General features: G+C 41.2%; 1 protein-coding gene across 1 annotated transcript; it reads left to right on the top strand.

Moving 5' to 3' along the window:
* The first annotated feature begins 84,093 nt into the window (after positions 1–84,093).
* ROR1 (receptor tyrosine kinase-like orphan receptor 1) lies at positions 84,094–139,171 on the top strand. Its single transcript, XM_010582287.1, has 8 exons — positions 84,094–84,163; positions 96,635–96,922; positions 98,387–98,417; positions 125,165–125,292; positions 126,491–126,808; positions 127,709–127,954; positions 132,273–132,484; positions 136,451–139,171. Exons 1-8 carry the CDS (start codon positions 84,121–84,123, stop codon positions 137,873–137,875), a joined length of 2,691 nt encoding a protein of 896 aa, XP_010580589.1. The 5' UTR covers positions 84,094–84,120; the 3' UTR covers positions 137,876–139,171.
* The last annotated feature ends 5,008 nt before the right edge of the window (positions 139,172–144,179 follow it).

The raw sequence follows: 144,179 nt of genomic DNA, 5'->3' as shown, positions 1-144,179 counted from the left end.
TGTTCCCTTAGTTCAAGTATTTTACATGAACATCCCAATAAAAGAGAACAAAATTTGACTTTCATGTTAATGAAGCCCCAAGCTCATTTTCCTTTGTGGGATTTCCCTTTCTTATTTTTTTCTCAGTATACACTTTGCTTTTGAACATAATTTTTTTTTTAAGCAAAAGTACACAAAGAAATTTGCTATAAATCTTACACACATATAGAGATGAGGATGAATTGTTTGGAAATACACTGTTGGGTGGATTGCTAAACTTATATATTGCAAGAATTTTGTACGTCTGTGCCTGGATATGGAACAGCATGCAGAACATGAAGGCGCAGAAGCATTTTGCCTCTGAGCAGGGCAAGACGACAGCCACTCTGTAAAAATGTATACTGCATCTGGATCTACGAGTAACTCTTGACCTAGCCCAGACAACTGATTGACATAATGAACAGGGGGTATCTGAGCTCAGATACTTGGCAGAAACAAAACTGCCTTGTCCTGACTTTCTGTGATCCCTCAGTTGGAGTCTTTTCGAAAACCGTAAGGATGGAGACCCTGTGTTGAAAGACTGTCTGGTAAGATATTGTTGAAAAGAGGCAGGGGGAAAACAGTTTCTGAAGAATTTAGAGCCCTGTTGATCTACTAACCCCATTGAAAAGACTAGCTGAAGCAGAAAGTCCCAAAAGGGTTAAGTGGAGGCAGGTGTTCAATGGATATGATAAACTATATCCCTTTCAGCTCTCAAGAAATATCTCATTTCTGCTGTGGAATGGAGAGAGCAATGACTCTATGTACCTCTTTACACCTAAATACTTTCTAAGAACTGATTAAGTTTCCCTGATACCTGTTGTAAATATTCTCATTAAAAAAGAAAAAAAAGGAAAAAGCTTTTTTTTCCTGAGGCACAAGTGCTTACTGATTAGGTGGTGGTGGATATATTTTTTTTATATAAGGAAAAGTTAATTTGTTTGATAGCAGCAGATATTTGTGTGCAGCTGGCCCCAAGCAATTGTTGTGTGTCTCCTGCTGTAATGAAGACAGTTTGGGTTTCATGCTGCTAGCCAGTGCAGCCATGTAGCATTCGCTGCTGTGAAATGTTTAGTATGAAGTGCGGCCCCTCATCCACAACAAGACTGTATCCCTTCCAGATGAGCAATACTGGTATACTAATTTGCAGTGTGTTTGAATGCATGTCAACCGGAGTGGTTATTTTAGGCTACAGAAAGTTTATCTTGAAGTAAGCATGATAAAAAAAAAATATTTTTGTGTCATTCCCCCCTCCCTCCTGCCCCTGACAAGCTCTGATTCCCATGCTATCCTTCTCTCCTGGAGCAATGTGCAGGATCTGGGCTACCTCATCCATCTGGGCTGCATTCACTCTTTCTGTGCTTATTTTACATACAAGCTGTTTTCCTTTGTCTCATTGTTCTCCTTCCCCTCTTCCAGGCATGGCAAAGTGAAGGAGTCGAATTCAGGCTCGTGAGGGCTTCTCCCTTGTTCTTCTCTGCCGTTAACATGTGTCTCCTGGTTTTACTGGACATCCTGAGAAGGTTGCCAGATGACATGTATGGAAATACTGATGAGGTTAATGGGACATCAGGAGAAATATTAAAAATCCTGATTTATATAGGGACATCTGGCAAATCTTATTTCCAGAACCTCTTTTGGTCTGTAGGTGAATCCTGAAAACTCTTAAAACTTTACAGGATGTGTTTGTACACTGCGGGATCTATTCTGTCCTTTGCAGCATTGCCCCCCGCCCCCCCTTCCCGGCAAGTATTTGGTGCTGTGTACCCAGAGCCACAGCTGATTTTGAACAGAGCTTGTTCGGACTTCATCTGGCATGGCACATCATTTTATTTCAGTTGTTTTCCTCTCCCCTTCCATTTCTCCAGCACTTTTAGGGTTGGTTGCATTTAGTTTTCCTTTCTTATAGTAGCCTGGTAAAAAGTAATAGAACTTTTTAAACTGTTAAAAAATTGAGTGTTTGTACAATTTTTGGAAGGACTAACTCATTTTTTACTTGTTTTTGTGTAATTTATTTAAATTTGAAATATTAGTGCATATGTTAGCATGAACAAAAGATTCCAGGAATTTTTCATTTACCAAAATGAATTTGAATTTATCAAAAGCTCCTGACATCTTGAGGCAAGCACGATGTGTTCTTTGTGTTTCAGTCTAATGCTGGCTCCCAGCCATGAGGCTGTGAAGGATCATTTTCACCCGAGGCCTCTTGTAGTTGGAGGAAATCAATCTTGTGTGATACAAAATGCCTGAGCATTGGAGGCATGTCCATCTTCAGGAACTTCAAACTCATTCCCTTCCTTTCAGGGACTTGGCTTGAAGGCAAAGGCTGAACTCTCTTCTTGTCCAAGAAAAATGAACAAGCCTTGTAAAGATGCTTTCTCCTCTGACTGGATGTCTATTGAGCTGGAAGATTTTGACTTCTCCCTGGAGTAGGGAAGATGTGGGTGGCCTTCAGCAGAGATGAGGCTGCTGAACAATGCGGCCATTGTTTGAGCTCCTCCAGGAGGTAGCAGAGTGTTGCTTTAACATGGTGGTTCTGTTTTTGGTGGGCTGGTAATACTGAGGCATTGCTTTTTGTCTTGTAATTATAACAGTATTAGCAAAAGTTTTCTCCCTTGGTAGTATTAATTAATCAGTAATGTCGATGGGATAGTATTTGGGTTACTCTTTCTTCACGTGCAAGGGTAGGAATCTATAAGAAATAACTGTGGGATCAGAAAATGTGTTTTCCCAGGGAATAAATTTGAGGTAGCAGCTTTTGAATGCTCTCAGCAGTATGAGTAAGAAGGAATAATAACAACAAGAAAAATCAAACTGCCATCTTGAGTCTAACAGTCCATTGCGCTAGCATGACTGAGGCACTGGTTTCTGCAGCTGATGATACCCAGGGACCTGGTGTGGGGAGCTGGCGTGGTAGTGAAGTCCTAGTGACTGGATACCCACTCCACTTACAACAGCGGCTAGAGGAAGGATTCAGCTGGTCTTTGCAGAGTGAATTGGCTCAGGCCTTCTGTAGGTACTTCCTTTTCTCTTTTTTTTATTGCAACATGTTTGATTTCGGAAATGATTTAATATAGACTACTGTTTTCAAGTTGTAATTTCTCTCTGCTGTTATTTAGGGAAGAACTGTTGTGTTCTCTGCTCAGGAGATAGGAAGACACCTGCCCGAAGGCCTTCACGGTGGAAGCTTTTGTTTTTTTGAGATAATCTGCAGTTTGTTCTGTTTCCCCACAGCTGCTTTTTGGAAAAACTGTAATTCCTTCAAGTTGGTATTAAAATGAGCAAATAAGAAGTCTGTTTTCTCTTTGCTGGCTTACATGGCATTTTACCTTATAAATCTTCTGTTTGAAGCATGTGGAATCTGGACCAATATCCATGGTGACATGTTATGCACACATTGCACAGCTGTAAGTCTATGAGAGGTGAAATCTGGATGTCACTGAAGTGCATGCAAAACTCTGGTATGCAGCAGGTCTGAGATTTCACACTTCCTCTCCAAAGTTCTGCTGGATTAATTGCTTGATGTTGGGTTTTGGGGGTGTTGGGGTGGGCTTTTTTGTTTGGGTTTTGTTTTTCAAATAAGGTAGGACTAAGCAGCTGCTGCTGCTGGAGTCATTCAGAATGAGTCATAAGGGGGTAGAGATGGAAAATATTTTTAAATAATTGCAATTTTATTAAGAAAAACATACACATAATTTTGAGGTGATTCAGGGCATGAGTATGTGGCCCTGCTTTCTCAGATGTACAGAGCCTGTACCTGTCTCAAGAGTGTGTACGACTCTGTGCTTCTGCAAAGTGTTCAACCCCTACGTCCCCTTCACGGAGAATGCTGTGCACATGGTGTTATGTTCAGCAGGGAGGACAGGAAGCTTTGCTTCAGGGTTATGCTGCAGGAGGGCTGAAATTAGAGCGAAGGGCTTACTGCTGAAGGTGGTATGCTTTGCTCTCCTAGGAGGGTAGGAGGCTGTAGGCATCAGAATTGTGCTATTTGTGTTACTAGCTACGATTCTCGGTCTTGCAGAATTGTCTGGACTTTGCTTCAGCTCTATCGCTGTGCTTCCAGACTCTGCCATGTTACATTACTGAAGGAAAGCACAGCGTCTGGCATTGCCACCTGGAGAGGAAAGGTGACGATGACTCAAGCTGTTTCTTATGAGAACTCAGCCTGTTGCTTTCTGTTGTTGTGGCAGATCTTTATAAACCCTAATCTCTGTGACTGGGGGCAAAAGTAAGAGAACTGAACAATGAAACAGTTGTTACTAAATTTAATTTATTACATGCAGACATGAGAGGGCAGACTTGATAATGTGCTTCCAATATGTTAAGGAGCTGCGACAAAAAGGAAGGCAATAGTTGTTCTTGTCCACTGAGCTTAGGACTAGCTATGGTCTTCAACGGCAGCAAGGGACATATAGACCAAACCATTAGTTAGATGATGGAATAGCTTTCATGGAATTGCTGTTATTCATGGTCTTTAAGGATGTTCAGCCACTTGTGGTACAGGTGATCCCAGTTTGAGTTGAAGGGAGGGAAGAGGCAATGTCTCCAGCATGGCCTCAGCTCTGCTCTGTGTAGCACCCTTGCAAAGATCTACAGAATGGGAGCTGCCATACTTAGAATGGTGGAGATAAGGTTGCAGGAAGCTTTGTTAGATTTCCCTTAGCAAAAAGGTGAGGATCCTCATCTCTTCTCCAGTGATTGTCCTGCTCATTTTTGTTGGACCTGCTGTTGAAGACCGGATCTGCAGGGTAACTGATGGCTTTTCTTTGCTTTGAGTGGGAAGTCACTCAACTGCACGCTCATTTCTCTTTGCCTGTTTGCTAAAGTGGTCTCTGAATTGTTACAGTGGAAGTTGTGTCGCAGTGCCTGCCTACCACTGCTTTTTCTTCTGCTGTTTATTTTCCAGGAGAAAACAGTGGATATAATGGATAAATGAGCAAGAATATGAACATCAGCATTCAGTTAAATGAACAGGGAGAGATGGTTTTTTGCCGTGCTTGTGTCAGATATCCAAGTTGGGCAAAATGTCGTGGCACTTGGATCTATTCTTTTCTTCCTGCCATTGTCAAATGTCCCTGTCACTTGCCAGTTTGCAATGCTGGTTTTATAATAATAATTCAAAGAACTTGCATGATGAGATTGCAGTTTTCAAAGTATGTTGCCAGTATTAGTTGAAACACACAGCCTCTGAGTGGTAGGTAAGCCCTGGCCTCTTCTCACCGCAGCAGAAGTGGAGCAATGACTTGGCAAGGGCAACAAAAGAAGTTATTGTTAAAAGCAGCACGAGAAACTAGAGGTTCGTGGCTCAAAAGCTAGTGCCCAGACTCCCAGGCACATGACACAATTTACCAACATGCAGCCTGGTTTTAGCAGTTTTAATGTCGAGCATATATCATCATTAGTCTCACTCCAGCAGCCTATGTGTTTTCCTTTTCTTTATTTTCTTCCTGAAAGCTGTGAGCAGCTCCAGTAATTCTTGAGAATAAATCTTATTTCATCAAAGTAAGTGCCTCGTCAAAAGCACTGTTTATCTTTGCAGCTCTGTCTGGGCTTTAATGCTTGCAAGGAGTCAGGAGTGGCTGCATTGTGCTTCCTGACCAGATGTACAAATAGCAATCATGCGGGCACTCGGATGAGGCGCATTCCTATCATTATTTTGGAATGATAAGATCTATTAAGCTACTAGGACAGTCGTTGTTTGTTATGTTGATTCATAACTTTATTCATTCCCAAGGAGCTCATTGATTTGATAAATTCTGTCAGGAGCACAGTGCTGTGAAAAGAACTAGTAAGCACATGTAATTCAACTGACTTTCACATAAAAAAATCAAGTGTGTGCTCATAGCTTCTTTGGTGATTCTCTGAGTCCTTTTTCCAATGGACTCTAACTGTGAAGCTTTAAGTGGCAGAAATGCCATAATTAACTGCATGTCTACATAAAGATGCAAATATGCGAATGATATTAAATGTCACACAGTGTGGTTTTTGCTGGTGTTTTATCAATGGGAAAAAAATCTAATAGTTTTTAAAGGCAGTAGTTTAAAGTAGTGTTTCAAACAAAAAGAATGACATTGTTTTGAACCTTTTTACCTGATATTGCTACAAATACTACTGAAGATGATCACAGGGTTACTACCTGTACTTTTCCTTATTTTTTTCAATTAAAAAAAAAGTGATAAGAATTATGAAATTCGCAGAATAACTTGGGCATGCCTGTCTTTCTTGAAATAAAACAAATTGAGACTTTTTCAGATGGAGATTTTTTCTTTACATTATTCAAATTGAGATTTCAATTTATAAGAATGTGTTTTTGTTCATATCACTTGATCAATTTGTTATTACAGATGCTTACGTTTAATTATTAACCATTGACTATGGTTTGCTTGTAGGCTGTTTGTATAAATAAGCATAACTAAATCCAGATCTGTTATTAATTACAGATAAGCTCTGTGTGACACACACAGCTTTGTATGATCCAGCAGTCACAAAATCTGAATGTGTTATGTTCAGCCTGATGGGTTTTTCCTCATTTATAGTTTGTTTCTTTTCATTTGTACAAAAAGGAAAATGGATAAAGTCAGTTAATGCCCAACTTTTGTATTCAGGTTGAGTGACTTGCTGTAGACGGTTTAAAGGGAATGTTAACTGTTGGGGGTTTTTATGCCAGGAAAGTACCTCTTTATTGTAAAATAGGACATGATGGGAAGGAATGCTACTTCATTTTTTTTATAATTTGCACAGTGGTACAGAAATCGTTGTTTAGTTTTCTTTTGAGGTCAGACTGAATTACAGCGGTGAGATCTTATTACTGATTGCGAAGAAGTGTTTTCATAAAAATAAAGGTATACCTAGATGAATTCATGCTTTTGTGTTCACTTTAAAAATAGTACCGTAATGGAAATAAAGGTCATGGTTTCAGTTAATTAATGTAATTTAGAGGCATATAGAGGATAAACTGAAATCCCATGTTACTTGTGTGGTTGTCTTTTTCAATGCAAGAGACATTTAATTAAACACTAGTTCTGTGCCTACATAATTTTAATACTTTGGGTTTTGTAAATGTGACTTTTGTTCTGTGCAGTTTTGAAGTGGACCATATTATCATTAAGAAATGAACTCTGAATAAATACTAGACAATGAATGTGTCTCAGTACGTTCACTGAAGAGCAAAGAGTGCATGTTGCTCTTGGTGGTTGGTTGCATTGATTTAAACAAAGGAGTGCTTTAGATCCTTCCCAGCAACTGTTTCTGTCTCTGTGTATGTGCACTTCTGTTACTGTAGGATATGAAAACTCAGTTTGTAGGTTCCTGTGCTTGGTATGATGATGAACAATCGCTGCTGGCATTAAGTCTAGATGGCCAAATAAAGGGAAGGCATGTGGATTATAAGAGTAAAAAAACCCACCACAATTCTTTGCAATTCAGAGACATAAAGCAAAAATTACCAAGCAGGAAGCAATAGTTTGTCCAGATTTATTAGTCTGGGTCTTAGGGTGCTGTTACAACGAGAAAGACACCAAAGAACTCTTTGGATGGTGGCTCGAGCTGCTCTCTGATGGTTCCAGCAGAAGTGGTGGCATCCAGAACAAGCTTGCAATTGCACTTTGCATTTTAGCAATCCATCTTGCAGTTAAAATAGAGGACTGCAGGCTCAGTCCTTCTTGCAGATTTGAAGTTATTAAGTGGTATAAGCAGTCTGCTAATTGAGGGATGTAGTTAGTAATATTTAAAATCCTTTTCAGTTCTCTTTCAGTTCTGCTGGTTTTGTTAGCTCTCAACAACACCAAGTTCTTTCTGTAAGGATTGGCATAACGTCACCTTTTTTACCATGAGCAGCAAGGTGGTTGTGCCGATGGAATAACTCAAGCTGAGCTCTCGGGTGGACTCACCCTGAATTTTCTTGCCACTGAACACGAGAAGATGCCTGCCTGTGAGCATGCTGGTGTGCAGACAGAGCGCTGTCCTGAACTGAGTCTGAATGAAGCACATAAATGATTTTTCCCGAGTTTGAGAGAGTCTCTTGGGCACAACAATTTAATAAATAGTTGACCCACCCTGGGAGCCTTATTGTAGCTTAGACTGTCTAAACTCAGTGACTCAGGAGACACCAGTCCAACAAACTGTTGATACTTTTATTTTAGCCTTTTCTGAATTTCTATCAGCGGTCTGAACCTAGCCAGAATGGCCGCCTACCTCCTCCCTTGACAGGTTATTTAATTGTGGTCAGTTCTGGATAGTTACGATTTATGATCTGTTGGTTGTGTTCATGAATGCTTTGGGAATGGTGCTCTTTTCTTGGACTGAGTTTGTCCAGATGTATCAATATTTTGGTTTGGATGGTATAAAATAAATGGCTGAGATTAACTGTCTGCGACATTCTCTTTTAACGACAAAGCAGAATCATTTTTCACATCGGGAGATGTCTTTAAAACAAATATTGAGGTTTGCAAAATGGTTATAGCAGCCCATGTGCAAGCGGCATTCCATTAGCCTTTGCTACATCTTTTTGGCATCGCTGTTGGACCGGCAGAAGACCGTGGGGAATCCGCTTGTGAAGCTCAGTGATAAAGGCTTCAGATCGTGTAACGGTGACCTAAGTGTGAAAGGACAGGGTGAAATCTTTTCAGCTCTCAGGCTGCGCTAATAGGAGATGAGCTGGGAAACGGCCTGGAGAATTTCGTGGTGGGAACGGAAAAGCTATAGCGTGGTTTTTATTTCGTTCGCTCCGATCGAGCGGAGCAGGTCACATCTCCAAAGGCTGATGTTATCTGGAGCTCCTCGCAGCCTGCTCCTTCGTCGCTGCCGGTACTTAGGGTAATGCCGCTCTGTTATGTGCAAGGGGCTTCTGAACAGAGAAGTACCGAGGTGCTTGCATTACAAAACCGTGAAGTGATGGTTGTTAATGGGAATGGAAGAGCCCATTTCCCCTTAGGACCCGTCTGTGCCGCGGGTGTGAGCAGCCCAGCCGAAATGGGTCGTTCAGAGCCTCCAACTGTTAAGGGAAAAACAAGCTGAAAACTGGTCTCTGACAGTGGAAGACGTGCGGGTTCCCATCAGCGGGTGTGAAAGCCAATTCCCTGCTAAAGATGTGTTCTTCGGTGTGTATTTGTTGTTTGGGGAACCGGGACAGTTCACTTGATGTCCCGTCGGATGCTTGATCCCTTAGTAGTCCTTGGGCTCAGGAGACAGCCACAGGACTGGCCCGAAGAGCCGAGCAGCGTGTCTCTGGTGATGGATGGATAGCCAGGCGATGACACTTGGGAAACGGTGTAAGAATAGTGCAGGGATAGGATCCTCCCGGCTTCAGAAAGGGGGCTTTCTGAGCTGGAAGCAGGTTATTATTTCATTTGGGTCAGAGTAAGAGCAGTTAGCTTTTTGATACATTAATTTGTGCCTTTAAAATGATTCCAACTAGGTAGGAAGGATTTTTTGCGTAAGGCATTAAGTGGGTCAGGCTGTCTTCCCAAGGCGACGTTTGACAGCATGCTTCGAGTTCGACCTGGGGGATACTGGCAACGAGGTGGTATGAGTTAGCCAGACTGGGCTATGGAAAGTCCTGACCCGTGCTATACTTTACAAATGTACAAGTAAATTAGCTACTTTAGGGCTGAAAACAGTTGGATTTTTCAAAGAAAGAGCTGTTTCCACAGGATTAGATCTTTGATATTTCTCAATGATTTTGTTTTTCTAAGCTTTGAGTATGTAATACCTGCAGAGCTGCCTTTTTTTTTTTGTAGAAAGCCAATCTGATAGTAATAAAACAACAAATGCAGCAGAAGGAACATTTTATTTTCTTGTGCAAGTATATAATATTTCATATAACTTTCATGTGCACTTCCAGTAGGATGGAGGTAATTAAAGACCAAACACTTGTTTCGTCTCTGTCTAATAATCAACACTGATAAACCAGCCTAAACTCTTAAATTGCAGGAAAAAAGTAGTTTTCTGTAAGAAACATGCGTATCTCATTCTGAACTCTGAGGCTGGTGTAGCTACAGCCAATGAATTTGCTTCTAAAGTGGAATTTCACCTTTTTAAAGAATTTTAAAAGAGAAAATGTGGTTACTCTAATCTTTCACTGTGTAAGCTTTCTGATGTATTACCCATAACCTTGGTGTGTTGTAGTCTTCCAGTGGCAATGCCTTGTCTAAATCAGGGATATTTTATTACTTATTTTCAAAAAACTGTTGCTTGAGTTACTAAAGGTATGGCTATAGTGAGAAGATGCATATTTTATTTGAAGCTGATTACTTTAACTTTGAAAATATTTGTCTCGGCTTTCATTTGGTTTGCTAACTCATTATATAGAAGTGACAGTAGTTTAATTAGAAAACACAGTTTGTATTTATGGAAAGTGTTCACATGCTGTCTTTTGTGAAAGCTGAAGAATTCAAGAAGGAACACAATGTTTCCCACAAACCATATATCTCCTCAATTCCACAGTCTCTCAGCAGCTGGACTAAAAAGGTTTTTAATACAAGTTATGTGTTTAATTAGGGAAGGGAGCCTTGGCAGATCTTCTGACTTATAGTTCATTTTAAAGTCTTCCAAAAAAAAAAAGGAAAAAAAAAGAAAAAGAAAAAAAAAGCCAAATCAATCCAATTTGGTTTAATTGTCATATATAAATTAAGAACTCATTTTTTTCCACTTCACAAAGATATCTTCTCTGGCCCCTCCTGATGGATTGCACAGGGCAATTACTTCCAAATGAGGAACGTTAGGCTGGAATTCAGCAGTGAGTTCTCATGGTCTCCCAGAAAGCCCTGCGTTGCCCTGGCCCTGCTGCAGATCCCCCCATTGCAGCCCTGCGGTTTCACAGTGCTCTGCAAGCATTTGCCTCTACAGTTCCTCCCACAAGATAGTTGCCCAGCCCAGAGAGAAGGGCTTCTTCCAAAAGCTCAAACCCTCTTGAGAGTGGACTGCTAGTAATAAAATATCTTGCATGAGATTCCTGCCTGGAGTGTCCATCCTGCGTGTTCAGCAGGAGGCAAGGCCAGGCTCTTACAGGCTCTGGTTGGGGGATTCTCCACCGCTCTCTCTCCCCTTTTCAAACTGGTAAATCATTTTGGGTAATAGAAATTTATTCTCTTTGTACCAGTTCTGCGTGGGAGAAGATTAGTATGACAAGATCAAAATAAATGGGTTTAAACCACAATAATTTAATGCAAGAGTACAAATTGCCTACCAGTTCCTTCTATTAGGTTTAAACTCTTGGTTACAAATCTAAAACAAATTGGAAAGAGAAGAGTTGCTTCAAGCTGACAGAAATTTCTTTAGTGTCTTCACAGGGAAATCCGCAGTGGATTTGAGCTCCGGGATTCTTACATGGCAAGCTGGACTTAAAAAAAATATTTATATTTCTATATCTATTTCTTAGCAGCCTTAATTTTCAGGATATAGGGCTGAATACAGCTAAGGATGGACAACTCTTTTTTTTTTTTTTTTTTAATCTAAAATAGGAGAGTGTCAGAGGTTAGTAGCCTCATTCATTAACTTCCTTTGAAGAACCGCCATGTGTCACTGGTCTGCTGCAAGGCACCGTTGCTGCCTCGCTGTCTCCTCCTTGCCCTCAAGAAGCCAAAATGTTAAACTGGTGGAGTTTACTAGATCTACAGAGAAATTCTTCACGTCTGGCCTAGATGTCTAACTAAATTTGGTATGTATCTTGTGGGCTGGGGCAAGTGCTGGAAGCTATTAGAATGCTGAACAAAAAGCTCTATTCAAGGACTATCGCCTTCCTGCCAGGGTAATCCAAGTATCAAAAATTTAAAAATATGGGGTAGGAGACTGTGGCTGCCACAGACGAGAACTTTTAAAGGTGTCTAGAACATCCACTCACTTTAAAATGTTGCTTCTATGGTATACGATTAATTTGAAAAAAGCAACAAAGAAGCCCAATATAACATATACATATATATTCAATTAAATAAAATTGAACACTTTTAATAAAGTGGAGTTGCAAGCTGGTAAAAATTTTCTCTTGTCACTCAAAGTTAGGACAGGAAAACATTTTTCTTTCCCTTGAAATAGCTGTATTTATTATATCTGACCTGTTTAACATTGCTGGTTTTACTTAAGAACTAGAAAGAAACAAATGCTTTTCATCGTTTGATGCCTTTTTTGTAGCGTGAAATTGTGTTACCAAGAAAAATAAGGTAGAAATGGTTTCCAAAACACAGCCCAGAATAATCAAACTTTTTTTTTTAAATGAAGCTGGTTAATCCTAATTGTTTGAATCTATTATAAATTATTTACTTTCTGAACAGCAGCTTGTTCTCATTTTTAAGCTTTAAACCAGCTATATATGGTTTTTAGTTTTCAGTAGTTTCTTCAGGAAAGGTGAAAATGCGGTGAGAATACTTGTAGCGCTTAGAGAAAACCAGACCATATAAACTGATTCAACTTCCAGTTGAATTATCCTGTCTATTAGTTGCTTTTAGTTGCTTCCTAATGAAAAAGTTCTAGACAGCAGGAGAGCCACTGAAGTCCGTTCTGTGCTCGGTTTACTTTTAGTGTATACTTTTGGCTATATTTTGGGGGTATTTATACAGAATTTTTTTTGGTGTCATGTACTGTAATGGATTTGCCTGAAGAGCAGACCTGCTCCATGCATGGCTGGACTAAACATCTTTAGTCATTCCACAGCCAGAAGTGTGGGTTATTTATATTATTTGTCTTTCATTTTACTTTAACCATTTCATGTTAGGCAATGAACTGTGCAGCTGGTACCAGGCAAGTAAAGGAAAAAATGAGCAACATTGTGGCCCCAGCAGGCAGATGCTGGGAGTGTTGGAGTAAAGCCTGAGTATTTCTGTTGGAATCACAGGAAATGAACAAAGATAAAGGAGTCAAAGTCAAGGCCTTGGTGCGGTGGGTTTGTACACACAAAGTTGAAACTTGCAGCACATCATATCACAGGAAAATCCAGTTGCAACAGATGCCCAAGGATGCTCCCAGGAGGGCCTGATTCTCTCCTTTCCAACTTTTTCTCCAGTCCATTGTCCAAACAAATCTTGAATGAATATTGGATTAATTGCTTATTTCCCTCCCTGTTTTACCAGTGTGCTTTAAATATGAGAGATGAAAATTCAGTGCTTTTGGTTTACACGTTCAATTTGCTTATCTCCCTGGTGATTTTGAAGTGAGAAGTGACATCTATTCTACATTACTACACCATTCTCATTGTACAGAGTTTGTTCCTGTGTTTACATTTTGTGTTATGCTTACACACACAAGAAAAATCTTCCGTTTTAATAAGTCAGATCTAATGTATTTACTACCTACGGCCACTTATTTGTCTGTCTTGCAACCCTTTAAAGTTCAAAGGCAGCTGAAACAGCACAAATTCTGCTCGTAGGGCAGAACCTTTACACTTATTCTGTCTTCTCTAGCAGGAATGTGAGCTGAAGCCTACTCAAATCAATAGGAATCTTTCCACTGGCTTAGAAGTCTTCCCGCTGGCTCAGGGAAGTGGTGGATTAGGTCTGTAGTGTGAATATTGAGATTGGTTGAGACAGAAGGCTTTAGTATATGAATTTCTTTTATTTTTCTTCCATAAATGGCAATGAGCTGTGTTACAAATAAAATAATAATAGACTTGCATTATAGAGTTCCTTTTACCTGCTGACTTCAAAGTGCTTCCAAGTTTGCATGAAATTCCCAGCTTTCTTATTGGAGAAACTGAGGCATGCAGGAATCAAATTCAAAATAACATGGTGCAATAGCAAGACCGAGAATAGCACTCAGCCTAATTTTCATTCATATAAAGTATCCCTAGCTTTCATTAGTTTTCAGCTGTCCTGAATCAAACCCTCAGTATTTTTGCTAACCAGGATGCCCGAGTACAGCATTAGCGAGAAGACACTAAGTGAAAGCCCTGGCTAGAGACTTTGTAAATGTACCATTTTAATGTACAAAGGTTGATGGTCTCATATTTCCATTGTATCTGTGTTCAATGTTGTAACATAAAAATATTGTATAAACCATAGCAAAAGCTATGAAAACTGGTAACATATTAAGCTGTTCCTTTCCAATTTTCCTTCTTTATTGTCTGGTTTTCTCTTTGTCCCTAGTAGCTTCCCTGAAGCATGTTTCTTATTTCTGTTTTCCAGGATTTGCTCTAGGAGTTGTAACTGTACTGACCTAGAGTCACAAATACATTTTAGGCTCTCTGTTATTAGAGAGTTAAAACTGAGGTGATTTCATGCCCTGAACTTGGGGTGCTGTGTGATGAGAGATCACCAACAGGGTCTCAATTCTAGGAGGTTTGTCCTTAGTTACAAATTGGAGATTTTGAATCCTTAAAATATAAATTAAAGATCAAATTACATTTTTCTTTTCAATTCCTATATAATAGATATTAATACCTGTTCAGCTTTGTTTGTGCTTCTACTTCACTGGACCTGTATAGTATAAACATGACCTTTCACCAGATTTTTTCCAAAACTAAAATAATCATTTGGGCAGAAGACTTGCACTTTTGGCTGGAGCGAGAGTCATAGGGTGAGCTGATTTTACAGCCATCTGACTGAATGGATATGTTGCCAGTTTCTTTTTAGAGATTATAGTCTCACCAAAAAAAAAAAAAAAAAAAAGAGCTGGAGACATGCACAGAACCTCTACAGAAAAGAGACCAGAACAGCTTTTGTGTGTTTTCTGCACTTCAGATGAGACTTTAATTTTAGTTTGTTTCAAAATCATTACTTTAAGCCATCCCTTGCAAGCTGAAGGAACTTGGAATGATTGTAGTTGGCATAAAGCTGTAGATAACATTAAAAAAATAAGACTCCAACTCTTACACCTTCCACAGCCCTGACTGGATATGGTTCAAAGGAAGATTTCTCTTTCCTGCCTAAATGTGGGGAGTTTTTTTGGTCTGTTTTTCCTTCTTTAGCTCCCATGTTGGTCACTGTGAGAGGTAGGTTGCTGGGTTTGAGAGGCGATTCCTGTATTGCTCTGTTCTCTCTGTTGGGTCTCGGCAGTTGCATGTTTTTCTGTGCATGAAACTTTGGAAAACTTTTATTTTGTAAAAGTCTTCATTTATTACTTCTGCAATATCAACGTAAGTAGGAAGATTAAAATTCTAACTTGATCCTAATGATTTTTAAGTAGAAAATTGTAAGGGTTCGCTTTCAAACTAAAGACCAAAAAATGCAACTGCTTGGCACTAATTTTATATTGAAAATTACAATACATGAGAAATGGGAAGACTTGTAATAATTCAGTGTTTGACTGCTAGGCTTATGGCAATCTGTCATAGCTGGAGGGAATAATTTTTCTTACGGGACAAGCAGTGTGATTCCTAGGTATGTGATCTAGTTGCTAGGTCCTTAGTACCTGAACAGTGGTAATTAATTTTAACTTTTATCAGTTTTGTTCTTGTAATTCTTGTCTTTGACACTGTGTTTGCTTTGATAGGGCCGCATTTGCTCTAGATGAAAATTGGTGAACCTTTATGGCCTCCAGTAATTTGTACCTGGCTCCACGCTATTTCTGTAGAACAGACGTAGAATAGTTTGGCAATTTTAGTCATCTTCAGTACAGTGCTAAGCTAGGTGGTGCTTTTTGTGTTATGTTTTACTTCCATCTTTTGTGGAAGCAATGAAAAAGTAGTAACAGAAAGCACCCTCCTGCTTAAGAGAAAGGTGGTTTTAATTTCTTAACAAGTTAATAATTCATTACTTTGTTTCTGTCTGTACAACTATTAGTGAAATGTGCTGTAAAGATCTACCCGATTGCCTGAAGAGAAAGCTGTTATATGGAACCATGCATAAAGAAATGAAAAGCTCCTGCCAGGTCCCATGTAATGCAGGCCTGGCTTTAAACTCCAAAACAAGTATAGCAAATGATATTAAAGTGGTGCACTGGGACCAGCTGATAATCCAGTGCTGAATCAAATTTCCAGATATTATGAGAAGTGAAAATGGTATTCCAGGATTGCTTTATGTTTTTCCCATTTGGAAATAAATATATGCTTTCCTTACTGTTTTTGTTCTCAGTTTTACAAATTTTAAATCCATAATGTGACTGAGACAAACAGAGAGATTCCACCAAACATCAGAAATTTGGTATTTTCATAGTGAAAACTTAGGCACTCTAAATGCCAAGGCTGAAATTAAGTAAGTGTTTAAAAGCTTGACCCAAAGTCTGTTGGGTCAACATAAAGACTCGCATTGAATTTTAGCGGGCTTTGATCAGGCTGTAAGTAACGTACAATTTATCAGGTTATTTCTATGCTATTCTTTTTCTTTTCTGTAAGGTTCACAGAGGAAATAGGTTTTGTTAGTGACATGAATAAATCTGAAAGATGAATGGAGGGGAAAAAGTATGCATACGCTGAGGGCTTGCTCCTGCTTTCAGCAGTGCAGGTGTGGGTCTTGGTATCTTGTAAGATCAGCTGCACTGCTGATTTTACAAGAGATCTGATGATTTACATTGTGTGTTTTTGTGAACAGGGTCAGCCTCAGTGATGCACACCTGTGTACCTGAGAGCGGGGCAGGCTGCAGTCAATTGAAAGTGCAGGTATTTTTCTTATATCTGTCATTTGCTAATGTTAAACTGATTTGAAGAACGTTTAGAAAGTGTTCACTATTTGGCAGGCACATTAAAAACCAAACAAACAAATATAGAAGTTATACCTTTGCACTGCCAGTTGTCTTGCACTGTCTTTTAGTCCTTGGCTCACATACTGGGACCCCGTGCCAAAGTCATGTGCAGGGGCAGGTTCTGGCATAATCAAGAACATACAGTGGGAATCTGTCTGTATACGTGGCAAAAACTCATCAAAAGAACTCCTGTCTTTTGAATTCTATTAGCTAGAGCTCCCTATGTATCTGTTGTGTAGTAGTACTTTCATGTAGACACCACTTTTGTGCTTCTCCTTCAAAACCTGTCTGTTTAAATGTCATTACAAAATAGAATAAGGCAACTGGCATGGAGTAAAAGCTTGAGCTAGTGGTTGGGAAGAGCGTGGAAAGTCTTAATACCTAGCAAGCTCTCATGGATTTTGTGCCTTATTTCAGAGTAACTCCCTATTTATTCCTGCAAATATTAATAGTAACGTTGTCTCTTTGTGGTGTTCAGGGGAGAACTACAATGGCTGGGTTATGTGATACACAGCAGGTGTGGACTGCTGGTATATGCCAGAGATGTCCATTTTTACAAGGACCTATGCTGCATGCAAAGTTATTTATGAGAAAGAATCTACAGTAGCTGTGTTGGCACACAAGGGTAAGGTATTTTTCTTTTTTCTAAGCTGGCAGCCTTTAGTGACTCACTTCAAAGGTAAAAACAAGTCTTTATTCCTGTATACCATTGCCTTTCATCCCTCTGCTAATCCATAAGTTTGGGAGACTTATCCCATGACTAAACCACATAAACTGGTATATAATACAGAATAATGTAGAGGGAAAAAAAAAAATCTGAAGGGCACAGTTCTGTAGGTGGATTTTATTTCTGCCTTGAGATAGCTTTCTCATTTTGATTGAAGAATGGAGATGGAAAGCATCATGAAAACTTCCTTCGTCCTGCGGAGGCCTGCACCACAGATAACAAACCCTTTGATCCGAGCCCCTGTCTATGTTCAGAGTTCAGTCTGGCGGGGTAAGGTACAAGTGAACTCGTCGTTTTGGGGGAGCGACTGGGTAAGAGTATAAGCAGAAGCAGTTACTGTTAGAGAGCAATACACTCTTTGCTTACCTTGCAGCAACTTGTTTTTATGTCCGTTTCCTGAAGTGGTTTTCCTTGTTTCTGCTACTTTCTCATAGCTGTTTTTCCTGAGGGTTTCTTGGCTTTTGTGTTTTTGTTTGTTCTGCTTCGTTATTTTTTGAGTTTGGGTTGTTTTTTGAATGAATTGCTCCATTTCACTGGAGTTAATAACACTCTCTTTTGTTTTTTGAATAACCACAAGTGGTTAGGACCTGTCTCCTCTGGTAAGCAGCACATGCAAAACCACAGTAACTTATGCCGCTGTTGACTTGCTTTTTCCACTGCCTCCTGGAGTCATCAAACTCCGCAGTGCAGCTGGAAGGGCTGTGTGTCACCTTCAGGGAATCACCGTCAGTATTCCCCACAGTATTTTGCCTTCACTTGGAGGTCTCACATCAAGGTACTGACCTGATCTGACCTCTGTCACCTTCTTTGACCCAAAAACATCACAGCCTGAGGTGGTGTTATTGCAGGAACACCTGTGACATGCATTTTTTTCCTACTGGAAAAAAAACTTTGAGTTTTCTTTTATACCAATTCCATCTAAGCACCATATTTTCATCATTCCAGAGGTAATGATTTGAAATGACTTAATCTTGCTTCCAAGGATAGCAATCAGGCTTTAATAAAGACTAACCTGACAGAATTTACTGCCTCATGATATGGTATTTTTAGGATTGTGGAGAAAAATAGGAGAAGTATAAGTCCCTGTGTACTCCGAGAAGTACCAGGCTTGTGCCTGTGTAAGGTCTGGCATGTTTTATCCTTGTTCAAACTTGTTAGGAAACTTACGATTTTAAAGCCCACTTAGAAGTTTTTCTTATTGTTTTTGCCTCTTGATGTTTGCTGGCCAGTGGCAGATAGGTATACTTCAGGTATAATATATATGTACACCATGAATGGTTGCAAGTCATTATTAACCCTGGCAGCTTATTTGTTGTTCAACTTTTTGCTCAGTTTTTTTGCTGTACTAAAAGCAAGGCAAACCAATGAGCAATGTTTGGAAGGTTTGTTAGTAAATACCTGTGATTTGTGTATCTGATATATTCAATGTCTTTAAAGTTTTCTGATGGATAAACATAAAATCGCAGAGCAACTTAGGCTGAAAGGTAGGTCATCAGGTCCGAGCTCCTGCTCAAAGCAGTGCCTGCTTTGAAGGTAGATCCAGCTTTGGCGTTAGATCAGGTTGCTCATAGGTTGAACGGTTTATGTCTCATGGACTTTGAGGGGTTAAAATCAATTTGCTAAGTGGTAATACTTGAGGTTAATAATATTTCTTGAACGCTTTGTACCTTGAAGTAAACCTTCTGGATGTGTCCCATGTTTCAGGACAAGTCCATATTGTCACTAATAGGCTTTCAATAATACAGCATTTTCTCCTAACAATGGATTAGAGAAAGAAGGCTGCTTCTCAGTAATTAAATGACACTTATTCTTGTGCTCTTTATTCAGCTATTCCCCAGCTGCTGACAAAAGGTGCTTTCTCTGAATACAGAGCAGCAAGCCATCTCCTCTGTGCTAGTAAAATACTGTAAATTCCAGATGCCTTGCAGCTAAGCTTGGCTGAAACATTGCATTCATGAAAAAAGTCTACTTTTTTATTAAAAGCAAAGTTTAGTAGGAAATGATACATTTCAGAGGTTTTTTCCATTTTTCCTTAAAAGTATGTTGTTTCAATTTTAAATTCTAATGAAATACTGAAAACTCTTACAGAAAGATTTCCATCATTAAAGATTGTACGTGGGAAGAAAAACATTTCCCGCCCAGTTTTGATTTTAACCTGCACTCCCCCAATTCCCAAGGCTAGTGTTTCTCAGTAGTCCTTGTTCCTTGAGAATTTTCACAAAGAGCTAATTTTTTTAATTAGGCATTTGCAAGCACACGTATGTTTGCATCAGTGAGTGCATTTTATCCGCTTCATGTGCGCACCTTTGAACATGAATTTTTGTGGGTATGTATATTAAACGTGTATTTGAAAACTCTGCTCTTACCGTAGCTGTCTTTTGAGCGCTGGCGCCATTATTTCCTAAGGGAGATGTGCTGCAGCACTCTCTCCCATCTGATCACCAGGACAGTGATTGCGGTTAGAGATAACTGGTAATATCTTTAATTAAAAGGCTTGCTGGAGAGCAAAGGGCACTCTGCCAGTCACCATAACAACTGTTGCTGCTGAGAAATTATAACTGCATGCTTTGGCACAAATGGCATGTGCCCGCCCACCCCCATGCTTTCAGGTATGTTTTTTATCTCCTCGTGACTTAATTGTTTGTGTTCACAAAGGATGTGGCAATTTTTTTTTTTTCTTTAACTGTCATGTGGTTTTCATTCTGCTGTTCTCATTGTGTCTAGGGATTTTTAGCCTTTTGCAGCAGGCAGTGAGAATTGTTGCTTTAGTTTATAATGCTCTGTCAGGCTTGTGACCATAAATAATCCATGGCAGAGCAGTGATTACACTGCATTTCCCCAGGAGCTGCAGGCTACCTTTGCACTGGACATACACCCGCTGCATGGCTTTAGGCATAGGAGTGATTCTATTTTCAGTTTATTTTAAAAAGTTGCAAATGGACAATTTTTTAAATGGTTTGTTATTGTTATTTAAGTTGATTTAGTATTTAGGCTTGTGCGTTTATGCTTTAAAGGGACTGCAAATTAAAACCAGTTCGAGTCAGGAATGTGTATTCACTACAGCTTTGGAACATGTATGGAATCTGAAGTTTATGGCTTTGAAAGCACTTGCCCTCTTTCAAATGTTTCTAATAAGATAGAGTGTGGTGATTTACACCTCTTGAGATATTGAACTGCTATCCAAGAATGTTGTTTGGCTCTTAAAGAAAGCAAGCATTGGTGGGCCTGATTTTGGGAAAAGGAAAAAAAAGCCAGTGTGATTTCATTGAGACTTAAGCATTACGTGTGTAAAAGAATTCATTATTTAACACTTTCTTTGCACACCATGAATGCATTTGGGATCCATCAGCTGTTAGTTTCTGGAGAGGACAAAGAGGAGAGCAGAGACCTCGCGTGACCTGCTTTTCCTCCTGCTCCAAAAGGCGTTGCTGTACCAGGAAAAGAAAATTTGACTCCGCTCCCAAAGGAGGCTCTTTGTCTCTCCGCTCCTGGGCTCTGCAAGCCGATAGCACTCGCAGCAGTTCAGGGCCGCAAACTCCGTGGGGCTGATGCTGTGCCTGGGTTATACAGCTTGGTGTAACACGGGTCGATCACAACTGGGCTCCCCAACACCGCTGTATCGCAGTGCTAGCAACACTGGGTGGTTCACATGTAGGAGAGAAGACATTTGGAAACAGTGAGCTGGGGTTTTTTTATATGTGTGTATATATTTTAATATAAAACAGGGTGTGTAGCTCTTAAGGGCTCAAGGGTGTATTTCAGCCTAGATGCACAAAATGAAGCATGGGTAGGGAAAGTGAAGGGGAAGAAGGAGCAGAACGAAATCTCACATTGCTCATCGGAAAAGGAAGGACTTGTAAAAGAGTGTTTTGGAAGAGCTTCTAGGAATAAGAAATGGTGTCTTAACTTGGCAATCTGTGATGTGTTTCTCAGTGATTTTTTTTTTTTCTTTTGAATGTTATAATGAAGGTGTTTCTTTCCTACATAAAATTGAGAATGCTGTGATTTTTATAGATTACCTATGGTCACCCCATCCCTGTGCGCCAGCACCGCTTCCACCCGTGCTCTCCCTGACTTTCATTAGAGGTTATCAAATTACATTTGCAAATCCTGAGATGAGTTACAAATGATGTTTGCCCATTCATTTGACTAGAAGAACTGGGGAGGGGAGGCATGAAGAGGGTGGGAGGAGGTTCAGGTCTGTCCTGGAGAGTGTGGTTCAAGTTTTAATCAGTGTGGTATTTCCTCTTCCTGCGGGCCAGAGGAACACCTGTGTTTTTCTTTAAGTACTACAAGGGACAGTTGATGGGCCTTATTGTTTTGAAGGGGAACATATTAGAGCCGATCTGCATACATTGGCTTCAAGGGGTGTGCATAGTGCTCTGGCTGATAATTTAAAAAAATGAGAGAGTGTGAGATCTCTTGACAGAGCTAATAGGGCTCCAGTTAAACTGCTTTAACAAAGCATCCATCCTGGAGAGGAGACCTCAGGGTTGATATAAAAGGTCAGGGAGGTTTTGTGTGATGAAGTTTTAAAGCATTTCTTAACCTTTAGGGCTAGTTTCTTGTTTTGAGGTGATGTTTTATTTCAAAGGACAAACACTATTCTTAATTTCATTCTTTGTTTCATATAAACCTATATTAGAAAGCTGTAAAATTACATACACTGTTTTCTGTCCTGGGTCTTTTTCCACTCCTGAGAACTTTAACAAGAATTGTCATTCCCAGGGCCATTTTGCAGCTTGTCTGATGTGTAGCAGCACAGTATGGCCCACACGTCTCTGGCACCTTTTTTGGCACACGTTGAGGGTTTGGCAGGTGAGTGTAAGAAAAGCGTAGCAGGCAGTGCTGGAGCCATGTTTTGGAGGCAGCTCCATGAAAGCTACAAGGGCACAAACGCAAGCGGAGAATCTCTCTAATCTACAAAACTGGGAACTGTTTGCTCCTGTTCTCCCCGATGAATTAACTTGTTTGTGTTTTTAAAGGATTAAACTTTGAGTTGTTTGGAGAAAGATGATTACCACTCGCAGAGGACTAGAGCATTTAAAAGCTGTGGTTTTGTTCAGGGTTGCCTTGAAAGCCAATCCTGTGAAATTCCCTGTAAAGGGAACGGGGCCCTAACTCAGGGCAAGCTGCCTGGGGGGGCGCGTGGATCCATCGGCCTGGAGAGCCGGGGCTCCTTACGAGACACGGTCCTGGGAGCGATGTTTCCAAGCTCTGGGCTGCCCTTTAATCTGCCAGGTGGGCTGAAGGGAAGCCAGGAAACTGGAAGTCTTGGGAGCCACGGCTCCAAAGTGTCTGGCTCAGCTATGGTTCCAGGCTCTGGCTCCATGTCAGCTACTGATGGGGAGCCAGAGAGCCCTGCTTCCCAGCAGCCCCCCAGGGGAGCTGCACTGGTTGGGGGGCATGCCGGCAACTGGGAGCTGTGGGAACTGGAAGGCACGTTGCCAAAGGGCTGAGAGCTGGAAGGGCAAATGCTCTGCTAACCTAGAAAGGCTGCTTGGTGGGGTTGTAGTCAGCAGTTGAGGGTCCCATCATAACCCTGGCGGGGCTCTGCAGCAAATATTTCAGAACTGAACCATCTCCAGGTAATGTTTTGATTGTGCAGGTTTGGCATTCTCCAGTGGAAAATCACTCTCTTCAAGAATTTCTGACCAGTGTTTTTAAAATTCAAGGATTTTTTTCCTTTTCAAACATAAATTAATTTTGTTGATTAAAGCCTTGCTCTTGTAGCAATAAGGTCACCTCTTTTTTCTTTTTTTCTTTTTTGTTTTGTGCCTTTTTTGCAGTTTATTATTCAGGATTTCTGGTTAGCTTTCCATATCAAATGTCCAGGGGAGTGATCAGTACATCTTTCATATGTTAGAGTACAAATTCAGTCATGTACAACTTGGGGAAGATCCGGTTCCCATAGAAGTCAGTATGAATTTGAGATGAATGAACGTGACTGCATCATGCCAGGACTAGAAATTTAGGCCCTGGTCATGTCATCAGATTGATTTATGTGTCATTGTAATGAAATGTAGTCCTTTCAAATGTGTTGATCGGATCTTAGAGAAGATGCGTCTTCAGTTGGAAAGTGTATTGGAAACATTGCTTGTAATCATCTGTCATTATATCAAGAAATGGCATATTGCACCTGAAGTGGGGAGAGCAAAACAAAAACAACCCCAAAACCAAAAAAAACAAACCCCAGGGATCCAGGGAAAACCACGACCTTTACAAACCGCTATACACTCATATTCAAAGACCTCCTTACATTATTTGCAGTTATTGCATAAACATGTTGCACAACAGCTATACTGTTAGCAGAATACATAAACACATACTTACAATATTTCTCAGAGCAGATCATACCACAGGGGCTGCTAACATGTTCTCAGGGACTTTGCTAGCTCTTCCAGCCAGCCCATTCACAGCTCTGAAGGGAGGAGAAAGACGAGGGGCTAGGAAACCCCCAGTGCGCTTGCACGTAGAACGCGTGTGCCCTGGTTTCTTGGATAGGCAGTCTTCCCAGGGTTGCAGATTTCCTTTCCCAGCACCAAGATTATGATCTTGGCTTTATTTCTTCATCTGCTGCTGTTGTGCCCCTGTCCAGTCCATCTCGCACATTCTCATTTAGCAACATGGTACCTCTCTTCCTTTCATGCTTTTTTTTCCCTAGTACCCATCCTGATATTCTTTTTCTCATAAGCAAGCTCTAAATCCCATTTGTGCCCACCATGCAAGCTGGTGTTTCTTGATGGAAATTCTTGGTCCAGCCCAAGTTCTGTCCCTTTCAAAGAAGCTTTTTATATCTGACGGTTGGGTTTCCTAAGAACCCTTTTCCTTTGTCTGCTTATTGTTCCAGGTAAGTAGGAATTTTGTGCCTGACTTCTCTAAGGTAAGATTCTGTCCTCTGTGTTTTTTCCATTTCGGAACACATGGAGAACGTGGAAAAAAGCAGAAGGGAAACGGGAATGTACCAACCAACAGGATATTGACTGGGAATCATCAATGCAGGCAGGCAGATGAAAAGGCAAATGATGTCCTAGGGTGTATCAGGTAACTGATACTAATAGTGGGAGTTTCAGTGTAAAAGTAAAAGGTTCTGGAATTCTCTGCACCAGTTTAGTTTATAGCTCTGAAGACCATCACTGATATGGACAGGCTCCTTGGTGAGACTGCAGATATGGCTTGTTCAGTCAAGCCACGTGCTTGCTACAGTGAATGTTACTGCTCTGTATGAATAAAGCATTTATCCTCATAAATGCCAGAAAGGCAGGGAATGTAACTGAGGCAGAGATTAATGCTGATGCGAAATTAAATTTGTCTAAACTGGCCATCAGTAAATTTTAGTTAATGTTTTCAAAGTGGAAAAGCTGTGAGGCACTGTAATAGCTTTCCAGCAGGAGCAGTTTGGGCAAGAAACTTAATTAGCTTGAAGATGGCACTCATTCAGTTCGTAAGTAGTACAGCGTGCCTGCAATGAAAGCAGACTGCACCAAATCACCCTACGTGTCACTTTAAGCCGTCGCGGCTACCTGCGTCCTCCAGCCTTCCCTCCTCCAGAGGTTGTCCCGCACCTCCTGGCACCCCCTGGCATTCCCAACAGCGGCTGTAGCCTCCTCAGCATCCTGCCCACTCTCTGCTGCCAACGGCCCAGCCGTTCCCGATGCTCCTCAATGAAAGGACATTTTGTGGAGCTGATTCACTGCTGTGTTTTTACTCTTTGCTCCTTTGTATAAGCCTTGCTCTTTCAAGCTAACAGCTTCCCGTCAGATGGCTTGCCAATAGCAATTGTGATCTTAATATTTCATGCCAGCTTCATCTCACTGTCCTTGCAGGATAAATGAGGCTTATGTATACTCCAGAGAGTGCATCTTTCCTTTTGTAAGGCCACAGTTAATTGCAATTAAACAGTCAGCCTTTGTAAAATTAATATTATTATTGCTATGCTATGCGTGTGCTATAACTTTGGGAATGGCTAACAAATGTCAAGCGAATACAAATGTAGCCCTTTGCTTACTGGGATTTTTAATATATTTTAATCACCTGTTTGCCTTGGCAAAAATGTATATTTTAGATATTCAAATCAGTGGGAAAATAAACTAGTAACTTTGCTTTAAGTATAATCTGACATCTGTTCCTTTCTTCTTTTCTGTTCAGCTTCCTTCATTATGCTTTTTCACAGGTCTCTTTGTTCTCAAATATGTTAATTTCTTGGGTTGTTTATACCACATACCTAAAATGTGGATTCTGAAGAGTTCTTTAGAATTTAAAGTTGCTGTTATTATCCTGAAACCCAATTCTACCGCCACTTGTACATGCACAAACCGAGCTTGTGGGAGTAACCCACACAGCAGAGTTACCAACCTTGAGCGTTTCCAGACTGGTGGAAGTTTGTGTCATACATTCGATGTGACAGGGCTGACCATCCAAATGAACTCTGCGTGCTTTTACTTGGGAGCATGAAACTAGCAGCTGATGTTCCCAAGCTGAGCCAGGCGTTAGCTTCCTTTTCTCGGCATCTGTGGCTGCTGCTGCGTGGAGCCGTGGTTCGACTGCACTGAACAGACAACCTTGTGACTGCAAGATCTTAGTGCTGGGGTTAACGTCCCACAGTCGTGGTCTTTAGTAGACACAGCATGAGCACAAGTAGGCCATAAGAGGTAGATCTCTGTAGATAATCTTATGGATTATTTGATCTGTTCTCCTGCACACAGCACAAATGATGAGACAGCGTGATGTTCCCTAATAAATATAGATACTATGTAATCTTGCTTAATGAATCATGAGCGCAACTGTTTACTGAAAGATCTATTTGGAACAGAAGGAAGTTTTTAAAATTATTATTCTTTTAATTGTGGTGGCAGTCACACACCATTGAGCAGGAAGACTCCCAGGATACTTAAATTGTTCGTAATTTAGCACTCCACATGAAACAAAGTGGGTGTTGCCATCTTGTTCCCAAATGGGCTATCGTATCCCTCTGAATAGTGCCTCGTGTAGTTCCCCAAAAGTGCCCCCATTGGAAGTAAGCATTACTTAGAAAGAAAACCCCCAAAACACCCTTCTGACTGCAGGCCCTCTCATCTCAATTGTACATGTGGTTAGGCTGGAGGTCACGGATGCATTGCAGAAGGAGCAGGGCTCTTTGCCGAGGCTGGAGATAGAAAGGATTTCAGTTCTTCTCATGACTGGTTCATAATGTTTCACAAGTACACATTTCTTTCAAAATTTAAGAGAAGAAAAACTGTATTTTGACTAAGGAATGTAATTCCCTCTCCCCCCAAAGAGATATTTATTCAAAAGCTGGAGCAGGTCCAGTTCAAATGTTGAATACTGAGCCAGTACAGAGACATATAGCACATGTTCATCACCATGCAGGTGCAAGGGGAAAGGGAGTTTAGGCTTGAGCCGTTTTGAAATATTACTTTTACCTACATGTTTGACATTTTCTAGCTCTTTTATAAGGAGTGATGGAAATCTACGTTTTTCCTCCTTTAATAAAATGAACTTCTTGCTCGTTAAAGGTGCTAGATTGACAACCGTGGAGACTGAAGTCTTCTGTTTACCCAGAGAGTAAGCACAGCATGGGAAAGCTGCAGTACAGACTGCCTTCAGGTGCTCCCTAAGCTAATATGCCTCAGCCTTGACCTGGTGAGAAATTCATCCATTCCCATTACAGCTCTAGCTTTTGTGATCAGACTCTGCAAGGGAGGAGTCTGTTCAGGCTAGTCCTAATGATGCTGTTATTCCTTTAAGAAATTTTTTGGACCTAAACAGACCACCCCACAAGCTACCTCTGGAGCATGTGCAGTAAGCAGAATAACCTCATCATCTTCTCTTTCACTTTGTACACACAAAACTGAACACGTCTTTGATGAACCCCGGGTGAAAATTCGGAGCTTGCCATGAAAAATAAGTAGCAGGAAAAGATGACTAACTGAACACATACATTGAGAAAACCTCAAACGACTCCTCATTTTCCTCTTCTAGTCTTAATCACTGGTGTATTTGTCCTTCACAATTAGGGAATGTCTGAATGTGTGTGTTTCAGGACAATAATAAATAGTGGCTTTGCATTAAGAGAGGTCTGGTCTACATATCCCAGAAAAAGTGAAGGAGAGAAACTGAGCGTTGAGTACAAAAATCTTTGCACTTCTGCCATCTTTATGGCTAGCAAAATTCAGACAATTTAGCTTTGGAATAATATATGAGTTATAACCTAATAGGTCTTCTTCAAAACCAGTTTGTAATGACTGACGAACTTCCAAGAAGAGAGGTATACAAACACTTCAATTCAACAAATCACTTAAGGATATAAATTTATGTGTAATGGTAATACTACTGACCTCAAAAATTTAACGTGCCAGTTAATGTTGATGTAGACAACATTTTCATTACTGTCCTGTCCAATAAGTGATTTTTCTTTTGTTCATATTACCAGTTCTGTGGAGAAGTAAACTTTGGTAAACTCACTTGTGATGCAACTGGTAACAGTGGGATCTTAGCATGTTAAATAGCAGATTCTTTAAACACAGAGTTAGATGAAGTCATTTTAGCTTAATGCTAGAAATGATTAATTTAGTGGGTTTGCAATAAATAGTGGAATCACTAGGTGCTTTTCTTACTGGAAAACACTCTTTTCTCTTGGAAACCCCCCCCCCCCCCCCGTGCGGTCAGTCTCTGTGGGTACACTTGTTGTAATAATCTCAGTGAAGCATGGTCCTACTATCTTCCTGGTAAGGAGGCAACTGGGCTGTAAAAACAGATCTTCTCTGTGTTATCTTAGTCAGTAAATGCTGTTGGGGAAAACATTTGTGCCAGTGTGACCCTGAAGGACAAGAGTCCTGCAGTTGATGTGACATGCTTTCTAGGTTTCTCCAGTGGAAGGAAGTCAAGCAGGATAATTTACTTCTGTGAAAAGGCTAAAGCATCAGACTGGGACATAGAAGAGATGTAGATATAGAAAATGGCAAAATATGAAGATGGTTTCCTATTGAGTATCAAGCAATTTAGGGGAGGAAAAACAAGTTTAAAAACTCCAAGATGTGTAAAGGACACTGCTGCAGGGTAGTGAAGATCTGTTTGAGGAGAAAAATAAGGGGGAAATGAACCTCTTGAAAATAGTTGTGTACCTATTAAAATGTGAGCTGAGAAGTAATCTGTACCCTGAAGAAGGCCAGTTCTTTTGAGAACTTTTGGGAACTACACCACTTGGAGCAGGTTACCGTGTAGTTTTCTGTGCTGCTGTGAAATGGGGGTAATATCCCTTAGAGTTTCCCATCTTGGCTCTAGCCTGTAGCTCTCCAAGGGTGCATCTTTTTATTTGTAGTGCAGTTATGCTTCCTTTGAGCCTGTTGATATTCTCAGACTGTAGGTAAGTAACACAATGACCTACAACCTCACCAGGGCAATTGCAGTCCAGTTCCACTGAATTCAGTGTAAGTCTTGATCTTTTTTAAAAATCAAAAGAAAAGCCTGTGCTCCTACAATTCTATTTGGGGAGTTTATCTAGTGTCAAGATTTGGTGCATGTGTACTGTGAAAGTGTGGTTGAAGAACCCTGCAAAGCCATTTTTCGCTTAGAATACATGTACTCAGAATGCTTAACTCAGGCTTTTAATGATGGAGCATGGTATTGTGCTGTTGGGGCAGTAATTTCCAGATAAGGTTTCCAGACATGATTTCTGCTTTAAGGCTTCGCTAGTACTAACATTAAACAAGCTTAAGTATACATCTCTTTTTTTATATCATCTAGATATGTGGTGTTATTAACGTAACTTTAATTTACATGTCAGAGTAGAGATAAAACCCATTTGGATTAGTATCACCATGAAACTGCTGAGATGGTGAATTTTAGGTGGGTGACTGTGTAACACTAGGGAAGGGAAAAAGCAATCAAATGTAAGAGGGCTAAAAGACTTCAGGGTTGTTACAGATCCCATATGGTGAGAAATCATTTTTTTGGCAATTTTCAAAAGATAGTGATATGATTTCACTCCATCATGTCTGTCACCACATCATCTAGCATGGAGAACAGCACAGAGGAATGTGAGATAGAGTTAGCATGAATTTAACTCTTCTGAATTTAGCGTGTTTGTGCAAATTGACTTAATATTATACTTTTAAAACTGGCTTTAATTGAAATATTTTTTTAAGTTCATTTTGTTTTGAAGGTATATATTACACGCTTTCCAGAGACTGTTTGGTGATTAAATGGGGAAAAATGTATTTCTTTTCTTTGTTTTGCTTTTGTAAGGTTAGCTTTCAGTGCATGTAAGTCATCACTGGTTCATTTTTGTTGAAGCTCTGAAGGAATGATGCAGTTGTTTCTTTTCTGTGACACCTGGTTATTTTTTCTTTGTATTACAGTTGGAGTACAAGAAAGTAATTTGCACAGATCCACAAGTCTCAAATTCTTCTGCATCAAAACATTCACCATAGAAACTATTCACGCTGCTTCTTAACAGGGAAGAAGGGGGAGGAGTTCCTTTTAATTAGAGCAGACCTGAAGCCGTAACGATTTCTGAAGTCACTTGGGTCTCTAGAATCCACATATTTTGGTAGAGCATTGGAAGTCTTTTAGTGCCCAGGCTGATACCTGCAGGCTTGGAAACAGCTGTTTGCAGCACCAGGGGGTAGCATCTAGCGGTGTGTGATACTGGATGGCAACAGAATTGCTTTCAAATAAGCAGAATGCTAACAAACAGGACTGGTAGGAACTGATTAATTATTACATGTGAAGTTTATGTTATGTGGACAGCTGTATAAGACGTTGATTACCACTTAAGTCCCAAATAGACCCATCTGAGAATGGGGAGGAAAGGTCATCCTTCTGTGTGAGAAAATTTACTTCCCAGTAATTCCTACTAGTACAGGATGTACTAGTAACTATTTGTGTTTATATGGTGACACACAGAGGTGGAACTGAAATAACACTAATAAAGTTTGCAGGTACATGCTGGATTGCCAGTGATGTGGCAATCCGGTGACTTTTACATCCTACTTCATTTAATAGCGTTGCCAACAAACTTCTATTCAATCTCGGTGATAAAGCTGCTTTGTCTGTCTTCTTTACTCTACCCACCTTATTTTACTATGCTATAATATTTAGCTTTAGTAAGTGGTATCATATTAAAGGTAGTCAAAAAAAGGCAAGAATGTGAATTTAAAGTTATAAAAATGGGATTGTCCATTTCTTAATTTGTACAGAAGTAGAACATCTATTATTTCTTCACATGTGTATCATTTTATATCACCTAAGGAGTAAAAATACAGCATTGTATTGTCCTTAACCTTCACAAATCCTGTTTTGAAATTCTCTACAGAAAATTGTATTTTGCATAGTGTTTCTACAGTGAGATACTAGTGACTTCTTGTTACATATTTGGGAATATGAAGTTCAGAATCAGGCATTCAGCTTCAGCTAACTGGAGCTGTTTTCTTAATTCTCTGTGAAATATGTCGGTAATTTATTGACATACTGATAAATTATCTCGGGCTTTGGTGCCTGAGATATTATCTAAAAAAGATAACTATTAATGAAAATATTTATTATGAATTAGAATTACTATTGTTAGCGGGTTATAGATTTTTAACTTTCAAGCTTTTGGCTTGATTGTGTGGCACTTTAAAATTACTTTTTTTTCCTGCACAGAATGGTATTTAGTACATGCTATCTCCTCTCGCTATTTATCCCCCAACTCCTACTTTTGCCTTATAAACAATTGCTTACACATGTAGTGGTGCCTGCAAACATGAACCTACTGACCAGATATATATTTACAAAATGTTTACCGTGGCCACAGTATTACCAGGGATCATTTTGCTGGGACTGGTTAGCAAATTGATTCTTAGTTTTAGCAGTAACATAAGCTTAGCATGCTGAAGAAGAGAAAACGAGCGTTCTTCAATGTGGTTCTTTATTGTACATCCCTAAAGAGCAAGATTTTATGTTAGCAGTCATACTGTGCAGGAGAGTACCATTTAAAGTAGTATAAATAATAGCAGAGTAGATTTCTGATTGTTCGATTTAGCTTAAAATTGAAGTGATTGAGCATTTTCTTTCTAAGCACCACGGGAGTTCAGTGAGCTCAAGATCAGTGCCTAAATCTGTAGTTCATATCCTGTACCCAGTTATGTGAGTATATTAATCTTGAAAAAGTTTCCTGCATTGGCACCAATTTATACAGTGATGCAAAAAGTCTGTTTTGTGACTTGTCCAAACATTGAACTGTAGTAACATTCGTACTTGCTCTGGGCAAATGAGTATTCAGCAAAACAGCTGGGTTTTTCTGAGTGCAAGTCTAAAGGTTCATAAGTTGCACAAACTGGTGTCCTACCACTTACTAATTATCCTCTAGGTCAGCAGACTGATTTCTCAAGAGTTTGTGCAAAAATGTACTAAAGAAAATTGATAGTATTATTTATAAAGCACTCTGCTACTTCTTCCGTGAGAGGAATATTTTTGAAATTTTCTCATACTTGTCTAGTACCTTTATTCAGATTTGTTTCCTGAAGGTTTTTAACTCCACTTTTATGCTTTATCTGTTAGCAGCTGCTTTCTTGTTCCTACCTGCTCTTCCTTATACATTTTCTGAGAGAGTCAGAGTGCTGCTCTCAGAATGAGCTCACTTGCGTTTTCCTTGGCAGGAACCATGTACTGCAGAGCTTCGAACAGTCTGGTTCTTTGTGCTTTGCATATTGACTTATTACTGGTCTGATTATGTTGAGCACTTTTTTAGATACCATCTCCTGCTCTAGTATAGTGAAGAATTTTAGCATCTGCTTAAGTACTGTATTGAATCCACAGGTTGCTTGTTGTTAAACTTCCACAGGTCCTCATGCAGATTTTATAGGTGATATGAAATACACGCGTAGGTGAAAAACACCAACTCGAGCATCTAATATGTAGAGGATGCAAAGGAATGGCTACCATTAGGACACCAAAACCCCCACATCTTTTTTGTTATAATTTTGCTTAAGGGAACGCACAAAGAGAGTAAACAAGAGCTATTAGAAATGTACTGTAGTGCCTAGTGTGTGTTTGTATGATGCTGTAAATCATGTAAGGTCCCTGTATGTTGAAAACACTGGAGGGAGCGAACAAAGGAAAGGACTGAATAGTTCCCACGGGCCGGCTGTTTACGCTGAATTGCTTCTACAGACTGTGACTTTCTGTTGTTGGGGCTGAGTCTCACCTTGTTCACTTGAGATGACGCAGGAGTTACTCTGTGCTTTTGTTCAGCCCCTTTGGGTTTTCCTTGAGTAAGAGTCATCAAAAGTTTTTAGTAATCGGCTCATGATTATTTGATGAAAAGATGACAAGATGCTGGAAACCACAAGCATCCATCCAGTATTAGACAATGCAAAGAAGGGTGAAAGAGAGTATTTGGCTATTTCTTATGCTTATAAACCAGTTACTAACTATTCCTTTGCTCGTGGATAAATCACTTGCTTGATTTATTAAACAGGCTCTCTTGTTTTAGTAGGGGTGTAGGGAGCTCAAATCTTTGCATGCTGGGAGCTGTGAAGTCTCTCCAAACAAATGTGTGCAGGCAAAGTGTTTAGATACATTTTTGCCTTAGAGTGACCTTTCAAAGAATTTCACACACACTCTGGGCACTGGGTTTCTTACCATGGGTTTACCCTTAAGTGCAAAGCCATATGTTTTAGGTAAGGTTAAGCAATCAACAGGTTGTACACTTAACCCTTAAGTACCATATCTGGGACTAGACATTTTTATTACATTGCTTCAGCCTATGTATTACTCTACTACCAAGTGAGAATTTAAAAGGTTGATACAAGTGCCTCTCGAATAGTATGGTTTTTTTAGCTCGTTGATTGATATTTATTCCAGATGTAGGTTGTGATTTATTTATTTATTTAATATATTTCATAACTGAGAGTCAGTACCCGATTCTGGAAGGTGGTCCTCCTGGGGGGGCTTGAATACATTTCAGCCCGCTGAAGTAAATGGCGAGTGAAAGTGCCCGTGATGTGTGATTAGGCCCTTGTTCCATGGGACACATGCTATCCAGCTTTTATTTACCAGAGTTGTCTTAGCAGTTACTCTATATTCTGCCAACTGCTAGCATTTGAGGAGCTATATAGTGTCCTTAAGAAAATATGTCGATACCTCCCTGTTGCCCCCGTGATAAGGAAGCATCAGAGTTTAGCAAACCAGGTGTAACAGCATTGAGAGCTGCCCCAAACCTCCTGACTGCTCGTCTGGGCAGATCTAACAGGTTTTCATGGTTGTACTTCATGGTCCTCAGAAAAGACTGGTCTTATCCCCACATGGTGGCATGGTGACGGTATGCTTTGTTTTCTAGCAGTACTCAGGTGGAGAATATTTGTAATAAAATGTGTGAAACACTATGGCTTTTTGTTGGGAATACGAAACTCATCACTTCTTCCCCTGTCTCTGAAGGAGAAGGGCCCTTTCTGTACCCACCAAGAGTATTGTGGTCTTACAACTGATGTAAAGCAAGGGCATAAGCTGATTAATGGCAGGGCTCACCATAGCTGACGTTTGGGGTTACATTTTTCAAAGACGCTTCTGAAATTCAGCCACTAATGTTATTTTACAGCCTTTTTTATGCTTTGAAATTCCTCTAGCAATACAGAATGTTATTTTTCCTTTTTATCAAAGTTTACGGATATTTCAGCAATTAAACGTAGTGCACTTCAGCCAAAAAACATACTACAGATAGCTTCTTTGACTTGGTAAATAACAATTCTTCCTGTATTAGCAACAGAGTAAATATTGCTTTGTTTGGCACCTTGTGAAAAGAAGATTTCAGAAGATGGGAAAAATATGCAAGATTGCTTGGGACAATTTTTAAAATGTAAGTAGATGGTGAATATAAATTGTTCTAGTCCTACTAAATTTTGCGGAGCTGTCCCAGTGTACAGTTGGTGAGGATCTGTCTTGTACCACCAAATACATCCTGGAAGATGTAATTTCAATTAGGGAAATGTTTGAGGTGGTGTGAAGAATAAAGACGATGTTCTGTTGAATTTGACTTGCATTGTGCTTTTTGAAGACAGTATTAGCTATCTGGTAAAGTGATGCTTTCATTTGTCTTCCATATAATGAAATCAGGAACTGCTAAGGTAATAGAACCGTGAGATGCTCTGTCAGGTGCTATACTGAAAGAGATGCATTGTCGGTTATTCTTTAAGCGTAGTAAAACTACATGATTGATTGGCTAGTTTAGCAGCTTTCATTCAAGTTTTTAAATGTATCTTGAATTTTTTTCCCGCTGCAGTGAAGGGAGTAGGTAGGATGGTGCCTTTCTATTTAGCATGGGGCTTTCTTTTTGTATAGAAATTTTCTGCTAAATTCCTGTCAGCTTTTCCAGTTTAAATTCTATTTTCAGGGATTCTTGTGTTACATGTGTGGCAAAAGCAGAAATTATTTTCTGGTTTTATGAGGGATTGTCTTTTTTAAAAAAAAAAAATTTGTAAATCCTATAAAAATGGGTTTGGTTTTGGTAAGTTTGAGGTTTTCCAGGCAGTTAGCTCACTATATGGACTAATGCCTTTTGGATAATTTGGACAAGGAAAACAATATGAGACTAAGATGCTCTCTTCTTTTTGGGAGAGTCACATGGCATTCCTGCTTTTCAGCAAACATTTAATCAGGATTTGTGACTCTTGGGAGTTGCATGCACGCACAACAGCCAAATCGTCTCTGGATTTAAGACTCCCTAAATACTCATTGGTACGATAGACCATAACTACTCCAGTGCTGTGAAACCTGAAGGTCAAAAATTGCCTTTATAAAAGTCCCCAAATACAGGTTTACAATTCAGAGTTTTTAACGTCTACTGGCTAAATACTACCTGTTAGGAAAGATCTCCTAATACAGCTGGGTCAGACAGAATTTTTTTATGTCGCCCCTGAGTTACTGCTTGAGAAGTTGCTCTGAGTGCTTTCCCTGAAGAGCAGCTTTGGGAAGGAGCTGACTTGGAGGAGTTACAGTTCATTGCCTGACCCCATCTGGCTTAGTAAGAGGGAACAGCCTAGGAAAAGGCATTACTGCTGTCTTTCCTCTTTTCTCTTCCATCTCTCAAGAGCCTGCTCAGCTGCCTTTCACCCCTTTTTTTCTTTATCACAATTTTTCTGTGCAGAAGATGTAGTAAAGCTTCTTTGAACCAAGCCAAGATCTGTATGGGGTGGGAAATCCTTTTTGCCCAGATCCAAATAAGACAAGGGCACGGCTGATCTATGTCTAACAACTGTTGGTAGAAAGACCGTTTCTTTTCTAGCATTCTTCTTCATCAGCAGGTTCAGAATTATATTTGCCTAATCATATTTTGAAATTTAAAGACATATGAAGGTTGAACTTATTTGAGCTCAACAAAACCACTATAGCGCTGAAAAAGGAAATTGGATTTCTTCATAGCTCCCCTGCCTTGTTCACAGAACTACAAAATCAGTTCCAGTTCTAGCATCACCTCTTCAACTCCATTATTTTCAGGTTATGTCCTCAGTTGTAATTGTGCATTCTCATGGGTAGCAATAGGTTTACTGTTGCAGCGCTAAAGGATGAATGAAGTCAAGGTCAGCATCTGACCTGTAGACTCTTCAGTGTTGGGTAACAGGCATGAAGCAAAGGTAAAGCACATTCCTGGGAAATTAATGATACAGTTTTAGTTCTGAGTAGAAAGTCTCTGGCTTGTTTAGTTTCTTGGAGTCCTGCAGCAATGCACTAATGCTGTATTTAAACGTGGATGCAGTACAAAATTTCAGCATCTCAGCGTGTGCTTGCTATCGTAGTACTTAGCTATAAAACCTTTTATGATCTCGTTTAAAAGGCTCAATTTTATATGTAGTTCTTAAAAGACCCTAAATTGTCTTTAAAAAGCTTAATTATTGCTTTTAATAACAATGTTATCCATGTTAAGCTCAACAGACAAAGACCTAACCTTACTGAGGAACTTCAAATGAGAACTGCTGCAACCACGTTATAGGTGCTGCGATGGTGTTTTGGAAAGTAACTGCTGAGTCTGGTCCAGAGCTGTTAGTAAATCAGAGTTTCTTCGGATGACTGATGATACATCTAAAGTAAATTTGGGATTGTCTTAATTCAGTGTCTTTGTTAAACAGCTCCCATGGCCACGTGGCATTGAACAGACTACCTTTTTGAGAAGGTCTGGAAACTAAGCTACCTTTCATCTTCCCCACTGCTGCTTCTGGGTAAATGATGAGGATATTAATGGAGTAGTACTTAAGAAAGCTAAACTGCTGCAACTTTTGCTTTTAATCTGTCATGGATAAAAATGTGCCTTTTTTGGTCAGGACTGAACAGTTTCCCAGAATCAAACTTAAGAAAAAGTTTAGCTGTCTAGAAAACAACATATATATGTTGTTATACAAATGTATATATACGGTTATGTATAACATATAAATGTACATATAACTTCATTGAATAGCTTCACTGAATGTATGAACATTTATATCTCTGCTTTAATGGAACTTGAGCAGAAGGAATCATGAGTTCTACTTAAAAATCCCACAAGCAGAGGTTTTTATGGGTAGATTTTATATTGCCTGATATATTTGGTGATATAATATCAAATTGAAAGATGTGACATGTATCATTTCAGGTACAAATTCTAACTAATTGGCAGTGAGCCCCTTGAGAATGTTTTACAGTATTGTCTGCAAATTAAACAGTTTGCTCTTGTGTTTGGTAGTGGGTTTTTAAAAAAATTTTATTATTTTAAGGTCAGGCCATAGTTAGAGATTTTCTGTGATTCTGTCACCAGCACACTTTGCGTAGGTAGACCTCTGCAGAGCTCTCAATAAACAAGCTGTCAGGACTGTTTGGATAAGAGCTAGGGAAGGGACAATAATAAACGAAATGTACGAGAAAGTTTGAAAAGCCAAGTTAACTCAGACTGTTTATTTTTAATGGGCTTCCACAAATAGAAGGTACTTTATTGTCTATGATGCAAATAAATATTATGAAGTGTGCAGGTCTTTAGCAACTGCTGAACCTTGGAAGTTGAGTAATTTGCAAAATATAATGAACTATTGGATATTCCTTCAAAAGATCCTGTCTGGTGCAGGAGAAAATGGCTTGTAAATTCTCTCATGTAAAAGATAAATAAAGACTGGAATTCCTTGTGGTTCCTTCAGAAAGAGCAGGTAAATATGATGTTGTGCAGTTGTAAAGGGGTTTTGGCATCACAAATACATGGGACAGGCTGTTTGTAAAGTCTGCAGCTGCCCTTTTTGAAAATGAGGTAAAGTCCACTCTTAACTCAAAGGTTGTCAGGTCTGTTTCTTATCATTTTCCTGCTTAGGCTAAATAGAAAGAAATCCAAAATTAATGCCATGTTAATCAAAAGAAACAGTGAGATGTTTGCTCCATTATTAAAACCAGGCTTTCCTGTTGTGACAAATCACCTGTATTTTCCGATCCGAGGCCTGAAATCCTGCCACTTTCACGAGCCCCAAATTGCAGATGTGGGGCTGGAAATCCCCACAATGCCTTTTGCAGATTTAGGCTCGCCTTTCCAGAGCTGCTTTGCAGACCATTGCAAGAAGATGTGTTTTAAAACTCCAGCCTCTGCTCTTGACAACGACCCTTCTGGAGTTTGCAGTTAAGAGTCAGTCCTGTAGCGGTCACCTGCTGTCTGCATTTCTTGTATCCCTGTTTTCTCCATAACATAAAAAGGAGATTTTTTGCAGCTGGACTAGGAATGAACTTAGCTGAACCAAGTCTAATACACAAAATATAACTTCTGGGTGACTTCTATTTGAATTTGACCATATTATTTTTCTGTTCTTTGGCTGTGTGTTAACAAGGGACTTGTAATTGTGTTCATGGTAGCGCAGATATACAAGTACTTGCCTGTTACTTTCATTTTTCTTTTAAAAAGAGACTAAATAAAATAATGATAATAGATGTAATAGTATATTTCTGAATAGCCAAATGTCAGATGTTTCTTTTTGTTCTAAAATGTCTGATCTCTTCTTGAGGAGGAGGAACGTGGTACCAGTGCACACAAGGGGAAATTACAGGGATCGTATTTGGTGGATGTGGCCCAGGTGTTCATCACGCAAAAACATCTGATGAATCTGAGTATTCCTCAAGTGCTAAATCTTATGTCCTCAATCAAACCCAGCATAGGGTATAAAAAAAAAATGCTCCTTTCCACCAACTTCTGCTTCCAGAATGATTTTTGTTTTGCTGCATGGAGACGGTCCATGGAGAAAAGTTGCCTTTTCCAGCTTTCAGAGTAGCTGTTCTCTTACTGCTAGACCTTTACCTGGCTTCTCTCTGGTCTGCTCTCCATTCCCTCTTTCTTGCTGCTCTTCATTCATGTTTGTTCCTCTACAGTTTCTCGGCCATAGCTAGAAAGGATGCTACAGTGGGATACAGCTACAATAACAAATCACTTATGGAGTTTGAGGTTTGGATCTGAACTTGGATCACTCATTTTCTTTGAGCAAAGTAAGCGGCTGAGAATTGGCATATAGTAGATTTTTTGAGAAGTAAAGCATTTAGTGTGGAACAAATGGAAAATTTAAAAATAATTGTTAAAACATTGGAAAAAAGATTCACTTTGAGTCAAAGTATTTTAATAGAGAAAATCAAACCATCTTACTTGGGTTTGACTGTTTTCAGTTGTATTCAGCAACAATTTGAAATGAAAGGTCATTTCAAATGAAATAATTACTCTTTCCCTGAAGCCATCTAAAGTGGATTCAGAATGGTATGAAGCTTTTGTTTTTACATAAACAATTCATTAAGATCAACATGAACCTGCAAAAAATTGTGTCATCAGTCAACATGTGTTTCTGCTTAAAAAAAAAAAAAAAAGCCTGTTCAAACCAAGAGATCTGGGTTGATTATTTTGCACCAGCACAGATTTATGGGTGGCTGTAAATCAGCTTCCCCCTCCCAAGTTGTAAACTAGTGATAATACTGCTCTTGTTCAAATTTTTTATTTAGATGGTAAACCTCATTGAGGGGAGGGTCTGTTGTGAGCAACTGGTTATGTATGAGGGGCCATGCTAAAGTCTGCTTGGGCATATATCTGACATGGATGATGGAAGAAAGTAATGCAGTTAGTTCCCTTTGGAGATGGCAACTGTCTGACCTAATCCAAAAGAAGGCTTTTGTAGATTTTTAGCTTTATTTAATGAAAACAGTGCAAATGGTGAGAAATGTGGTCTCTTTTCATTCATTGCCTTTGCAGCCTTCTGCTGGGAATTAATTAATAACTTTTGTAGGTTATTTTTGTAGGTCTTAAGTAGCAGGATATTATCTAGTCTGTCTCGGGGCTTCACCTCCTCGGAGTGGTAGCCAGGATGTCTGAGAGGGTTTTGAGGGCTTTTTCCCCCCTTGCAGCCCATCTGGTCCCTTGATGAGCTGTACTGGGAGTGGGTGAGTCTTTGAAGTTTGTTTGGAGTCCTGTCTAGACTCCCAAAAAATTCCCTCCTCCCCAGCTTTGCTTTTGTAGCTTTTTAAAACTTTTGTCTGTGAAAAAAATCTTTCTCATGCCAGTACCAGCTAAACTTGTCTGAAAGTTGTGTGATTACAGCAGAGAGATACCGGACTCATTTTGGGTGACACAAGCTTTTGAAATTCATGTGGTGGCCCCTAAACTGCTTTTCCCCCTCCTAGTTTCATATACGTACCCTGAATGACTTTCTTTGCAGGCAGAAGTAAAATCACTGTATCTGTATGAAGGCAATCTGTTATATTTAGATTGCATATCCAAGTTAGTAATATGTCAAAGAAACACCAAATTGTAATCTATATAGTTTTGCTTATTTTTGTTTTAGATGACGCTTGTGGTTAATCTAATGCACAGATGCTCTGGGAAGATAAGCTTTATTGGTTTAAAAATGTGCGTGGTAACACACTATATATTATTTCTCAGTCATTGCTCATTTCTCTAACATTTGTTCATGTAGCCAAAGAGATTTTGGTTTTGGTTTTTTCTTTTTATTATAATGAACTGGAGAATTCAGAGGCAAGTGTAGTATTCTCTTTCATAGATGACTACTGTTGATTTTCCTTTTAATGTTTTTTAGCTTTTATGTGCAGTCATTATTTCCTTGAGGTTAATGTTTCCAGTGTTTATTCTAGATTTATGTTTAATCTTAGTTTCAAAGAATCCTAAAAATTATGAATACATTTCTTTCAACCAAGTATTCGTTCCTAGGAAACACTGTGCTTATTGGAGCTGATCTACAAAATAATACTCATTGTTACAGTGTCTATCTTATTTTAAGGGAGACTTTGTTAACAAGCTGTGCAGGTTTTGTACACTTAAAGAAGTGCAGAAACGATGGGGAATTGTGGTATAGCTTTCGATCAGACTGATACAGATATTCCCAGAAGCAATTTTTGTCTCCTAGGATGTGCAGAAATCATGGTAAATTTTTGAAGTTAATTCTGTTTTATATATTAAAAAAAAAAAAAAAAAAGACTGTGAACTTTTCCTGACCCTTCACATGGACCTTACTTGAAGCTGGCACAAATTTCATCTCATAAATCTCATAAGAGAGTAAAATGTCTTTACTTTTTTTTCCCCTCCCCTTCTTCTCCCCAGCCAAAACTTGTCACAGGTCCAAGGACAATGTTACTTGAGTCAAACACGTGCACCAGGTTAGAGGATAGAGGATCCTGGAAGCCAAAAGCACGCACAAGACCAATTGTAGATCAGCATTCGTTTTAGTTTCATGCGCAAAGGTCTAAAAGGCAGCAAAGGAATTGATTCTCATCTCTACTAACAAAGGAGGATCAACGATTGTGTGGTCATCTCTATGCCTACATTATCTGGAGAGTAAAAAGTACTTAGTGGGGCTCTCTGTTGGTGGAAACCTGATGGATGCTCCTATCCTGGCTGAAACGGAACGAGGGAGAAAGGAGTTCACACCCGCAGTACGAAATGGGGAACTTCTCAAGAGTGTTTCGTACCTGATCTATCTCCCCTTCCTGAGTATGTAGTACTGCCTGGGAATAAAACCTTACTTCAGCTTTTTCAAAATTTCCCTTTTAATTAAGCTAGTTTTATTTTCCCCAGCTGACTTCTTATCTTTTTTCCAGCTTCTCATTCACGTGGGTTTCCCAGGTGGCAAAAGCTGACTCTCCATTGAATCTCTGAGGTCAGAATAGAAATAAGACGACTTTTTATTATGGTAGATGAATCAGTAATTGGAGAGTTATGCAGATGTATCTAAACCTTGCCAATGAAAAGCATTTGAAGTTTGTTAACTTCAGAAAGGCATTTTTCGTCGTGAACAATGGCATAGGTGGGGCCAATGTATCCCATGCCAAGTGTGAAATAAGTTTTGCTCGAGGGAAAATATAATCCGTCTCCTAAATGTGGGGCTCCCATTGCAGCTCAGGCAGGCTGTTTACCTGTGTAGGTCGGATGACAGACAGGGTGAACTCAGGGGAGTAAGTTTTTATAGCCAGATAAGTCAGAGCAATTGCCACCCTGGATAGTATAAAGTTCCCATTTCTTCCTCCCCTATTTTCGGGTACCTTTTTCTCTGATGAAACCCAGTGGACACTCTCTTCATATCCTTACAGGGGAAAGTACATGGAGTTGTATTCTATAGCAAAAAACCAGTCCTGAGAGTCCTCAGGAGGCAGGCCAGCTGGGCTGTGGCTTACTCCTGTTTAAGAAACTCCTTTTAGTGCTGAAAGATCTGTGGAAGAAGGGAGCCTGACAAAACCACAACAGAACAGTACAAGGAAAGAGAAAGTGTAGGATAAATCCCTACACTTAAGGGTAAATATAAAAAATTTTTTTTACAAAATAGAACCATTTAAATGAGTTTATTTCCATCTTGAAGATTTTAAAAATTTAAATTTATGAGAAAGATTGATTTATTTTAGGTTATTTTTGTAAATAAGTCATACAGGTTTGTAGTCTGGCTCCAGGTTTTATCCTAGTGCTAGGACACGTTTGTAGTTAAAACAACTGACTTACGTCTTTCTCTTGGGTGAAATAGAGAGCTTATTATATAAGTTGTATTTCTACTTTGTCTGTCGTTTGTAAGTTAGAGGCAGGGAGTTGTACTTTTTGGTGCATATATAGCACGTATTTTCCTTCAGACCGTTTTCCGAATCGCTTTTAAAGACGTGTCGGCAAGGTAAAATGAGGGGGTCCAGCTTTAGCCTCGACTTCCACGAAGTGGGATTTGGCCTCCTGTTTTACTGCCGGTATTTAGTTTGATGTCTCAGCTTGCGGCATGCTGACTATGAAAGGACAAGGTCTTCCTGCGCAGGCTGCTGATTCAGGGAATGGTGGCTTGGTAACCTGGTTGCAGCATTCTGCTGATCTAGTGTTACAGTAATTAAACACAAAGGGTTCGGGATAGCAAACACATGGACTGAAATCTTCCCTGGGTGTCAAATGCAATCTGTCTTACATCAATCGCTCTGGGCTGTTTCAGTCACGTGATGTCATAACCCTGATGACATGATCTGGTGTGACAGCCAACCTGATTGAGGCGCATGCTAGAGAAAGAAATTTGGAGGGGGAGGTAGATGGATCACTTTCCCCTCCCCCAAACGAACTGTGCACGGAAAAGTTTTGGCCAGCTATTTCTCTTGAAAGCTGGGTGGGATCTTAGCCCCGGAGCTCTCTGGAAGCTGATGTTCTGATATGTTGCCAGAGCGACATTGCTCACTAAAATGTATTTTTGGACATATTTTCATTTAAAAAAGCAGTACTTCTGGAAGAGAGATGTGGGATGGGGATAACGCTTTTTCTCATGAACACACATCAAAAATCTGTTGTTGCGAGCAGTGCCTTTGCCTAGGAACTTGCCATTTTGTGCAGTGTCTGAGACCCAACAAACTGAAATCTTGACTGCTGCTTCATGAAAATGTTAGAGGATTAAGAACAAGCGGCAGCAGAAGTGTCACGTTGCTCGTGGACCTGCCTTTCACACATACTTTGTTGCTGATACCTGTGTAAGGATAATAAAATGATGCATAGAAGTTAGAAATCATAGAAAAACGTAGGTGGGAAGAGCTGCTGGAGGTCAGCTCATCTAACCTCCTGGCAGGACAGGGCTAGCTTCAGAGTGGTCTCAAGTTGCCCAGGACCTTGTCCTGTCTGGTGTAAAAAATATGGAAAGGTGGATGTGCTCCAGCCTCTCTGGGCCCCTGGTCAGTGGTCAGCCATTCTCATCAGGGATTTTATTTCCAACTGTAATGTCTCTTTCTGCAGCTTGTGGGTGCTGTCTCTTGTCCTTTTTCTGTGCACTTCCAAGAGGAGCCTAGCTCTGACTCCTCTGTTTTGTGATCTCTCCTCTGCTTTCCCTTCTCCAGCTGACACAAGCCCACATCCCTGTGACTCCCCTCCTACATCCTGTAACTCCATCCCCTGGCCATCTTAGCTGCTCAACTCCCTCAAGTCTGCTCTTATCTCTCGTATGAAGGGTGTGAGGGGAGGCAAAACCGGGCTCCAGATGTGGCCTCACAGGTCCCAAGTCAAGGGGAATGATTGCTTCCCGTGGCCAGCTGGCTAAGCTACTGCTAATGGCAGCCCCAGAGGTGAGTGGCCCGCAAGGATGTGCTGCTGCCATGTTTTCAGCCGGTTGTCCGTCATTTCTGAGTGAGAAGAAAACGATCAGCCTGTTTAGTCGACGAGGAAAAACGGCCCTGTGGTTTAAGTGCTGGACTACAATTACAAGGACGTCATACCATTCCTCGTGCAAACACATACACTGTGTGACCTGGGTAAAATTCTTGATTTTCCTGTGCCTCTCATTCATCTGCAAAACTGATGATAACACTTCATTCCTTTTTTTTGTACTGTCTATTAAGCTGCAAGCCTGTAAGATTGGGAACTGTCTCTTAATATGTTTAGACAGTAGCCAGGGTTTCACCAGGAAGCCTCAGGTATGACTCTAATTTGAAATAATGGCAAGAAAGACCACAAGACAGAAAGCTGTGCACGTATTTCTGAGATGATCTGAAAATACCCTGGGTTGTTAGCAAGGTAAAAGTCAAGTGCCTTAACTGCATGCCTTCTAATTGAACTAAGTTGATCCAGCTACATACATCTAATTTTTTTTTTTTTTTTTAATATGGCAGACATGACATTTCATCTCTTCAGTGATTATTAGGAGTTTTAATCCTTCTTACTTCCCCTTTCAGTTTTCTAGGGTAAGTGCGTTGGAAGGTAGTGTTTAGGCAAGGAAGGGAAAAGATGCAGTCAGCTTCAGGTTATTACGAATACAATAGTATGGAACTGGTTTTGCTTTATATAGGGAACTGCTAATTGGATGTTAGAGGCTGCTAACTTTATAGTCTTGTAAAACTGCAATGACTGAAGCTGACACTTCTATAAAGTCTCTAGGGAGAAAAGAAAGTTTTCGTGTCACTCTAAGGAAAAGGTTAAGAAACAAACTGAAAGAACAGTTGTTTTGGTGTTTGTGCTTCAGTAATTCTCAGTTCTGTAATTTAAACAAGATTTCAGACATCCTCATGGTGTTTGCAAAATAGTTGTAAGTGCTTATACTGAAAAGAGCGGGACAAATTTTAAAATGGCATAGATTTAATTTGCATATGGCCAGACTCAAATCTAGGTTCTCATTCCCTCTGTTGTTTTCAGAGAGCCAGCAAGCTGAAATACGTTTCTTGCAAGCTTGTACCAGCAGAATACAGGCAGCTGCACAATCCAGTGTTTGCATCTTGTGCGCAAAAATGGATTAATTGCTTGCATCTACAAAACACGGTGTGTACTGGACCTTAAGAGCAAACAAAAAATATTTACTGTAGATGTTTTTCAGAAGAAGCTAGCGCTATGTCTGCCTACCTGTAGCACCCATTTTGCTCTTTAGTTGAATCCCAGTGAACTGTCATTCCTAGGAGAGGGCAAAGTGGAAGTTCTGCTTGGAAATGCTGTTTGCCATCCTGCCTGAGTCCAGCTAACAACGTAAAATACAATGCCAATATGTTCTACCTGCAGAAGTGAAAAGAGCCTGTTGTTTTAAATACAGGCCACTTGTAGTTTGTACCTTTTTTCTTGCATAAATAACAGGAATGACAGTGAAAGGGTCTTTAGGATTTTTAGAAATCAAATCCCTCTGAGAGAAAAAGGCATCATTTCCTTAACTTTTAAGATGTGTTAAGAGTATATAAATCTGTGTATTGGGCCTTGAGGGACTGCACTCCTGGACTTATGCAGGTGCGCACAGTAGTAAAAGCAATAAAACATGCTAAGTGGTTGGTATGCTTTTGTTTCACTCGGATCAATTACTGTGTTTTCATGTATGGAAACTGCCATGCCAAAGATGACCTGCCTCCTTTTAAATGATATAATAAAGCGCAGTGTTTTTGAAGGCTGTGTGCAAAAAACTCAACATAGTGAGGTTAGAAATAAAGCATTTCTAGGTGCCTGATTTAACCTTCAGGTTTTTCTGAGATAGACTCTGAAGGTGTCAGTTTTATAAAGAAAGTATTGTTGTTAGAGGTATTGAGTACTTTCCTCCCACTCTGCTTATGGGGGCACTGTGAAAGGGACGCGGTCAACTCTGGTTTTAAATGGAGTGGCTGATCCTTTGCAGCAGCACATGGCAGTTTATGGTCTTGAAGTGACATGGTCAAGTGTCTTAAGCTCAGAAAGAAAGAGAATGCCATTAGAAAATGGGTGTGAGGTGATGGGTGTTCTCCAGAGGACAAATGTCTGTGTGCTCCTTTACATCAGTCCCTTTGCATTTGAGAAATTGGAAACAACTAAATGACGCTTTGTATGGTGGAAAAATGGTTTTGTACATTTTTGGGGGGGAAAGCCCCCAAACCATGTGCTGCTTCTGGGCAGTGCATATCCTTGATTCTAGTTCAGATATAAGCCCCCCACTCCATAGCGAAGGAGAAGTGGTGTCATCAGCAGAAGCATAACTACAAATACAACTCCAGATTTATCATAGGAAGGGTCTTTCCAGCACCTCGCACCCGTCTGGCACAAGAAGGCTGCCCAGCTGCGCGTGCAAGAGCCGGCGGCGTTCCCTGCCCACTGCGATCGGCTCCGAGTGGTGTGGCAGCGGGAGGAGAGCTGCGGCAGCGTGGCCGCCGTGCTCGGCTGGGGCTGAGGATGAGGGAGGAAGGTCATCGCCGAGCCAGTGCTGACACCCTTGTTCCTAGCAAAATTCCCTCTGGCAGGGGAGGGAGGGATGAGGTTTCCTAGCCAAGCTGGAGGTGAAAGCGTGCTTTTTCCTCCCTCCCCGCTATCTGGTTATCCAAGTTCTGCAAGGATTCAAATGGGACTGTGAATTAGGCTCTGTATAACTTGGATTAACAGAGGCACTCTGCCTGCAGCAGAAGGTGGAGACAGTGCCTTGGCTAGCTCTGGAGGGGTCAAGCAGTCTTGGTCATGCAGAGTTCTCCGAGTCTCCTGAGCTCTGAAATACCTCTGTAGCTGAAGGAGATTTTCTTTCCATCAGTTATGCAGGCAACAATAATCTTCCCATCAGTTATGCAGCCTTCAGACCTCCTTCCCCATCCCTCAAAGCCTCACCGTGGTCCTCCTGCTTCAGAAGTGCCACTCCCTGGATGCGCGCCAGATGTCTTGGAAGAAGTAGGGGGTAAAGCACAGTAAATTATGCTGGTATTATTCTTAGTCATTGAAGGAAATGAGTGATTAAGTGTACATGGGACTCAAGAGTGTCCAACATATTATCAGTGCTGGTATTTAAACTATGTACAGCGTATCAGAGAGACGTAAAATATTTCCTTGTATCTGTGGCTGCCTTTCTTCTTGACTTTGATACAAAGATAAGGCCTGTGCCATAATGAATCACTATTGTGGGAGATAGTAAGATTGATTAGGCCTATTACTGAGTGAATAGGTCAGATACTTGCAGTACAAAGCTAAACTTCAACTTTGATAGCTCTCAGGCTATGCTTTTATGTTCTCCTCCCCCCTAAAACAGCTTTTATATCTACAAAGAGATGCTTAACTCCTTAAGAAAAGTCTATTTGCAAAATCAAGATGGACAAAATAAAACAGTAACTGTGCTGATGGTTTACCTGCAAATCTTCATAGCTTTTGTAATTGCGTTTAGTCTACTTTTGAATGTCAGCTAAATTACCAAGGTGATGAGCATCTTACATAGATATCCTTTTAATTGTGGAATTAAATATTTCCTCCATATTCTTAATTCAAACATTAAACAGAGACAATTATGTGTTTAAATAATTTAAAGATGTCTGCAGTTCTATTTTAAAGGTTGTTTCTTAAAGGGCTGCTCACTTTTGAAAGCATTAGGCTGAACTGTGACGAGCTGCTCTGAAAATGCTGAGGGGACAGCCAGGAGGGCATGGGTAGCCTTCGGCACTGGAGCTCTTCATCCTCCGAGGGTCAGGTCTTGCAGGAGTTAACCCTGACGCACAAAGTTAGACCCTCGGCAGGCTGCACACCCACGTAATTATGACACCCTTGATCTTTGCGTTACTGAAAAGGACTACGTCAGTGATGACACCTTCATCAGTGGTGATAAGAGTGAGAAATCAGTAGCTTTTCATGGGCTTTAGCAAAAGGCATTGGTGTCTTTCCTTTCTGGACATCCCAGGCTGTCTCAGCTTAAGTGAGCTCTGTTGTCTCTGGAGCTCTTACTGGAAATGCTGCATCCGACTACCACGGCAGCATGGTGTCTTTACCAATACAGGATAATTGCTTTATTTTTGTGTGTAATAGGACAGTTAACCAGTTTTCAGTATGTCCCTGTGCAGAAGCATTTAACTGGCACCTACCTTGAAAATATTTTCTTACTTGTCTTGCCAGGGCAGAAGTTTTACTGGGGAGGGTCAGAGGGCTCCAGCCTTTGAGCACTGCATTAGCATTGCCACCACTACATTCCCACCGTCCTCTTCCCTCCTGTTCAGACCGAGGCCAAATCCATTGGTTTTTAAAATACTTATGGACTCTTTAAAAATAAAACAGTGAGGACCTGTTTAAGGATGGGAAAATTGCCCTTCCAGGATAATCCTGCAAGTCTTGGGCAGTAAAGTGAGTAGATAATTAGTGAGCTCTATTAAGGAATTAAGGTGTTTGGTGGAGGTGAGACTTCCTGAGCATTCCCACAGGACTTCTCTCAATAGATGTGGGCCTTCAATTTGGTATGAGCTGTTTATGGCATAGCCCGGTGGCTTACCAAGCGATTTTTAGCTGACTTGAAGGTTTGTGTCACACCCCAGCTGAATTCATGATTCCAAATACAGGTTTGAAGGCTGGAGGAGATTTCTTAAGTTGTTGACCAATGCATCACTGAGAGACAGTGGAAACCCACTTTCAGCACTATCCAGATGATAATCTTTGGGCTTGCTTTTATAGGTTTTCCAATACTGAATCAGAGTATGTTGAACTGGTTTCTGGTTCCTCAAGACATACCCTGTGGTGCCAACATGCCTTGCAGGAATAGTTGCCCCTGATGCAGCTGCTTTTGGCTACACCTCAGATTACAGTTCTTCTGAAACATTAAAAGTAATGTCAGAATTTACAAGAACCTTTACTTTGATTTTTAAATGGAAAATTCTTAGCAACTGGATGGCAGCACCTCTCATCAGCAAACTGTATTTATGGTACTCTGTGAGGCCATGAGCCTATCGCCGTCATATCTGTCCAGGTAAAAGTTTGATGATGAGGATACAAGAAAGTCTATTGGAAGGTAGCAAGTAGTCTGCAAGCTAACGAGGTTTGGAATCCACAGCTTTAAATTTATGTATTCAGTGATGGGAAATGTCTTCTGTGGACCAGCATGGCTGGTGGAGTAATTTTCCTCATTACCAGTGAGAATAATTTACTACTGTGGTGCTTGTTATGATATTGCGAAATATGAGGGAGAGTCCTCTACTGTCCCTAAAAAGTAACAGTTTTTTTCAGAACATTTCTGTATAAATGGAGTTGAGTTTACATGGCATAGATTGTGATAATTACAGTACTGTGGTGCATTTACATTTTTGTTAACTCTAAAGGCTACTGTGGTAATGATAGAGTTCCCTTTGTAATACCTGTTTTGGCAGTTCTGGGAATGCCTTCGTAGCTTGCTTTGGCATACTTTGGTCTTTTGTGGTTTTGTTTGCTTACCATCGCATGCACCTATTTATTTCTCAAAGATGTAGAGTTGTTTATCTTGATCATCGGGGAATATCAAATCTGTTGACATATAAATAAAGGAAGCTATTATTCTAGAGCTTTTGTGGTCGGTGATCTACAAATTATTATGAAGTTATTATCTTTGCTATTGTATTGCAATGGTGCATTCCTCACTACTTTTGTAAACTAGATTTATGTGATTTTAATGTGTCCTATATACATTAAAAAAAAAGCAGTAGTGAATAGTAATCAAATGATGCAAATAAAAAAACATTTCACAACTGATCAGATCCCTAACCTAATACTATTGGAGCTGTCCTCACAAAAGAAGTGTTATCCATGAATATGAGATCTGTGATTATGTGTATCCTTGTGCTATGCAGCAGTTGTTGGCTGAGTGGAAGTGGTTTGGGTAGCTTTCTCCAACTCCTAAACCCCAGCTAGCCTTCTGGCAGTGGACCCTTCTGGAGCAATGGTTGTAACCACCAAAAGGCTCCGGCTGTACCTGGCTTATGCGGGGAGATGTTCGGAAGAGGGAAATCACTCTGACGGAATTTACTAATAGTTGCTTTTCGGTGTCCTACAGTAATCTTTGAAAACATGGAAACAGATGGAAACGGATGAGAAACGCTCGAGTTGCTGTTGATATTAGGCATTACTTTTAGCCGTTTTAGAGTAAGAACCTAACTGCTGAATTGCACTTCTGAAGCCAAGTTTTGTAATCAGCTTCTCAGTTTTTCCCTTTCATCCATTATCTTTACCTCAGGGAGATTACTCACGTAGGTAAACGTTACTGATGTGAATCAAATTTGTAGGACCAGGTCCATAGAGCTCGTGTTTGTATTGCTGTTATATTGCAGTTTCATTTAATAGAGCAGCATTAAGTATAACATTGTTGCAACATGTTAAATTGCTTTAAATATAATCAACCTTCACATCGTGCTTTGGGTTGATCATTGCCATATTTGTAAAAGTAAGGCTGAAGACGTTTTCTTGGCATGTTCCAAACTACGTTATACAACCCGTAATGCAATCCCGTGTTGGAAGGGCTGTAGTACTTTTAGGGAAATGATTCCGGGCCTGGGAGCCTCAGCGTGGAGATGCTGTCAGGCGTGAGACTGAAATCGTCAATGATGTAAAGACTTTTAAAACAACCTCATGCAGTAATTTAACTTTGTTGAACTAGATTTAGACAATTTTACTTCTAAGATGTTTCAGGTTACATTCTAATTATTTCAAATGCTCTGTGTGAAACAACGGAGATAACACCAAGTGGCTGTAGTTTACTTTTTCTGTTAAACTTTGCATTTAAAGAGAGCTTGTAGGTATACATTTGTTTTCCTTGACACTTGGTATAGCCAAAAAGGCACAGTCTTGATAAAGACAGGATGGCTGAGGTGGCTGTTAACTCTAGAGGTTTCCATATTAGTTTTTCATACATCCCTAGCAGATTCTGCAAAGGGAGAGCTCCAGCTGGCTTGTGAAGTTCAAGCTGTAAAAGAAAAGCTCTGAAGTGAATATACAAGATTACTGTACTTACCCTGTAAACCTCAAATCTCATTTGTTAGCTAGGACTTTTAAACACAGTATTAGAATTGATCTGTGAGCAAGAGATTTCTAGGTAAATTTCTAGCTTTCTTTGGGTTTTATTATAAGATAAATATTTCAAAAATATCACTTCACTGAGCTGAACAGAAACTTTTCAAATCTCTACATTATTGAGTACCACCAATACATATTTATAAAATTTCATGTAGATTTAAACAATGAATACAGTCATTCTATGAGTAGCTTCTGAAATACCATTGTTCCTAACCGTGACATTATTTTGTAGGTAGCTATCGTGTTTCAAAGTTATTAAATGTTATTCAGCCCTCCTCTTACCTCCCCCCTTGAAATTCTCTCAGTCCCACTTGATTAGACTCTGTTGAGAAATGTGTAGGTGAATGATCTTTTTGTATTCTTGTCCACTGTGATGCAGTATTTGAGAAACTAGGAATGAAGGCTTGTATTGCTTGTTGTTAACTCTCTGAATTCCTAGGTTATAACAACATGAGTTCAGCATATCCTTTTGTGTTTGCTTCTCTATGACTCGATGGAGTCTCTTCTCTGCCAGGGTGAGAGGGCAGTTCTGTAGGAAAATTTATTCTGGCTGCTTGAACTTCAGCCACTTGGGCAGGAGAGTTTCGGATTCCAACCAGTTTAATATTATTTTTTTTTCCTCCTGAAACACATAGCAAAGGAACAGGGTTTTAAAATGCAGCCTTTTGGTAAGGTTTCAGGCTTTGATTTGGGACTCGTATTAGCAGGTAGGTGATGAGCACAGGGGTCTGTCACACAGGAGGGCACAAAAATTCCCAAATTAAATTACGGAGGAGGGAAGGAAAAAATAATTATATTGTAGTCTTCCTAATGCCTTTAGAAATGCCTAAAAGTGACACATACAAACTATATGTAAAATATCCTGAAACTGCCTGCAGAAAACATTTTTTCCTCTTTTGCCTTAAAATCACTTCACAAAATTGTCTGGAAGCCCTGAGAAACTAATTTGAAAGGAGAAAGTAAAAAACCAAAATCAACACCTATCACTCAGCCTCAAGTACATGCAGCTTGCCTAAACAGCAAGGACTTAGAGAGAGGGAAGGAATGTATTATCTCAAAGTACATTTGTAATTATGACGATTCAGCCTTTGCTAATAGTTACCACACAATGTCGTTTCAGATGCCACATTCTCCCCTCCAAGTTTAGAATGGCAAATAGCTCTGTGGGAAATGCTGACTCCCTTGAAGTGGGCTGTATTGGATAGTCAAGGGAAAAACCAAGAAAAGAGAGGAACTGTTTTAATGTAGTCCAAGGGAATGATGGGTGAAACTGAGAAATGGAAAATACAGAGCAAACATCAGGAATGAAGTCCTTATTGCAGAATATTTTAGCCTCGAGGATTAGCTGTGAAAGTAAGTGGTGGGAACTCTGTTGCTTGGGTCAGCCGCAGTAACATGAAATAAGCTTTTCAGGGAGTGCAACAGGGAATAATATTGCATAGGTAAGAGACAAGAGTAGATGAAAATGCTAATGTGATTTCCCAACGTAGAAGGGAAAGTTAGACACTCAGAATGGTCTATTGAAGTCTCAACATGATTTAATTTTATGCATGTTGCCAGGTTAACTTAGCAATTGTTGCTTAAACAAAATAAAAAGCATTCTTCTGGCCAGGCCTGACCATGTTGCAATTTGGGGTTTTTTTATAAGCTGTTAAATGAGATGCTGACATCCTGTGTCTAGTATCTACAGATAGGCTGATCTGAAAGCCTTGGAGACCCTGAGGGTCTGACCTACATTGCTGGTACTGTCAGTACAGCAAGCTCATATATCTTTCAAGCTTTTTGACAATTTAAAGGGCAGCCAGCCTAGCCCAAATAGTTAATCTCTCTCTCTGTCTTTCTTTCTCTCTCTTCCCCCTCCTCTAAGATTCAAAGAGAAGGGAGTGCGCCAAGGAAAAATTTATTTGAGCACAGCATGCCCGTTTCTTTTTTTAAGCTAAATAAAAAAAGTGTTGGATTTAGTTAAAATATGTTTTTGTTAAAATGGAAAGGGATTTAACCTCTTACTTTCCAACAGTGAAGAATCTACACAGTGCTTGTGCCAATGATAGCCAATTTGTTGGGTTTAGGTTAAAAAACACACATTGTCATCTGAAGGTAGAGTGGCTTCAGCCTGCGAATCACCATTCAAAAGCAGATGAGCTCTTTGGCCAGCAAAAAACAATCATCAAAGACGTTGGGAGTCAAACTGTGGAGCATCTAAACCCGGGGGGGGGGGGGGGGGGGGGGGGCTCCCGAAATGCAGAACAAAGGGTGATTGAACCCTTTCTCCATGCCCTTTGGGGAAATCAAAAGTCAGCACCTACACCATGACTTCTGTGAAAGCAACAGTAAGCAAGTATGATGCGTGCTTCATTCCTCCCCCATTTTTTGTAGAACAGCATGTCCATTGTAGGGAAATGAAGCAAACATCCATCACCAAATCTGCATCCAGTTGTTCTATTCTTTGATCAAAGCCTTTGATCATTATATGTATTTTTATCATTTCCATGCAAGGAGGACCCTTAGAGGCACATTTTCCATCATTCCTCTCTTTACTGTTAGACAGGACAAGTGTATAAGCATCTATTACATGTAAAAAGTCTATAAACAGCTCAACAGAAGAATTGTCGCATGAAGGTTTGTGGCTTGCTCCTGATCTGCACTGATGCAGGCTGACAGACAACCTCAGAATTAACTTGGTTTGGAAGAAAAGGCAACCTCTGTGAAAACCAAAACCGCCCAGCCCCTGCTGTGTTCTCACTCACTGGGAAGCAGCCTCACGCAGCAGCAGCAGGTATTAGTGATAAGGACATCAGTGCTATCTGGCTTCCTTCAGAGGCAGCATCCCCAAACTCTTGCTGGGTTTCAGCTGGACCCATGCAGCTGGTGGGAATCGCCAGAGCACACCGCTCTTCCCTTGCAGTTTCTGGCCAGATTTAATTATTCCCTTCCCCCAGGAATTGTACAGCATGAGCAATGTGAAGTAGAACCAAGTATGAGCACATGAACTAGGGAAACCTGGTTTCCTGGGGATCTGTGCTTTATGGCATTGACTGCAAGCTCGAGTGGAAAGACTTTTCCACAACTGGAGCATTTAAAAAGTGCTCTTTGCCATGTAGACTCTGGTGGTTGTCAGGGCTGAGCTCACAGTTCTGCCTCTCCTCTGTCAGGGCATGGAAGGTTTCTCTCCTTTATCCACCCATGGATATTAACACACAGGAATTTAATTATAAAGCCCTTATGCTCGTAGGGGAATATACACCCAACTAAGAGCCAGCCCAAAAGGGGTTAAATAGGACTTGTATGCTGCAGTATACTAAAAATAAATTCTTTAGCCTGTCTCTTTGCCTAGCTCCATTTTCTCTGTGTGCTTTGAACTGCCTCTTCTTCCTCTGCCGTATCAAATGCAAGCAGCTTCCGTTCATTTTCAAAGTCCATCCCAGCCTGTTCTGTTCTCTATATTTCTTTGGGCTGAGGAGAGAGTGCTTGCCTTTTGCTGGCTCAGCCTTCATCATCTACTCATTAAATTTTCAAACAAATGACTTTGTGTTTTCTCGTACCTCTCCCCTCATGCGTGGAAGGAGCTCCCCGTCAGTATCTGCAAAGCTATTTCATTATACTGCTGCAGAAATCCTTCCTTAAAGCTCTCCTTTGCCGAGATGCTGACAAAAAAAGCCTTGTTATCAGTGGGGCTGCGAAGGCGCTGAGCCTGCTGCCGGTCACACTGACCCTACTGTTTCCTTGAATTTCCTGCTCTCTGGGTCGCAGAGGCTTTTTAATTCTTGCTGGCAGAGAATGCATTGAAAATTGAAGCTGCTTAACCCCATCCCCATTTTGATAAGGCATGGGAGGCAAGAGCAGTGGTGGTAGAGGTAGATTGTAGTGTCCTGAGATATTCATGGTGGGGAGGAAGGAGAATGGGAAAGTGGTCACCTCATTTGGACATGTATTACAGTACACCCTGGGGACCTGTTAATCTGAATAAATGGGGAATTTAAATCAGGTGATAAAGGAGTATTCAGTGTCTGGGACACTTCATGGGGAAATAACGCTATACCAATCCCGAAGTCTCAATGTGAAACATCTTAATTTTTTCGGTTTTGGTCGACTCAACAAGATATTTGAAGACGAAGCATTCATTTTTAAAATCATATAAAAATATTTTTAAAAAATGTTTTTAAAAATATCCAGGCCAGATCATTTGAGCAGGTAGTATGAGCAGACTGCAAGACAAGTGACATTTCCTACAGACTTCTCAAAAACCAAGACAAAACAACGCTCAATGCGAAAGGGATGAATTATTATCAATTGCTCAGACTTCTAGTCCTCATTGACTTGACTTTCTCTGCAGTGTAGCCGTGCCGCCTAAAATCCAGCAAGTTAGAGCAGTCAGAGGAAGCAGCTGCAGGATAGTTTTCACAATCCAGGAAACAAGTTCAAATAGTCTAGATATTTATCAGTCAATGTCAGGATAAATTTATTTGCGAGTTTAACTTAAATTATGATAGATCCATTCTATTCCTGTTGTTTCTCTTCCTGTACTGTGTGCTTTTTCTTTCCTGAAGGTATTAAATAGCTACATAAATCCTGGTAATCCTTCATTCATGGGATTTAAGGAAAAATCCAGGAAGACAGTTGTCAGGAGAATGGACAGTTATGCAGTTATTTCCACAATAAATGCTGCCAAAAAGCTAATTGTTCGAGTGTCAGAATAGCTTCTGCCACATTATGGAATTAGCTAAATAAGGTGGTTTCTTGTAACAACTTTTGCTAAAACATTTGGCCACTTGATTCAGGTCTCACGGCAAACTTTTTCAGATGGAAAAATAAGCATCCTCCTTAGTTAAGGAGAATTTTTTTCCTAAACGTGAATTATTGTACTGCTGTTGTAGACAGCCTGGAAAGCTCTTTTAGGGTAGGAATGAATGGTCTCACTAATTTTAGTGATTCTTGACTTTTAAAAAAATGATGATACTGCTTTTTCCAGAAGTTTTGTACATTGCTTGGGTTAACACTGGGACTCTTCTTTGGCTGTGCAATTACTGCAGATCTGGGAAGTACCCAGAATAGTGACCAGATATTATGATAGTGGAATTCCTAAGAATGCCTTGCATCAATATGGCCATTAAACAAACAAATGTGAATAATTATAGGAAGCCAGTAATCTACTTTATGAGCTATGTTCCTTGTATTGCTGTAATTGGGAGACAGGTGGAACAGGCAGAGCAATATGGCACTCTAATAATCCACAAGCTTAATTAAAAATGTGATTTTTAGTTTAATCATAATTCTGAAATATTTTTACCTTTATAATTCTTTCCCAGATTTGTATCCCAAAAATCAGTGTATTTAAAATGAAGAGTCCTTTATCTCTGTAATTATGCTTAAAGAGTATAGAAAGTCAAATCAGACTCTAGTATATACTTTTATTCAAAGAAGCTGCAGAGAGTACTTTCAAAGCCTAACCTGTCATCTAAAGTTGTAGCTAAACTGTCCTTTTCGCTCTCTGTTACAATCTCAGTTAAAATAGATGCTGTAAATAAAGTCATAGCTCTAAGTGCTAAAGAGTGTGAAAAGAAGTCTTCTCATCTCTATCCTCTGCTACGCAGTTCTCAAGGATAAGATTTTTTATTTTGTATGCAGAGGTTTTTTTCTGCATAAATCTTCCATTTCCTAGAATGCTTGTTGCATGTAATTCTTTAGAGCTCATGTATCAAATGTCAAGGAAACCATGAATGTAATCCCAGAAAACAGTTTAATCGAGTAGCTCTGAGCTGTGCAGTGGAGGCAGCCTGGCCAGAACGATCCTGACTCAAAGCCAGTCAAAGTCCATGGAAAAGCTCCTATGCCTTCAATGGCTTTTGGATCTTGGCCCATGGTTCTGGCTTCCCACCTTGTTTCCAGCTGCTAAAGTGCATTAAAAGAGGCTAAAAACACATCAAATAGTTTTCTAAGATTATTTTTTCCATGTAAGCAACTGCCTTAGTTGCCATTTTGTCTTGTGGGTGGTCCATGATCCTGTCTCTTAATACCACGGTTAATGCTGTAAAGAAATGAGAAGACGCTGGAGTGGATACTTTTCCAGTTAGCAAGTGTAATTTAGAGACAGAGGAACTGTACAAGAAAAAGTGAATAGTGAGTCTCAGCAGCTGTTACTGGTCTTGTGCTAATGCAGATGTCTAAAGGATTGTGTAGAAAGGAAAGAATGAAAAAAGGTTTATATTCTCAAAAGGTAATTGTCATTTTTAAGGAGAGAATACACCTTCAGTATATGATAACGTACGCAAGGTCTGATTTATTGAAGATGTTGTGTAAGACTCTGTGGGTAGGTGTGTCTCTGAGCTCTTATATCCAGTATCCTTTTCTCCAGGGTATTTCTCTTTTTGAGTGACAAAATAGGATTAGAGACATAAAGACTTTCTTTCTCCCTACCCAAACAAGAGATGTTGACAGAGGCACCAGCATGCGAAGTATGAATTTCAGTTTCAGTGAATCTATTTAAATTAGTAGAGAATTCCGTGATTTCAGAGAACTTGGGTAAGCCTTCAAATTCTCTTTGTTTTTGAGGAAGATAAATGATGAGCCTCTCTCTGCGCTCTTGGAGAGCACAGGTCAGAAAAGCTAATGCAGTGTAGCGGGTAGCGCACACTGGCTTGGGGCAGTAGTTACCTCCATCATTTTGCTTGAGTGCTGCTCCATCCTTTCCCCTTCCAGTGTTTTACCTATTCAGATCATGAATTCTTTTAAGCAGGGATGAATCTTGTTCTTTATCAGCATGGTCTCTGAAGCATGCAATAACTGGTGGTAGCAGCGGTAGTGATATTTTCTCAAGCATTGTCTCAGGAAATGCTTGACGAAAGCCAGCTGTATCAGTTTCCAGCTCACAGGATTTCTGAATCATTTTAGCAATGTATCAGAACAAAACCCAAGGATTTGGGATAACTCTGAGCTTTGGAAAAAGTTTGATTCTGCTCTAAACTTGAGCACTGATGCTTTTCTTTCTGGAATAAAAGCCCTGCCTGTGAGCATCTGTGAACTCTGTACAAGTTCAAAAAACAGAACCAGACCCACACTTTGTGGCTTCAGCCCATCTTTCATTCATTAATTTCTAAAGTATTTTATGGCCTTTGTTATCTGGCTGCTTCCTGATGCCTTTAACAGCTTCCTCATAGCAAGTGAAGCTAATAAATTTACAGTCACCGTTCTTATGGAAGTCTTAAGCAGAGCCACCTTCTTTAAAAAAAAAAAAAAGGGGGGGGGGCTTAATCATTTGATCTCTCTAATGTCTGACAGTTGGTAGGGAAACAGTACAAATAATAATTGTGACTGGTGAAATGTATAGGAAGAAAATTTGATAATTGGTCGTGCAGGAAAACATATAACCTGGAAGATGCTGGATCAGTCACTGGAACTCACCGTTCAGTTTAGGAAGCAGTATTCCCAGCAGCATTCCCAGCTCAGGGCCCTCTATGGCAGCACAACTTGTTAATCATCACACCATCAGACTGGCCAGAATGCAGCTATATAACTTAGGCTTTTGTGTTGCCGTGGATGCTATCTAAGCATTCCTGGAACAGTAATTTCCTTTTTGACCTCCATGGAAACGGTCATAAAACAATTCTTAAAATGTCAGGAGAAACTGCATCTAATGGTGGTGCTTTAGCCAAAGAAAACATTCTTCAGTTTTGAAGCATTCCCACCAAAACACTGAAATCTTAAAGCTACTAATAGGCTGTGCATCAGTGCCTGAGCACTTTACCATGACATTTAATAAAATGTAATTCATATACCAGCTTTACTGAAATCACAGTATTCACCAAGGTACACTAAAAACTTTCCAGACAAAGAGAGAAGGGCACTGGCGACAGCCGAGCTGGAGGCAGAGGAGGACCAACTGGCTTGTATGCTCCAATAATATTGCAGCATGATAACTGGTAAATATTTAAAACCATGTCACACTCCTTTAAATATCTGTCCATTAGTGAAAGGACTGTTGGTGCTATTGATGAATGTATCACACAGTAGATTTTACAACAAGAAAAATGTGACATCTCTGAGCAAGTCAACACATACAACAGTAGTGGGTGTCCATGTATTTTCATTCTTATAATTATTTGAATTTTTTCTAACACTACTTTTTGGCAGCAGGGAAAAGGAGAAGATTCCTCATGTGTTTTTATGGATAAGCTGCCTCTTGAATTGTAGGTCTCTTGTGCTTTCGTGAATTTGAGGAAGGAGGGGAGGGACAATCAAATGTGCCAGGTGAGCAGTTACAATTCATTTAGTATCTTATCTAAATCATTCATCACAGTCAACAGTCAGTGGCTGGGAAGCCTTCAGTTGTTGTTGCCTCATGTCAGATTGGATCCAGTGCTCTGCTCTGTGTTTCCTCTGGAGCAGGGCTTCCGTGTTTAATTTAGGTGCCAGTGCCACGAGCAGACAGTCATCCCTGGGGTTGTGCTGGGTGGTACAATGGGGGAGACCTGGCACGGTAATGGGAGACACTGCCCTGCGCTGGGAGATGCTGAGCTTCCTCTGCTTCTGTTGAAGTTGGCATATTGGGCTATTAATGCACTTTCCGTTCTGGAGATGCTCATTCACTTTATACTAGGAAAATATGTCAGCTATTTATTTCAGAGATAATGCCACCACTGTGAGCAGCTGGCTGGCCTTCCTTTGCTGTGACGTTGATGTACATCAATAATCTGGTAGGGTAAACTTCAAAAGATTCAGAGAGTGAGATCATGCCAGCACACAAAGTTCAACTGCTTATGGGAAGCCTATCCAAGCATATCAAATGCTTTTGGGCTGGAATTTGGACTGTGAATCTTTCAGGATTAGGCTCTTTTTCGTCTGCTGGAGGACAGTAATGCCTGTTTCCAGCAAGGCTGGAATACCATGAGAACAGGCGGCTTTGAAATTTTCTGAGATTTGCATTTCCATCCCAAAGATTATTGCCTGAAATCAAGTTGTACTTATAGATATGGGAAAGAAGAGAAAAGAGCACTTAACCAAATTTCTTCAGCGTTGGGTATGGCTTGGGCGTGTTTCAAGTTTTTGATGAAAGCCAAAGTCAGCTCTCTATTAAAACTGGCTCAAGCATCCCCAGTTTGTGAGTGGCTGTCATGCGGATTCCTGCTCATACTCCATGTTTCTTTAATTCATGGCTGCTTCAGATTGCCTTCATCTTTTCACCCTGGAATATTTTATTTTAATACACTGTTTTAATATAAGCAAATTGTGGAAAGCTTTAAAAAATTCTACATGAAACTATTTGTACAATATTTAAAATCCACTTTAAAACCTCCCAGATTTCTTGAAATATTTCTCCCTTCTTAAGCCCTTCTGCACTTTGGAACATACTACAGTTTTGAAAGATGCTGCCTATTCATTTTATTTTTCTAGTTTTATTTTGCTAATTTTTTTCGTAATTGGAACTGAGCTAAGCTCGTTTTCTGTAACTGATATGGATATCATTTAACTGATGCGGGTGTAAACTTTCACCCTTAAGACAATTTCAAAATTGTATTTCTAATCCTCTTATCTCGTCCATGAATTGTCAATCTTGCTTGTAGGTTTTTTTGGAGAGAATGATTTAATTATGAATGAATTCTTTCCATTTGGATTTGTTTATTTTTAAGAAAGATAAGTTATCTTGCTTTCCATGAGAGAGCGATTAAAATATTTCTAATTATAAGTTTGAGAGTGGTGCAATTCAAAGTACTTCACTGCCTGTTTGCTGGGGTAGCAGAAATATAACTGATGGAAACATATCAGAAAATTGATGAGCCTGTGAATTTGAACATCATGATGAAACGATATGAAAGGGAAAAGTAATAGAAAATTGCAGGAGTAGTGAAATAAACGGAGGTATGTAATCAGTGCATCGCTTCTCTTTAGTTACCATTTAATTTGTGGTATTTGTAGTGGTATTTACTGTTCAGCCAAGTCATTTGCTTGGTATAGACAGGCAAGTTCTTTAGAAACCTACCTGGACAAAACCTGTAAAATGTCTTTTACTTGATTCTTGTTTCTTTGTGTCTGAGAATAAAAGCTTTAGGATAGATGAGACCCAATAAGAAATAGATAAACCCCCACTTGGGGCTGGAAGTGTAAGTGTCAGAAATAAGCCCAAAGGGAGAGAGAGAGTGCTGTGGGATATAATTTTGATATCTGAAGGCAAATAGGTATCACAGAGGACCAGTGGAGAATTTACTGGGTGGTGATAACGTGGAGGAGCTGGGGCAGTTGGGAAGTGAGGCCAAAGCAAAGAAATATTAACACCTGACAAATTTTGTTATAACCCTGTGTGATCGTCAGCTCATGGAAGCAGGAATCTGAGTATTCCTTTTGTCCACGTGGATACAGACCCGGTGTCCATAACAAGTGATACACCGTGTCCCAGAGGTGGGCAATTTCCACCTACCAAGGATGAGCCAAAGCAATATTGTGAGGGGCCCAGCATCAACCTTCTCCTACATTTTCCTACTTTAAGAGCTGTGATTTCATTGGGGACCTCTTTCTAGTCGAAAAAATGTTTCTGCATCTGTGCTGCCTTGCTCTGTGCTCCTGGATGGGGCTACTGCTGTGGCTCCCAGGAGGAAATCCCAGTTTTCCATGTTCACCTGGTGTTCACAGGGAACCAACATCCCACCAGCAGCATTTACAACCAAAAGGTCTGAAATAAAGTGGGTAATCTGATTCCCAACCTCCAGTCAAGTACAGCACGTACCAAGGCTTTCCCTGTGAAATCATCTGTAGTAACACATTTCACCTTACGCTGCTGTTTCCCTTCAATTTTTGTAAGTTATTTTTCAACTGAAGATACTGTTTTTGCTTGTGCCATCATTTCATTAATTCACTGGACACATTCTGATAATCCCTACATTCAAAGCTAGGGGAGAGAAGCAGATGGCAAGGACTGTCTACCAAAAGGTCTTCCAAGTTTCCGCGTTGGCTTCACTTGAAAAGGAGAATAAGCACGGCTGCGCTGGCATTTGGGATTTACTGTAATGCAAATTTCAGGCCATCTCCTGGAAAAATAACTAGGGCATGTTTTGTCTGCTTTTACTGATACACCTTGAGGAAACTTTGAGCCTTTTCAAGGTGGTGGTATATTAATTACATGGTGAAAACCTTCCTTAGATATACATGGCTTCTTTCTTCAAAAAAGTGGTCAGTATTTGCATTAATAGAAAAGGAATTTAAATTGGAACTTTTTGGACAAGTTGTCTTAAGTTTTTCTATAATCAATATTTTTTTACATAAACAGGAACCTAGAAATAACGCAAATTTATAAATATGAAAAATTTTGGAAGAAATGCAATCAGTATTTGTGTTACTACAGACAGTTAGAAATTGAGAAGTTCCATGAATACTCAGAAACAACGCTCATGCATTCACACATGGGCTTAATAAAAATTTAGTGTGCGGGTAAAACCAGAAAATATTAGTGTGCTATTTCAGTATGTTAGAGTTTAATGATACTCAAAATAAATCATGTCTTTTGCCATCCTTTGTAAGTCATTGCTTAATGGGATTGGATTACAATGTGCTTTCAAAGATTGATGCAGAATTTTGCCTTTTCCCACCAACAGTTATTTTGATGCATGAGTAGTATGTTTTTATCAGATAGGGAAAAGGACTGTATATTAACATTTTCAATTAACATGGTACATTTTCACAACAAATATACTGTGAGATGTTCATAAAACAGGTACAGATAGTAATTCACAGTAACTCTTCCTTTGGAGCTCAGGGTCACCTGGTATCCTTGGGGTTTTGGACTGAGGTTTTTCTGGTTCTATTCCCTTTATGATATGGACCATGAGCCCCTCTTACAGTAGAATATTTCAGCACATACTTAAGTCTTATTAAAGTTACTCATGTGCTTACGCACTCTGCTGAACCGGGCCCTGAAATGTGTTCAGGAAAAATGGACTTGAGGCTTTTTTGTTAAAGTTTTACCGGCACGTTAAGTGTGTGTCATGCGCGACTCCAAGTAATTAACATTCCTGTTAAGACTCCTTTAAAAGTTCAGCAATATGGGACTCTTTTCAAAGAACTGGCTTTCAACCTTTGACCTTCAGAGTATTTCTAATGAATTACAAGGATGGGTACGTTTAAACTCTCCTGAGTTGCTCCTTCCATACTAAAATGTATTATATTGATCTGAGTGGCCCAGAGAGTCTGCTTTTGGGGAGAGAGAGCATAAAAAGGGACTTTGGTGACTGATAAAAGGCCCTGGGCAGGTTCTTTATGGTGGGTGTCTTCCTGCTGGAGGAGGGAAAGGAGAGGTCTTCTCACCTTCACAGTGGAAGACCTTCCTCTTCATCTGTACTTCAGGGAATGTGTAAGATTAGGCTAGGGCTCTTATTCTTCTGGAAAAAAACTCACACCTCCAGAAGAACTTACTCTAAATGACATTATAGGAAGAACGGCATTTCTCTGTGGTATGAAGCATTTAAAATGGTGATCAAACCCTGCCTCGTAGCTGTCAAGATGAGTTATGAACTACGGGCGTGCAGGAGTGGGGACTCTGGGGCAGAGCTGAGCAGCTTTGATGAAAGAGAATTGTCCTTTGTCCAAAAAATAAGAACCAGCTTCTCCAGCACTTCCAATCTCACACGCTTTTCCCAAAGAGTGGTGTCAGAAGGGGCAGTTATGTGATATCTGATGGATTCAAACACATAAAGAGCAGCAGGGGTGAAATTTTACTACATTTGGGTAATCCTCTAGCGCTAAGGCAATCCAATATTTTGTTTCAGATGGCTGAATTTTTTCCCCTTTCCTATGCAAGCGAATTGGTGCTTTCTTAAATATTGACATTAATCTCCTCAGTTGGAAGGAAACCAAGCTTCTGTATTTCTTATCCTCCCAAATCGTCTGTACTTCAGATCTGTTTACCAAACGGACTATATTGCATTCCCATAAATCCTGTAGCTCGAGTTTGCTGTGATATTAATTTATTAGTACGCATGCATTTTCAACATCAATTACGCTCCATCTCAACAGACATAATTCTCTCTTCAAAGGAGATAGAAAGCTCTGCAGCTCTTGGGTTTCCACATCCCCTCCCCTCCCTCTGCCCCGCTGCAAGGCGGCCGAGCCCGACCGGGCTTTGAGGCACCAGGAACCTGCATCTATACAACAGCAAAGAGATGAATGAGTAGTATCGCTACTGCAGCCTTATTTTGGGTTTCCTGATATTTTGCTTAAATGCTGTGCTTGTACAGAAGGCAGTTTTCCCTGAGAGGAAAACCACTACATTTGTGTTTGTAGAAGGGAGCTTGAAATTCTGATGGGAGTGCAAACTTCTGACTCGGAGAGCAGAAGAGGACATTAGCTTTCAAAATGTTGTAATTTGAAATAAGTTTTGAGATTGTAGGGGGAAGGAAGAACAGCAACTTTTTTTTTTTAACTGAACAGCTGGAATAAATGTCTACAGATGTACACATCTTCATTTATACCCAGAGCTTCCCACTACACCAAACATTGCCTGTTAAGGAAAAACAATACCAAGTGTTTATTTCTTAAAATGAAAAATGACAAAAGACAATTATTTGAAAAAGACCTTCGTACCAGATCTACTCTTTCTGTCCTAATATTGTAGTACTTGGGAGGGAAAAGGCAATGGAAAAGAAAAGCTGCTTTAGTGAAAGAGTTAAGTGCCTTCATTTTCTTCCCTGCGTTCAGCTGGAATATAAGTGGTGCCTTGTAAATGAAAAATAACTTCTCTTTTAGATGAGCTGTTTAAAACTGGAAGTACTGTTACAGTTTAAGAAATGCTTGTCAACCCCTGTCACTGATACATAGGGAAAAAATGAGAAGCACATGGGACTTTGATCCAAAATTTTACACAACTTTACCCGCATGCACTATGCTTGTAGGTACGCAGGCTTTTTCCTCAGGGCAGAAGTCTTGCAGAATGCATTTGATTTTGTTAATGTAGATTTCCAAAAATACAAATTGTGCTTTCCCTTCACAAACCATTAGATCTTTTGCTGAATCTGCATGTAAAAGTGGGAGCATTTCCCTGGTGCTTTTTGCAAGAAATAATACTAATAATTGCCCCTGTTTCTTTCACTCAACATTTCAGAAGTTTTCAATACTTGATAGTGAAATGAGAGAGTCCATTTTTCCATTTTTCTAACAAACTAGTGAATAACTGCAATCCAAATCGCTTCCTCCCATGGTGAGACTTGCAAGGGCTGTGAGGGGATTCTAGAGGCAGAAAACCCATAATATTTTTCTCCCTTTCCCCCCCCCCCCCCGCCTCGGTTGCCCCCTCAGCCTGGCCAGGGCAGCTCTGAATCCCGTGAAATGATGAAAGGTTGTGTTTCTTGCAGCCTGCCATCCCTTTGAGATTTGTTCCTGTGCAAGCTGCCACAGGAATTCCAGCTTCCGTTTTAGTCTTTCTAATTTTTTTCCTAATTTCCCTGCTATTTCTATATTTTTTTTTTAAATTTCTCCCTCTTTTTTTTTTTTTACAATAGTTATTCTTTAGTAGGTTATTAATTCAAATGGAAAGTGAGTGATTTTTTTAAAGTCCCTTTCCATTGGGATACCTTTCCAACTTGCCACACTAAACTGCAGCACAGATGTTAAGCACATTTAACTGTACAGTCAGTGTGTGCATATTTTTAACATAACTTGTCTTGAAAATATTTATTCAAGCCAAGACAACAGAAAATTAGAGTAATTTGATTGCTCAGGCTTAAGGAATAGATTACTACTGTTTCAGATGTAAGAAACAACAGACTACTTACTCTCTCTAGGCTGAAAAAAAAGTCTTTGGCTCCTGATACCAACCATATTTACTATTATGTTCATAGTAAATCTTCTAAAAGTTTAATACTTTTAAAGATTTTCCGTTTAAACTTTTGCTGACTGGCATTATGAGAATTTCACCCTAAATATAAGCTCATTATGAAGGGTTTCAAAATACCCAGTGCTCCAAGGGTGCAATATTACAAAGCAAAGTTATAAATCATTTTTGTTGTGAAATAAGGGTGCCAGATATCTCTGTAGCGGACTTGGTACTTGGACTATGCAGGGCTTTCAGCAGTCATTACTGATTAAGTTTAAAGATCAGGCAGTTGGCACAAAAGATGTGTGATCTGGATTGCAGGTTTGTTTTTTTTTTTCTTTCCTTCTCATCTTCAACTAAATCTTCTTTGTTTAGATTTGCAATTATCACCCAACCTTTTGGACCTGTTTTTACTGGGTTTTTTTTCCCCTTCTCTTTATATGCCTTGCATGCAATTACAATTTTTATGCTTATTCTTTGTATAACTCACCATGTCTCTGAATGTATAGAAATATGCAATAGGAAAGCAAGACAGAAACGCTAGCTGTCTTACCCAGGGCTTAAAAAACATATTGCTAATAGCTTATGTTAGTAACTGTTTGTACAATCAGGTTGTCAAAGTACTGTTGGACTATGGAAGGATATTTTAAGATATTTTTCTGCAACTGTAGCTTCTGTATCAGTCCTTCAGGAGTGTGTTTTGAGATGTAGGCTTATATCCCAGCTTAGCATACAAGTAGCTGAGCTATTTTTATGTGAACTGGTCATACATGAAATGATGGTCCAGTCTGCAGGTGGGGCTGAGGCTAATGCTTTGTGTCTCCTCATTTTTCCACTCATGCATGTAAACTGCCTTCATACATTTCACTTTGATGTTTTATATCTAGATGGGTTTTTGGCTTGTTAACCTAAATGTGGTGTCCACAGATGTAAAGTTTTCTTTGTGTAAGAGCTGCTTGTGCAGATGTAGAAACGAGGTTCACAGCTCCTGAAGAGTATTACCTCCAAGCTGACTATAATCAAATGGAGCTGGGCAGATACTCTTGATGAAATTACTATTTTGCTATGGGTCTCATCTCCGTTTCCTCCTAGGTACCATTTTTATTTCATCTTTTATTTCTGGTGGTATTTGCTGGTTTTATGACCCTGTCAAAGACAGAGAGTCAATGATTAGTAGAGAGAGAATCAAGGTGCAGGGGTCACATGCTGTTAAAGAATGGATCGTTCTCAAGCGGTCTCTGCTGGTTTCCTCCAAACAGTGTGCTGAGCTTTTCTCCATAGGCTGCTCTGTTTATTTGGAAGATTATTTTTCAAGGATTAGCTTTCTCCCCCCCCTTCCCGCCCCGACCCTTTTCAACAAAAAAATGCCTATGTCTAGGGTTTTCCAGAAACTGCAGCATACGACTTAATGCGTGCTTCGTTACAGATCTTCCCTCTCTGTCCCACCAGCTGTGTCTGCTCCAGTAGTACTTGGAGAAGAGACTATAAAACCCTCGGTCCAGTGTCTGGTTTTACTTAAGGACCTTATTAATTTAGGGTGAAGATGAGCATGAGGAAATAGTCTTCATAATTGCTCTTGTACAACAGCTCCCTGTGTTTGAAATTACTTCCTTAAATCCATCCTTCTTTTCTCTTTTCTGGACAGCAAAGAATGCCATATTTTCACTTCTCTTTCTGCAGTAATGCCATATATTTCTCCTGTCGGAACTGAGTGGAAGGAGTCATTCAGTGGTGAATTAAAGCACCGTTTCCGCTCCCTTTCGGATCAAACTGTGTGCCTCCGTTAGCCTGGCTATAACTACAGATATCCTTATGGTCCAATCACTGTATGCCTTAAAGCCAGTCTTAGCCATCAGTGTTTGCAAAGAACAGCACTTTGAATCATGGTTCCCTAAAACTGAGGTAATGAAAGCAGAATCTTTAAGTGTTTAAATGTTTTTGGGCTGCTAATCAAGTAGTGTGGAGCCTTAATACTGCTGTGTATACACAAGCTGCTGGAAGTCTAGTTTAGTTGTCTAAAGGGAGATTTCCTTCATTCCTGTCCTTCCACGTTCACCTTTTGAAGAATACAAATGTTTGTGTATAAAAGGTCATTAGGGGCTGACTTACTGCTTAAATAACAGCACCTTGTGTCATTTTTCACATAATAGCCAGGACAGAGCACAGCACCCTTTAAAAGGGAACTTGAGCCATACTGCTAAATGTTAACTGACAGCCTAGTAAAAACAAAAGTCTTCATTTTTCTCATTTGTCTGCTTTCTAACCAGCCAGAAACTGCGCAGAGTGCTCTTATTAGATCTCCAAGCATGCAACGCGGAGAAATCCTTGGATTCTAAAATTGCTGAGTACACACAAATGGTGCCACAGTGTCCTCGCCCTGTGCCAAAGCAAATCTCCGAGTTATGTAATTCTTCTCCTCAGTATTTGAGTTAGGTAAAATGTTCAGCATGTCTGAGTTGCTTGTAAGAGCGCATAATCCGTAGGGTCCTGCAGTTTTTCAAGGTGTCACGGGCAAACCCCATGGTGTTGGACTTCGCATAGCCCTGTGGAGCGGGGTTGGCCACTCTGGCTTGTGCTCGCCATCGCAGGAGAGCCCTGCATCAGCGTCTGCTGCTGGGTTCTAGTAACGTGGTTCGGCACGAAGTGTAAGTTGTGTCTTTTAGGTCAGTCAGAGCTTACGGGCCGGAGAATGCCATGTTCGTGCGCTAACCCGATTCAGCCCAGGAGGTTTTTCATGTGCAATAAAGCTCTAAAGCAGCAATCAGTCTAACTCAAGGGGCCGTGAGCCCCTGCCACAAGACCAGATAACTATTCCAGTTCAATCAGTCTGGCCTTATTTTACGTGTGCAGTCTTCAAAAGTGCCGACAATTTAGGTTCCTTAAACTCCAGTAAGGTGACTCTGGTGGCTGCAGAGCAGGGGTTTTTCCCTTTCCTGAATTATGATATGCCTAGCATGTGCAAATAAACATTAAATTTAATTAAAACCTAGACCATGATGAAGTGGCCTTCAGTAGATTGTGTGCAGATGAAAGGGACTGCAGACAGTCAGCGTGTGATGGTTTAGAAGGGCTTTCAAACATTTCTACCCCTTTCTTTGCTTTTGCTTTACTTTCTTTATTTTCATTGCTTGTAACTTGTAGAGCAGTTGCGAGCTAATAGCTTTGTAAGGCACTTTTCATCCACTTGTGTAGCTTTCAAAAGTGCTCAGCGTTTCCTAATTCAATAGCAGCTTTACTGTTGGATTCAATGGAAGCACAAGTGAGACCAAGTGCCTCTTGAAAAACCACACCGGTTTCCCTGGAGTTTTCTCTTTTTAACTCTTAGTTCATAGAATAAAGGTAGTAGCATCATCAAGTGATAATTGTAACTTAAAATTTCAGCATGTTCCTCAATTTCTATGTTTGATCCCAGTGTCACTAGACAGTCCTGTTGATGGGTCTGCAGTAGGGGCGGGGGACATACAGGTATTAATTCAGTGTGAAGAGTTAATTGTTAAGGAAAAGTTCCTACTCAGATCAAATATGTCCCTTTGCATACATGGGAAAATTTTGCTTTTTTAATACTGCATGTTGGTTTTACTCTGCTTTTAAGCTCTTCTGCTTCTCTTGGTGACCTCTGTCTAGCCTGGCTCTTTCCCTTCATCAGTGACACTTGGTACTGCTGGGACTTTCTTCTCAGCCCTGTACATGAGAAGCTAATTCCACCACACTGCTCTCTGTTGACTTCCAAGCATTATGAAATATTTTTGTATTTATTTATTTGAAAAGTAAACCCACCTTCACTGCTTTACATAAATACATGCTGAGATCTCCAAGACTCCTGTGTCTGCAGCGCAGTGTTTATCCACTTGGAGCAGAGATCAAGTTCTCCATGCCTGGCACAATGTCAAGCATAATGGCACTAAGTAAGCCAAATCCTGAAAGCTTTGGGCAGTCTTTTATTTATCCTTGTTAGTCAGAACTCCCTCGACCACAGTGGGAACCCTCCCAGAACTGGGAAGCGACGTATGGATGTGGACAGGAGCCTCCAGCGGAACAGCTCATGGCAATACACGCAGAGCTGGCGTGGTGTGGGGTGTCCCTGACCCCAGAAGGTCAGCTGTGCTAAAGTCTGGAGGTTTGCCAGAAAAATAAATCTGCTTTTTGGTTCTGAGAAACCAGCAGTCTCTTTAAGGTGCCACGGTGTGTGCCGCACAGTGTGTAAATGCAATAATTATAGAGCTTTTCTTTTCCCCTGCCACACTTAATGGTCAATATTTATAAAGGGAGACCTCTTGCAAGAGTCAGCTGGAAGGCTGGAAAATTTACAGGTGCCTCATCCCATTCACCACCTCCGTCTCCTTTCATGCCTGGGAAGTATGAGTTTATCTTTGGGCCGATATAAAGTGTGCAAGATATAAAGATGTTAGGCTCATCTCTGATTCCATTAAACCCAATAAAATGTTCAGAGAAGTTTGGTTTCTTTGTTGTAAGGCAAGGCTGGGAAGTGTAATGTCCAGGTATCACAGAAGACTAGTTTTGCAAGTTACACTTGCACTGAGGGGAGCTCTCTCACCTAATGTCACTTATTTCTAGATAGGTCTCTTGAATTCACACACCCTACTGCAAGACAAATTAGTCCTCATTTTTATCCCTGTGCTTCAGCTTTACGTTAGTATAAAGCTGCACACAAATGCACAAGTATGCTTGGTAATTAATTGCATCCTGGAAGGGGCATAACAGAGGTTCTGCTCATCAATGGAAATAACAATTGCATTCATTGCTTTGGATACAACAGTGCGGGTTACTAAAACTCCAGGCTAACGCTATTGTTGAAGGGCTCAGGTAGAAGTGTATAAAGTTTGGTGCAATAACTCCTTGTTTTCAACCGATTTTAGCTTGAAGGAGCAGCAACAAAGCTTTGATTAGTAAAAATGTCATTTGTGTAGCAGGACTTCATAACTGCTTTGTTCACCAGGGAATGACTTGAGCAGGTATTTATCCCCGTTGGTTCAAGTTGCATCTGTTTTCCATGTCTGCATCCACTGTAGCTCCTGGATTCCTGGTGTCGGAGAATGCTGGGCATTAACACCTCACGCCAGATAGCGTCCAAGGCATTTTCATGCATACCTTGCACTGGCTGCCTTTAAAGCCTGTGTTTAGGGTGTGCTGCTGCCTGGTATGTCAGTGAGCGGTTCAGTTTGTTAAAACAGAAAGCCCAAGGCAGAATAAAATTATGTCAATCACCACAAGAAATGCTTCTCAGGGAACATTGTGCTGTGATTTCTGCTGTGAAATTCATCACAGGTGAGATGTTCAGGATGTGCTGTCTGTGATGTGACGCTGTGTGTGCAGGATTTTGTATCTGAATCCAAAATCTGTATCTGCTTAGTTGTGTGTGCATGCATGTGTGTCTGTGCACATATGTATGTATATGTATTAAATGGTTTCAAAGCTTTAAGCCAGTAATGCAAGGAAACCAAAATCACAGGGCATGATTTGCTCTGTGGTTTGGAGAGAACCACATCTTCTGAGAATTCCCGCCTTCGGCATACTAATCCCAGGCATTTCAAACAAGACACAATTTGCTGAGAAATGTGGTGAAAAAAGACACTTTTGCATTATTGATATTTATGGTTTGTCTAAGTTTGCATTGAGAGGTAGGATATTTCTTTGCACCATCTCAATGGCCCTCAATGTGACAGAAGTAATTTGATCACTTTACCCAGGATATACCTCTCTGTTGAATCCAGTTCTGGTCTATTCACATCTTTTTGTGAATATGCCTCCTATTGCAGATCGTTTTTATCCTGCCTTTGTCATAAATTGAGAACATTTTCAATTGGGATTCCTGTGAGAATAGTGAGATGTGCCCCATTCACAGGGACTAACCTGAAGTTCACGGTCCCTCCAGGCTGAGTTGTTAATATCCCAGAGGAGTACTGGCACTGAGAGATCACTTACTGGGAGTGAAAGAAATTCAGTCCTTTGGCTCCTGGACTTGCCAAAAGGGTTACTGCGTCTGCTAGTTGTGCTTTCTGTGACAGGGGTGTTTGGCTGCTGGGAACTGGACGGAAATCACCAAATACAATGTAGTTATCAAATCGGGTAACCCGCAAGAAAGTCTCTTCTCTTACTTCTGCTACACCTCTTCTGAGTCTTTAATAGCTAAATTTTTAAAAGATTATTGTAATGCTATAATCTGCTATCCCTGGCCTTAGGTAAACAGCATGACTAACAGCAGCGCACAAACCTACTGTCAAAGTCAATTAATTTGGGAATCTGGGTAAGAACATACACAGCTTGGCAGTGCTGTGTTTCAGGAGGATTAAAGACATGCACAAACCTGAAACAGCATCCAAAATCATTAACTGATGCTGGATTTTCCAGGTATCTCAGTAAAGTCTGGATTAGGTTCAAATATTCCTCGAGCATCCATGTATTAAATAGTGGAGAGGTTTTAGTACAGCCACAGGCTAAGGAGTTTGATTACTTCAGCATTTTAATTTAAACTAAACAGGTGGTAGATTGTGATATTTGACCAGAATAATGAAAACGATAAGGTAATCTGCCACAATAAAACCCAAGCATTTCCAACATATTTCTCATATCACTGATGGAGTGTTCAGACTTTGTACAATCAGTGTTGCGTATCTCTCAGGCAGGACCCCTCCTCCCAAAATTGCAGGCACCCCTCAAGAGACCAAAATTTCAGTTGTGCACAGTCTCTCTCCATCATTCATTCAGCAGCCCCTTTGGTAGCATCAAGACTTTGCTTTGTTTTGGTAAAATGGAATCCTGTAACAAAACGATCAGAGCTGAGAAGTGGGACAAAATAGAGGGTGTTGCTCCTGGTGTAGTGAAGAAGGGACCTGTGAGTGAACTTTAGGAGACTTGAAAAATTAAACAGCAGAAAAATTTGGCTTGACCACAAGAAGTGGTTTGGGAACTAATTACCGATGAGTGGAGAAAAATTGGAGGAACAGTCTATAAATACTAGGTACGAAACCAATGAGAAGGCTACGGGACGTTCTAGCATTTCAGTCTCCCAGTGTCATGTTTGCTTCGAAGCTTTCAAGGAGAAACTCTGTTTTCCTTTACTTGTAAATAGTCTGTACAAAATATTTCAAGTGTGTCTGGATGCTATCAGAGCTGACTAATGTTAATGAACCCCCTAGTCAAATTTAGCCCTGTAATAAGTATGTGCTCATTTGAACTCAGCAGAATCTGTGCACTCGAGCTTACTTTGGCAGACACTTGCTCTTATCACCTGCTGAGCTTGATATTACTGCAGTCCTTTCGCCTGAAGAACAAGAAATTAGGAACAGCAATGAAAAACCTTGGCGCAGCTGTGTGGTTTGCAGCTACTAGGCAAGCAGTTGGTCCACTGGAACTTCATCTGTGTGTACTGTGCTCAGTGTGTTTATTTGGATTGCCTTGCCTTTCAGAGAAAATCTATATCCATTTCCAAGCTAACTAGTTTCTTAAAGTATGGCAGTTGCCATGACTTTGAAACATAATCTCTGTAGATCTGCAGTAGCATTACATCAAATGCCTAGCTTCTTGTTTGTTGAGCTAGTAAAAAAATCATCAGTGGTTTATCCTTCCATGAGGCTTCAGCGGCTGCAAAAGCAGTTAAGACTGAACAAGCCAACTTTGCCCTGCTCCTGTTGATTTCCTATTGTACAGGCTATTAACTTTTAGAGACTGTTTTTTTTTTGTGGCAAGCCATTATGGGGTCATGAAGACTACAGACTTTTGTACTTCTGGGTGCAATTAAGATGAAGGCTTGCTAAGGCTTACTTGTGTTGTTAGAAGTGGCTCTTCTGCACTGACCATTTCTTTAGTCCTGACTGCTTGGGAAAGTGCATAAGGATTGCTGCTTAATTTAAGGTTTCAGGAGGCTGGCTTAATCAAACCTTTGGATTTGGTGTCCATTATTAAGCTGCCAGCATGAGGCTCGCAGTGCTGAGGTCTGCATGCCCATGATGAGATGTTCAGTAGCCCCTGGAATTTTGCATAATTCTGCATCTGTTGAAATCATGGGCAATCTAGTACAAGAGCATGCTTAAGCCACTGATGAAACAATTTGAAGATCTCTCAAAAAGTAGCAATGAAAATAAATGTTAGAGAGTATCTGAATCCAGGAGATCCTGATGAACCTTGGATTCAGGAAACTTTCCTATAGTAATTAAGTTGTAACTGTGGCTGAATCAGTACCTTAACTCATTCCAGCAATGAAGAGATTAAAAATAAACCTCTGAAGCATTGATGTAAACCTTTTGTGCAGACTAATTGCCTATATAATTGCTTTTGTTAGCTAGCGTGTGGACAGCCCTGATCTGGAGTCCCACGAGGGCTGGACAAGGACAGATGTGCCTGTGTCGTGTCACCGTTGCGACTGAAACCCAATCTGGAGCCATGAAAAGGGAGTTCAGTCTTCACCTCCAAGAGACCTTGCCCCCTCTTGAGGCTGCTAATAAACGCAAATTAGCTGGAGGGTCTTGGTTTGGTTTTGGTCTCTCGAGGATGCTGTGCCTGCGTGCGCCGGAGGCAGAGGGATCTGGGTCAGGATCCTGCCCCCCGGCGCTTCCTTCGGTGCTCCCAGCTGAGACCTGAGCTAAGCCCAGTTCTCCCCGTGCACACTGATCAGCTCTTACTCACAAGTGTCGTCTGGCTGACTTCAAGGAAAATTAAAAAACCCCAGCCTTTTAGCAGAAGAAATTAAGTTTTAAATCTACCTTCTAAAATGTACAGGCTTTAAGCCTGTCTGAGATCAGGCTTGTGTGGGTTTAGACCAGGGTGTAAGTTCCTCTTGAACAATCAATGTAGCTCAGTCCCGACTTGGCCAAAGCATCCAGCTCTGGCATCAGTTAAATATTTACATTCCCCCCTTTTTATATAAATTGTGCTCTATTAGCATATGTTTCACAGTGTATCCTTGTGTTTCAGCCTCTTTATAAATTTGGCAGTTTGTACATTAATCAGCATCAACCCATGTAAAATCCTAGGCATGAGGTTGAAGCCGTCAGACGTGCAACATTTACTATTTCATCATACGCAGCCAATAAGTCATGTTGCAATGTATGCCTTGTACCAAGAGGATATGGTATAAAATGGAGCATGTTTACACTAGGGAGACTTCTGTGTATTTAAGAAGTAATTGTTTCAGGACCGTTCATTAATTCATGAGCTGACATGGGTACATTTTTTTGTCACTGCAACAAAAATAATTATCAAGCTCAAAAAATAATAATGAATTTGTACACGGCAGACTTCTGCTGTAGTTTTCTTCACAAGTTATAAGGGTTCAACTGTAGATTGCTAGTAGCCTTATCCATTTCGATAATTTCTGGCCCTCAAGCGCTGAGGTGCAAGGAGTTACGGTGTGCTGCGATTTATGGTGGATGTAAATGATTTCTTGTTTGCCCTCCCTGTACTTGGCTCAGTTTGCCGTCTTTAAGCTTTTGTGGGTGGATTTAGTGCAGTGGCACTGATGGAAGCCAGGGAACAAGTGAGCAGGTGCAATGCAAAGCCCTGTCCAGGCACTTCATCCTTCGTCTGCAAACACGTCTACCCCAACTGTGTGCTTGTGGGTGCTGCTCAGTCTGCTGTTTTATGAGATAAATAAATGGGAACCTGTGTGGATATTGTGTCAGTAGAGGGACAGGCCCCCCAAAATGCTTGTGCATGGCATCGATGCCTTCAGGAAAGTAAAATTCCGTAGCGTGTGGTATGGATCACTCAGAGTCGCAAGGACACCTAGGCTTTGCAAGAGAGCCTCTTCTCTTTGCTTGAAGGGATCTTGGCACCGTTCAGACTCAGGGAAACCTCCACCACAGGCAACCCAGATGTTGCTACCACAGTGTTGCCCCCAGAAAGTGCCTAACAGAGAACGTTGCCTCCTTCCGTTCCTCCCTGGGCCCTTTCTCACCATTCCTGGCACTGAAACGTCTTCACCGCCTCACAGTGCCCCAGGACATCTTTCCCTGTCTCCCTGCCCTTTTGATATTGCGATGGGTTTTTGTGACTCCTCTGTTTCTTGTCACATCCTCTTGCCCCAGACTAGCCATCCAGGATTTTCTTGCTGCCGCTGTTAGTTTTTTTGCTTTCTTCTGTTGCAATCATCGAGTTTTCTTTGTGTGGTTCCCACTTCCACTTTCTCTTCTGTCTTTCCACCAGTCTGAGGTGCTCAGAAGAGAATAGCTCAGGGCATGGAAAAAAATCCAGTATTATTTCAGGCTTGGAGAGATGGGAAATTTGCATTTATTATGCAAATTCCCAATCTTTGTAAGTCTGCATGACAAACAGCTGTGCTGTGCTGCCTTCCAGGGTTGTTACTCCTGAAGAACAACCAGACTCTGATATCCATGTCCAGGAAAACCTGCCTTTATTTTATGGGCAAGAAAATGTTGTGTTCCTCCAATATCTTGCTTCCACATCCCTTGTGTTTCAGATTGAGCAGCGTACAAATAATTCATGGGTAGAGGTCCCGTGAGGTTACGCAGTGCAGGATCGTGCCCGGTCCACCTGAGCGGTGCCGTTCCCAGGAACACGGGGCAGAGTGTTTTCTGTGCTAGGCTCACACGCCTGAGGTTCACGTCTGGTTGACGTGCATTGAAGTGCCATTGTAGCCACATTTCTACAGTTCATAAGCACAAAGACTCAACTGTGAGCTATGAAATGCTGGCGTTCAGCCAACTGGCCATTTCTTTTCTTCATTCCCTGTCATTAAAGCTGTGGGTTGCTCCAGGGTGCAGTGTTTTGCTCTTCTTAAGTGGAACTGTTAACGACCCAATTTAGAGCAATGTAAAGTGCACCCAGATTCCACAGTGACTTCTAAATCCATATAACATTAATGATAATCTGTAATTAATAGCTGCAATCAAAAGGAATTGTGGTTCAATAATTAGAAATTTAGGATTAAAGTATTAGCGTATAAAAAAGGTCTCTTAAAAACCTCTTCTTCCAAGAGATGGCTCTGATCCCGTTGAAGAAAACAATTTTTAAGTGATACGACCTTAGCCAAAGACCAAGTTACTAAAAATATTGCAGTCAGCCCTGACTTGTGCAGGTCATTAGACTACTGCCAAAACATTTAAAGGTATTTTAAGAGTTTGCAGATATTCAATACGTAGCAATCACATAATTTTTTTATGATATTGCCTATTGATATTCCAGAGCAAATCTTTAAGAACAACATGTTTGAGAATAAGCTTTACTCTCCCCAGTAGGCCTTTTGGGGTGGGTATTACTGGTATCCTGTAAGTACAGGAAACCCCAGTGGCTGCCCACCTTTGAGCCAAAAGCTTTCCTGCTGTATCCTTATCAAAGAGGGCAGATCTGCAAGAAAAGGTAAGGCAGAGGTGTCAGGTGCATGCAGCGCTCTTGGCTTCCTGCCCTGTAATCACAAACAGGGCAGCGTGATTCTTTCTGATGATGCATCATAAATGGGCTAATCCTTCAATTTATCTCCAGCCCTTGGGAGCTTGAGGCATTTAGAAAGACTCCCAGGTAGAGAGGTTGTTCATTGTGTATGTGCTGATGAAAGTGCCAGTAGCACTGATGAGGTGCTCTGATAGATGGAATAGGCTGTGGTATAAATGAAGTTCCTAACAATTTCCAGTCGTGCACTAAATTAAATCATCCTGCTGCATGTCTCACTTTTGAAGCTGAAAATTAATGTGTTGTATATCTGAAATCCACAGAGCTCAGATTGTTCATTGGTGTTGAAAATTTCCCTATCTAATGCCAATTATTAACCTACCCCAGGCTATCAATAATGATACAGTACACATAAATCACAGATAGATATGCTTGAAAGTTTTACATTCTAAGAATGTGAACAAAATTAACCATTTGAAAGTTATTAGTCTCATGCAGTATCATCTCTGCCCCTACGTGCACGGAGCGGCCTGAAGAGCTCCAGCGGGTCCTTTGCCAGCAGAAAGTGTGGTTTCTGACACAGCGATGGCAGCAGTTGTGAACTCTGCAGGAATCATCTGGTAAACTATCTCTCAGATCTGCCTACGCAAGGTTTTGGCAGAACAAGCTTTGCATTTGCTTTTTCAGCCGTAGAGTAACCAGGTGGAGTAAAGCTAGCTAGTTAACGTTACACATTTGAAGGAGACATGCCATCATGCAGCATTTCATCTTGCTTACCAGATAGATCTTGAGTTAAGGTCTGTTCTCCAGTAGTTTTTATTCTTCTCTTTCAAAGTATTTAAAATAGCAGTACAAAGGCCAGCAGCTTCACCTGAACATGGAAGGTTGAGTCTTTTTGCAGGAGTATATTTTTAATGTGGACTGTTTGCTGTAGACTATATGTACTGTATCTTTTACACATCATTGTGTACTGAAATTGCTACACCTGTAATGAATCAATGGTATTGTGTACTATTAAAGGCAGTGTCTTCCCCTTGAGAGACACCTGCTTTACTTGAAGAGGAGAAATGCTCTCAACAATTTCCTATCTTCATGCAGTTTTGCCTCATTCAACTGATTGAAGTATTTATGACTCCTACCTCCTTTTGAAACACAAGAATTGTATAATGCAGACATGTCTTCCGACATGCAGAGGTACTGATGTCATGAAAATAAAATCCTTTCATACATTAAAGATATAAGCAAAATTTGAGGTATATGTTATGGAAATTTCAGGATGGTGCCAATTTTTAAACAGACAAGAAAATTAGTAAATAATAGGTCATATCCATTACAGTCTGCAGAAAGTATGTCTAGATTTCCTTCAGCACCTCCAGGGTGGGCTGTGGATGGGCTGGTAACTGGCTGATTGCAAAACGTAGTATCTTGGGAGATCAGATGAAAATGTGTGGGGAACTTACAAAGGATCAGTGAAACAGAAAACGCAAAAGGCAAAAAAGGAAGATGAGGGAGATACAAGTAAGAAGAAAAACAGCCGTGAGGCATATCTGTGGGAAGATGCTGGAAGAGATCAGTCAGGTAGGAACTAGACAGAGAGAAAGATGAAGCGTCGGTCTGGAATGTGCAGAAAAGCAAAAAAAAATGAGCGCTTAGTATAATTAGGTTTTGCTGTAAGTCTATATAACTTTATCTATGATTCCTGTTTTCCTAATGTTATATCCAAGGAGGATATCTGAAGAGCCTATTTTCTGAAGATTTTTATTCACCTCTTTAAGGGGCATTGATGTTTCTGGTAGATCTGCTGATATAAAATGTTTGTCAGTGATTTGGTGAAAATACTTGTGCCCAAATCTTCTGTTAAGTTATCCTGTCTTGACCCTCCTGACAGCGTGGGATAGCTCCCCATTTGTGTCTGTAGTAATGTCTTGCCCAATCTTGTTTTTAGTGTCTCGTGAAATTGGGGTTTTATCACTTCCTTAGGCAAATTCCTTCATAGGATAACAAATCTCACTTGGGGTAGGCTTTCTACGCAGCTTCAAAAAGAGATTCACAAATGGAAAATTTCTTTTTCTATTTAGTTAAAACATTCATTTTATATAGTTTATCTTATTACTCACACTTCTAACTCCTTGCTTACTCTAAATACCTTCTTGCTGGTTTTGCTATTTGGGGTATTCTACAGTGAGATCTGAATTGCACACGTTGCAGTCACATTCATATTTGTATCAGAAAAAATTACGTACTCCCTATTATATATTTAATTATATAATGAGGGTATATAATTAGGGTATAGAATGACCCACTGGTGTGATATAAAGTAAGACAGAGGATGCCCATTAAGAAGACACTTTGAATTTTTTTGTTGCGTGTTGTAACTAGACATATCTTCTACCTTAAAAAGATGTGTTCCTGCAAGACCTGGGATTTTCATCTCTGCACCTGAGAAGAAAGCCTGTCCCAGGCAACACTTCTACTGGATGTGTACATTCCTACGCTTAGCAGCCGTAGAGACCTTATGCATTGCTTGTAGGGCCTTGCAAGCAGAATATCCACATTCTTAGACTTATTTTGCTCTCTGCTTTGTTTCTATATAGTAGATTTGTTCCCCATTAAAATCTTCAATCATTTCTGGGTTTGGTGTCATCTTAGTTATCTCCCTTCTTCCTGTTTTGACTTATATTCTCTTTACTTTATGTTACAAATGCATCGCACAGAGATATTAATTAGCCTGGGCACGGGGCCTGGATCTTCTCCTGTTTGGTTCTGTGGCCCGGGGATGAGGCTGCCCCATCCTTTTGATGGTCTGTACCCGTGACAGTACAAACACTGGAGCACTGAGTAATGGTTGCTTCTGGTGAGAAAATGAGACAGTAGTGTGGGCCTGTGATAAGAACTAGCTCTGTAGTTTTTCTTCAGAGGCAGATTTTTGTAAACCTTATTGAAGTTTATTTAATCACAAAGGCTTTAAAAGGACTGACTTGTGTGAAATTCACTCTTCACTTATGCAACATAGTAATAAAATCAGATATTAGCCAACTTCTCTGTGGGGAGTGTATTTTAATACACTTTACTTGGCTTTTCACGGGGGTTATAATTGACTGTTGTGATTTCTCATTAACTTAAGACCAATGTTTCTTCATAGTGATAGAGATTTGAACAGATACTTATCTTTCCAGTATTAAAGATAAGATTCGTCATTCATCTGGAATGATTCCATCTATAAATAAAATCTTAACGGGATAATGGTTCTCTCTGCTGATCACATTTCTCAGGTTGACTTTTTTTCAAAACAAATCTTGTTGTTCACATAGTCAAAGCGGGGCATAAGAGGGCATTTTTAACAATTAAGGATTAATTTTTAAATGCCTTATTTAAAATTGAATTGCAATATTAAGCAGATTTTTTTCTTTTTTTTAATGGTGACAGCAAGTGGACAAGCCTGTTCCAGTGCCCCAAATGCAAGTTGCTGTGTGTAAATCCCATATATGGGATTTACAGGATGAAGGGAGCAACTGGGTAGTGGGAGTTTAAAGGTCATTGACGAGTGGAGTGAAGGATGCTGAGCGCTGCTCCCTGGTCTCCTCCAGGTCGTGGGTGGAATAGCTGTAGGTGTCTTGCATTCACTGTGACCTTCTTGGTGCACCAGCTCTTTGACCCACTAGCACACGGTGGGTCCCAAAAGGGAAAAAAGTCCAACTCATTCCCAGTCTGGTTTTTTTAGACGCGTTTTCCTCCTGGAGGCACAGTTACTGAGCGAGGCAGATCAGGCAGGAGCAGGAGGTTCCAGGGGAGGAACGAGTTTGCTCAGAAGAGGCTTTGATCCTTCTCCCATCCATGACTCATCTCTCTCCATGGGCTGGCTCACCTTCCGACAGAGCACGCTTCATCTTTGGCCTGAAGGTTGTAACGTAGTTTTTCCAAGGAGAGGTATCACTGCTCTCGCTTTCATGCACAGCAATCCTAAGTCATCAACAGTTAGAAATTATATTCATGCATGACTCATGGACTTCTTTTCTGGGATGTTTTTGTTTTCTGCATTAACTGTGATTCGGTGGTATGTTCCCATGCTGTGTAGCTGCTCTGCATGTTCCTTTCAATTAAATAAAATGTTTACTAAGGGCACAGTAATGCTTTGCTCTTAAATCGGGGCTTTAATTCAGGAATATCAGAAAACTACCAGTTACCAGCCTGGAGAACTATCTCACAATATTAAAGTTTGGTCTTCTAATGTCGTTTCTTCTGTAGATCAGATGATGGATGTCTGCTCTGTGAGATTCACAGTCATGTTTTCAAAGCCTTTTTAAGAAAACATTAATAGGAACACTCTGGAGTTTTAAATAGCAAAATACTGTATTTGGTCATAGTATTGTTACTGCTTTTTTTTCATTTTGGTTAATGTGTGTTAGCTGATTGCAGAATATGGTTCATTTGTGGGCTGTTAATACTAGAATATTTCCAGGTGAACAAAAGTAATATTACCTACAGAAATATATTGTCGAGTGCAGAACTTGAATGTGTGAGCAGTGTGAATGACATAACCCATTCTTGTGGGTTTGAGTGGTGCCCTGTGGACATAAGAGATGAACCTGTTTGGTCTCAACAGGAGGTGTGAGAGGCAATGGCACCTCAGATCCCTCTCTTGGAGGGGTTTTATCATAGGCTTGCAGGAGCTGCCCCATTTTTGAGGTAGGAGGGATGGAAGGGCAAGGGAAGGTGTAGGAGATTGAGCATCCCATTCTCCGGTACCAGCCTGGCACCGATCGGATCCTGGTCTGCATTTGGCCCACCGGTTATTTGTCACCCACCCCACATCTCCACTTTAGCGTCAGAGCCTCAGTTGGCCATGGTGTCCTGCTGCCTGGATAGTCGTGGTCACCATGAAGGTGATATTAGCACTGGATCCGTTCTGTTGTCTTTAAACCCTGCAGGTCTTTCAGCCACATGGTCCCTAACATTTGGGTTAGGTAAGAAGCTCAACTGTTCAAAAGTAAAGAACAAGGAGGGATGGACCCAGTGGGCCAAAATCTCAGCTTGTGTAAAAAGGTGTCGCTGCTGACTTCAGAGCAGTGCCATTTTACATGGGCTCAGGATCTGCCCCCATCAGTGGGTTTCTGCCCTGCGTATCTGCACAGGCCAGGGGCCGTGTTTGTAGGTGAGTTATAATGCCTTCAAATTCGGTGTTTACACTGGAAATACTTGACAGAGTCTTAAATAAGCAGTGCTACCAGGTGGGCTTTTAAGAAAGGCGATATTTATAAAAAGTGTAGTGCCTGTATCTGAACTTAACGGCTTCATGCATTTGTATGACTTTGTGTTTACAATTTTCTTGTGTTTTTTTAATGAAATAGAATATTTGCCAACTGGTCAAATAAACGCAGAACATCTTTGCGTATCCTTGCACTGCCACAGTTTTATGAGTGAAATTGCTTTGTAGTTAAAAGCTGTCTGGGAACAAGCTAAAGGGATGGCGTCAAAATATAAACGATACACATAAAAATATTCCTATTCTCATCTGGGATCCTGCTGATGCTCACCATCCTGACTCTGCCCTCACTGCACACCTGTGGGACCAAGTGAGATCACCCGGCACTGCCAGGGTGCAGAATCAGGCTGCAGGGTGTTAATTTGTAGTGAGTCTTTTCAGCGTCTCACTCAGATTGGGAGCTGACACATAGAGCGCTGCTTGTTTTTATTTCAAGTTCACTCTCCGCTCCACTCCTGTCCTGCATTACTTTCCCCCTTTTCGAGGTCAGGTTTCCCGGGGCTGGGTGGACACAGGGAATTAGGAGGTGCACTGCTTTTCTGTGCCGTATAATGTATATGCACACCCCTTCTTCCCACTGTCACTCACTGAAGTTCGTATATATGTGTATTAATCCCCGGGGGTTGACTCTGAGAGATCATGCTCCGAAAGCAGTCCTTCCCAGATGCCTGAGGGGCCTTGTAAGGCACACGTGGGTCCGCTGTTACAAGGGGACAGTAATTCCCCCCACGCCGCGTGATGATGGGTTTACGCTGCTGAACGTGGTTTTGCAAAGACCCTCAGGGAACCCGACAAACATCTCATCGTGGATACTGTACCTGGCCACCACAACCTGTTGGGATGTGGCAAGTGCTACAGCAGCAGTTACACACCGGAGTCCTCATATGGGTGTTTGATGAAATCGTCGACGTTTGGATCGGGGAGGTGCTTTACCACAACCTATAGCTGAGGCTGGAAGTATGCTGGTAGTTCCCTTAACACCATCCTCTGTACGACTTAGTGTTTGCGTGTTAAAAACAAGGTAAAAATATAAGTGAAGACTAATGTCACCATTCAGCTTTTTCTTGAAGAGGAAGAAAGTATAATAGCAATGAGAAAATGCTACTGACATTCACATCAGCCTTTCCAGCCTGTGTTTACAAGAGTCGTAGGAGGATTTTTCGTACAAGTAGCCCTATTAACTTCAGTGCATAAACTGTGTCTCTTGTGCACACGGGTTTGCAGGATTAAAATCACTTGTAAATGTTAATAGATAACATGTTCAGCAACCTCATAGCATTTGTGTTTTTCTTAGCTGTAACACTGCAGAGTCATTCTACCTCTATAAAACTGGTGGAGAGATTTTAAGGTGGGCCAAATACATCTCAAGGATTGGTTGCTTAATTAACACAAGGCCTCACAGTGACAGCATTGCAAAACAAACTCCAGGGCTGGCCCTGTGCCTTTTTCCACTTCGCTGGTTCTGCTACCCATATGTCTCAGCCTGCCAACACAGAGCATCGAGTGCATTTTAATAGCTGCTGTTCTTCAAATAACTTTATTACTGTGACAGCGGCTTTATAAATGCCTTATACTCCTCTGATGATACAGAATCAATATATTAACAGCATCTTTTTTTTTTTTTTTCCTGTTTTTCCCTTCCAGGAGCAAATACATCAGTTGTTGCTGATTTCATGCCTACATCATCATGGAACATCTCAAGTGAATTAGATAAAGGTAAGTGGACAGAAAAAAATAGAAAGATGTGAAATCAGATTTAAATATCTCAATTCTTCTTCTTGACTTGGCCAAATCAGGAAGCAAAGGGGTGAGGGGGCATTTAAGATAAACCTCATATGCCTTGTGATCACTTGACATTTAATTATGTGTGGTTCTGTGATTGCTGGAGAAAGCTGTGTTCGTTTCTTGTACCAGTAAAATGTTCCATGTGGTAAAAATATTTCAAGATGTGAGTTCTGTTAGTTTATGAACTGCTTGACATTTTGTCTGGTGGATCTTAGGATTTGAACTCAAAATTAACAAGCGTCAGGCCCTCAGTTTGCCTCGATGTGTTTTATTATGAAATTTTGAGGCTTTAAATTAGTAGAGGGGGAAAATACATTTGCAGGCGGTAATTATGTGTGATTTGGAGCTCTCTGAAGGGTATATATTGTAAAAGAAGGGATGTATTTCTCATTCCCCTTCATTTTGTAAATTATGCACCACCAATTATTTAAGCCAAATTGTTTAGCTTCCTCTAGCCCTTATTGCAAGGCAGTGGCCTGCAGGTCCTGAGTGAATCTGGTCTTTGAAATGCTTCTAATATAACGTTTATAGCAGAGGATGCTGTTAGCCACGCTAACTGTGCAATTTGTCAACCATTCTTTTCATTTGCTTATAACTTTGCCAACCATTAACTATTTAGACTGAAATTTCCCATAGTGGAGTTCTGCCACAGATGGTTTTTCCAAATGTTTTTGTCTGTATTTTGTTAATGTTTTTTATGAACATGTGTTCATAATGTTTTATGTTTATGCATAAATATGTTTTCTGTGCTTAAGTATGAAGACAATATGTAGTTCAGAGTACTTTAAGGCAAGGTTGACTCTTTCACATCTGCCTTCCCACCAGGGAAGGAGCAGGGCTTTCTGGTAATCCAGGACACATTGGAGAAGACGAAAGTCAAAGAGCTTGCGCTTGCTGGTGGGAAAGGGAGAAAAGCGTGTACTCATTAAGCAGAGAATTCCCAGTTCACAGCAAATTGCTGAAAGAAGGTGTTGACAGAGGGGATGTCTTATCCCACTGCAGTGATGCATCCAGGTGCCCGTGGCAGGTCTGCAGGTCCAGGCTGTGCTCCGGGAACGTCCCGGAACTGCGGAGACGTGAGGGCAGTGGTTCCCCCAGACAGGATGCCTGCATGTTTATTTACTTGTTTGGCAGCTTTGTTTGGTTTTTCAAGAAGTAAGAAATAAATATGTGGCCTAGAAAAACCAAGTTAAGGCCACAAAGCTAAACGCTCGAAAATTAGGAAATGCCAGAGAGAAGGCAATCGGACAGTCTTCATTCAGGCCTCTTACAATATCCTTGGCAAGCAGCCTTTACTAACCTACAGGGTAGATTTTTCTCTAGGAACCCAACCCATGGTCACAGGAGAAGACAGGGTCACACTTTGTTGAGTTTGTGGAAATATTTTTTGTAAATGATCATCAGTGATATATTCTTTGTTCTCTCCACTGTGACCCCAAGGGTTCAACTGATAAAGCACCCATACATTGCTATATATTGCACAGAAAGCTATATACCTCCAACCAAATCATAGATAGAGGGGAAGTTACACAAGAGATATTGAAGATAATGTAATTTTACAGTAAATTGCATCTGATCTGTGCTGAAAAATAGCCCCCAATAGCTTCTTTTTGTTATTCCTAATGGGAGGTTTTGTGTAGACTGGTTTCTTATGATCAGGGTGATTTTTAACCCATATTTTGGTTAAGCTTTCTCTCAGCTGGTAGTTCAAATGCTCCTTTTTTTCAGTAGCGTGTGCCCTAGGTGGGCACTCTCCAAAACCTTGGTTTGACTGACGTAGGTAGGAAACAGAGAAAGGTGCCTGGTGGCAGCACGGACTGCCTGCCTCCTTTGTCATGTGTTTTCTTCCAAACACTCTCCATGCCGGGTTGTATCAGCCAGGGTGGGACATCCAAACCCAGTGTGCTGGCTCTGTCGGAAAGCAGCAGCTCCAGGGCTGGCAGAGGTAAAACTTGGGGCGACTGCCGCTGTCCTGGATGTTGAGCCATCTTGTTGCTGGAAGCAAAGCTTACACTTTCTGTGCCAGCACCGAGCCTGGCCTCTACGTTAGTAATTAAACCATTTTCCGCGTTACTTCCATGGCACCTGCTCCTGAGCTGTATTGTCAGAAACAGGTAAAATGAAGTTACAGGCTTCTAATCCACCTGGAATGTGGCAATTACCACTCATTGGGCTGAATCCTGCATTCCTGGGGGATTACCGGCCCCTTTGCTCGAGCTGATTAGCATTTAGACTGCTGTAAGCTTACACACCTAAACACGGATTTACATATGTGATTAAAATGCATTTGCTGCCTAAAAAGCTTAGTCAGAGGGGTGGATTCTCCCAGTGTGCCCACAAGCAAAGTAAAGTGCACATGTTTTGTCTTGTCTAAGAGAGAAGCAGGGTCTTTAATGTGGGAGCTGCTGGTTCTACTAAAAGTCTTTGAAACTCTCGCTTGTATAAAGCCAAATACGCTGCAGCGATGCTGACTTGGTGAGTTGAAACCTCAGAGGAGAAAATTAGGTGTGCACTTAGTTTCCATTTCTTTTGCAAACAAGCATCTCAAGAAATCAACATCCACTTGTCTTTGCTGCAGTCAGTCATGAGGTCACGCAGGCGTCCCAGTAAACTCATTTTAAAGCCTATTAAGTTCACCACATGAAAGTGGTTTCTAGCCAAATTTCCCAATTAAATGGCTGTCTGCATTAAGTGGCTCTAACTCTACCTGCTGCCTTTTGGAAATGAGCATGTCTTCCTCAAATACGTCTCCTGTGTTTGGAAAGGAGGAATAGCTCGTAGTCTTGCTAAACAATATTCAGCATTTTGAAGTAATTACTTAATATGGTGCTTTCCCTAGCTCGGTGAGTTCTGCAGTGATTATCTTACAACTGAGCCCTATTCAGGTTTCAATTTCTATTAAATAAGCTAAATCGACAGCATTAAACAGTTGCCTGTTTATTCTTTTTAACAGGAAATGAATTTAAAAGAGATGCAGCCACCCGTGAAGAGCTGTTGAAAGCAACGATTGATGGGAGGGAGGAGGTGGTTTCTCACCAAAACCTTAAAAAAACAAACAAACTGTGCATAAAAAATAAAAAATAATCACTTTTAAACAGGGGAAATTTAGCTATGAGCATTTCTCTCCCTTTTCCGACTGGTAAATCATGGCATGCAGAGGGAATGCCACAAGGGAAAAAGAGAAATGAAAATGTGATCAAATAAATATTTAATTATATAAGGAGAAATAAGTGAACTTCAGGGAAAAAAGGGGGCTCTGGCGATAGGAAAAGGCCCATCTCCGCGGGTCAGTGGCAGGATGCGAAGCCTTTCATCCCCAAGTTGCTGGTTGAGATTTCCCTCAGGCTGGGGGAGCCCGGAGCTGCCAAGCGGGTGGGAGATGTCCAGCGGGGACCACAGCTCAGCGCTTCGCGAGGCTCGGAGAAGTCCCCCTCTGCGTGTGCTTCTACATGGCCCTGTTGCACCAGGCTTTGTAACCACTCCTGACACTTGCCACGGCATGGCCGTTCACTTTTGGTCGCTTAAAGCAATTTCCTTATTCAGAAATTGTTTGACATTGGCTGTGGCAATAGGTGGTATCTGAGGCAAAACAAAAAGGCCAGATGAAGTGGGGAGTAAGTGGAATTCACGAGGATGCTCTGCCCTGGTGCTGACTTTTAGGGTCCATGCTCTGTTCTTTAATGCGGCTCTTTTGGGGGGTGCCAGCAGGTGAGGGAGCAAGACAGGCGGCCCTGAGCATTTTTTAATCTTTATTTCTTCTGTTGTTTAAGGCACTCTGGTTTCTCATGTCTCCTGCCTGTGCATTGCCTTCCCTTTCTCCCCTTTCACCAGGGGAAGAGCTCCTGCTCCAGCTCTTTGTTTGAGAAAGCTTCCAATTTACCTTGAATTCTTCTTTTCCCTGATCCTTATTTAAAACAGTGAAGAGCCCTTCATTCAGCTGCTTTTCTTCCACAAAAACGATTGTGGAAGGGTAGGCTTTTCCTTCTGTCAGACGTTGGTTTATTTACAAAGAAATAGATAGGCCTGAACTTGAATGAGAGCCTATTTACATCTGATACAGTAGAGGAATTGCTTGGGAACTCTTCATCCTTAGGCAAAGATAATATTGGAGTCTTTGCCAAGAAAGAGTCAGCTCTGAAATATTATTTTCTTTTAACTGTGAGCAGGATTCAACTTCAGTGGACGTTCACTCTACAGGACTGATAAGAGAACGATGCCGTCACTGCAGCTTCGCGTGATTGCATCCTCCCGGTCCCCTCATGCCCACCTGCGGCCTCCCCAGGAGCCCGTTTCGCCGTGGCAGCTCCCTGACCATGAACAGGGATGCGTCCTGGCCACAGTTGAGCCAGAGCTGAGGACACTGGTGCTGGAGTGCAGCATGTTATCTCATTGCCAGTACCTCCTCTTCCCAGGAGCTCTTCCCTTGGTCCTTCAGTTTCCAAAGAAAACCTATTAGTGTGAGTTTTTGCAGATACTGCCTTTTTTCCTTTCCCTTTTCATGGCTTATCTGCTTTGGCAAGGAAATATAAAACATTAGAATGAGTCAGGTCTTGGGAACCTTTTTCATTTCCAGACGTCCATGGTCCCAAGCCCGGGCTTTGAGCTCCCCACTGCTCACAGCCTCTCTGTGTGGCATAGACCTTGTGGTCACTGCTGCAGCAGCACTTGGCAGTCTCGTGGTGCTCCAGGTGTTATATGGAAAGCAAACATTCTGCAGACAGCTTGGCAGCAAGAGTCAAGATTTTACAAAATGCACCCCAAGTCACTCAGTGGTTTAAGGTTAAGCTGGGATTTATCCTTAAGTATTCAAAGGCATATCAATACAAGGATCACCTATAGCAAGCCTGGGAAGGTCTGGGGATCCAGAGCAGAAAATTACTGGGGAAGGCCAAAACAGAGGATGGGAGAACTGCAGTATTTGCTCCACTACCCTGTGCGTGGGACTGCGTGTCATTAATTTCTTGGAGATCCTTGTGTGGGCAGAGCATCCTCTGGCGGGGTGGGTTGCACGGCAGCTACAGTGCAAGAGGAGGCCACGGAGCACAGAAGGGGCTGCAGGACATCCCGGTGGGTACACACTGCTGGTGGACCCTTTGGGTCTGGAGGCTTCCCGAGGGGAAAAGCAAGCCTTGTTGTCCTTATTGATGAATCCAGGCTAAAGTTGTCACCTTGACAAGTCTTTCCAGGCAGGGAGATGACCTGGCTATGAGTTCTTACAGGGAAAATCTTTCTGATGTCCCAGGGAGAATTTGACTCCTAGGCAAACTACATCTTAAAAAACATAAACAAAACCAAACGTGGAGAAAACCAAGTGGATTGAGGCCTCCTAACTTCAGCCCCAGTTCTTTAGAGATTTCCAGATTTTCTTTTGAAATCACTGGATGTGAATTTGATACACGTGGTGAAAGGGGAAGAATTACAGCTTTCACATTCATGCACAATTTACCTTTTTATTTTCCTTTATTATCTGGGGGATATTTGGTAAATCAAGCTCCCCTGATGGGGCTCAGGATTCTGATTCTATTTGTGGGGTCCTGTTAGTAGCGAGGCAGTAAATTACTGCTACTTTGTTTGAAAATTTTTTTAGCCACAGTACATTAGCTCCTTTTGTTTGCTTTTCCACTGACAGAGTGTACGTTTTTATTTGAGAATTTGTGTTTCTTGAATGTTTCATTTATAAATAATACAGGGTGTGAAATTTGAAGGTCACAGAACACAACTTGAAAAAGAAACCACCCTGAGTAACGTTGGGCATTCATGGCAAAAATCTTTCAGAAAATGCTTCGCTTACATTGGATTTTTTTGTATAACCCCACTGTGCGCAGCAAATATCTGACCATTATACATAAGGTAACTATATATAATAACCTTTTCCTGGCTCATCCAGCTATCTTTGTTTATTTGAAAGATTGATAGATCAGAGGGTCAGGGGACGTGTTTTATTGTAAGTTTCTGTTCCAAATTTCCTGACATTTTTGGTTTAAAAAAAAACCTAAACCTTTAAAAGGCACAGAAAGGGCTAATAAGAACCAGATCCTAAAGTGATGCTATGTCAAAATGTCAAAAATAACAGCTTTTCTTTGACTCTACAGCATTAATCTTAAGGCACATACCTTTCTATACACCCTTCCTTTAATAGCTTGAGTTTTGTACATGGCTCTTTACTGCAGAGCCGCTTCTAAAGTGACAACAAAATCCCTTGATGGTTTTCAGTAGTTGGGTTTATAGCTGGATGTGGACATTTGTTTACCTATTCCAAATCACTTTTTTTGTGATAAAGTTTAGAGGCTACCTACTTGTGCTATAAAATGGGTTCCTGAGTAAAGAAAAGCTTCATTTCCCCTTGCCAGATTATAGCGTCAAAGCTATCACCAAGACATCTGTCCTTAAACCTGAAAGTTGACTCATAAAATGAGAGGCAGATGCGAACTGTCAAATGCATATTAAGAATTCACACAGGCATGGAGGGCAGTGAGTTGTCCAATTCCTATCCAAAAGCAGTGGGATTCAGCTGCTCAGCCCCAGATAATTTTTTGGAAGTCCGCTGGCATCCGTGCTCTGGTTTCCCTTCAAAGCCCTCCCTCCCCTATGGCCCAGGGCAATCTCTAAGCTGCTAATTATTAGAGAGTAGCAATTAATTCTGAGAATCCCAAATACAGACAATGTCCCACATGGACATCTGAAAAGCCGTAAAGCTTCAGGCAGTGGTCAGCCTGTTTCAGTTCAGTAAATTATCCTTGGGTGGCACTAAACCCTTTACATAGTGTCGGGGAAGAGAAAGCCCAACACACAGCTGCACCGTGTATCCTAAACTGAGTCTTGCACATACACATTGCTGAAGGAACTCGTTTGAAAATAAGCTGGACAAGCAAAGGCAGTAGAGTATTTCCTTTTGTCCCAAGACAGTTGACATTGAATATTTCCACTTGATTGCCTGGACTTATTTAACTCTGATATTCTTCATATGGGTTGCCAAATCACGGGCTGAGTGCGGTATCCCTTTCCTCCCACTGTCATTCCTCTACTTTTATTCATTTAAAATAAGTGAAATTCCAGCCGGGAGTCTTCCTTTTGCGCTTTTTAATAACAAGGGTGTGTTGGTCAGACCCACAGATCGGACCTGCCAGGAGTTGTCTTCTTTTGTGAGTTATGGGCAGATCAAGCAATCAATGGTTAATCCTTTTTCCAACTGAGAAGCATGTGCTCTGTCTACGGCCACACTTCTGTCAGAAATCCTGCTGGTTCCTTCTTTGGCTTAAAACTCACGTCAGTTGAACATACGGAACAACCAGCAAACCCCTCCAGCGTCTTCAGGCTGGGTGGGCTCTGCGTTGTTGACTTTCTCCAAAGAGATCAATTCCATATAGAAAATTTCCAAAGGTCTGAGCTCAATGGTGGTACTGATACCTGTGAGTATGGGGCACGTCCAAGTGTAGCATCAGCCTGGACTAATGAGGATAATCGAAAGCTCTGAATGAATGAAAATGCTTCTTTCCAGACTAGTATGTTAAATCAGACAGACTGCGTCAGACCCTCTGATGTGCCTGACAGGCTCTTTCCCTTTAGACAAAGGTTATCAACTCTTCAAGTTACCAATCACTAAATGTTTCTGTCTTGCAGTCACTGACTGAGACACTTTTTGCATTTCTTCTTGCCAATGTATGTTATGACAGAGAACTGGTGAGCTGCTAAACCTTTTGGTGCAAAAAGATAAATGCAATAAGCAGTCTGTAAGACTGGTCTCCCAGCTGCCTGACTCCAGCCGGGTCAGGTGGTTGCTTTATGTGCTGCAATGCAGATTTGAACTTTCAAATCCAGAATTAAAATTATTCTCTAGTCCAGCAGCTGGAAATGGTGTCCCCACAGCTGTAGGTTTGCTTGAGAAAAGGTTTGGAGATGTTCCCTTCCAGAGCAGTGTGTTGTTACACATCTATAATGGGAAGTAACTTGGTACACCGGCCTCTCTGTTGCACCTGGATTAAAGCTGTTTTCAGGCTTGCGACAGCTTGAATGGAGACTTTAATTTTAGTTTTTCTTTGAATATTCTGAAAGATCAGAAGGGCATAAAGGAAAGGATAAATGAAACAATTCGTCTCATAAAATGAACATTTCAGGGTCTAATCCTGCATCCCCATCGTGCTTTAAACACCTAGTGAAATCAGAAACACACAGCGCACACAGTGCTTGGGGGGGGGGAAAGGTCTCACTGTGGCCAGCAAAATCCTCCTCCAAGCAAAGAGGGTGTTACTGCTCTAAGATGTGTCTTTGGTAATTTAAGATAGAGTAACCATGTGGTCACAGAGGAGATTAACATTCCTTGGCCAGAAAGGACGAGCTCTTATTTTGAAAGCCACCTGGGTTCCACTTAAAAGTAGTAGAATACTTCAGGATTTATTACGACCGGGCAGACTCCTATTTAACAATGTCAAGACAGAGCTGTGGAAACACACACACTTTTCTTCTTTTGAGACACGCAACACACTGCATTTTGTCCTTGCACAGCTGTTGCTATTCTGTAACATCAAACCAGCAAAAAGCTTGGCCATGAAGGATACCTAATATTTGGATTTTATATGCAGTGTCTCCAATTTATGCGCTTAGAATCATGAAGATGACTTATGATGTGTTGTGTTTGCATTGGCAACGGCTCAAAACCAGAAATATATTTCAGGCTTGGCTTTCCAGATATTATCTCAAGTCATTTAAAAGTTCATTATAGGGCACCCGCTAGTGCTGCTATAGTAAAGGGGCTGTCAGCATTTTTCAAGGGTTTATAACTCAGCCATTAAAAAAAAAAATCTCTGTGGGCTGAAACTTGGCATTCAGGGTCTAGACCCAGCAGTAAATTGTTTTTACAAATTAAAAAAAAATCGGTTTGACTATTATTAAATTATAGGTGGGCTAAATTTTATTTAGAACTTTTTCAGGCTATTCTCCCATAGTTCTGTAAATTAAAATGTTTCCAAAATGTTTTTATAGAGTGCTACTCTAAAATATGGACCAGCTTTTGTTATGTTCTTGAAACCCTGAGATTTAACTTAAAATATAACAACAGTGCTTACCCCAGCATAGCACTTTTCACCTTCAAAGTGCTTTACGAGCATTATCTCATTAATGTACATAGCAGCCTCCCCATGATGTAAGAGGGATTATTATCCTCACTTTATAGCTGGATAGATTGAGCCAAAAGGTTTAAGGCTGTTTTTAAAAGGACTTAGTTGCACAAATCCCATGTGAGCTTTTGATTGGCTTTGGGTGTCTACTTCCCTTTGGCTCTTCTAAAAATCACAACTGAAGTGATTCACCCAAGACTACTCAGAGCCAGGATTAAAACTCAGAATTTCCAATGGCCAGTGCCACTAGACTGTTTAATTCTAAGAAGCGCAGTAATTATTTTGTATATAAGAACCACCGTGTTTCTAAGAAATTATTCTTTAGGTCAGAGGGAGTCAACTCTGGGCATCTGGGGAGCTCGCTGATGGCAGGGAGGCTGTCAAATGAAACATGGTAAAATACGGCGTGTTGTGAGACCATGGCCATGCGACACAGGGTCTTCATCGTGTGTGTAAGCAGCAGGCTCATGCCCGTTTCATCGGCCCTGTTTGCCTCCTGCTGAAAGCACAAAAGGAGGTTTTACTCCCGTTTTTCTTGGCCTTTGGTCCCAGAAGGAGGAGATGTTAATGCTGATGGCACCAGAAAGTGGCTGACAGAAACCTGGTCACAGGCAGGAACTATTTTATATGTTCTTTGCATAGTTGTTCTTAAAGGGAGAGGATGGTGGCAGTAGCTTTGGAGATTTGATGGGCTTGGTAGGTGAGAGTTAGACACAAGTATTAAAAGTAAAATTGGGCTTCTCTTTGGCTGCTCCATGCTGGGCAAGGACAGCAATAGATGGCTTTTGTGCATGCCAGGCAAGGAATGCTCATAATTTTTATGCCTCAGTAACAGTCCAAGGTTTTTTGGAAGCACTGTTAGACATTAATCTCATTTTCAATTACAGAACTGCTTTGTCTGTGAGAAATGTCTTCTCATGAATGAAGCTTGCATTTGCTTGAAACCTGCCCTGTTTAAATCTCATCTCAGGTGATCTGCTTGATCTGATTTATGATTTGGATGCAAAATTCATGGATTTGAGGACTAAGCTAAGCTGAGTTTACCAGATACATTTTGCTTTAGTGTTTTTTAGTAGTTCGTGAAGGAAGGTGGAGAACACTTAGAGGAGTCGGAAGTGCCTGGTGCTGAGCGGCTATTTCTGTTTGTACCAATAGACAAGTTGCACCATAGCTCTTGCATTACAGCCATACTTTTTCACTGACTTACTGTTGCTAGTGATACTTTAAAATCCTTCTCCAGCCTTTGGAAACCTGCCCTACATCCTTACTCCTTTATTTGCCACTGCTGTATACCATAGGACCTTTAAAATATTTTATTTACTGTGGTATTTGTCAGCAAGACCATCACAGGACTGAGGCCATTCTGTTTTCTGACTGTGTTATACTGTAGATGTCTGAAACAGTCTTTGAAATGTTATCAGGAATTATATAACTGACTGTGGTATAGAAATGTTACATTGGATAATTAAATGCGGTTATCCAGTTCCATGCTATTAGTGCCATTTTATTAAACCCAGATTGTGGAGAGAACCCAAGAATACATGTGCTGACTTAGATTATGCTTCCCAGAGAGGTTATTAAGATAGCAAGTCAGAAACGTTTCTAGTCTTGCAATGAAGCATGCAGAAATGGTTCTGGAGAGCTGAAAGGCCAGTCTGACACCCTGGCACCGGACCCTGTTGTCTGCCTTCACCAAAGGCTGGGATCTCTGCCCTTTTTACCCCATACTTAGATCTCCTAACTAATTAAATCCATGGGAGCATAGGTAACAGTCCTGTTTTGCACAGTTTCATACCTGCACGTTAAAAGGCTACTTGATCAGTGAAAAAAAAAATGTGTATGGGCAGTGCCTTTGTGCTGAACGTTAATCCTAATGGCTCCTCAAGACCAAATGAGAACAGGGACGCCTTGTATAAAGTGCCATGCAAATACAGGGTAGGAGCTTACGTGTTAAACAGGTTAAATACAAAGGAAAGAGATATTGATATACTCAGAACGTAATGAATGGAGTAGATAGTGAAGACATGATTAAAGTAAATAATTAGGGAGGTGAATTAGTTAGGCAAGTTAGGTGGCTAAGCTGGTTTTATACGTGCTAGAGATTTTTTTCATACTATTAGGCAGGCTTATTGCTGGAGTTAACAGTAGGTGTACCTGAGAACAGTGGAGCATAAGCAGCATAGCACAAGTTTACGTACCGATAGGCTTTTCTTGACCTCCCGGGTTGACTCGGAGAGCGCAGGAGCAGAGTACAGCCTCTGGAGTTCTCATTCCTTGGCTGCCCTGCTGAGACAGCCAGCAGATGATAATGGGGTTTGGCCAGTAATGACCACTGTTAGATTTGAACCTGTGACACGGAGATGAAAGCCTGCGTATTCCATTCCCCGTACCCAATCCATCTCGCTCTCTGCTTTTAAAGGATTTAATTAAATGTTGAATACAGTTAACTAGAAATAGTCCCCTTCCTGAACGATGCAGAATGAAATAGCACTTGACAGGAGAAGGCAGTGCTCAAGAATGGATTAGAAGAGATTAATTTTGCTAAATTTTGATTTAACATTCTCTATCTTAACAAAAGAATTCTTGAGCTTCTGCTTGCACCTATCATGAGACCTATTTCAGATAAACTTCAGTCCTCTTAGCAAGGGAAATACTGAGTGAGAAAAAAGTCTCCATCTCCTAGATATGATCCTTACTCCTCATCTATGCAGTTAGTGCTTACAAAATCCTTGACAACATACTCTCTACACTGCTCTGCAAATCAATTAAAAATGGCTCTAAAATCTTCACTTCCGAGTGATTCATTTCATATATTCCTATATTCTGTGGGTCCTAACATGAGCAGGGACAGCTCTGCACGGGCATCAAAATGAGCAGCTAGGTTTCTGATATATGTTTTTCATGTTTATTGGTTAGCAAAAATGAAAAAATAAAAGAAAAAAAGAAAAGCAATGTTACCTTCTTTTTCTGTGTTGAATGAAGCCAAATAAGATGAAGCTGAGAAAGTAGAGAGAGTCTGTGGGTGTATGAAGGAAGAGAAGTTTTCAAGAAATACAGCATTGCTATAGTGCAATGGAAATTCCAAAATTTCTTCCTTTTATTACCATGCAAAACTATATGAGACATATTGCATGCCCTGAAACATCAATTAACAAGTATTATCATTTTCTACTAAACCTGATAGCCACTTCCTTTGTTTCCCTTTCAAAGACAAGCATGAGCTCTCTTTAAAATGACATTTCCTGAGCTGGAGTTCCTTATTCACCCTTTTTTTCTTTTTACGTGACAGATTACTTCTTGACACTTGATGAACCTATGAATAACATAACTACCACCCTTGGCCAGACTGCAGAGCTGCACTGTAAAGTCTCTGGCAATCCTCCTCCGACGGTCCGTTGGCTGAAAAACGACGCACCAGTTGTCCAAGAACCCCGGAGGATCTCCTTCCGTGCCACAAGCTATGGGTCTCGACTGCGAATAAGGAACCTTGACACTACAGATACCGGCTACTTCCAGTGCGTTGCGACTAACGGCAGAAAGACTGTTTCTACAACCGGTGTGCTGTTTGTAAAATTTGGTAAGTTTTTTCCTTTTAAGCTGTTCAAACTGTTACTTAGAAAAACAACTCTGGAGAAAGGCGTGTTTATCCACTGAAAATGAACGCACTGATGTAGTAGTATCAGCCGGTCTGATTCAGCCTATTTCTGGGAGCATTTCTGGGATGCCAGTTTATCCTCCCTGCCTGTTTGCCCTTCGCTCAGCTGAGACACCCGTGTTGCCAGCTGTAACGGTGGCTTTTACTATATAAAAGCCTACTGGAAGCAGGACTGAAACACAGGGGTCACTAAATGGCAATGTTCATTAATATGCTACTTGAGTGGATTCAGTCCAGAGGAGTAAAAATATTTTATTCTCAAGTGCCTGAGTGACCTTCTTTGTCTCTAGTAAGTGAGAAATTTCAGCTTGCAGTGTAGATTGGGGGCATGTTGGTGATATATATGTATACCTGTCAGGTAAAATAAGCACTTTTTCTTCAAAGTTTCTATTGAGATAATTGCCTTCAAAGCTGATCTTACGACTGAGAAGATTCCAAACAAGAAACAGGTTTTGTGTGTCTTCTCTTCCACCTCCATACTCAGAGGGAAATAATTCACTGAGATGAAGATATTTGCAAAGTCCTAGTTAATCCTCTTAGGAACTGGACAAATAACACACAATGAGTGATGTATGTGATGAGTTTCATAGTCTTTTTTCATAAATCTCCTACTTTTTCTAAATTCTAATATGAAATTAATCATTAGGTGTTCTCATAAGGCAGTTGTCTTTTACCTTGTATCTGAAATTTAGGAGATTTTCATCTGAAAGACGATACTTTTGTAGAAGCCTTTGTAGAAAACGGAGAGTATTTTTCTTTTTTCTGACTGGAGCAATATTAAATCTCACAATTTGGTTTCTAGAGCAAATACTCGTTAGTATGAACTTCCCTGAGATCTGCTGCAGCCGAGTCTTCAGTCTGCGCTGTGCCGGTGAACATGCGCTCGCGCCCACTCAGCCCTTCCAGTAGTTGCCAAAATGCAAGCACCGAGGGCAGTAACAGCGAAACCCTCTCAGCCAAACCCCGCTGAGGTCACAGCGAATTTGATCAATGCATCTGAATCAGGCCTAGGTTGAATTCCCTGACAAATAATGAAGATGGATAGGGGGAAATGATGCTGTTTTCTCCCAGTTGTAGTTACAACTCCTGTACAAGCCTCCTGTGGTTTGCTGTGACCTTTTCCATGATGGCCCAAGACACAGTGGAAATGCAGAATGAGTGCCTCACCTGTTCATTGTCCTCATCTACGGCATTTTGCAGACAATCACTGCTACAGGATACGGTCTTGTCTTCGGTACAGAGAAACTGCAACTTGTCTGTTAAACTACATAAACCACATCCAACATGACAGACTGTTACTTTTATCTTTTAAAAGGTTTTCAAAAGCTTCCTGCTTGCTACCTCACCATAACTCATCACGCTGTTTTTCTTCTGTCACTTTTCCAGGTCCCCCGCCAACAGCAAGTCCAGGATCATCGTAAGTTGTTTCATGTCTGTTATGTCGATTCATTAATCTTACATTTCAGCAGTCAGAAGTTCATTTTTCATTTCGTGTGACAGGAGCACTTTTACATTCCACTTTAAGTCAGATAGTATGGTAATTTATTATAACTGAATTAGCTGTCTTGTAGATATATTTTCATGTTATCATGTCAACTCCTATTTCTTACCCTAGACTTCTTAATTTCCAATATTATTACCTTTAGATCCTCTGGTGCCTTCAGTCTTTGAACTGATTTCAGTGTACCTACAGGTATGAGTAGAAACTGATCTTCGTACATGTCGCGGCCCAATCTGTAAAAATATTTATCACTCTAAGTAGATTTTACTACCTAGGGGCTTCTTACTGAATTTAAGGGGACTGATGGTCGTAAACTGTATCTGCATCTATCTGTACCTGTATTAGTAAACTGTCTTAAAACTGAGTTTGTAAAGATCGAGTACGTGGGTGGGGGTAGTAGCTGTTTTTACAACAGCTCCCTGTATCCTGGAGCTCGGGTTTGGTTCCTGCTGCAGGGTCCAAGCTGCTGGGTCTGAGCAGTAGCTACGTTGTTGTATCTTGCAGTGGAGTTTCTGTCTTTGGTAGCTTTTGAGAATGTACATTTATGTTCCTCTCTAGTTTCAAGATACGTGATCAAACTTGCTCACCTTTTATAGTCCCTTATTGTTTTAAAGTGTGATCTTCAACTCTTCTGAAGTTTGAAATTAATTTTGTGATAGAGTGTCCAGCTTGTTCACATCTTATGTGCATGGTACAATCCTGAAAACCTGCCTCTCCTGGTGAGGGAAGCTGCACCATTAGAAAAGAAATACAGTACCAACTAAAGCATAAAATGAAACTATTAATAGAATTACAAGGGATGCAGAAGCTTGGGGATGTGAATGTTCCTCACTGTCCTTATAGAAGATTGTTCACAAAGTATTGCAGAGGATATAAATTAGGGAAGGCATCTGACCACAAAAGGACATGCTAGGATGCCCTCTAATGGAACATCATAAAATGTGTTTTTGTCTTCCCTGTTGAAGGTACCTGACATGAAGTTACTGAGTTTGTTTTTGGAAGGGGAACTCTGCTTGGACTTAGGCTCCGTTTTGTGATTGCGGTGTTCTGGGGAGGAAAGCTTCATGGTGCTGTGGGAAGTGGGGGCTGTTGTGCTCTTTAGCAGTTTGGAGACTTAATTAACGAGTTGAGAAGATGTGTATTTTGTGTCTGCTTCCACCTAGTTTGGGGTTTCTGAAATTTGTAAGGTTAAGCGACATGTCCTTGGTGGTCAGAAACCCACGGGAGAGCAGTGTAAGCACAGAAAGCAGAGAGCTGTACTGGAATTTCACTGTCTAGGGCATTCAGGATTGCCTCACTTTTTTAAAACAAAATAGATTTGGGAACCTCTTCCCCATTTTTCTTTCTGGCAGGGTTTTGGGGGTTTTTTGCCCCCCTGCAAAAAAAAAAAGACCACAACTTAACTAGCTAAAAGCCTCGCCCAGTTATGGAGAAGTAACAGTAAATGGTCCCTCTAATACAGTGAGTGTTGGGCTGAGCTCTAAGGTAATGTCTACACAGCGTCATCCAGACCATGAGAAAAAAACAAACTAGTGTCATGAGTGCTAGTCTGGAGACTAGGAGTATTACACGCTGCCTGAACTAAGCACCCTTCTTCTAGCTTAACATGGCCCTGTCTTATTCTGCATGCAAAGCCCATATATCCAGGGAACAAACAACCACTATTTTCTGTATGCACCATATCAAACATTAAATAGGCTTTAAAGTAACTTTGTCTGAGATTTTCATTTTGTTTTCAGCATTCTCCACCCATTGGTATACATGTGTACAAACACAAAGAATGTGAAAAGGTAAAAAAAAAGTGAGACATCCTCTTTAATAGTCCTCTATAATAGTTGACTTTATCATTGTGCCTTATGATTTTGTAACCAAACAAGATATTTAATCACTTCATTATCCTGGGAGGTTGTGGGCTCTGTCTACTAAGAGGTCACATTGTACTAAACATTAGAGAGAAACATATTGAAAGAAATGTGCAGAGGGATCTCTGTTTTACTGAATGGAGAACGTTTACATTGCTGTAGGAGCTAACCAGATTTAATCTGTGAAATGAGAGAATCAGGAAGGAGCTTATGACAAAGAAATGCTAAACTTGGAACTCGTACTAAATGAGAGTAAAGAAGAGGTCACTGTACGTCATCTTGAACCTAGTTTATATCTGCTGCCAGTGGCGTGAGTGCAAGAGCCTTACGGATAGCAGGAGCGGGTTAGGTCCAGCTGTGTGAAGCAAAATTGCAAAGAGAAATTGCATGTTGTGGAATGCAGGAGGGAAATTGCCTCAAAATCTGTTCCTTGCTGTTTGCTGTTCTTTCCGTGCAAACAATATCTTGAGTATTGTATAGCCCACTCATGCATAGCCTTCTCCCTGTACAAGTTGGCAAACAAATTTGTAGCTACGAAATGACTGAAAATTTGGTGGAAGTGCCTGTGGTAAGAGTGAGCCCACATTATGTAGGTAAGTGTCACAAAAAAGTGTTTGAAGGACTACTGGCTAAAGGCAGCAGTACTCTTCAGCACAGGGGAACAGAGCATTTTGTACAGCTCTGCTAAATTTTCTTGTCTGAAAAATTTATTTAAGTTTTTCTAGAGATTAAAACATAATTTTTCTGATATTTTGATTGCAAATTTCTTCAAATATGAAGATAAGTTGGAGCTTGCTCCCTGTGAGACCCTTGGAATGCATCAGCCCTCAGACTGTTGTGTTGTTTCATAGTCTCGATGCCATTTTAGGACTCCTCATTGCTATTAGATGGGCAATAAGTATAGTCATGAGATCTGTGAAAACCAACCCCATCTATGCCAGCCTCAATTTTCAAGTTCTAGGTTGATAGACATACTACATGGTTGACCTCCCTCCCCATCACTGAAGACTCATGGAAGTCCTATGGGTCTAACACTTTCTTCAGGAACAGTCCTGGAAGCTGGGTCATAAAATATCTTCCTGCCATTTTTCCAAAAGTTAGGGCATTGATCTGGGCGCTTTGGCTAAACTGGCTCTGGGTCTGTGGGTTCAGCTGATTTTGGTTCCCCAAAATACCTTCACGGGAACCTATGGCTCTCTTCCCTTGCTGTGCAGGCTGACCGCTGGTGTTGCTCTGAGCAAATGGACACTCGCCATACCTCATCATAGGGACATATCATATTATTTTACAGTGGTTAAATGAAGGCTAAATGTGGAAAGCACTTTGAAGGATGTTGTGGAAATGAAAACTTGTACTTGGATAGTGTTTGACCTTATCAGCATGAGTTTCTTCTCATATGATAAGGCAATGAACAAAATTGATGGCAAGTAGCAGCCTTGTGCAGTGGGTATGTTTTTCCCATGTTGTCTTTATCAATCTACCATGAGTGGAAGGTTCTGTTCATTTAAGGATTTAATTTGAGGATCATGTTTTTTAAAAAATCCATATGCTCAGCACTTTTTCTTCACATAATTTATAGGTGCCGAGTTCTGCACTGATGTGATGGCAGAAAAATAGATGGACCAACCGTAGCTTAAAAATAAAAAGATTAAATGGATGCCTTCTGTAAAAGAAGACAGGCAATGCTAGATAACATAATAATTGACGTGTGTGTTACATCCTTATTCTTTCTGCTTTCCTTAAGCACTGTTATAGCTAGCTAGAGCCAAAAGTCTGATTTGCAAATCAGTCTGAAGCAACTGAAAGAAAACTCAGCAGAAACACACTACTGCAGTCCATAAGGAAATCAAGGACCCAAGGTATTGCTGCAGTGTAAAGCACTGGCTGACCTGAACGTCCTTCCTTTAACTCCCTTCTGTTTGGCAAAGGTCAGCTTTAAAGCCCTTATCTGTGAGGCCGTGGAGTTACATTCCATTAACATGCACTGCTGCTCTGCATCTCTGACATAGCTTGAAGAAGCTTCTTTTGTTTAAAAAAAAACCCCACAAAACCCCCCACGCTCCTGCTTTATAAATAAATGATTATTTTATCTTTTGTTTTGCCGGAAGGTGCTACAGATACAGCGCCAGCTACAAGCAACTCAGTGAGCTGTGGGGAGAGTGCGAATGCCTCTGTCCCGCGGTCCAGATGCGTGCCCAGGAACCTGGGCAGCTGCGCCGGCTCTGGCTCTCGGACTACTGGAATAGTTTCCCTAAAGTGGATGGTGTCAAGGGCACCTCCACAACAGGCAGGACTCTTGGGGGGGGCCTCTTCTGGCAGATAAGTCAGGTCCTACTGGCTCTTGGTGTAAAAGGCCACCATCAGCTACTTTAGCCCCTTCTTTTTCCCTTGGAATTTATGTACGAAAACTCAAATTGAATTGATTGAATAATTTGAGGAAGACTGTAGGGAGCGTTTTGCTAGTTAACTCATGTGTCAGTGTATACTCGTGCAGTGCATATTTCTGTGTGTATGGATATATTGTACACGCATATATATGCACCGCTGTAGCCATCACTTCTAAAAATTTCCTGAAAGACTGTAACTTTAACATTACTTTTGAAGTTCCCATGCTTCACATCACTTTGAAACTCACTTTTTATCCATCATCCACAGCAAGGTTTGGCCATTTAAGGACGTAGAAGTGTGTATCTTAACCTCAGGTCTCTCTGCTTGCTACAGAGATCAAAATCAGAAAGGGCTGAGGTCAGAGCGCAGCAGATTCCCAGAGATGAGAGAATTTAATATAACAATAGAGATACTCTGGCCTGGAAAATGGTTGTGTGCTCAAACTTCTCCATTATTATTGTCCTTTTTTCCTCATTCTGTATTGTTTTCACTACCTGGAGCAATGGTCCTGTGCTTGCCCTGAATTTCACCCACTCCAGGAGAAATCCTGGGCGCAAGTCACTGAAATTAGAGGAGGTTGAGCACACTTGCACTCTGTTTGAGAACTGCCACAAGAACTGTAGTGGGAAAGAAAACAAAACCACTGTTTTACATGGTCCAGTGTGAAAATGAGCTAGAAAAACCCTGCTTGGAGTATAGTCCAGTGAGAAGAGTTCAGGAAAATGCTCTGTATATTCTGTGTTGGAAAACCACACACAATTTATTGTGTTGTGAGTTTGTTTCAAAAAGGCTTAACCTGCAGATTAAATAGTTCACTCAACAACATGGACTTTTGAATTTATTACAGTGGAAACACCAGAAGAACAGCATGGCACCTCTTGGAACTTATTCCGTAAGTTCACAAGATGTGGTGTTTTAGGTTTTAAAGGAGAAAAATGACTAGCTCATCAATATTACTACTCTTGGATGTGCAGTGGTTACTGTGCAGCAGAGAGACGATGGCGTGAATGTAAATCAGACTCGATATATATACCATGGGCTGGCACCTCCTGAGTAGAGTGTATACAGCCCTTGTGTCAGTGTTGCTCTTGTACAGTCCTTTTATTCTTAATGTAGCCTTTTCTATATATATAACCTAAATATGGTATTGTTTTGTTCTTTATTTAACCACTGGGAATGAGGAGAGGAGAGGAGGTAAAGAGGAGAGGAGAGGGCTGTAATTTTAAGGGGCATTTGATTCATAAAATCAAATGGGGTTTGTGATTCCCAGAAATAACTTGCAAGGCTTGTGAAACCACAAACCCCAGAGGGTTCTCCCATCCTCTTTTTCAGTGATTAAGGGTTTTTGTTTTTTTTTTTAGTTAAACACATCTGGGTTTTTTAGTAAAACAGATCTTTTATACAGTGGCTCTGTGTGGCTGGATGTCAGCATGGTTCCTTCAACGAGAAAACGCATAACCACTGGCCAGCATCCAGGTGAGACTTGGCCATCTGTGTATTTGATTGTGGATTTCAAAAAGTAATAGAGAGACTTTCCCCTTTTGGCCACAGAAGCTAAATTTTATAGAAGAAAAAATGCTGATAAAGAGGCAAGAGTAGATTCACCAGAGAGCCGCTCCGGCAGCATCCTGGGACCGACCTCCCTGCTGCTGCCCGCTGCCTACCCACAGCACCCAGCACCCCAGGGCTCCTGCACTCAGGCTGGGTGCCAGGCGTGACCCCCAGGGTCTTGGTGAAGGAGGAGGAGTGATTTCCAGTCCTGTAACATGTTTTGTGGCTGTCCCAGAAACTACCTTCCTGCTGCTTAGTGATGGTGGAAATTTTGAACGAGGACTGAATGCAAGTCCCATGAGTTTTGGCGCAGGATCTTTTATAGCCCCACTGCGTGTTGGCACAACAGTTTGTACATATGGCGTGTAGGATCTGAGACGCAAACTTGGAAGTGGGATATTCTATGAGGAGGCCAATATAAATATATCTGTGCAAAAAAATCACACGGTATGAAGATGAAGTCTGAGTGGCTGATGCTGACAGAAACCATGTTACGTTCTGTTGCATTACTTCATTTGAGTGAAAATAATACTCCCTTAGTTTTGCCAGAGTCTGAGAGTCAGATTATCTGCTGTGAGCATGCCAGTCGTGGAATTGAAATGTTTCTAGGGAGAGCTGGACTTGTCCTCTTCCCTGGGTCTTTGATCTGGTGCACACTTATCTGTTATGCCACTGTCTCACCTTTTCCTTTGTTCTGATTATTCTGCTGCAATTTTCTTTGCAACATCCCTGTAGCATCGCGGACAGTAAGGTGACTGCTGAGGCACCAGGGTGTACGGTTTAGGGTTTTAACAACAATGGTTTAGGAAAGGGCATGCGCTTGAACTTTTCTGGGCAAGCAAAAATAAATGAAAACCTCTGGGTAAATGTAGTACAGGGTTTAGGAAGCCATATTTGTCTCTTGTATTACATGAATTGGCTACAGACAGTATTCTGGTGCATTTTACGTTGCTAAATATACACGTGATCTGAGAATCCCAGGATCCTTTGCCTCTTTACCTGCTCTTATCTCCCAGACCACATATGGGAAACTGAGCCAGAGTAAGATTAAACAGGTGTTTCAGTTGCTTTAACTGCAGCGGTTTGTGCTACTTTAGATGCAGCTGAAGTCGCACTGGTCACCTTCTCTGGGTTTGACACCCTGGGGTGATTTGCCCAAGCTATTGCATGTGTAGCCTGTAATGAAATAGAGAATTGAGCTCTGTCTCTGGAGGCACAGGCTAAAACCTGTGCCACTGGATTATTGTTCTTGTCTGCTGCAGCTGTGCATCGTCCACTGGTTTCCTTGTGAGCAATGCTGCAAAAATCTGAGTTCTTTGCCACAGAGCTCTTACCCCAGCTATTACTAATGAAGTGGGTTAAATTGTATTTTGTTATGCTGTGTTAAGTCTATAGAAAAGAAACTGGCTTCTAGTTGGGAGAAAGATCGACCTTAGAAAGTGCTTTTCACTTTTGAAAGGGTATCTGATAAACACTTTTACAAATTTTAGCTGAAGTGTTCCACTCTTATCTGCCTGTAGTGCAAACAGAAAGCCCTTCTGTCTTCAAGCAGCACAAAGGAAAGGTATGACACAATATGGAGACATAATTGTATTATCTGAAAACAAATTAATTACACTGATGTCAATATTTTTTTAAGTGGGGAGAGAGAAGGGAGTAAAGTACATCATGTCTTGGACATGGGGAGCCAGAGTTCCCTAATGCATTTTTGTAATACAAGGGAAAAGACAATGTGCTATGAAGAACAGGATTTGTTTTCATTCTGCGCAGGATCACCCATAGCAACTACATATGCAAATAAATGTTTGGTATAGAAATGGCCTTTGTGGAATGCTACAGTATTTGGAGAGTATTTTGACTTTTATGTCTACAAGGCTTTAATACGACCCAGTTGCATAGTCAGTAACCCCTGACGTTGCACACAGGATTTGTAGCAACACTCCAGGAGACTCGGGGAGTTGAAACCTTGACTCCAGCATTTTGTTCACCTCATCCTGAAGCCAGCTTGTCTGCTTACGAGCAGCACTGTTGCCTGCTCACCCCATCTTTTTCAAGCAGACGTCTACGCAGGCAGCTTAGTGCAGCATCCCGCTACACCCAGCTCACTTCAGCAGCTGCTCTGTGCTACGTAAGGATGGGAACACAAGCACTGCTCTTTCATTTCTTGGCAAAATCAGTTCTCAGCTCTGTGTGGTGGCCTTCCCCAAGAGGTGGTAACACAGATCCTTGTGCTAATTCCCGCTGTGCAGCCAAACAGAGAAAAGAAGTATGTACAGCGCGTTTTACACGGTGAAAGACTTTCTTGACGTGCCCACAGAGGTCAGAAGGAGGCAGGCAGTGTGGATTGTGCGTGTGTTACAATCGACAGTGGAAGTGAAGATGAAAAGATGAAATTCTTTTTACTTGCTTAGGAAGTGCTCAGCTTTCAGCATTTTGGAAATACTGGATGAGGTCTTGTGCCTTTTTAAACTTAGCTGCTTTTTAGCATGTTAATTTAGCTTTCCTCCATTAGTTCAGTTTCACCAAGCTTGTTTGACCACGTTTGATAAATGCTGAGGACAACACTGAAAGGTGAATTTATGCTGTCGTTATAAACTAGGCTCAGATACCTTATTTGACATTTTTTAACACTGTGGATCTAGGAACATTTCAAATCCCATGCAGGAACCTGGGGGAGCTGATACATAAAGTGTGGATAGAGGATAGATTTTCTTTTCTCTAATTGGTGATCTCAATTGTCAGTGTTTATACAAACACTTAAAGAAATCCTGTAATTATATAATTTGACCCTGAGTTACAGACTATGTGCGTATTTTCCTGATTTGTTTAAAAAGGAGCAAAGTGAGGATCACTTTGAAGTTTCTTCAGTTTGGCAACAGAAAGGAAAAAAAAAGTCAGGAAAGGCTGAAAAGTTGCATTACTTACCCTGATCCTCTCCTGCAGCCTTCAGGGTATTGTGTTTATGGAGATATTCTTTAACTGCTGCAGGAAAAAAAAAAAAAAGAAAACAAAAAAGATCATTACGCACAGTTGGCAATCTGTGTCTAAGTCTGATAATAAACTGAGTCTTGTGAGTTAAACCAGTCAGACCTGCCAAGTATTGTTCCTATTAATGCTATATATCCTTAACGTCACACAAAGGCCTTTTTCCCACTGAACTCCCTGGCAGAAGTTGTCTGGGTAGGAGTTCATTCCACCCCAGGACAGAGGGCCCGTGCTACTAAGCTCTACATTAAGGCTGCAGCTAAGACTGGTTGGAAAAAAGTATTGGATATGATTAAAAATATTGAGCCTTCAATATTTGGTTTTATTCCATGTTGAAATGAAGCTGAGACCATTAGGCATTTTTCTCAGAAAATAAATGTTGCATAGCCCCTAGCCCAGCATATACTAACTTGAGAGGAGGAAGACGCTGGCCCTGCTTTGGAGCAGAGGTATAACCTGGTTTTCCCATATTTCATGTGGTCATTCCAGATAACAGCTATTTTGAGGCCAACCCAAAAATTCCTTCTGGAGCTGCTAAAAGATTGCAGCAGCAATTTTGTCCAAACCACTGTGTTTTTGTGAAACATTCCAGTTTTCAGAAAGTTGATGTTTTCTCTCTAAGACAATTTTCATCAAAAAAAATCTCATTTAGCTCTAATCATAAGAGCAATTTAAATAACTTACAAGGATTTCTTTGAGCCTGAAGGCTGTGAGGCAAATCTGACAATATTACAATTAATTTCACCCTTCCTGGACCGGGTCAGGTTACAGTACTGGCTAAACAGAGCCTGTCTTTGTGCTGCTTTATTTTGGAAAGGACCTGCCCTGAATGTATGTCTTGTCCTTAAAGAGGGCAAATAAAAAATTATATTTTAGACTGTCTCTTATTCACATGGGATTAGATTTGTGTTATGCTTGGACCACACAGTATCTTAAAGTTTCTGGCAGAGATTATTGGTCTGTTGTTTTATTTGCATATATTTACAGCACAGTACCTTCTTCAATGGCTCTTCATCTAAGAGTTGCTAAAATAGAGATGATGAATACTTTTGTTTTGGGGAGGAGGGGCATATTTTACAATGCAGCCTGAGTGCCAGAGCCTCCTCCTTCCCAGTCCCAGGCTTTTGAAGCTTTCTATGATATTTAGGGGTTTTGCCAGTGTATCTTAAGCAGTTAAAAATAACACAACAAGAAGCTAAACGAACGTCCTTGATTTCTCTCCCCACCAGCCTGCGGTGGGATGACTGTCAATGAAAGACTTCGGTGTTGCAGGAGAATACGTTACCAGAGTTTCTCTTGTCTGGCTGTTGCCTCATTAGCACCATTGCCCAGTGTGTACAGGTGCGACCTGTGGGGAGGTGGATGTAAAGGTCTTTAGATGTAGGAGGAAAGAAGGGAAATAATTGTACATTCTGTGTCATGTCCTTACGGTATAAAATGATTTCTAGCTGTCATGGAATGAGTTAAATATAACTAAGTCAGAAAACTGACAAATGAAACTGTGAATCAGTCATCTTTATTATTACGATTTTCTGAAAGAGAAAAGTGAACTTCTGTCACATGGAGCAAGCATGTTTAAAAGTCTCGTATGGTCTTGTTTTACTTAAAAACCTACAGCTTCTGGGGGTCAAATGTCCTTACAGCACTTTCCTGGGCTTCTGGCAGTTTGCACAGCCATGGGAGTTGGTCACATGTAAGGGCTGAAATAAAGAAATAGTCAAACATTTCAGAAACCAGTTAATGTCTGAGATCATCTCCAAAGTACAGTGAATTTCCCGTATGCCATAAGGCCTTTAATTATAAGGGAAGTCCTATTTAAAGGCCTATAATGTTTCCGTGGTTGTAATAAAATATCCTGCATAACCAGGTAGTAAAACTTCAGTGGGCAAATCTCATTCTCTTTCTCATTTTGTTCTTCTTTTACCTTAGTGCCCAGCTGTTGTTGATATTCCTTAAACAAATCTTCTTCTGCTATTTTCAGTTTGTGTTGATGGGGAACCAAGAAAAGGAGGAGCAAGGAGGGATCTGTTGGAGGTTCATCAGATCGTAATGGCATGCAATGGCTCCACTCTGGGCAAAACTTCAAGCAGGTTTTTGTTTTATCCACTAGCTGCCAGCCTCTCTATCAGTGGGCTGAAAAGTGAATTAGAGATGTAACATTTGAAACATTAGGGTAGTGAAAGCTCCGGTTGCTTGTGGTAGGAATTATTGAAGAGAACAAAAAATAGTAATAATAATAATTACAGTATTGCAAACAAAGCGTGGGTACTGGAAGGGGGGGAGGCAGTGTCTGTGGCCTCTTGTTTCCTGTCCTAGGCTCTCTTTAACCCACATGAAAAGCTGTCCCTGTCCATACGTAGCCCTCTTCTTCCTGCCCCCCTTCCCACGGGCACTTTATGCTTCTCCTTCCCCCTTCAGATGGACTCGGCACCGAGCCTTTGCTTTTTCCCTAAGGAGACATCCCAGGACCGGGACCCGGAGCCCCGTGCTGGACTGCTACGTGTGCCTCCAAATCACTGCCTGGGCAGCTGCAAATTTTCCTTCCTTAACCACCCGCCATGTATCTTCAGATCTTCTGATTTCATAAATGGTTCCGTGATTACGGGGTGTTTCTCCTTCCACCTCAAATAATGTCCTACCTCCCTTGGACTGGCCCGGTGTGCCTGCTGGGAGCAAGCTCCTCCGCTCCCCCGGGAGGATGAATCCAGGCACGCTTCAGGCATCCCCACCCTTACACGGGTCTCTCTTGCGAAGACCACCTGAAAATTAGCAATTTAAAAGGGCCACCCAGTGCCATCGGCAGCCACGCTGTAATCGGCCAGCGTCAGGAGTGTTGTGAGCAAGAGCCCTGTGATGAAGGGGCTGTGAAAGCTCACGTGAAGCTGGAGGGAACAATCCTCACCCTGAACTAACAGTGCGGCCCCTTGTTGCAAGGACGTGTCAGTCACGCCAAGCTCAACTTAAGAGTTTACCCTGGGCTTCCGCAGCCTTTAGGAGAACCAGTGGTTTCAGTCTTGGGGCAAGTGTTTATTCAGTCTAGTAAAAACATTAAAAATGGGAATAAATCTGTATTGACCCAAGGTGCTTTCGCTGCTGCAATATGGTGTAAAACCTTCAGAATGAGTTTTCCTATAAAGATAACATCATTGCACAGCCCGCCTGTATGTAGTTACCTACTCAATCGCAATTTGTGTTACTTCATCACAAAATCATTAAGTGTGAGGAGGAAGATTATAAGGTGTTACATTATTTATCCTGATAATTAAAAACACGCATGACGCTCTAGTTTTGGCCGTTCAAAGCAATAACCCTGGGCAACTTCAAATACTGTAAAAGGAGTTAATCATCGATTTCAGAATGTGTCAAGTTTATTGATCTTGTTAACAGGAAAATATGTGTGGTTACCTCAGTGGGGAAGGAAAGCAGTTATCATCTGACCTGTTATTAGTTGGATGCTATTATTGATGCCTGAGCCAACAAAGATCCATGTTAAGCAAAAATTAATCGCAAATGTTACCTTGCCATAGTTTTCCAGGCAAATTTCTTGTGTCAGTAAATTTACTTTAAATAAATAAATTTTCTCTCAGTCCTGATTTTGCTCGAGATGAATGGGCACATTCTTTTGCCACAGTTCTGCCCTGCAATTAGCACCAAGAACACTTAGCAAGCTGATCCCCTTTCAAGGTTCACAGCTAGTTTAGAGATTTGGAGGTTTTAGAGGTGAGAAGAGACTGTTGCAGTCCTCCATCTAACCATCCCGGGGACTACACAGGCTGTAGTACTTCTCTCAGGTATGTTATTTCCAAATCCAGTGGTTTCAAATTAACTAGGGCACCTCCTTGGGAAAAAAAAAAAGTGTCATGTTGATTTTATGTCTTTAACTTCTGAACATGCTTGTGCTGTGTCAAGTCAAATGCCTTTATAAGATTCTAAATATACGAACATTGTTGTCTTTACAACCCAACTCTTGACTTCGCCAAAGCGCATCAGAGGGGTCTCTTTTCCATAAGCTCCCGGGAATTGCCCACAGCTCTGTTACCACCTCAAGTCCTCTGGTGTTTGGGCTTCGTTTCAGCCATTGCACTGTTTTGTCTTCGATGGTGTAAGGCCGGCAGACGTGGAATCACTTGGGTATTTCCACGACGTGTGTGAGTACCGGCAGTGCAAGGGCTGCCAGGCACTCGGTTAAGTCAACAGCCATGAAGAGATCATGGAGACGCTGACTTTTACAATTCTTGGATGCAAGCTGTCTCAACGCACCTATCTTTAAAAGATCTGGTTTCAGTAGGTGCTATCTAATGTCTTCTTTAGTTACTTTTGGACTAGAAGCTATCGTATTTATATGATAAATAAATGCATTTTTGCTGCATTATTGTTGACAGTTCCACCACTTCCATCTTGTGAGAAATACAAATTGTAGCAGAATCTCTTAATCCTGGACTTAAAAGCATAGGAAAAACCCTTTCTTTCCTGTTTGCAGCTATGCTAGTTTCAGAAATCTCCTTGTGTGATTTTAGCATCTAACGGTAAATTTTAGCATTTATTTAAAATTTGGTGGTGTCAATTTTTCCTCCTCAATGCATGCAAATTAGCCCAGGCACAAGTAGCAGATGAAGATTTGGTCTCCTGTGAGTGTACTGTCTTTTGCAGATTTGAAAGGAACAAAAGATAATGAGAGAAAATATTATTTTAGCAATGATAAATGTGAAAGAATGATCTGGGGAATGTTTGCTTTGTGTTAGGAGCTGTGTTTAGGGCAATAGTTGGCATCAGGAGCTGCGTCTGTTTCGGAGTGATCTCGGCTGTATGGGGATAAACCCAGAGGAACTCCATGGGTTTCTGTGGAGCTGCTCCATATTTTTTCTCAGTGTGATTAACACAGGAATGTTACTCCACGCTTGGCATATAAGGCGTTTTTGTGAGACAAAATAGGCAATCATGGTCTTGCCAAAATAAAGTTTCTCGGCTGGATAAAAGGAGCAATGGTATATAAATACCAGTGTTTCCTTTCATTTTCATCTCACACACACTGTGCGTAAATCGCTTTGCTGCATGGCTGGTATGTGTGCATGCCTTTTTAAATAATATTTGGCTTAATCCTCATTTAATTTTTTGTGCAGTTGTAAAATACATGTTTTATATTACCAAACCACGATAAGAGTTAGTATTGATATGAACCAGCATTTCACCTACTCAAAGATAAAAAACAGCTTTTAGATTTGATAAAGTACAACTGCAAAAATATGCCAGGACAGACTTTATTAAAACAAGGTTCTAGAAAGAGGTCTATTATCTTAAATAATATTTTTCCAGGGAGGGAATGTGTTAATATAATACATAACATGCATATAACCTTATCAATACCAATTAATTTCAGAATTACAGCTGAAATTTTGGTGTCACGCAGCTCAGCCCATCGCACCATGCGGAGGCAGGTAGGAAGTCTGGCAGACGCGGCCCTGCGCTGTCTTACTGAGAAACGGTAGAGCTGGATGTTATGAGTACCTTGAACATAGTTTGCATCAAAGTACCCAGGTAATCACGTGTAAAATGTCTTAGAAATTTGTGATCCATTCACAGAGGCAAGTTAGCATAATTACTTCTAATGCAAACTTTGATCGAAGTACTGTTCTCAATTGCTAACACACTGGAATAATGAAATAAAACTAAATAAAGCAACTGGGATAGTTTAGTTTATTGGTAAATACAAAAAAATTACGTATCTTGCAAACTTGGACAAGTCTGGAAAAATATGTACCTTTTCCTTTTGCCACTTGAATCATAAAAACCCCATGGTGCTGGTTATGGAGGTAGGAAAGTGGATTTTTCACCCTGAATACCAATTATTGGGTGTAAATGAGCTGCAAAGTGGGACTATCTTACATGTTTTCTACAAACACCGTACTGCAAACAAGCTGGGCTTTTCTCTGAGTTGCTCAGACAAATGCTTTAAGCTTGCAGTGTTTTGAGCTGGTTGGCCTTGCAAAATTAGATGTTTCCATCTTTATTTACCACAACAACAAAAAAAATTGGAGGTCAGAATTTACTTAATAATTCTTTTAATGCTGCTGCCAGAAAATAGGCAGGAAGGCATGTTGTGACCTATTCATTCTTTTGGGGTAGCAGGAGGAAAAGGCAGTGACTTTTTTTCTAGGAACAAAAGTTTTAGAAGGGATTTGGCCCATTTCTGAGTAGAAAGCTGCCATTTTCACACAGTACTTTCTTCAAATCAGGATTTTCAGAATCTGGGGCTAGGCATCCTTCTCAAGGCTAACCAAAATATGGATATTTTGGTCCCAAGATGGTTACTGAAGTGTGGTTTCTTCACACGGGTCTGTGCAGCCTATGTAGAGAGGCAAAATGCTTTTAAAGAAAACAAACAAGCTCTCCATGTCTTATCCAATTACCATTAGGGAATGGGTGGACGGATCTTAATTTTCACCGAAGCATATTTTCACTCATGTTTGTTGTCTTAAGAAAGACTTTCTTATCTCAAAAGCAATCTTTTTCACAAGACATTCTCAGTTCATTATAACTCATGATACCCTTTAAAGCAGACTGGCTATTCCCAGCTGAGGAGCCTCTATTTATGTGTGTCTGTCAGGAGCAGAATTTATGATAGACCTGCAAGTTATGTGAACTTTAAATGTTTTCACAGTTGTTAAACTTGACCAACTATTTCAATAAGACTAACTGCTTAAAACGGTTTTGGACTTATCAGCTACCCCCAGCCAAAGTATGAGTATTATGCTCATAAACGCAGCAACCCCCAGACTGCTTGTCAGCAGAGAAAAACGCTGTATTCCTACCTTGACATAATTCCTAGGAAGTCCATTTAGAAAAATATGTTTTCTGCTAGGTTTTTTAAAGGAATCTGGAATTTCAGATCAACTTTTTCCACGTAGTTGCTCTCCATCCACTGTCGTTACTTTGTAGTGCCTGGCCTCTCCCCTGTCCCATGAAAGGGAACCGCAGATACGCACTTCAGGGCAGGAGTTACCACATTGAGAGGAGCAAGGCTACATGCCTGTAAAATTAGTTATCTGCAACTAATTATTAGCATCTGAATTAGTACTGGGGCATGTAACAGTGATGCACAATGCTGAGCAGGTACAGGGCTCATGCGTTGGGGTACTGGTGTGCTGAAATCCGAACTGGTGCCCCTGGGTTCCGACAGCCCTCATGCACGCTGTGTGCTCTGGCATCTCGTTGGGGAGAGCTCAGCAATTCGGCTCAGCAGCTTCAGCAGGATCTGTGAAAACTTCTGTTAAATAAAAGGAGAAGTAACATAGCTAATTTTTGCAGTAAGTTTGAGCTTATGGTGGTTACTGTTACTTTTGTAGCAATTGTGGAGTATACTAGTTACTGATGGGTACAAATTTTTGGTCCAATAATAGTTTAAACAAGCTAACATGTATTATTTTTAATTAACTTGTGCTGAGGCATGTGTTTCACTCTTAATTCAAGTGTCAGATTTGTGAAGTCTGTTTTTCATCATGCTTAAGGTTAAAATATTAGGTCACTAGAAGAAAGACCTATTTGAGTCACATAAGACAAATTAAATGTTAGAAGGAAGGAGAGGGGAGGGAGGAGCAGAAATAAAGCTGTGACTTCAGAAAATGAAGTAAAGCAGGAAAGAGTTAGTGAGATAAAATGGGCTGCAGAAGTTCTGAAACTCATTTTGTAGTGCTCAATGTTGACTCTTGGTGCTTACAAGTTTTTGTATCAGTTAGGAATAGTTCAAAGCTGTATTTGCAGTGTCCTGAGGCCCAGGAAGGAGCGGGATATTGCCTTCTGCAAGAAGTCTCTCCTGGGCAAAGAACAATCTGCAGTAGTTTTATCAGGGAATAAACAAAGTCTTTAAGACATGTTGGTGGAGAATGGGAAGTTTGGATGTCCTTCCATAGGAGGGAAAGAAAAAAAAAAACCACATGGGATGGAAAAATAGCTTGAAAATGAAGATACTTTGCCATGTTATTTAAATAGTCTGTGTTAGCACCATAAATAATTGTCTTTTGCTTTAGATTAAATGTTTTCATTTTTGATGTTCTCATTTATGAATGTGTGTTATTTCCTACACATTCCAGAAGACTTGACTACCCTGTTGCAAAGGTAGGTGTCTATTATACAGTAGCATACAAAATCGCTTTTGCTGAACACTTGAGCTGTTTCAGTCCTCAGCAGTGAATAAGCAGTTGTGAGAGACAGGAATCATTAGCAATGCTAACTGGAAAATTTTAAATGTTAATTTTTCCTTAAAAAAAGGACATCTGACAAAAGAGATTTAACGTAAGGCAAACAAAAAGGTGTTACTTAAAACCTTGTTATTATTCTCACCCTTTTCTAATCACAGGGGTTCAAAGTACCCATGTCCCTGCTGTTTTCTCAAACCAATGCTCCTCGGAGGACCCAGCTCCTTATGCATTAGAGCCTGGTTATGCGACACTTTTGGTGTAAAGAGACTTTCTCATGTGGTATCAGTTGCATGAACACTCACTCTGAGGCCCCATTATGCCTGTAAAGAGGCAGTAAAATATTTGGGAATAAAGCCCTTAATGTCCAGATCAAGCCATTTGAAAGGTGACTCAACCTTGACTGTAATATTTAAAGTTTCTTTTTTGAATATATCACAGAGGTGCACTTTTCTGTATGAGAGGTGAAAAATCAAATTTGTGGGCATGATGCACAATGTAATCTGCAATTTATTTTATTGCTCGATGAAATCTGAACAACCTCCATAACTTCGTGTGACTAAATAATGAAGAAGACCCTTAGTATTGGGGATTTTTATCTGACTAGAGACTGAATACAGTCTGGAGTATGTCCTTTGTGATATGACCTCTTTGTAGTCCTAAGTATATCCTCCTGGCAGACCCCGAGAGTCAGAAGGGTGTGTTGTTCTCCCGTTCCTATGGGAAAGAGTGTCGGCCTCATGTAGCACCGAGCAAACCTGTAGTAACTCCCCCATATGGCAGTGCTATAGATGAAGAACGGTCTCTGGGGAATATCAGCTTCCTGGTCAAATAGGTCACTGACTTACTTTTCGTGCGTATGAAAGCGATGAGGCGTTTGATTAAGGAGCTCCATCGGATCTGGTGGCTTGATATCACTTGTCCTGCACCAAGCCGTGATGGTTGGGCGTGGGGGGCTGATGGAGATGCGGCAGTCGGGCTGTAGTACACTTTGAGGCTGCTCACAAAATGTGCGTTCAAAAAGGTCCCAGTTATTAGGGATTTGGACAAAAACCTGAGGGATGGGGCCGAGGCAGGTAGAGGAAGTCTCTTCCCTTTGCCTGTCTGCCTTATTTTGTGTCCAGCTTCCCCGTGCAGTGCCTGAGGGTTGCTCTCTCGCCGTGTGAAAAGAAAATCGCATCTTTTCACGGATGTGAAATGGTCTGGTCCTGCCCGTCTGCTCCCGAGGGCCGTCAGACCAATTGGCCTGAGCTCCTGTGGGGCAGAGGGAGAGTCTGGTATTGCTCAGGGCAGAGCGGCTGCAGCCGATTTATGGGGTGAAGCTGATGATCGTTCCATCAAAAACTCCTTATCTAAAGGTTAATGCTTGATGAGAGGTGGATAAGGAACGTGTGTGTGAGATCGTTGCAGCTCCGTGAGGGAATCCAGGAGGAGGGAGAGTGTTTTTCTGTACAGTACAAAGGTTTGATAGAAGAGGCAACGTTTAGCACTTGTAATCTTATCCCGCTTGACTGCTCTTCAAAAACATTTTACTTTTTTTTTTATCTGCATCTAGAAGTTGGACGAACCGACCTTCCAAACGTAACCTTAAAATCGCTTTGTCAAACAAAACATAAGTGCAAGAAGTTTCCTGCCATTTCCGTAACTATGAGCATATGATTTGCAGTTCATCTTGAATAATGATGTAAGAAATCTGCCAGGAAAGATTCAAACGCTGTTACCAGGGTTGTTTCCTAACCAGCTGCAGCTGCTGAGCAAACGCGCGGCCGGCTCGCACCCTCGCTTGCAGGAACGCCCATTGACTTTCCAAGAGGAGGTTTGGTAGGGAAGGGATTGTTACGAAGTGTTTAAGAGGGGAAAAAGAACAAATCTCAGAGGCTAACGTCCCAGCTAGTTTATTTATTTTTGGTCAATATTTAGATCAAATTCACAGCCACTGTTATTGAGCTTTTCTAGGCAGCTTTTGCTTCTCCGAAATGAGTCATTTTGATAGAGGCACTGTAAAACTTTCTTATGATGACAAAGAAAAACATGCAGTAATTGCTTCGGTGCATCCTTGCCAAGGGATTAATTGCACGAGAGATGTATTTTATTAAGCTTCCAAAGCTGTGGATGCTGCCGCGCTGCCCAGATGAGGTTAGTAGAAAACACATGTCAGCTCTCACCAGTGATGTTTATGTCTCTGCACAAACCTGCCTCCTTTCAGCACCAAAATCCTCTAACGAGAAGTGACTGGGGGAGGGGAGCGCAGCGATATGCAGCCCTGAGAAACGCTCAGACCAATATGTTTGGGTAATTGGAAGATTTTTGGGGGGCCAGGGAATTTTGTCTGTCCCAGTGGTAGCAGAGAATGGCCGTAATGGGGCCCCAGCGCTGGCCTGGGCCCCTCAGTGCCGTCCCATGTGCTAAGCCGTGCGAAACAGCATCCCAAACTCAGTTAATTTTGGATGCTTTACCCGTCTCTGGATCGGAGGCATCATGTTAAACCAGCTATCAGTCTGGAATGTGAGATAACGACTAAGTAGTTACTTAGGCAGATCGTATTCGCTTACTGATTTTTTTTAGTAGTAGTAGTAGTAGTAGGAACGAGGTGTATCAGTGGTGGTATGGGACTCTGTAAATTTAATGATGTCAAAGGACAGCGTTATTAATTTTTTTATTTTATGCCTGTGCTTTTCTAGTGAACCATTTAAACCCTAGCTGCCCTGCGACTTTCAATGGGTGTCAAAACAGCAATAGCTTATATTACACAGAACTTTTCCTTAAATTACACAGTGACATGCAAGTCTGGGCAATTCTCTTCTTTTTGCAAAGTAAAATGCAGCCCTCACATTTCTGAAATATTGTTATGAAACAGAGCCAATATGTTCCCATTTTCAAAGCGAGGCACAAGCAACTGGGTTTTGCTCTTTGGAAAGTATGACAGAATATTATTCATCTGTTTGCTTTAAGGGATATCTGCCAAGTAAAAACTCTTTTCATTTTATTCTGTGTGAAGCTGGAACATGACTACGGAACAAAATACAATTTATTTAACAATGTACAAATAATTTATACAGCATTAATGCATGTACAGAGGGTGTATTGGATATATGTAATAATAAAACTAATTTATGGATACACCTTTTAATTAACTGCAAAGTTTTCTAGAGCGTGTTTCTTCCCCGTGTGCTGTCACCTATCAGCATTCATTATGAACTCAACTCCCCTAAAGCAACACCCTCTATAAACCCCAGTTGTAGGTTGCAGATCTGTAGGTGCGTGACTCAAGTGTTAAGAAGGACCCTTTTGGTGCAGCTCTTGAGTGGGCACAGGAGTCTGCCCAGGTGCCGTGCGGATCCCTGCCTGTGCCAGGGTGACAGGAGCTAAGCTCTCTGCTCACACCTCTGTTTTCCCTGGGAAGAGAAGGGTATAAAGCACTTGGTTGTCTGAACTAGGCAATGTTGGCTGCATTTTCCCATCAGTACTCTGCTGTTGGATATAAATTATTTAGATAAACAGCTCTGACTAGTTTAGTGCTATGGTAGAACTTTTTTTTTTTTTGAGCAAGACAAAATGCCTTTCACTTTGTAAGTGAAAAAAATGTCTGCACAGCCTTCATGCAGAGCCAAAGCTGCTCCATCTCCACTTGGAAGATCTTGGAGATAATACACCACTTATTTGCTTTTGCTCTTCAAATCAGTTAATCTTCGTAAATCAGTCTGGCTTTGCACGCGCACCTTAATCCCGTGCTGGCTTTACTGAACATTATGATGTCCTTTCCCCTGCTGCTTTTATTAATCCTCACTGCCTCTATGTACACTCACCTGTTTATATTGCTGTTAGAGATTTGCTTACGGAAATAATGGTAATCAAATGATCCCATCTAACCAACATACTAATGGACCTAAGCGTAAGTGTGTATCCTAGCAGGCTGGTGTTGGAACGGGCATCAGGAGGGAGGGCAATGCTCCTATGTCTTGTTTTGGGACACCCACAGCATTTGGGATTTTGTCTTGCCTTGTCCTACATCTCTCGTTTGCCCATTTTCGCTCAAGATATCAAAATTAGTCCTGGATTTATGATTCTTTCTTGTTGGGTACTCATTCAAATCCTTCTTAAAGCAAAAGAAAAAAAAGGGAGAAAAAAAAAGAAAGAAATCCGTGGGGTGTGTTAGAAATGACCACACAATTACACCATCTTTGGAATATGTATTTTTAATACATTGGATATTGTGAAAATAAATACAACATGATTGCACAAGGTTCAGTTTTTCTATTAATTTATAAAACACTTCTAAGTGAACTCATGTTAAAGCCTGGTTACAAAGCTTTTGCTAAACTAAGTTCGTGGACCCATTGTTGACATTTGCTGGGAATGTTGTTTAGATTCGGGCAATTTCTGGTAATGCAGAAAAAGACTGGGAAAGAAAAGACAGTGTGTTGGGAAATGGACTCTGATGGAGAATCTGGCAGAAATGGTTTGTATTTGGAAACCAGACTGCGGAGATGCGTTTGGATGAGGTGGATACCACGCAGACCCTCCAGGTTTAGTGCAAGCTGATAAGAAACAAATTGCAAACTGATTGTTATTGCTTTTCTGCTGCTGCAAGGTACTTTGCCTGGTTTGCATGGGGATGCCTAAAAAGCTGGTGCTGTTTCAAGTCAGAGGCAATTAGAAATTCTCCCCGGTTTCAGGCTGCAACAGAAAGGCGCTGTGCTGAGAGGCAGATCAACCTTTCAATTCACTGGAGCCGTCACGCCATGAGCAGATGAGATCAAGAGATCTCTCCTAATACAGCTCATGTAACTACCTCCTCTGGGATCCCAGTACAGAGTCAGAGATTGGGAGGGTCTGAGTGAGAAGCAAAGGGAAAGAGGAAAAGCATGAACTTGCACTGGCCATTCTTTGGTTTAGGGTTGGTTTATTATTTTGTTACCATTTCAGTATGCGAAAAGCTTCTGGTGACCCAGGGTTGACAGATGTAAATATTGCTAGCGCAAACAAAAAAAATTAAAGAGGGGAAAATGAACCCAAGCACTGACAGTGAATTCTTTGTCAGTATTTGCAAATTTTTTTGTGTGCTGTGACTTGGTCTCTCCTTCTGGCTCTGTCTAGGTGACCTGTGTTGAGACCTTTGCCATCTTAAACTACATGTCAAGGGCAGGGTCCTTTTACTTGTACAGTGACTTACTCATATTCAGACGTACCCAGAGAGACATGAAGTACCTTATTACAGTGCTGACTTTTCTATGCAGCCTCTGTAATCCATAGAAAGAAAGATGCTGCTCAAGTTTGGGCTGCATGAAGACCCAGCGCATCCCATGTTGATGCAGGCTCTAGCCTAGGTCAGGTTAAGTTAGTGAGTTGGTGTGGACACCCTTCAAATCTCTTACTCAGTCTTCTGTAAACTTTGTGCAATCAGATACTTAAAGACACCTGAGTACAGTGTAAATTTAATCCGTGGTACTACTATTATTGCAGGAAGCCAGAAGTATTGTTGCAGGGGGAACTGCAGCGGGATCTAAAAGCAATGAGCAAGCTCCAAGATAAACATCAAGGCTAGAAATATTTGAAGACCCAAACAGAAAACAGAGTGGAAACCAAATCTGAAAAGAAATAATCATAAAACGCTACAGTGCTGTATCATCTGTCAGTCATTAAAATCCAGCGCTTTCCTTTTTCTTGTGTAGTCTTCACTGAACGGTTGCCAGAGCTTTGTGGGGTGCAGGCAGTGGAAAAAGTGGGAGTCGGGTGGGGGGCAGCACCCAGACCCCAAGATCTGACACTGGGAAGGTGGCCGAGCTGCCCTGCGATTATCGCTGAAATTGCTCCCGTGAGCTGACGTCCGTGGTTTTCACCTGCTGACTGCTTGCCTCTCTAGTTCGGCAGAGATTTTGCCTGAGTGATTAAGTCCATACCCAATCAGCAATGCCCATGGGCTTAGATTGACTTCCATTCCATTAGAATTTAAGCTTGTCCATAAATTTTAACACATTAATTGCTGAATCAGACCTCATTCACCTCCGGTTTGAGCCCCTTTTGCTGTGGGTAGAATCAGATCAGGACCGTGAAGCAGATACACATTTGAGCAGCGATGCTGTGAATTGCTTACAAAAAGCATGTGAGGTATGCAAAATGTGAACTACGTAAAAGGAATCGGCGATCTCAGCCTTGATCCCAAGAAACTGATAGCTGCGTTTTAAAGCCAGCCGCCGAAGTGGCTGCCAGTTGGCAGCAGGAGGTGGGGAATGTGTTTAAGCTGTGTAGGAGCTCTGCATGCTATTGTGGGCTCCGTGTCAGGCTACAGCTCTGGTTTTGGATGAAACGTCTGGCGAGCAGAGGGTGTTCAGCCTCGGCAGCAATCTGTTCAGCGGGAAATGGTCTTAGATGGAGAGCTGGCAGCCTCCCCCCCAAAAAACCGCTGTATTGTGGGGAGCGATGGCTCGGGGGGGGTCTGCCTGGCAGAGCTCCAGCTGCATTGGCAGCAGCATTGTCTCCAGGGCCACCCTGGATATCGCTGGGTACAGCTCCGGTTGCCCATCGAGGACCAAAGGGATGCCCTGGGAGGCCCTAGATCCTAGATGTAAACCTTTCCATCCTGAGCCGTCTCACAGAAAAGAGCTGCAGGAGTGAGGGAGGGCAAGAGACATCGTGAAGAGATGCAGAGGTGAGAGGGGGTTTCGTGTGAACCTGAACGGCTGACGAAGGGTGATACGGAAACAGAGCCAGGGCCTGAGATGTGGCCGCTTCTTCGTCGACTAGCGTGTGCCAATAACTTCAGCACAATGATGTGTTACCAGCCTATGATCAGGACTCCTGTTGCAGGAGCTGCTATTTTGAGCTCCTGATAGCTGTCAGGAGCGATAGATGACCCTCACAGCCCAGTACTTTTCTTTTTCACTGGGCCCCCGCAGAGCAGCTCTGCGAGTGGAGACCAGGGGACTGCGTCCTCTCGTGTCTCAGGGGTCCTTTTCTCATACTCTGGTGCTCCTGTTCCTTTCGTTTGATTTATCCTTCTGGCCCATTATGGAGCTGATTTCCAAACCAATTCAAAGTAGCACCTGCTCCATTTGAGCTACTAATCTCATGTTTTACCTCTGTGAATTCAAGGCTGGGGCAGAGGTGGTGGGATCCAGGCTCTCCTCTTTAATCTTCACCTCCCAAGATTATCTCCAAAATCCTTTTCCTTGGGGCATTTCCACCCAGGTAAACTGGTGTCCCTGCTCACTCGAAATCCTTGCTGCATGCAGCTATTGCAGTTAAATCTTCTTTAGTTCAAAGGTGAGCCTCAGAGTGAGGTGAGTTTGCTTTGTTGGTATGTTAATCACATTACTCCTGGTTTTGTCTTCTCTATCTAGTTGTGCGCTTAAATTGCAATGTCTGATCGCCTTCAAGAGCAGTTGCTGTTAGGTGTAGTCCCTGAGTTAAATTGCATAATAAATTATAATAAATAATAAATGAATAATGAATTATATGCTATTGGGGGATTTATTGATTAGAGGATGGAGAATTGACCTCCAGAGCCTGCAGTAGCTATTGTGGTTTTTTGGCTCAGGTTCCAGCTGTTTTGTCTTCTCTTCAAGAGCCAAGAGAGTGAAAATGTTTTCGCCAGAGCTGACTCCGTGCAGAAACACATGGATGTGGTTGTGTGTCTCTGTTTACATCTCAGGCTATCTTTGTTGGCTCAATACTATCTGTTATCTGACGTATCTCAGCCTACCAAAGCTCTAGTTAATGGAGAGTTTAATTGGCAGTTTAAAGGTTGTGCTTTTGCAATCCAGTTTCCAAGGTACTTGGGAACATCTTGGGACCATCATCCAATGAAGCTTGGCCCCCTTCCCGTTGATTTCTCAATTGATGCGAGATGTCTGTGGAAGGAGGTTTCCATCTCTACCATCCCTCTTTCCCACCCCCCTGTCTTCACAGTCATAAATTACTGCAGTTAATTCATGGTGTCTAGCTTCTCCCTGTGAACTGGAAAACAACGCTGCGTGAATCCTGGTATGGTGCTCTGGAGCTGGTAGCTGAGGAGTGCCGGGAGATGTTTGGGGTGTCCTGGAAGGCAATCCTAGCACTTCTTCCAGCTAATCCCATTAGCTCGCCCTGGCCGCTGTGACAGGGCGCTGGGGAGCCGGGCTGCAGGCTGGCCGCCTGCTCTAAGCCATGCACACAATGAATGGGTGACTTCAAAGAGGCTAAATGTAATTTGCATTTCCAAGCTCTCACAGCCAAGGTCTTCAGGAGGGGATGAAAGTGTCTTTTGTTAAACTTAATGGCAGGGTTGATTAAAAAAGCTGTGATTTTTCCCTATTAAGGCATAGTCTGATTCTACCGTTAGACTTTCAGCATCTGGGGGAGGATGAATTCTGAAAAAAAAAAAAAAAAAGCACACAAAGAAAGTAACGTGTCGCCTACCCAGCTGTGATCATACTTAGGGATATTCCAATATCATTTTTCCTAATTTGAGAGCCATATAGTAGCTGCCTCGGGTGGGTGCCGGCATGAATAACAAAGAATTTATCAGCAAATTTTCATTAGGCATGTCCCTTTGCCGGGGCCTCAGCAGAGCTGAGGTGTCCGTCTTTCCAGAAAATGGGTCCCAAATATCTCCAACTGGATTCTCAAAGCAAGAAAGTAAAAGGGCTGATTCATGCAGTTAAGTGCATGTTTCAGTGATCATGTATGCAAACTCCTCCTCAAAACATCCATAAAACTATCTGTTGTGTGCCAGCACGTAGCTGTTGATTATCTGTTCAAAATAAGCAGTGACTGGTCTGCTCTTCAGAGGTTTAGTAATTTCCTTTCTCTGCTTTGTTTGAAGAATATTGGCAAATAATTTCACATCTGGATTTATGTATTAAATGTCTCCTATATTGCATAAAACAAAGCACCTAATGAAAGAAATCTGTCTATTTAACTCCTGTCTTAGCTTTGGTTCTGTTTTAGCAATAACTGTTACCACACTCAGGAAGACTGAAGAAACATTTCCTATTTCAAGGGTATCAGTGATGGGAGGGGTTTGATTTTCTATATACACTTTAAATTCTGTCTCTGCTAGCATGACTCTTCATCCTACGTTTATCAATATTAAGTACAAGTTTGGTTCAAAAATAGAAAATGGCACGTTAGCTGATTTAAATAAACATAAATCTTTTTCTTCAGGCAATTTATTACAAATTCTGTTGTAATCAAGGCTGGGTATATTCCTGAGTATAGCCTTCCCCCTCATACAAAAAGCATTCATTTCATACAGTGTCAGCGCATATCCTGGCTAACCTGAAATGCCGCTACCTGTTTTTACCAGGCAGCTGGAGTCTTTTTAAAAAACGAAATAGTCAATATCTTGTTGAGTATAAGGATATATTCACTTTGGGCTCGTTTGTGAGATGCTGAAAACTACCTGCAGCAGTGTGGGAATCCTTTAAGGTTAAAATCATCCAGGGCACAAAGCCTGTGCCGTGCCCCCTGCACTACCTAAAGACCATATAATCCCTTATCACAGGCTGTTAATAGAGGGGAAGGCGGCATGTGGGCTCCTGCGCTGGGTGAGCGTCACCCAGAACGAATCGCAGAGTGCAAGACAAACACAGTAAGCCCCTCGCATCTGCCTCTAATAATACAAGTGCCAGCTCCCTGTAGTGACATTTTGTTGCAAAGTCGCATGTGAAACGTTTCACCCTTTTGTGTTTATGATTGATTTCAGTGACGAGTATGAAGAGGACGGTTTTTGCCAGCCCTACAGGGGGATTGCTTGTGCACGATTTATTGGAAATCGAACCATTTATATGGAGTCTTTGCATATGCAAGGTGAAATAGAAAATCAGATTACAGGTGGGTAAAAAATGTACCTGCTTCTTCCCCATGAAGCGGTCTTTTCCCAAAAAGCTGCTAGTGTTTTATAAACTGCAGTACTATTTTTATTTGCTCTTCATCCTCTCTTGCTGTGAGATTCCCACCACAAAGTTCACCCGGGACTCCTGCGTTGTGCAGTGTCAGTGGAGGGAGTCGTCTGAAGAGTGACAATCTGAGAAGCCTTCATGTCTCTGGTCATCCAGCTCCCCCAAAAGAAACTAAAAAAATTATTCTCCAAGGAGAAGAGGTTGTGTATTTACAGCTTCTTGGAGTCTCATAGCCAGGCTACCTTGTGCTGCTGTTACCCAAGCAGATTTTAACAGCAAAGGGAGACCAGACTTAGTTGGTGTTTATGTGGTTGAGATCATTTAGGTGCTAGAAGAGGCTGCATAAGTAATCTAGCAGGTAGTGTTTTTCCTTTAGATTTAGTAAAGAACGAGTTTTCATTGTTTTTGTGGGAGATGCTGCGCTGATGGGGGTGCTGAATTCAAACTGAGGCCTCATAGATATCATGATACTTCTCTATTTTTTTATATAAATTAACCTTGGCCAGATCCTAACTATGGTAATCATCTTCTCTATATTCAGATTTTCTCTTGCTGTCAGAATATTCCAAATTTCTCTTCCCCCTAGAGTGTTCTTCCTTCGTTTTGTAAACGCTGTCAGCATTGTGAAAAAGACTTTTGCATTGCTCACAGGAAAGGCCAATGGTTTCTATACAGCCAACAGTTCATAGTCTTATGCCATTTTGTTTGAAAAGTCATTTGGAATATTATGAAAGCAGGCATCTTCCATGAAGGTACTGGTACTGTAATCCTGCATCCTGCAGGGACTTTCGTTTTTACCTGTTGGTTAAAAGGCATCCAAATATTATATGACTTTGCAAGCCATTATAAATTATTTGGGGAAAAAAAAAAGTATAATTAGGTTTGGGGTTTTGGTAACATACTTAACATTAATCCTGTGTTGAAATCAGATGTACGTTCTCTGTCAGCGAAATCAGCATTGTTAATAACTTCCAATGTAATTAGTGCTCCGTATTTCTGGAAGGCCCATTCATCACCTGAACATCTGAAAATAATAGTCACAATGGGAAGTGAGGGTTATACTGGGAAGGCAAGAGCACAGGAATAAAATTCCCACTGGGTTAAGTAAAATCCTTTTGTATATTTTACAGCTGCCTTCACCATGATTGGCACTTCCAGCCATTTGTCGGATAAATGCTCCCAGTTTGCTATTCCTTCGCTGTGCCATTACGCCTTCCCCTACTGCGATGAGACTTCGTCAGCTCCCAAGCCACGAGACTTGTGCCGCGATGAATGTGAAATTCTGGAAAACGTCCTGTGTCAGACAGAGTATATTTTTGCAAGATCTAATCCCATGATTCTGATGAGATTAAAGCTGCCTAACTGCGAAGATCTTCCCCAGCCAGATAGCCCCGAAGCTGTCAATTGTATCCGGATTGGGATTCCAATGGCAGATCCCATAAATAAAAGTAAGTGAAAATGGTCTGTGCCTCCGTGCAAAAAATACCGCTGTGAAAAGGTTGGCTGTACGGGCTTGTGCATCAGAGTTGGAGCTAGTGCTGGTCTTTGAAAGCTTGCAGATGCCGTGCTCTCGAATTACCCCACTCCCGCACTTCTCCCCTAGCTAGTCCAGAGTGGGTAGAAATTCAGAAATATTTTTTCAGTTATTTCTTCAGCTGCCTCTGGGTTCACACTAAATGCTGTTTATTGGCTTCAGATCTTTACTAATTAATATGAACTACGAAACAATGACGGTGTAAGCATTCAAACACTGGGGAACATCAGTAGCTTCAGCCTCCCTGTCCTCCTGCAGCAGCCCAATGTGCTCCAGCGAGACCACGGGTGTAGTATAGGGTGCTTATCAGGAGGAACATTCGTAGGGGCCGGGGCCGGGGCTGACCCTGCCTAATACAGCCTAATTTCAGGCATCGGCTGAGCTCACTCTTTGAACACGCTGGGCTGCAGCCTGTTCACAACCCTTATACATCTGAATAGTCAAATATAAAACGTGGCTCCCACAAATTCTCCACCTTCATATGAAAATAATGGCTGCAATTCAGGTTCCCACTGTAGTTTTTACTTCTTTTGTGTATCTTATATTAAAAACGCTTGGCATAAGCTGTTTTCATTACAGAAGCATAAGCTTTAAATCCTCCCAGGAATGTGAATGCAAAGCAGGCCCTGCGTTACAGCCGCAGCAAATTGGGAGCCCGTGCTCCCAAACTGGGTTTCCCGGCCCCGGGCCAGCAGCAGCGCGCCAGGGCTGGGGGATGCCGGCAGCTCGCCGCCCCCGGGTGCTGCGGCCATCCGTCTTGCCGCCACCAACTATTGCTTCGGATTATTTTTTTTTTTAATTTTTTTTTTTTCAGATCACAAATGCTACAACAGCACAGGAGTAGATTACCGGGGGACGGTGAGCGTGACCAGGTCGGGGCGGCAGTGCCAGCCGTGGAACTCGCAGTACCCCCACACCCACACCTTCACCGCCATCAGGTACCCCGAGCTCAACGGGGGTCACTCCTACTGCCGCAACCCGGGGAACCAGAAGGACGCCCCGTGGTGCTTCACCTTAGATGAGAACTTTAAGTCTGAGCTTTGCGACGTCCCGGCATGTGGTAATTACTGACCTTTTTTCTGTTTCTTTTTGGAACAAAAAGGGGAACCGTTTTGGCACATCCATACAGCTGTCCTGCAAAACGGGAGCTGTGCGCAAAGTGTCTTTTTTGAATCCCTGAAAAGAGAGCTGTAGGAAAGGCTAACTACAGCATTTGTAGCTAAAGCCACAACATCCCCGCTCCAAGGAGACACTCGAGCACTTACCACCCATGCAGCTGGCAAAGTAGCGGCATGAAAATATTTTAGTAGGGAATACCTGAGCACTCGCCAAAAGGTGATGAAGCAGCAGCGCGTTGCCAGCCCGAGCGTCCTGGGCTTTCCAGGTAGCCATTACGATCAATACAATTCTGTAGTCCAAATTAAATTGGATCACAGAAGTGGTACTGTTGACGCTGATCCACAAAGTGGTTATAAAACATTCTCCATTTTGCTTGGTTTATTAATAGCCATTTTAATAAAGGCAAACCTCGCTTAACAGAGCTCAGGCCTTGTTTAAAAATTAGAGATGATCTTGCCAGATCCTCTTAGCTGTATTTTAGGTTTCTGTTTACAGAAGTGCTCTGGCTGCATTTTGGTCTTGCAAAATGAACAAAAATGGAGATTCAGCTGTCATTTTATTCTGCTTTTCTGAGACCCGGGGGAAGTGGATGGAAGACCTGAACAAATGGTTCCTAATTGTTTTATCTGCATTTAGAAATAACAATATTGATAGCGTGCCAAGAAAAAAATAGCGCTATTTGCATGGACATGCCAGAAATGCACCCAGAAATGTTCTGGAAATTCACGGTACAAAGTTTCACACAAAATTTTATGTTGCCTACAAGTTGTCACAGTAACATTACCTTTCCCCTTGGAAAGGAGATACCTTTTGATGTTACTGTTCGATAGCCAGAACCAAATTAAATTATTTCTGGTTATGGTTATGAACATTCCTGCAGTGAGACATGTTCTGAGCCTGCTCCAAAGTCTTTTTCAATTAATGGAAAGATGGGAATCGATGCCAAAATGGGATCTAAATTATGTTCTTACTGAAAGAGTAGATCAGGGGAAAAGCAGACAGTCTGGGCTATATCATGTGCATCTCAAACTTCTCTAACATTCATATATGCTTCTTAGAGTTCTGTATCTCTTTTGCTATTATTTCAGTGCATTTAACTTCAGTTATTTTGCTTGTTAATTAGGCGCAGTGGTAGACTGTCTACGCAAGAATAGGTCAGTCTGTATAAACGGTCCTGAAGATCTTTTTCAGTCCTTCAGTACAAAAATCTGGATCTAAGCAGCAGTCAGCAGGACTCCCCTTAGCATACCGTTGGCTCTTAGCTCTCCACCCCGGGAGCGGACGCGTGGGCGAGGAGACGTAGCTCAGCCCCAGGGGGTTTGGGCAGCTCGGTTTGGGCAAGCTCAGGGGTCTCTGCGTGTCCACCGCCAGCGATGCCGTTGAGCTTTCTGTATTCCACTGCGCTGCCACCGTACGACCTTTGAGCTGTGTGCATTTTGTGTTTTCCACAACTTCTGGATAATTGGGTAATTAAGAGTTGGTGGGGGGGCTGCTTGCCAGTCCCCCTCTAGATGGGCTCTGAGATCCCAGGACTGGCTCAGTCTTTTGATCTGAAATAGCTGAAAGCAGGATGCTTTTGGACGTGTTGCAAAAGTCTCTGATTTGAACTTTTTGCTAGATAATAAATGAGATAGGCTGGCTGGCTTGAAGAATTCCTGACAAGGGTTTTAATTACCTCTTACCACTGCCTTAAATGGTACTCACTGTACAGCTGGGTTATATGGCATTATTATTCTAAATACAGACAAATAGAGCTCTATCAGGTGAGTAGTAATTTAGTTGTTAAATGCTAATCTGCTTATTAAAACCAAAATACCACGTGGGACTTGCATTCTGCTGGTTTTGCACTGGCTGAAAGAGTCATTTCAGGCACATTTTAATAAGTATTGTGCATTCTGCCTCACCAGGACATGCCTAGATGGGAAATGGATTTAATTAGGGTGGCTCCCAAGAAACCTATTAACCTAATGAGGCTTCACAGCAGGGGCTGCTACTTAATAAGAATAATAATTCCCTTTGACTGGAATAGCTCAGGTGATGAACTAGTGGCCAGGTCTCCGTCTGCCTCGTGCTGATGCTTTCTTTTTCTTTCTTCAACTGTATCTTTCAGTTGTCTCACAAGCTGCATAGATTCGTTTCATAAAAGTTTGTCAACCTGAATATATGAAGATATGAAACATGGAGTAATTCAAGCATGAGACTTAGCAAAGACAAATGTAAGAAGGTTTTGAGGGAGAGGGGAAAGGCACTGATTGCGTGTCCGTGCTAGAGGGCAGCAGCTCACGAAGGAAACCCACAGTGGGTTCGCGCTGTAGAGCTGGATGTTCACTGAAGGCAGGGTGAGAGCACACACCGCCCTTCTGTTGGGCGGGCACGGGGAGACTGTAATGGGGACGGTGCTTTGGTGCTCTCTTGTTTCCCAAAGGCCGTAGAGATATTTGGACTCTCTCTCCTCTCAATTAAAAACCATATGGCACAACTTAATCTAAAAAGAATGGTCAAAAAGGAGCGTGGGGGGGGAGCAGAAGGACAGCGCGAGCCTGTAAGAGGAGAGGGGTTATGCAAAGTGACATCCAGAACCATTTGAACTTTGCCTCTGTCACAATTTGAGTCAAACCCAAGCCTCAGATCAAGTTCATGTTTAATTAAGCGCATAAAAGATATCTGTGTGGGCTGCTAAGCACTTCTAAAAATCCAGCCTGGAAAACAGAGACAAACAAACTGAAATGACCCTGTAGGAGTAATAAAACATTCCCCATTCTGCCAGAATCCACTAAGCCTGATGCTGCCGCAGATATTCACCATCTCCCTCGGAAACAACCAGGCTACGGCCACCGATCTTGCAGCTCAAGGTGATCCTCAAAGTTCCCGGGGTACCCCATAGTTAGTGTGTTAATCCGTGCGTAATTATACCCTAAATTTTGTGAATGCTCCTGGAAATACCAGAGCAAAGCAGGCTTCAGCGTCCCTGTGCTCAGAGCGGTCCGGCTGGAAGGCACGTCCTTGTCAACGCAAGCGGGTGCTGCGTGAACGCGAGGACGTGAGCTCCTTCCAAAGCCTCCCTCTCCTCTCCCTCTGCACCTTTCCTCTAAGCAACGTGCCCTGTGAAACCAGAGCCAGCTGGAGGGAGGTGAGTGTCTGATGGCCCCGCTATGCCTTGCTGGGCAGTGGTAGAAGAGGGTTTCGTGTTTCTAAAATTAATCACTCGCTGCCTGGCTGTGAAGAGCTGCGTGCTGAGGGGGCAAATATTGCGGCTAGCATGCATACTATTTTAAATAAACCAGCCTCCCAACCTCTTCCGGATCCTTCCTTTTTTATCCATGCTCTAGCTTTCCTTTCAACTATCATTGCTGTGTCCTTTGTGCCAGCATTTGCCACCCTGCTCAGATGATGCACTATTAGTATATAGTTGGTAGAGGGGTGGGTTTTCCCATTAGCCCGTTAATCCTATTAAGACCAAGTCCTTAGTATGTAAGATTTTTTTTTTTAAGATTATGCTGCAGCTTTTGTCTGTGTTCAGACTTTTTGAACCCCTTTCCTGACTTCCTGGGGTAAAAACCAGGACTGTTCTCTCTCTTTCTTGCCATTTCCATGCATCTCCTCCCATCTCCCAGGTGTTCTCCATTTCTTCAGCTCTAGAGTCCCTAATCCTCCTGCTCCTGCACCTAAAACTAACAAGAAAATGAGTTTGCAGTTGCACATATTGTTTGTTCCAGTGCCCTGGGTGGCCACACAAGTGCTTTGGCCAGTGCTAGGAGATGTTGAGAACAGGAGGCTGGAAATAAATAGGGGGATACAACTATCCTTAAAGCTCCCCACATTTTTGTTGGATTAAGGAAACTATGGCACCAAAACCTAATACACATATTAAAATAAGGAGTCCCTAATTCCACCAGAGCCTTTCTTCCATAAGCTATTTTAGAAATTAACTTTTCTGTGGACCTGTATTGGACCATTACTTCATTTCACCCCAAGCAATAGCTACCTCACAGTAATCAGCTATTTTATGACCATAAGTAGGTTTGAATTGACATGCTGCAGGGAAATTGTTCCTGGCCATTTTGTGTTCTTACAGAAATGTTACTCAACAAAATTAATTGCTCTGTTAATATTAAGGAAATAAAACAGCATTCAAGGTGGATTGCAGTAGTATTACCTGGATGTTTTATTCTTCTTAACACTTCTAGTTGACCCAGGGATATACTTGACTCTGTGCGATACTTCATTCATTGTTTTGGGTTCTTTTTTCTCTGAACCAGATTATAAGGATTCCAAGGAAAAGAATAAAATGGAAATCCTGTATATCCTGGTGCCGAGTGTTACTATTCCCCTGGCCATAGCCTTACTCTTCTTCTTCATCTGCATCTGCCGCAACAATCAGAAGTCATCCTCCCCCCCTGTTCAAAGACAGCCTAAACACGTAAGAGGTCAAAATGTGGAGATGTCAATGCTCAACGCCTATAAACCAAAGGTAATCTCTCATTTCTGCTTCGACATTTGCTGTCTGTAAAGGCAGGGAATTAAATGCTTTGATCAACTCAGCGCTGAAACATTAAGCTGATTTCCAACTTGCAGTTTCTGCTGGTGCCTTTAGCTGTAATTTTTGTAACGACTTTTCTCGACGGCAGCGTAGCAAGTGTGCTGGACCAGTGGAGGCAATTGTCCATGTATCTGGATAAATAGGAGCTGGAGGTTTTTTGTAATAAAGCAAGCGACCCGGTACTGAAGCATCTCTAAATTGCCTCATTTAAGTTAGAAAGTAGTGCAGATAAAGATGAGATTCAGCATTTTCTTGAGAGTTTTTTCGTGGGTCTGCTGTAGTCATATGTCATCTTTCTCTTAGCTGAAATCACTTTGGAAAGATTTGTTCCTTGTTTTTTCAGGCTTACCCATTCTCTCAGTTAAAAAGAGAAATTAGCAAAACAGAGCCTCAAAAATCTGCCTGCAGTTCTGGCCAGCACAGCTCATGCATAGCAACTCTTGTTGCTGGTAATGTTTTGCTTCACTGTAGTCCCAGGTTCATGAAGCATTTTTAAAAATCATTTCAGATTTCAAGGTGATTAACCTTGAGCTCCTTGTTTATTGGCAGGGCAGCCGATTTGCGAACCTGTATGGATCACCCATTTCAGGGCTGTAACTGCCTTCTGCCACCTACAGGCAGAATAATGCCCTGGAAAGAGTATTTGCCTTGTTTTTCACGCCATGCCAATTCTCTTCAACAACTCGATGGAGATTGTTCTTTTGAAGCATTTCAGAGTGAAAATCAGTAGCTACAAGTAATTAGAATAGAACCTGTGTCGGCTGTAGTATCTGAAGCAGTCAAGCATGCCTTTGAGTAAGCTGTTATTTTTGTTAGAAAATGACATAGCAAAATGAATCCAAATTCTGATTTTATTGAGTTTCAGCAGTATGAACTCTAACCTTCAAATATCGCTGCTGTAGCTGTTCTTTCAGCAGAGCTGCTCACTCAGCATCAGGAAATGTTACACTTGTATTTCAGGAGCTGTGTTCTTCATCTCTGAATAAATTCTGGAGTAGTTTTCGTCTCAAGTTCGGTAAAGCAGCTATGGGATACCGCTGTTGCTTGCTCTTAAATGTCAAGTTTATAGAATTAGGTTATAACGAGTTCATTGTGGCAGCCTAGGGACAGTTACTTATGTAGCTGTGTTCCGTGAGATAGGGGTAGTACGCTACAAGGGGCAGGGATGGATGGAGCTGTGCCACCCAGGCACTACTTGCTCTTTTGGGGGTGCTGCCCCGTGTGTCTGTGGAGCCGCAGCCTCAGGGTGGCAGGGATGGACACGGAAAGTTGTTGCAGAGGAAAATTCCAGCTCACCACCAGCTCACAGAAAGAGTAGGAGAGTCTTTTTAAGTCAGCGATAAAAGTAAACCCACTGTGCAGCTGTGCTGGAAAATGCAGTGCTGCTTTTGCCCATTAGTAATACAAACTGCATACAGAGATGTTTTTACACGGCGTAATGCTAACACTAGGATTCCTGTTTTAAATAGTGTTGCAGGCACTGGGTGCTGCTGTCATGGTGCCAGCAGGACTGTTGTGCGGGGTATCTGTTCGGGGTGGTCAGACAGAGTCTGGTCTATTGTTATATTTTAACTCCCCAGTCCCCCCCACACTGGCCCAGTGAATTTATCTTGATTTTCCTTGAAAATTCTTAATTTCAGCTTTCGCGTACATCTTAGAGTAGCTGTATATCAAAATGTTGGTAATAGTACAAAAGCCACTTAATTAGGTAAGTGTCAAAACTACATCTTGCATCCAACCTCCGTGGAATAGTTTGGTAAATTTGGATTTGCTTCTTGGTCCCTGCCCTACTAGATCACTGGGGTACGATCCTGACTAAACTGAAGATAATGGGAATGTCAGCATCATTTTAATGAGGTCACCATTTCCACCTGGACTGCTGACGCACTGATGCCTTATGCACACAACATAGGAAAGCAACTTGCCCAGAAATGTTTGCAAATACAGACTGCTCTGTTTTCTTTTTATGTTCAAAGTATATGCTGCAAAAAGCTTTCCATCTTCTTTATGCTAATTCTCTGTTTTCCCACTGGGAGACCCAGCTCTCCCTGTCTCAAATGTTTTGATTGCCTTTCAAACAAAATTTTAAAAGAAAGGAAGTAGAATCCTATTTTTAAATACTGTATCCAGTATTAATGGCAACTTTGGGTAAAAACACGCTTAGGTTTCGAGCTCCAACTGAGGTAGATGTGTGTTTGCTCATACAAATAAAAAAGTTAGCATTTTGTCCAAAAGCCTGTTTCAGTTTTAAGGGATTTTAATTGCCTTCAAAAAATATAATAAACTAAGCTGGTCTTGTCGTTCACCTAATGGAAGGAGCCGATAAAGAGATAGAGGCGGTGGGCTTCACTCTTACTGCTCTCCCTTTGTACTCGGTTTACTTTGGCGTGCTGCCTCATATGTATTTTACACTTCTTTACATTTTGTACACCGATGTATGACAAATACTTGTCAAACACAAACTAAGCAGATTTATAACCGCTTAACTTGAAATGAGCCCTTCCTGCCAAAACTTTATGACTTCATTTTCTTTCATAGTTTTCCACTATGTTGGTTCAAACAGACGAACCCAGCCTCAGGTCAGACAGAGGTCATTTCACTTTCATTACTAAAATATAATTTACAATATGCCAGACCTAAACAAGTTTTAGCCTAAAGGATTTGTATAATATAAACCATCTGTTCCTCAACAATATAGCTAATTTCCTGCCATCACCATACAGTCTACTGGCTGCCTGCTTGAATGGCTTCATTATTATTATTATTATTATTATTATTATTATTATTATTATTATTATCATCATCATCATCATCATCATCATTATTACTGTTACTGTTACTGTTACTATTAATGCAGTATTTGTCTAAAAGTCATGTGGCCAATATGATTAGAATTCATTTATTCTAAAATGTCATTTTTAAATGATTTTTTTAAATGTCAGTTGTTTTCCTATCTTGCCACTGTAAAGCTGCCGTTATATTATTTCAGGAATGCAAATGCTAATGTATACAGTAATTTATGAAACATAGATCCCAAACTCATTTAGCCTTAAATTACTACCTATGGCTATACTGAGGAGCCTTAATGAGTGGGTTTGGGTGTAGGTGTTACATGTGGAAGTTAACGTCTGAAAATAATACAATTTTTTATGGCCTAAGAGTGAATATATGCACCCAGAATAACAGCAGGGTTTTAAAAAAGTTTGGCTTTCTTCTCGACCACTATCTCATTTTTCCAGCTGACTCTGTCCTGCACGTTTCAGGATTCAACATTCAGTCAAGCGTGAACAGAGGTAGTCTCTGCTGCACATTGAAGGGTTAATAGCAAAGTCGAGGAAGAATTGGCTACAAGGACATAGTTTTTAAAAAAAAGTTTTCTGCTAAAACTTTAGGCCCTGGCCCAGAAAACACTTCAGCATGTACTTACTTAAAGTATGTGAATTGCCTCAATTCCTGAAATTAGTCAGATTCAATTTTGAGTATATAAATGCCCAAGCCCAAGTATATAAATGCCTTTGCTGAAACGCTGTTGGTTCCAGCATATATTTAGATCTAATACTTACTACTTATCTGATCTTGTGTAGAGGGTAAAAAGTAATTCTAAATTAAGTTTTAGAGCAGGGCGCACAAAGATTAGATGGCACTCTGCCCCGGGCTTTGCCGGTGTTGGGATACTGGTGTCCCTCAGGCCGTATCTGGCCCGGGGTGGATGCCGTCGCACCAGTGCCCGCATCTCACAGGGCTGAGCAGGATCGTTGCCAAATGGGTATGTGGCCCAGGGAGTTCCTGTGTCGGTCTGCTTGGCTTTCAGACATCCTGTGCGAAAAGATTTTTTACTTAACAATATGTTTTCAGTCCTGTTTTTCTGACGTGTGTTTGCTGTCGTTTCTTTAACAGAGTAAGGCTAAGGAGTTGCCGCTGTCTGCTGTTCGTTTCATGGAAGAACTGGGTGAATGTGCTTTCGGCAAGATCTATAAGGGACATCTCTACCTTCCAGGCATGGATCACGCTCAGCTCGTTGCTATCAAGACACTAAAAGACTTTAACAACCCCCAGCAGTGGGCAGAGTTCCAGCAAGAAGCATCGCTCATGGCCGAGCTCCACCACCCTAACATCGTTTGCCTCTTAGGTGTTGTGACCCAGGAGCAACCTGTCTGCATGCTTTTCGAGTACATGAACCAAGGAGACCTGCATGAGTTTCTCATCATGCGATCGCCGCATTCGGATGTTGGGTGCAGCAGCGATGAGGATGGGACTGTAAAATCCAGCCTGGACCATGGGGATTTCCTGCATATTGCAGTCCAAATTGCAGCAGGGATGGAGTACTTATCAAGTCATTTTTTTGTCCATAAAGATCTCGCCGCTCGTAACATTTTAATTGGAGAACAACTTCACGTGAAAATTTCAGACCTTGGACTCTCGAGAGAAATCTACTCGGCAGATTATTACAGAGTTCAAAACAAGTCTCTCTTGCCAATTCGCTGGATGCCACCGGAGGCGATTATGTACGGCAAGTTCTCTTCCGATTCAGATATTTGGTCATTTGGAGTTGTTTTATGGGAAATATTCAGCTTTGGACTTCAACCGTATTATGGATTTAGTAATCAAGAAGTCATAGAGATGATCAGGAAAAGACAACTGCTGCCATGCTCTGAAGACTGTCCTCCCAGAATGTATAGCCTGATGACAGAGTGCTGGCACGATCTGCCATCCCGGAGGCCACGATTTAAAGAAATCCATGCCAGGCTGCGCTCATGGGAGGGTCTTTCAAGTCACACTAGTTCTACTACCCCCTCCGGTGGGAACGCCACCACTCAAACGACTTCCCTCAGCGCAAGTCCAGTTAGTAATCTCAGTAATCCTAGGTACCCTAACTACATGTTTCCAGCACAAGGTATACCACAAGGCCAAATCGCCGGGTTCATCGGACCACCAATACCTCAAAACCAGCGATACATCCCCATCAACGGGTACCCGATTCCACCAGGATACGCTGCTTTCCCAGCTGCCCACTATCAACCGCAAGGTCCGCCCAGGGTAATCCAGCACTGTCCTCCTCCAAAGAGTCGCTCTCCGAGCAGCGCCAGCGGGTCGACCAGCACAGGTCACGTCACTAGTTTGCCGTCTTCGGGATCCAACCAGGAAGCAAATATTCCTTTGCTATCTCATATGTCAATTCCTAGTCATCCAGGGGGAATTGGTATTACGGTTTTTGGAAATAAAACTCAAAAACCATACAAAATTGACTCAAAGCAGTCTTCCCTATTAGGAGACTCCAGCATCCATGGACCTAATGAATCTATGATTTCAGCTGAATTGTAAATAAGCGAGGCCTTTGTAAATATAACTATTTACAATACAAACTAGAAAGTCGTAGAAAAGATTTATATTCAAATATTTTATTAAAGATTCTTCTGGTTGTTTAACAGACATTGCAGCAAGTATCTTCTGTGAAGTTTAACTGCTTAACAGGATGGGCAGACTCAACCAGACAAAGATCGTTGTGGTATGAATACTCAGCTTTGTTAATGGACACATTGTTTCTTTTAAGTGCCACCGACAATTCAAAAAGGGGAAGGGGGGACTTTTTTTTTTTTTTTAAATAAAAACATCTTATCATACGCTTTTTCACAGCTTCTTAAACCTCTGATGTGGTTTAAATCACAGAAACTTTTTTATACTGAAAACATATTTTAATATTTGTCTCTTTTTTAGGAGATGCAAATATTCAGAGATCTACTGGGTGTGCAATTTCAGTTCCAATAGCTAGTTAAAATATTTGTAAATTTTGCAGTCAAGGATTATGTTTCAAATATGTGATCTGAGAGCTGAATAAATTACTTCAGGTAGGATTTTGGTCTTTCGTTAAGTTGGGAGTCTGAGTTCAGATTCAGACCAAAAAAAAAAGTCATTTATATGACAGCACAATAGCTTGAGTTTCCAACTTGCAGTCTACAAAAATCATCTGCTATTGGCTGCTAAAGATGGCTGGAGTTCTAAGAAATTGCCTTAAAGGAAATGAAATTAAAGTGTTTTAATTTCAGAACTTGAATCAGCTTATTCAAAGATAACATTTCATAATCTAGTAGTTAAAGCAGAAATTTTATATCCTTTTGTTGCTATGCAACTGTTTAATGGAAAAGCTCCAAACCACAATTTTATATATGACAATCAGTTTTCCCAGGAATATTTATTGTTTCAGATCAATGTGTAATTTCACTGACTATGACTCCAGTAACCCTGAAAAAAGGGGAACTCACATTCCATTAGGCAGCAAATCCATTGATAGCAATTTTGTCTGTCAATTCTAATAATGTGAACTAGGGTTAACTTTCACCTTAGAAATATGACATTTGTATAGTTACTAAAAAATTCATTCAGGTATAAGCAATCTAGATTATTCATTTGAAACCACTTTAATGAGTTACAAAAGTGCTGTGTACATTACAGTTTTTCACAGACTTTTTTGTACTGAATAGTATTTTTATTGTACACGGAACAAAAACAATCTTTTGCTCAGTTGACAGTGTTGTATAATATGACTTTATTTTTATCTTTTTGCACAAAAGTGTGATAATGTTTTGTACAGCAGAAGTGAAAATACATCTCTGCATTTTATATCTTGGTCTGTTTCTTTTTATTTTTAACCTGATGTAGATGTTCTTGAAATATATTATGGTGATATTCAGCCACTACCTTATACAAATATTTTTCTTTGTTTTCACTGCATGCGTTTAATCACTGTATTACTTGATGATTGATTTATTAATTATGGGCATTTCAATTAGGCAAGCATGAAAATGTAATGAAAAGGCTATTTTATAATTAAGATATGTGCATTTTTGTATTTCACATGCCAGAGATGATATTAAACACTGATTATTTTATGCTGCTGTTTATTAAAACATTGTTTTAACATAAACATAGCGGTATTTCCTCCGTTTGGTCTAAGATACTTGAAATGTTTCGTATTCGACAGAGAGCTAAAATCTGCTCACTCAGCTCAGGCAGGGCGTCTGCTGAAATGCTCACTTGAATGGGACACGTGAGTTTTGCAAATAATATTTGCGGACAGATTACTTAGGGGTAACATACGGAGGCTTAAAGGAGTATTTTGACTGTGCAAATATTTGCAGAGCACACAAGAGAAGCGGGATGGCGTAACTACCCTGTGAGAATGACGCAGTCTTTGCTGTGATCTCATCGGTGCCGTTTAGCTCCGTACCGAGGGTCAGCATCGCCCTTCCAGCCCCTCGCTTCAGGTTTACGTCCTGCTGCATCGGTCTGAGCTTCCATGGTACGTTGTATTGCGGCAGCACCCAGAGCTGTCAGGCTTCCTCTCCATTGCACAGGCGTGAAACTGTGCTTGCAGATTAAGAGCAATCAGTAATTCCATAGTAAGGACTTCCGTGACTTCTGAGATCCTTTATGAACCTGAGATGCCAGCTTCCATGTGGACTGAGTTTACATCAGGATCGGTAATGAAAATATGTTACTTGTCAGCTAAAATTTAGTTTTGATTGAAGATTCAGACAATAATTACATTTTATTAGCTTCTATGTCTGTGTCAGGTTATCAGACTCAAATGCTGAAAAATTACTTTTGAACAGACGCGTTTTACAGGAACGGATGAGATGTTTTTCTCTGAGCCATCGCTATTAACATAACCAGAGGCTAGGGAGTTGCTCTTTCTCACTTGGAGCACTCGCTTGGCATCTTCTTCAACAGACAGTAACCGTATTGTCGTTCTTGATCCGTCTTTTCTCTCATCTACTCCTGCATACTTTTTTGAGTGGTTGCATCAGTGCAAACAATTCTTTGGCATCTTAAGCATCAAATGCACTGAGAAGGAAGAAGCTTTTTTTTCCACCCATTTTTCCTATGGCATTTCTTAGCTTGTACCATTAAGGGCTTGAAATTTCAACAGTGCCAGTTTAAAGACAGTCTGCCACTTCGTAAGTATCTGGTTGCAGAAACAGAAGAAACTATATGCAGCCAAACGAGTCTGTGGTCCTTAGGTTATGCTCTTATTGCAAAATCTTCAGTAAAGAACATGCTGTAAATGAAATCAACAGAGAAATAAGAATCTTTGTGCCATAGTTGACGCACAGACATTTCTGCAAAAGCATGGCTGAAAAAGATGCTGAGATATCGTGGTCAATGATACCAAAGTATTTGCTCGTCACTGTCAAGCAACAGCCTTCACTGAGTGAAAGTGTGAAGAAAATGGAAGTATCTTCAGGAGGCTCTTCTTTCATCTACACGGGCTGGAAAAGACAGCTGGGGAACCAGCTCACGAGACATCGGGACAGATGGTCTCTGCCAGTTGGGATGACAAGTGATACATGTCTCGTCAGGTCGAATCTGAACATATGAGGCATAATGCCAGAATTCGGTTCAATTCTGTAAAGACAAGCATGAGCCACACTCGAGTCAAACCACCCTCACATCAGTACTATACACACTTAGCTCCCATGGGACTGCTGTCTTACGCAGGTAAGCTTAGCTGTGAATTTGCATCCTTAGCTTTAATCACCCTGATAGGAAAGCAGTAACCTAATACTTAGTGGAGCAGCAATGAGAGTCATAAAATAGTCCCTCACACACTTTGCGGTTTTCTGTTAAAAAAACAGGAGCCACAGTGCAAGCCCACTCACAGCTCAGTTTAGGGTTTTTCCTTTATTTCAAAGTAAGCTGGGTCCTTAAGGTTGAAATATTTTTAGACTCACAGATGTAAACCAGCACTGAACAATACACCTGAAAACTCTTGCAAAGACCTCTTCTTGCCCTTCTCTCCCTCTCTCAGCGGGTGAAGTTTGTGAACTGTGAGGCTGAAATCACAGTCTGGCTCACAACCGCTGCATAGGGAATGAATGCTAACGCAGAGAGGCAGGAATTCGTCAGGGAGAGATTAGAGGAAAAAAAATCTTCTAAAAACCAATTAGACAATGTGGAAAATAAATGTTGCCAGAAATTAAGGAATTGCTCCGCAGGTGGGAATGCAGACATACAGATGAAAGCTATTTTTGTGGCAAACGAAGGAAGAGGGAATTTTCCAGATTCCTAATGCTACATGCAAGAGTCATCATCCCTTCTTCCTTCGGGGAGATAGGACAGCCAAGACTGTTGGAAATGCAGTGATAGATTGAGAAGCTCTAGAGGTTTGGAAATCAAACTCTGAATAAACACTGTTCAGTAAGCCTTCAATCTGGAGAATCTCATTCCCTCCAGGTTAGCTAGTATTTCTGTAATACAGAATAAATATTTGCTGATTTAAAGACCAAAATGCAGAGTCTGAAATGGAGATTTGTATCCTTTGTTCCCACAGAACAATTATAGTGAGTTTCTGCATTCTCTGGATTGAAAACAGAAGGTAAAGCAGAGAACTACTTGTGCAGAAATTTGGGCTGGAAAACTCAGAAATACCAGCATATGTTTATCCCGAGCATGAGAAATTGTCAAAAAGGAATCCATTATTTGCTTTGCATGAATAAGGATATCCAAGAAAGTTACAGGCTTGGAAATACTCTGTTACATTTGCTTGTTGTTCCAATACCGTTCTGTAACCTACGGTCACCAGGAGAACTTTTAAAATGTCCACCTAACTCAAAACACTCCTGACGGGAAGGCAGGCAATACAAAAACTCTCTCAAGTACAACCACATGCTGTTCCCTGTGGACCCAATTCTATGGAATGAGTACCCTCAACATCTATTGGCTCTAGTCACTCTATTTATCAGAAGGTATTTGGCTCGTTGGCAGGATTCACTCTTTTCAGTATGTCTGAGCGTTGTCACACCATGTCACACTAGATGTTGGGTACATCAAAGCGCTAAGGTAGATATGACTTTATCACCCACCCTCCCGCATGCAAGTGTAAGATACAGTAACTGGCTATGAATTATAGATATTAATTAGAAATCCATGAACATGATAAAGCCGCAGGTAGGGAGAGAGGGCTGCCTACATGTAGCAAAGATGGTAATCTCAGAGGAGGGCCAGGTTTGTGAAAAAAAAGTCTTCTCATTGTTCCTTATGGCTTGGGATAAATCACACAGAAATCCACAGGAGTCTTTGCACTGATTTTAGTGGCATCTGGATCAGGCTGTTGACCTTCTGGGGAGTCTTTAGGAGTTGTAATGAACTTGATGAAACCCTGAACCTTCGGTCTGTACCTGTGAGAACTGATCGTGCGGCACAAGTTCACAAACGGTTCTGATGAACGCAGAGTGTGTTATACAGCAGGTTCCCAAGCCAGCAAAAGAGAGATGGTAACACAGTTGTTCAAAAGAACAGTTTGTACGAAAACTGACTTTTGTTCCAAAGTGCTACAATAAACCAAAAAAAGGTTATTTTTTATTTGCAGAAAAAATTTACAGCGTCTTTACTGTATGTTACAATATTTTAAGCAGTATTTCTTTAGAATATGAATTCATCATCATTCTGTGGTCAGGGAATGGAATGAGGAGCCACGCTAAGCTGAGTTTCACTACCTCTGGTTCTGCTGGAGAACCTCAGTGGAAAAACGAGGCAACTGGGCTTCTGCCTGGTTAAGCTAATGGAGAGCAAACGTCTTTTGGAGAGGAAGCACTAGCTGTGTTTTGAAAGAGCACCTCCTTTGTGTCCGTAAGATCTGCGTACCGATTCCTAAATTCCCCTCCCCAGATATTACAATGTCTTCCTGGTATGTAACCTTGCACTTTTGTCCCAGATATTTCTTTTGCTTGAGACAGAGCCAGCACATTTATTCCAGTGAAAAGACAGTAGCCAAATGATTCTCGGCTGTTAGTCTTCCCAGAGCGTGGCTAAACCGAGGAGGTCTGAGGGTGCTGGGACCAATCTTAAAGTATGTAGTCACCCAAACCACATCCTCGAGTTCTGTGAGAGCGTGCTTGCTTTTGGCTGCATCTTCAATGGCGATGGTTTTTTGTGGCCCCAAGTCTGCTCTCTCCGTGGGCCTGAAAACCTCTCTTAAAGATGTGATGTTCGTGGAATCCGAGAAGCAACTTTTATCTTGCTGTGGGCTATCTTTTATAGGAGGAGAGAATATTGCCCCCAAGTCAGTCACTCCCTAGCCCATCATATTTCTTCCTGTTTGATCTCTCAAAGATTAAAGTTCAGTATATTTCAGGACAGTTATATTGCTGAGGTAATATAAAATTATTAAAAACAGAGAGAGAGACAATATTGTGACTACACATCAAAAGCCCTTTAAGACAAAGGAGGGAAAATTGACTTGAAACTGGAATTATTAGAAGCATCTGTGGTGTCCTTTATTTTCCATTTAATAGCGCAACGCATTTTGGAACGGTGTCTAACTTTCGAACTGGCAACCTGGGACTGCCTTAATTTTCTGATTTGTACCCTAAACCCCGGGGTTTATCTGCTCCTGCAGAGGGGAACAGCAACTGTTGGTTAATGAGTTTTGACCTTAAGACACAAAGGAACATTTTCCAGCACTGCAACCTATAGCCTCTATGAAGAAGTTGGGTTATTTTTTTGCTCATCTGAGGAACTTAAAACAGAAATATCTATTAGATTCATAAGAAGTACACGGGTTTTTAAACCACAACTGGTGCTCGGAGTACAGTGTGCATGTTTGTTTATATATGTGCGTACATGTATC

The sequence above is a fragment of the Haliaeetus leucocephalus genome, unplaced genomic scaffold, assembly GCF_000737465.1.
Source record: "Haliaeetus leucocephalus isolate CR32 unplaced genomic scaffold, Haliaeetus_leucocephalus-4.0 Scaffold848, whole genome shotgun sequence".
Classification (NCBI taxonomy): Eukaryota; Metazoa; Chordata; class Aves; order Accipitriformes; family Accipitridae; genus Haliaeetus; species Haliaeetus leucocephalus.
This window is presented reverse-complemented; position numbering and strand designations above follow the sequence as displayed.

What these genes read in the sequence shown, in the direction of transcription:
- ROR1 (XM_010582287.1), top strand. Translation starts at nt 84,121, where the DNA reads ATGCCTACATCATCATGGAACATCTCAAGTGAATTAGATAAAG. An exon ending in CTCAAGTGAATTAGATAAAG is followed by an intron (nt 84,164 to 96,634) that starts GTAAGTGGACAG and finishes TTTACGTGACAG; the next exon opens with ATTACTTCTTGACACTTGAT. An exon ending in AATAGAAAATCAGATTACAG is followed by an intron (nt 125,293 to 126,490) that starts GTGGGTAAAAAA and finishes TATATTTTACAG; the next exon opens with CTGCCTTCACCATGATTGGC.